This window comes from Nicotiana tabacum, chromosome 21 (genome assembly GCF_000715075.1).
Source record: "Nicotiana tabacum cultivar K326 chromosome 21, ASM71507v2, whole genome shotgun sequence".
NCBI classification, from domain to species: domain Eukaryota; kingdom Viridiplantae; phylum Streptophyta; class Magnoliopsida; order Solanales; family Solanaceae; genus Nicotiana; species Nicotiana tabacum.
In genome coordinates this window covers 87,902,389-88,046,567 of record NC_134100.1, presented here as the reverse complement: position 1 = coordinate 88,046,567, position 144,179 = coordinate 87,902,389, and the positions used below count along the sequence as shown (strand labels likewise).

The window sequence follows — 144,179 nt, the reverse complement described above, 5'->3', positions numbered from 1 at the left end:
TTGAAATCTAAATCGTGCTATAGAACTGAGTTATAGGAAATTTGAATTAAACTTATGTGTTGGTGTTTGCATGCACAGATGACGGTGACTAGGAAGACTACGGCTAGCCAGAGGAGAGATACAGCAGTAGGTGAGGGGACCAGTAGGGTACCCCCAGTAGATGGGGCCCAGTCTGAGGCTCAAGGTGAGACCCCTACTCAGCCATTACCGGCTCCTCCACCAACTACGGAGATTCCTAGGGAAACCGCACATCCAGTTCCCCCTCCACTTCCATCAGATCGGGACTTAAGGAGTGCGGTGCATTTGTTGACACAGTTGGTAGCTACCCAGCAACAGGCTAGGGCATCAGCTAGTGCAGGAACTTCTGAGGGGTCTGGGAGTTCAAGGGTCCGAGAGTTTATTGCTTTGAGTCCCCCAGAGTTCACGGGGACAGATCAGAGGGAGGACCCACAGGATTTCATAGATCAGCTTCACAGGATCTTTCGTGTTATGCATGCCACGGAGAAAGAGGCAGTTGAGCTAGCAGCTTTTCGACTCCGAGATATAGCCATCCTTTAGTATGAGGGATGGGAGAGGTCTAGGGGGCGTGATGCACCTCCAGCTATTTGGGAGAATTTTTCAGATGCCTTCCTTGACCAGTACTTACCACGGGAGATCCGACAGGCTCGAGTCGATCAGTTTCTAGCCCTCAAGCAGGGTAATATGAGTGTTCGAGAGTATAGTCTCCGTTTTGACTCATTGGCCAGATATGCACCATCCATAGTTGCTACTATGCGGGACAGGATTCACAGGTTTATAGCAGGGTTAGCCCCAGAGTTAACCGAGGCATGTGCCACCGCTGCATTGCAGGATATTATGGATTCAGGCATTCGCCCAAAATATAGAAAGGGGTAGGCGTCGGCAGCAGGGTACAGAGAGGGCTGAGCAAGGGCAACGTAAGAGGATGAGATTTCCCAGGTCTCAGGAGCAATATCAGGGTAGTTATAGGACCCAGTACTTCGGACGGCCACCTAGGCCTCTGCTACCTCAGTTACAGGGTTACAGGTATGACCGTTATACTAAGTCAGGACCAGGTGAGAGCTCACGGGCGTCGGGTTTGCAGCGACAGCGAGGATCTGCGCAGACATGGTCATTTCCTCCACGGTGTGACATCTGTGGTAGAGGACACTTGGGCCAATGCCGAGCAAGTTCTGATGCTTGTTATACATGTGGGCGTCCAGGGCATATGATGCGAGATTGCCCAAATAGATATTCGGGGGGAATGGCACAACCAGCGAGTTCAGCAACAGGATCATCTATGTCAGTGCATCCTTCAGGGCGCGAGTCTCAGTCTTCGGCTGGTAGAGGTCGGGGCAGAGGTAGAGGTTCCAGTTCAAGTGGTAATCAGAACCGTATCTATGCTTTAGCGGGTCGACAGGACCAGGAGTCTTCACCAGACGTTGTGACAGGTATATTAACCATTTGCTCTCACGATGCTTATGCTTTGATAGACCCAGGATCTACTTTATCGTATATTACCCCATTTGTCGTGAAGAATTTTGGTATAGTGCCTGAAATACTAAGTGATCCTTTTGCGGTATCTACACCGGTCGGAGAATCGATTATTGCTAGACGGGTTTACCGAGGTTGTACGGTGACAATTTGTAGTCGTCAGACCTCAGCTGACCTAGTTGAGCTAGAGATGATGGATTTTGATGCTATCATGGGCATGGACTGGTTGGCAGCTTACTATGCCACAGTTGATTGCTGAGCAAAGGCAGCCAGATTTCATTTTCCGGGTGAGCCAGTCCTTGAATGGGTAGGTAATACACCAACACCCAGAGGTAGGTTTATTTCCTATCTGAAGGCGAGGAAGATGATCGCAAAAGGGTGCATTTATCATATTGTGCGAGTTAGAGATGCAGATGCTGAGATACCTACACTTCAGTCTATTCCCGTAGTCAAAGAGTATGCAGATGTGTTTCCAGATGAACTTCCAGGTATTCCTCCAGAGCGAAAGATTGATTTTAGCATCGATTTGCTTCCAGGAACTCAACCAATATCCGTCCCTCCGTATAGAATGGCACCTGGCGAATTGAAGGAGTTGAAGGAGCAGTTAAAAGATTTGCTGGAGAAAGGTTACATCAGGCCCAGTACCTCACCTTGGGGTGCACCAGTACTATTTGTGCGGAAGAAAGACGGCTCGCTGAGGATGTGTATCGATTATAGGCAGCTGAACAAGGTAACTATTAAGAATAAGTATTCACTTCCAAGGATCGATGACTTGTTTGATCAGTTGCAGGGGGCTAGATGCTTTTCAAAGATAGATTTGAGGTCGGGGTACCACCAGGTCAGAGTTCGGGAAAAAGATATTCCGAAGACAGCCTTCAGGACCCGATATGGCCACTTTGAGTTCCTTGTCATGTCCTTCGGGTTGACTAATGCACCCGCTGTATTTATGGACTTGATGAATAGCCTATTCCGGCCATTTTTAGATCTGTTCGTGATAGTATTTATTGATGATATTCTGGTTTATTCCCGTTCAGAGGATGAGCATGCGGACCACCTGCGAGCAGTACTCCAAACCCTCTATGATCGTAAGTTGTATGCTAAGTTTTCTAAATGTAAGTTCTGGTTGAAGTCTGTAGCATTCTTGGGGCATATTGTATCAGATGAAGGGATAAAGGTGGACACTCAGAAGATTGAGGCCGTGAAATATTGGCCTAGACCTACCACTCCGACAGAGGTTCGTAGCTTTCTAGGCTTAGCAGGATACTATCGAAGGTTCGTAGAGGGTTTTTCTTCCCTTTCGGCACCATTGACGAAGTTGACATAGAAAGAAACTAAGTTTCAATGGACAGAGGCTTGTGAGCGGAGTTTCCAAGAGCTTAAGAACAGGTTGACCTCAGCTCCAGTTCTAACACTTCCAGAGGGTCTAGAGGGTTATGCCGTGTATTGTGATGCATCAGGTGTCGGGTTAGGATGTTTCCTGATGCAACATGGGAAGGTAATTGCGTATGCTTCAAGGCAGTTGAGGAAGCACGAGAGGAATTATCCGACCCACGACCTCGAGTTAGCTGCGGTTGTCCATGCACTTAAGATATGGCGGCATTATTTATATGGTGTTCATGTTGATGTATTTACTGATCATAAAAGCCTACAATATATCTTCAAGTAGAAAGAGTTTGAATTTGTGACAGAGGCGATGGCTTGAGTTATTGAAAGATTACGATGTTAACATTCTCTACCATCCAGGGAAAGCTAATGTTGTAGCAGATGCATTAAGTCGTCGATCTATGGGTAGCTTAGCACATGTAGATCCCGAGAAAAGACAATTAGCTAGAGAGATTCATCAATTGTCTTCGTTGGGGGTTCGGTTAGTAGATTCTGAGGATGGTGGAGTTGTACTCCAAAACACTACAAAATCATCCCTCATAGCGGAAGTCAAGGAAAGGCAGTACGAGGACCCAGAGTTGGTCGAGCTGAGAGAGCGAGTTCCGCAGCAGAAGAAACCACTGTTAGAGCTAAAGGGAGATGGGGTTCTCAGATATAGGGGTCGTTTGTGTGTTCCAGATGTAGCAGGGCTACGAGACAGGATTATGTCAGAGGCACATTATTCATGGTATTCCATCCATCCTGGGTCGACGAAGATGTATCATGACATTAAGGATGTGTACTGGTGGAATGATATGAAGAAGAACATTGCTGAGTTTGTCGCCCAATGTACTAGTTGCCAGCAAGTGAAGATAGAGCACCAGAAGCCTGGAGGGCTAATGCAGACTATAGAGATCCCGACATGGAAATGGGAGGCGATAAACATAGACTTTATCACGGGTTTACCTCGTTCTAATCGTAAGTTCGATTCCATATGGGTGATAGTCGATAGGCTCACGAAATCAGCTCACTTCCTACCGGTCAGATCTACATATACAACAGAAGATTATGCCAAGTTATATGTTAAGGAGATAGTGCAGCTACACGGAGTACCAGTTTCTATTATATCTGACCGTGGGGCTCAGTTTACAGCACATTTTTGGAGGTCATTTCAGAGAGGTCTAGGGACTCAGGTGAATCTCAGCACAGCTTTTCATCCACAGACTGATGGACAAGCCGAGCGCACAATTCAGACGCTCGAGGATATGTTACGAGTATGTGTGTTGGATTTTAAAAGAAGTTGGGATGAACATCTACCTCTTGTCGAGTTTGCATATAATAACAGTTACCATTCCAATATTCAGATGGCTCCGTACGAGGCTTTGTATTGGCATAAGTGAAGATCTCCTATAGGTTAGGTTTGATGTTGGGGAATCTGGGTTATATGGGCCAGACCTGGTTCAACAGGCCATAGAGAAAGTAAAGCTTATCCGGGAGCGACTGTTGACAGCTCAGAGTCATCAGAAGTCATATTCTGACGTGCGGCGACGAGACTTAGAGTTCAGGATTAATGACTGGGTATTCTTAAAGGTATCACCTATGAAGGGCGTGATGAGGTTTGGCAAGAAAGGCAAGCTTAGCCCACGGTATATTGGGCCTTATAGGATCATTCGGAGAGTGGGCCAAGTAGCTTATGAGTTAGAGTTGCCCTCAGAATTGGAGTCTGTCCATCCGGTTTTTCACGTATCTATGCTACGGAAGTGCATTGGCGATCCTACCCGAGTGGTGCCCACGGATGATGTACAGATTACAGATGACTTGTCATTCGAGGAAATTCCAGTTGCCATCCTAGACCGACAAATCCGCAATCTACAAAATAAGGAGGTAGCTTCCGTAAAGGTTTTATGGAGGAGCAAGAATGTAGAAGAGATGACGTGGGAATCGGAGGAAGAAATGAAGTCTAAATACCCCCACCTATTTCAAACTGAAGATATGGTTCGAGATGGGATGCTACAACATAGCTCTATGTAGGCTAGCAGGTCATCAGGTAAGCTTTTATTTTTCACTTTCAATATTTATGATTTACGGTCGGTGAGGCAAATTGCTGCTATTTATAAAGATTGGCCATATGTGGCATGCATAGTATGTTTCTGGCTATGTGCAGGTTGGTTTTAACCTAGTGTACGAAGGATACTTTGCCAAAATTTTCCAAAGTCTCTAAGAGTAAACATTCGAGGACGAATGTTCCCAAGGGGGAGTGATGTTACACCCTATATTTTCGTACGTAAAAATGCGTCATAAGCAAACTAATATAGGACCAAAATGAGATAATATTTAAAAGTATATAAAGTAAGTTAATCATGTTACCTCTGAGGTTACAAATATTGAAGATCATGAACAACAAGTACAAAGAGGGTTAGACAGTTCAGAAGCTAAAGCAATTAAATAAAACAATGTTTCGTCGAAAGTCGACAAGTTGGGAATGTTATAACATGTACCTTTGGTGTGAGACTAGGGTGATTAACATGATAAGGAGATTATGTTATGATTTATATTAGTCGTATGACATCCGTGTGTTATGTTTTAATGTCAAGCGAGTTGTGGAACAAAAGTCGATGAAAGTCATTACAAGTTACACTCATAAGTTTTACTAAAATTTTGGGTCAAATGTAACTGCGAGTTTCTCCCAATATACTTAGCGTTATGGGGTGTTCCACCCATCAAATTAAAGATATATGAGTCTATTTTCCAATGCATTAAACCGTTTGTCAATACGACATTGGAGTAGAAAGATATGGGCATTTGTGCGATACTGCGCAAGCTGCTAGGTGACAAGTAGGTGTGTCACCTACTTGCTTAAATGAAAGCCCAAAAATGGGCCATTTCGGGTCGTCCAAAGAGGCCTTTTAAGGGCCTATTTTCTTCATATATTAGACTTAAAATAGAGCATAATAACCAGACATAAGATCTGCAAAGAATCCTCCCAAAAATTTTCCACAAACCCTAATTGATTTTCTCTCCCTTTCAAGTTCCAATTGGAGGTAAAACCTAGAGTTTGAAGAACCAAGATAAGAGCTGAGTTATCCAACAAATAAGGTGAGTTTACTTCTCTCTTTCATCCAATTTTTCTTCTGTAAATTCATGGTAAGTCGTTCTATACTTGTAAGAACTCACGGGACGGTGATCGGAAGCCGTGAGTTCGAGTTATTCACTTGTAGCGGACTGTTTTGTGTTGCTGTTGGGCTGCGTGTTTTACTACTATTTTGTGGAGTTTTGGAGGAGAAAGGGGGTTTATAAACACCATATAAATGTAGGGTGGTTGGCTGGTCATTCGTCATAACATTTTCGGGTCGTTTGACACTACTACGGTGGTCGTTTTGTGTATGAAGAGATTGAGGTGTGTTGGGCTGTTTTGTAGTATTTGATGGTGTATATAGGGCTGGAAAATGATGTATATATGTTGTTATTGTTCTGTTCTTGTATTGTTGGTGTTATCTTGAATTTGGAGGAAGTAAGGATTATAGGGGAGATGCTGCCCATTTTAATACAAAATAAGTTTGTCGTTCGTTGTGCGATAGTTGTACCTTTCGTAACTTAACGATAGTATTATTATCGTTCTTGTAGATTAAGGTGCAAAGAGGTGAGTTCAACTTGGTGATTGGAAAGATTGTGATAAGGTATGTTAAGGCTAAGCCTTCCTTCATTTTGGCATGATCTCGTAGCTACATGTGTTAGTAATGAGACAAAAAGAGAAGTTCATATTCATGAATTTATTCACACTATTCTAGTCTCATAAGTTACAATATTATTCCTTATCGAGATTCTATATTCAATTTAGTATTGTCTTCTTCCAGTCAAGAGAGCAACAAGCCTATATATACAGTATTACAGTATTTTCATTACCATCGAGCTATAATCGATGGGTAGGCCCCTATTGGGCAACCTCTGATCAGATGGAAAGTTATATACCGAGCCTACTGTGGCCGAGCGCCTATGAGCGAGCCCAGCATGGTCGAGATACATAGCCCAGTATGGCCGAGTGCCTATGAGCGAGCCTACTATGGCACAGCAGTTATATATACCGAGCCTTATAAGGCCGTACAATTATTTTACTTACTACATTGAAGGAGTTGAGTCAGTATCAGCAGGTAAGTATATCTCCAGATCATCTTTGACTCCCAGTTACTTCCAGTTATTATATTATCAGTTCAGTTTCGATTTTCAGTTATGTTATTGCCTTACATACTCGGTACATTATTTCGTACTGACGTCCCTTTTCCGGGGACGCTGCATTTCATGCATGCAGGTTCAGATAGACAGACGAGTAGATCTCCTCAGTAGGTGTTTCCCGAGTTCAGCCTGATCGGTAAGCTCCACGCCTTTCGGAGTTGCCAGGTCTAGAGTGTTGTGTACATCTTATGTATATCTGTATATATGTTATGGGTAGGTCGGGGCCCTGTTCCGATCATAGTACATCTATCAGTAGAGGCTTGTAGACATATCCTGTTGGTTAGTGCAGTATGTTGGGTTTGTAGGCCTGGTATGTATAATTTGGTGGTTTGTCAGCTGTAGTAGCTATGACGGCCTTTTCAGCCTAGCTTTATATTGATGTTTAGTTAGCGCTAGTTTCCATTCAGTTTTATATTTTGCTTCGCAAATTGTCTTGCAAGGTGGCCCCATAGCCAAAGTATGACATTATGTGTTCAGAGTCCCTTAGTCGCAATTTGGTATGCCAGGTTAGGTGAGGCACCGGGTGCTTGTCTCGCTCCTAGGTTCGGGGCGTGACAATTCTACCTGATTCCCATATTGTCATGGTATCACCAGCTGATGATTCAGGATTCGAATATTCTTACCTGATATGGCCATTATGAGTTCATTTTGATGTCTTTTGGGCTGACTAACGCCTCAGCAACGTTCATGCATTTAATGAATAATATGTTTCAGCCTTATTTTTACTCATTCGTTATTGTATTCATTGATGATATTCTGGTGTACTCTCGTAGCCAGGAGGAGCATGCCCAGCATCTGAGGATTGTGTTACAGAGATTGAGGGGGGAGAAGCTTTATGCAAAGTTCTCCAAGTGAGAGTTCTGGTTCGGTTCAGTGGCGTTCTTGGGGCACGTGGTGTCCAGCGAGGGTATTCAGGTTGATCCGAAGAAGATAGAGGCGGTGCAGAGTTGGCCCAGACCATCCTCGGCGAGAGGATGCATTGATTTTCATTATTACTGCATTTCAGCGGTCATATATCACTGTTTTAGAAATTTTTGAAAGACATTATCTTCTGTTTCAGTCGAAGTTGATATGAAATTACTGTGAAATTTTAAATGTTAAACTTGAGAACATGCCTACCCTTTTATGTTGAAAATTACTGTATATGGACTTAGCTGTGAAGCTCGTCACTATCTTCAGTTCTTCATTTAGCATTGTTACTTATTGAGTTGGTTGTACTCATACTACACCCTGCACTTCGTATGCAGATCCAGGTGTTCCCGGACACAGTGGGTGTTGATTCCTTCGCACAGTTGATTTTTCGGAGATTCCAAGGTAGCTTCCGTATTTCGTAGACCTTGTCTCTCCTTCCCTATCTTTTGTTTACTGTATTTGGTCTCAGATTATTATAGACCATAATTTCTAGACTAGTGATATATAGATGCTCATGTACTCAGTGACACCGGATTTTGAGAGTATATTTATATCCAGTATTTGTGAGATTTTCTCTTAAATTTAATTATTATGTTTTCCGTATTTAAAAGAAATTGTGGATTATTGATGTTGTCGGCTTGCCTAGTATTGATATTGGCGTCATCACGACGGGTGAGATTTCGGGTCGTGACAGTAGCCACACAAGTATGATTGTTTTTGTTTTGGCATTTTTACATCAATATGATCTAAACTTGGCACTGTGTATTTGCTTCAAAATCCAATAAAAAGTAATCATCTATACTAGCTTAAATGGGACATAATTTCATAAATAGCCACTTAACTTTTTTGATGTTTTATCAAATTGTTATTAAATCAATTTTTAATGAAAAAGTATTCAACTTTTTTCTAAATATATTACTATAGAAAGTTATTAAACTATATTTTGTATTAATAAAGTAGCTCAATTTTGCTTAATTATCACATAAAGTCACTAACTATAATCACACACATAAAGGTGAGGCAGCCACTAGTAACTACGTAGGTAAAATTGAGTGACTTTTGTATTGCAAAAAATAGTTTAATAACTTTTTGTAATACTAAAATCGAGCGGTTTTTTTAACTGCAAAAAATAGTTTAATAAATTTAATGTAATAAAGAAAATCTTAATGACCGTACGTGCAATAGATTTGACATGGATGTAATAAATTGTTTCTTGTTTTTCTAAAACATATAGTGTTGAAATAATTAATTTTACAATAACAACAAAAATAACATACAAAGTATATTTCCACAAATGGGGTATGACAATGAAATTTTCACGGGGCGCCCTATTTGGCCTCCCGCAATTAACAAGTACCCACTTTTAAATTATTTTTTAAACTAGTACCCAAAGTATATACAATTTCAAGCCTTTTTCTCCTCCTCCTCCTCCTCCTTCTTCTTCGCTGTGAAAATAAAGGTGACGGTGAATTTATATGGTATTTTGAGCATGTTTGAGGTGATTTATGGTATTTTACCGTGATGAGCTATTGTGGCGCTTTATTTTTTATTACTGCTTAGAGTTTCTTCTTCTTCTTCTTCTTCTTCTTCTTCTTCTTCTTCTTATTATTATTATTATTATTATTATTATTATTATTATTATTATTATTATTAATTACAAAATAAATTTTTTAGATTTATTGTTGTTTTGACAAATTGACGATTGAGGTTTGTTCTTGAAGATATTTGGAGGTTATGTTACAAATTTGAGCTCATTTGGAGTAAATTTAGATGTTAAATCGTGTATGGATAATTGAAATTCGAAGAACAAGTTTCTGTTTCTAGGCAATCTGAACTTTAGACGTATTTGGCATTAAGTGCATGAAACATTGATTGTATTTCGGACCTATCTGGCCTTAAGTACATCTGAAATGCAAATATTTCACTTCAGACCTATTTGATCTTAAGTGCATGAAAATATTGGTTGTACTTCAGAAATATCTGGCCTTAAGTGCATTTGAAGAGTAATTTTTTCACTTCAGACCTATTTGACCTTAAGTGTTTGAAAATATTTGTTGCACTTCAAACCTATTTGGCCTTAAGTGCATCTTAAATGTAATTTTTGTACTTTACACTTAATTGGCCTTAAGTGCATTGCACTTCAAACTATTCTTTTTCTACTTCAGACCCAATAAGTCTGAAGTTAATTCTAAAGTGGGTAGACTTGCAAAATTTTATACAAAGTGACTATAATTTCAATTGTGACCACAAAACTGGGTATAGATGCAAATGCTTTATTTGGGAAGGATAGTATATACGCTGACTTTAACCCTACCTTGTGCAGGTTGAAAGGTTATTTTTGGTAGACCCTCGGCGTATGGAGACATAATCATAGCAATAAAGAAAATAAAATATAGTAGTGAAACAGTCATGGATCGCAGTAACAACAACGAGATAGTAACAAATCATAGCAAAAGAAATATCAGGTAATAATATAAATCCAAGAATAAGACTGTAATGACCCAACCGATCATTTTGACTTTTAGAACCCCTTTCCCCTAAATAAAACTTCCAGTATAGTCTTTTATTAATTTATGACTTGCGGGGATGGTTGGTTCAGAATTTGGAAGTGATCGGGTTGAAATCGGAACAATTGGTTCCTTAGTTTTGCTTTAAAAGGCCAAGTTTGACTTCGGTCAACATTTTGAGTAAATCGCCACGGAATCGGGATTTGACGGTTCCAATAGGTTTGTATGATGATTTCAGACTTGGACGTATATTCGAGTCGGGTTTTGGATAACCCGGGAGCGTTTTACGCTTAAAAGTAAAAATCAACTATTTGAAGGTTTAAAATTCTTTAAATTTGGTTTGGAGTAGGTTTTGGAGTAATCGAGGTCCGTTTGAAATTTCAAGTTTGGGAATAGTTCTGTATGGTGATTTAAGACTTGCACGCAAAATTTGATGTCATTCCGAGTAGTATAAGTATATTTCGGCGCGTTCGGAGTTAATTTGAAGAATTTGAAATTTCTAAGTTGAATCAATTTTGTTTGGGGTATGATTCTTAGATTTGATGTTGTTTTACCTGTTCCGAGAGTTCGAGCGAGTCCGTTTTACGATTTCAAACCTGTTGCTATGTTCGGACGGGGCCCCGGGGGCCCCGAGTGTTAACCGGACGAGGCTCGGACTAATTTTGGAATTTTGAAGAAGAGCTGAAGCTTCCAGCTTCTGGTATGATCGCAAATGCGCATGGGCAGCCGCAGGTGCGAAGAAGAGGAGCATGTTTGCCACCACAGGTGCGAAACATTGGGCGCACCTGCGAACGCGCAGGTGTGTGGTAGGGTGCGCAGATGCGAAGCTGGTTCGGGCGAGTGAAACTCAAACCCGCGAGGAACTTCCGCAGGTGCCACTCCTTCGCAGGTGCGAAAAGCCTGCTTGGTCAGAACCTTAAAACGGAGGAAGCTTAGTCCATTTTTGTCCGTTTTTCTTCCATGTTTGGGCGATTTCAGAGCTGTTTGAGAGGAGATTTCAACTAACAACTTGGAGGTAAGTTAATTCTAAACACCTTGAGTTAAATACATAGATTATGGATAGATTATAACCGGTAAACTTTAGAAATCAATGGTTTAGATGAAAAACCTAGATTTGTATAAAATGATATTTTAACCATGAAAATGGTTATAGAATTGGATAGAAATTATATATTTGACTTCTTGAGATTATGGGTAACGTTTTTATCCTAAAATTTTCGGAATCTGGGCACGTGGGCCTGGGATAAATTTTAGGAATTTTACCATTTTGGATAAGGTAATTTATTTAATAGATGAATTTCAAATTATAGAACATGTATTAATTATTTTATATAACGTTTGGATAGTTTCAGATTTTTCAGCACCGAATTAAAGTGTTTACGCGACATTTTGATCGAAAGGTAGACTTTGAGACAAGGTAAGTCTCTTGTCTAATCTTGTGAGGGGAAATTTACCCCATAGTGATTAAATTGATAATTGTTGTTAATTGTGGGGGCTACGTATGCACGAGGTTACGAGAGTCCGTACGTAGCTACTATCTATGCTAAAGTCCGGATAGTTTAGGATTCAAAGCATGCACTATGTGTGTAAATTATATCCTTTATTTAATTTAATTAACTGATATATATTGTGAATTGTTAGGGAAAGATAGTAAAAGATGAAAATATTATATTCTTAATTTTCTGCTTAAACTAATTCCTTTGTTAAAAGAAATTGTTCATCCACTCGAATTAATCTATAATAAATATACTCTCCTTTCGGAGGTACATAAGAAAATGTCCTCATTTCTTGTGGAGCAGGCCGAACGCCTCGACAGTATAGATGCATCTATGTATAGCGCTGCACGTCCCTCGGCAGCGTACACGACACTCTAGATCGGGTCGTACGACTTCAGCAGAAATCGTGCCTATATTAATAATAATAATTATTATACGATACCTTTTATTTTAATTGCAGTTTGTGAATTTAATTAATAGTTTGGAAATTGTTGCATTTGAAGGAATTTAATTATTTCTGCTGGTTAAATAAAATTATTGTTGACTCTGTAAATCATGTTGATTTAGATATTCTAGTTTTACTTTCATTATTATTATTGACCCTTAGTGAGTGTCAAAGTCGGTCATCTCGTCTCTACCTCTTCGAGATTAGGCTTGATACTTACTAGGTACACGTTGTTTACGTACTCATGCTACACTTGCTGCACTTTTTGTGCAGGACCTGAGGCAGATGCTATTGTTGGACCTATCGGCGCGTACCCTCGATATCCAGAGGCTTAGTGGTGAGCTGCCCTTCTGAGCCATTCTGCAGCAACTAGTGCCTCTTTCTGAATTTTTATTCTGTCTATTTCATTCCAGACAGTATTTATAATTTTTTTTATGTATAATATACTAGATACTTATATACTTGTGATACTAGGTCTTGGCACACACACTAGTAGAATTATGTTTTGACTTGATTATTTTTAATTTGCTAGAATCTTTTCATATTGTTTTAAGTTCTTGAAATTAAGAAGAGTTTAATTACTCGGTTAAATTTAAAAGAATTGAATATGGGTTTAAATTACTAGTTGGCTTGCCTAGCAGTAGTATTGGGCGCCATCATGACCTATAGGTGAAATTGGGTCGTGACAACATGGTATCAGAGCACTAGGTTCACGTAGGTCTTGCAAGTTATGAACAGACCTAATAGAGTCTTGTGGATCGGTACAGAGACGTCTTTACATATCTTCGAGAGGCTATAGGGTGTTAGGAAACTACCTTTTTTCATCTTCCATCGTGCAATTAATGTAGTACTAAATATCTTTCTTTTATTCTCTCAAAGATGGTGAGAACGCTCTCTAATGAGGTTCCAAACCAGGAAGAGCTACTCCCCCAGTTACCAGAGGCCGAGGTAGAGGCCGAGGGAGGGCTCCAGCTCGTGGTAAGGGGCGAGGACATCCCAGGACTGTTCCAGTTATGCCGCCAGTGATTCCAACAGAGAATCCCACTATTGAGGAACAGGGTGAGGTGCATGTGGCAGAGCCAGCTCCGGTGGATTTCACATCTTCACCGGGATTTCAGGATGTCATGGGTCGTATGCTGCGGTTTATGGACACTATGACTCGGGTCGGTTTATTTCCGGCAGTCCCAGCCACATCTCAGGCGGGCGGGGGAGCACAGACTCCGACTGCGCAGGCTCATGGACAGGCAGCTGTTATATATCAGACCCAGGGTGCACTACCCGTAGGTGGAGCCCAGCCAGTGGCATCAGCTACACCTGAGCCTAGGCCAGCTGCAGCCGCAGAAACTATTGGACAGATGGACTAGACTACATCCTCCTGTCTTTGGGGGTGAGCGACATGAGGATCCCCAGGATTTCATTGATCGGTGCAAGGATAGACTGTACAACATGAGAATATTGGAGTCTCATGGGGTTGACTTTGCTACATTTCAACTAGCGGGTAGAGCACGTAGATGGTGGAAGTCTTATCTTCTTGGCAGACCAGCAGATTCTCCTCCCATGACTTGGGACAGATTCATCCGTATTTTCCTGGATAGGTATATTCCACCCTCCTAGAGGGAAGAGTTGCAATTTCAGTTTGAGCAGCTCCAACAGGGTCAGATGTTAGTCACCGACTATGAGGCGAGGTTCTCTAAGTTATCTTGCCATGAACTTATGATACTCCCTACTGAGGCAGAGAGAGTGCGGAGGTTTGTTGCGGGTTTACATACTGGCATTCATGCCACTATGGCTCGAGAGGTTGAGATGGGTACTTCTTATGAGCTAGTCATGGAGATAGCCCGGAGGATTGAGGGTGTGGGTCAGCGGAGCCGAGAACAGGTTATGAGAGATAAGCAGTTTAGATATTCTGAAGAGTTTAGAGGTGCTCCGTATGGGGGTAGAGGTCAGTTCGGGAGAGGGCAGTCCAGCAGGCCCCCATATCCAGCACCACCGCCTCCTCGGGGTGCTCCATTACGACCTTATTTCAGTGCTATACCAGAGAGTTCTTATCGCCCACTAGCTATTCAGGGTTCTTCCAGTGGGTATTTAGGTCACCAAGGCCAGATTCTTAGTCAGCAGCCCATTGTACCGAAGAGTTGTTACGAGTGCGGGGATCCCAGTCACATGCGGAGATTTTGCCCCAGGCTTTGGGGTAGACTAGTGCAGCAGGGTCGGCAGCCTATGATTACTACACCAGTTGCTCCACCAGTCGTCCGACCACAAAGAGGTGCAGGACGGGTGGGTAGGGGCCGTCCTAGAGGTGGAGGTCAGCCTGTTGGTGCTCCGGCTCGGTTCTATGCTTTTCTAGCCAGACCAGATGCAGAGGCCTTAGATGTCGTGATTACATATATTATTTCTATTTGCGGCAAAGATACCTCAACATTATTTGATCCGGGATCTACATATTCCTATGTGTCATCTCTATTTACTCAATTTCAGGGTGTTTTTCGTGAGTCCTTGAGTACTCCTGTTTATGTGTCCACTCCTATGGGCGATTCTGTTATTATGAATCAGATCTACCGGTCCTGTATTATTACATTCTATGGTTATGAAACTAGATCAGATCTCCTATTTCTTGAGATGACCGATTTTGAAATTATCCTAGGCATGGACTGGTTATCTCCATATCATGCCATCCTAGATTGCCATGCCAAGACTGTAACCTTGGCTTTTCCAGAGTTTTCTAGGTTGGAGTGGAAGGGTTCATTTGTTAGTGCATCTAAACGGGTTATTTCTTTTATAAAGGCTCAACACATGGTTGAGAAGGGTTGTTTAGCTTATCTAGCCTATGTTCAGGATACTACTGCAGAGACTCCGACTATTGATTCAGTGCTTGTAGTTCGGGAGTTCTCTGATGTATTTCCTTCAAATCTTCCAGGCATGCCACCTGATCGTGATATTTATTTCTGTATTGATTTAGCTCCAGATACCCAGCCTATATCTATCCCATCATATTGCATGGCTCCGAAAGAATTGAAAGAATTGAATGAACAACTTGAGGAGTTATTAGCCAAAGGGTTCGTCAGACCGAGTGTATCACCTTGGGGTGCACCGGTATTATTTATGAAGAAGAAAGATGGTACTATGTGAATGTGTATTGATTATCGCCAATTGAACAAAGTCACTATTAAGAATAAGTGTCGTTGTCACGTATTGATGATCTATTTGACTAGTTGCAAGGTGCTAGGGTATTCTCTAAGATCGATTTGAGGTCGGAGTATCATTAGTTGAAGATTCGGGATTCGGATGTTCCGAAGGCTGCTTTGCGGACTAGATATGGTCATTATGAGTTTCTGGTGATGTCCTTCGGTTTGACTAACGCTCCGACAGCGTATATGGATTTGATGAACAGGGTATTCAGACCATATATTGATCCGTTTGTCATTGTCTTTATTGATGATATCTTGATCTGCTCGCGCAGTAAGGAAGAGCATGAGCAGCATATGGGAGTGGTGTTTCAGACGTTGTGGGAACAAAAGCTATATGATAAGTTCTCCAAATATGAATTCTGGCTAGAGTCTGTAGCATTTTTGGGTCATATTGTATCGGGCGAGGGCATTAAAGTTGATCCCAAAAATATTAAGGCAGTTCAGAATTAGCATCGTCCCACTTCGGCGACTGAGATCAGGAGTATTCTGGGTTTAGAAGGTTATTATCGTCGGTTCGTGGAAGGTTTTTCATCTAATGCAGTGCCTTTGACCAAATTAACCCAGAAGGGTGCTCCGTTCCGATGGTCCGATGATTGTGAGGTGAGCTTTCAGAAGGTCAAGACAGCATTGACTACAACATCAGTATTAGTGTTGCCTTCTGGTTCGGGGATGTATACAGTGTATTGTGATGCTTCACGCGTTGCCTTGGGTTGTGTATTAATGCAGGAAAGGCGAGTTATTGCATATGCTTCACGTCAGCTGAAGCCCCACGAGAAGAATTATCCAGTACATGATTTGGAGTTAGCTGCGATTTTTCATGCTTTTAAGATTTGGAGGCATTATATTTATGGGGTATCTTGTGAGGTTTACACTGATCATCGCATTTTGTAGCATTTGTTCAAGTAGAGGGACCTAAATTTAAGGCAGCGCAGATAGCTGGAGTTACTGGAAGATTATGATATTACTATCCTATATATTCCGAGCAAAGCAAATGTGGTTGCAGACGCCTTGAGTAGAAAGGCAGAGAATATGGGTAGTTTGGCTTTCATTTCAGCAGAGGAGAGGCCATTAGCTTTGGATATTCAGTCCTTGGCCAACAGACTTGTGCGGCTGGATATTTCAGAGCCCAGCCGAGTTCTTGCATGTGTTATAGCTCACTCTTCACTATTTGAATAGATCAAGGCTCGCCAGTATGATGATCCACACTTAATGGTTCTTCGAGAAACGATACTACGGGGTGGTGCCAAGAAAGTTTCTATTGGTGCAGATGGTGTTCTGCATCTCCAGGATCGTCTATGTATTCCGAATGTGGATGGACTGAGGAAAAAGATCCGAGAGGAAGCACACAGTTCTCGGTATTCTATTCATCCAGGTGCTACGAAGATGTATCGTGACCTGAGGCAGCATTATTGGTGGCGACGAATTAAAAAGGACATCGTTGAGCATGTAGCTAGGTGTCTAAATTGCCAGCAAGTTAATTATGAGCACCAGAGGCCAGGTGGACTACTTCAGCAGATGACTATACCGAAGTGGAAATGGGAACGCATTACTATGGACTTTGTAGTCGGGTTGCCGTGGACCTTGTGGAAATTTGATGTAGTTTGGGTGATTCTTGACAGGTTGACCAAGTCGGCACACTTTATTCCTGTAGTTACTACATATAATTCAGAGAGGTTAGCCCAGATATATATTCAAGAGATAGTTCGGTTGCACGGTGTGCCAGTTTCTATCATATCAGATAGAGGCCCTTAGTTTACTTCACATTTCTAGAGAGCAGTACAGAGTGAATTGGGGACCCGTATAGAGCTCAGCACAGCCTTTTATCTGCAGACCGACGGGCAGTCAGAGCGGACAATTCCGATTTTGGAGGATATGCTCAGGGCATGTGTGATTGACTTTGGAGGTCAGTGGGATCATTTCTTGCCTTTGGCCGAGTTTGCTTATAACAATAGTTACCAATCCAGCATCGAGATAGCTCAATTTGAGGCTTTGTATGGTCGGCGAAGTTTTTCGCCCATCGGATGGTTTGAGCCCGGTGAGGCTAAGTTATATGGTACTGATTTGGTGAAGGATGCCTTGGAAAAGGTAAAGTTGATTCAGGAGCGACTTCGTACATCGCAGTCCAGACAGAAGAGTTACGCAGATCAGAAAGCACGTGATTTATAATTTATGATTGGTGAAAAAGTGCTCTTGAAGGTTTAGCTGATGAAGGGAATCATGAGATTCAGTAAGAAGAGCAAGTTGATCCCAAGGTTTATAGGCCCATTTGAGGTGTTGAGGCGAGTTGGGGAGGTTGCTTATGAGCTTGCCTTTCCTCCCAATCTATCATGAGTTCATCCGATTTTCCATTTATCTATGCTCCGGAAGTATAATGCCGACCTATCACATGTGTTAGACTTCAGCACGGTTCAACTAGATAATAGTTTGGGCTATAAAGAAGAGCCAGTTGCCATTATTAATAAACAGGTTCGCCAGTTGAGGTCCAAGATGATTTCTGCAGTAAAAGTCCAGTGGAGGGGCCAACCAGTCGAGGAAGCGACTTGGGAGGACGAGGAAAACATGGGGAGCAGATATCCACATTTATTCAGCACTTCAGGTACAATTCTAAACCCGTTTAAGGACGAAGGTTTGTTTAAGAGGTGGAGAATGTAATGACCCAACCGGTCATTTTGACTTTTAGAACCCCGTTCCCCTAACTAAAACTCCTCGTATGCGCTTTTATTAATTTATGACTTGCGGGAAGGGTTGGTTCAGAATTTGGAAGTGATCGGGTTGAAATCGGAACAATTGGTTCCTTAGTTTGGCTTTAAAAGGCCAAGTATCACTTCGGTCAACATTTTGAGAAAACGACCACGGAATCGGGATTTGACGGTTCTAATAGGTTCGTATGATAATTTTGGACTTGGGCGTATGTTCGAATCTGGTTTTTGATAACCCGGGAGCGTTTTGACGCTTAATAGTGAAAATCAACAATTTGAAGGTTTAAAGTTCTTTAAATTTAGTTTGGAGTAGGTTTTGGAGTAATCGAGGTCCGTTTGAAATTCCGAGTTTGGGAATAGTTCCGTATGGTGATTTAAGACTTGCACGCGAAATTTGGTGTCATTCCGAGTAGTATAAGTATATTTCGGCGCGTTCGGAGTTAGGTTGAAGAATTTGAAATTTCTAAGTTGAATCAATTTTGTTTGGGGTATGATTTTTAGATTTGATGTTGTTTTACACGTTCCGAGAGTTCGAGCGAGTCCGTTTTATGATTTTAAACTTGTTGGTATGTTCGGGCGGGGCCCTGGGAGCCCTGAGTGTTAACTGGACGAGGCTCAGACCAATTTTGGAATTTTGAAGAAGAGCTGAAGCTTCCAGCTTCTGGTATGATCGCACCTGCGCATGGGCAGCCGCAGGTTCAAGCCACAAGCCGCCAATGCGAAGAGGAGGAGCAGGTCTGCAACCGCAGGTGCAGAACATTGGGCGCACCTGCAAACGCGCAGGTGTGTGGCAGGGGGCGCAGATGCGAAGCTGGTCTAGGCGAGTGAAACTCGCACCTGCGAGGAACTTCCGCAGGTGCGAATCCGCAGGTGCGGTCACTCCTTTGCAGGTGCGAAAATCCTACTTGGACAGAACCTTAAAACGGATGAAGCTCAGTCCATTTTTGTCCGTTTTTCTTCCATGTTTGGGCGATTTCAGAGCTTTTTGAGAGGGGATTTCAACTAACAACTTGGAGGTAAGTTAATTCTACATACCTTGAGTTAAATACATAGATTATGGGTAGATTATAACCGGTAAATCTTAAAAATCAAGGGTTTAGATGAAAAACCTAGATTTGTATAAAAATGAGATTTTAACCACGAAAATAGTTATGGAATTGGATAGAAATTATATATTTGAGTTCTTGAGATTATGGGTAATGTTTTAATCCTAAAATTTTTAGAATCCGGGCATATGGGCCCGGGGTGAATTTTAGTAATTTTACCATTTTGGATAGGGTAATTTATTTAATAGATAAATTTCGAATTATTGAACATGTATTAATTATTTTATATAACTTTTGGATAGTTTCGGATTTTTCGGCACCGAATTCAAGTTTCTACGCGACATTTTGATCGGAAAGTGGACTTTGAGATAAGGTAAGTCTCTTGTCTAATCTTGTGAGGGAAAATTTACTCCATAGGTGATTAAATTGATAATTGTTGTTAATTGTGGGGGCTACGTACGCACGTGGTGACGAGAGTCCGTACGTAGCTTCTATCTATGCTAAAGTCCGGGTGATTTAGGATTCAAAGCATGAACTATGTGTGTAAATTGTATCCTTTATTTAATAAAATTAATTGATATATATTGTGAATTTTTAGGGAAAGATAGTAAAAGATGGAAATCTTATATACTTAATTTTCTGCTTAAATTAATTTATTTGTTAAAAGAAATTGTTCATCCTCTCGAATTAATCTATAATAAATATACTCTCCTTCCGAAGGTACATTAGAAAATGTCTTCCTTTCTTGTGGAGTGGGCTGAACGCCTCGGCAGTATAGATGCATCTATGGATCGCGTCGCTCGTCCCTCGGCAGCGTACACGACACTCTGAATCGGGTCGTACGACCTCAGCAGAAATCGTGCCTATATTAATAATAATAATAATTATACGATACCTTTTATTTTAATTGCAGTTTGTGAATTTAATTAATAGATTGGAAATTATTGCATATGAAGGAATTTAATTATTTCTGCTGGTTAAATAAAATTATTGTTGACTCTGTGAATCATGTTGATTTAGATATTCTAGTTTTACTTTCATTATTATTATTGATCCTTAGTGAGTGTCAAAGTCGGTCATCTCGTCTCTACCTCTTCGAGATTAGGCTTGATACTTACTAGGTACACATTGTTTACATACTCATGCTACACTTGCTGCACTTTTATGCAGGACCTGAGACAGGTGCTATTGTTGGACCTATCGGCGCGCACCCTCGATATCCAGAGGCTTAGTGGTGAGCTGACCTTTTGAGCCATTCTGCAGCAACTAGTGCCTCTTCCTGAATTTTTATTCTTTCTATTTCATTCCAGATAATATTTATAATTTTTTTTATAATCTACTAGATGCTCATACACTTGTAACACCAAGTCTTGTCACACACACTAGTAGAATTATTTTTTTACTTGATTATTTTTAATTTGCTAGAATCCTTTCATATTGTTTCAAGTCCTTGAAATTAAGAAGAGTTTAATTACTCGGTTAATTTTAAAAGAATTGAATATGGGTTTAAATTACTAGTTGGCTTGCCTAGCTGTAGTGTTGGGCGCCATAACGACCTATAGGTGAAATTGGGTCGTGACAAAGACAAAATAAGAGCTATGATAAAACTACCATTATGGAAGGGAAGTATGTTTTACTACCTACTAACCTTTTACCTTAATCTTCGACCTCCATAACCTCCTGTAAAATTTATTAAACTATCTTTTTTATAATGGAAGAGTAGTTTAACAATTAGTTGTTGAAACTTGAATGTGGATTGTGATATCAATGAGAATTTAACTTATATACACTAGCTATAGGTATTCAAAAGATTCTATAAATTACTGTCACAACCCAAAATTCTTATGTCGTAATGGCGCCTATTTCAATACTAGGCAAGTCGATAACCTCAATAAAATATTATAATCTTTTAAATTTGAAAAAAAAAATATAATTTTTAAATTTAATAGAAAATCCCACAAATACTGATATAAATACACTCCCAAAATCCGGTGTCACGGAGTACATGAGCATCTAAATGATAACATAGTCTGACTGGTAAAAGACTGTCTGAAAATATAGAATATCACCAATAATTGAAAGGAAAGAGAGTCAAGGTCCGCAGACGCCAAACAACTACCTCGATAGTCTCCAACACATAAATCCCCAAATCTAGCAACCGCCGTATCCGGAAGTGTCTGGATCTACACGTGAAGTGCAGAGTGTAGTATGAGTACAACCTACCCCATGTACTCAATAAGTAACAAGACTAACATTAGGGCTAAAAGTAGTGACGAGCTCAACAGGTACAGTCCAGTATAGAAATAACAGTACAGGAATATAGGCATGCTTTCAAGTTCAACAGTTAAACTCAGTACATGAAAAATAGATCAATTATGAATGAACTCACCATCTCAAAATACTCAATCACTCAGTACTGTATATGGCCAATCCAACCCAGGGAAGATCCATCCCAAATATAATATCAACTGACAGTCAGTCGCTCAGTACTGTGTAAGGCCAATCCAGCCCAGGGAAGATCTGTCACGACCCAAAATCCATAAAGGTCGTGATGGCGCTGGACTCCACTGTCAGGAAAGCCAACACTAAATGGTTAATGAAATCCTCATTTTATTACTTTTGAAATCCTAAATTTACTTCAATTTATCTAGTAAAATATGAATTTACAGAATAAATAACAATGTTTTCCAATTCCAATAGTGAACATCCCATAATCATCCCAGAACCCGGGGTCACAAGTGCATGAGCCTTTTCTAGAAATTTAAAACAAAATACAATAACTGTCCGGAATACAACTTGGACATGAAAGAAAATACAACTCTCTGAAGGAGACTCTGCCAGTTGCGGTGCATCATATAGAATGAAATTCACCTAAGTCCCCGCCATAATCGCGCATCTGCGCCCACAAGGCCGCTAAACATATGTGTACCTGCACAAAAATATACAGCAAGTGTAGATGAGTACGTAAATCAACGCGTATCCAGTATGTATCCCGCCTAACCCCGAAGAAGTAGCAACGAGGGGTCGACTTCGACACTTACTATGGGCTATAAATGGGATATCAATGATATTATTAAGTGTGGATCATATGAACGGCTGCAAGCTCAATATTTTGAAGTAAGTAAGCAGTTCTTTCATAACTAAGAAATCTCCAAATTTATCTCCCATTATTTAACAATTTAACTCAGGCCGAGGAGGCAATATCATTATTTATAAATTTCAAGGCAAGCAATACAAGCATGCGCAAATCATGCCGAGGTCGTACGGCCAGATCCAACAAATATTTAAACCGTGCACTGCCGGAGGGTCGAATGGCGCGAACCATAAATGCATCTATTTAATCAACCGAGGCGGTCGGCCCATTCCTCAAAAGATAACACATTCGAATAATCAATCAAGAATTTATCAAGGGGAAATTATCCAAGCAAAAGGAAATTTCTCTTTTAAAAGTCAAGAAAACGATGTCTAGCCTTTTCGAAATTTATTAACACAGTTCGATATGATTTAAGCATTTTAAATTGACAACAAGATTTCAAATATTACAAGTAAAGCATGCTTTTGGGTCCTAGACTACCCGAAATTAGGCATAATAGTAGCTACGCACGGACTCTCGTCACCTCGTGCGTATGTAGCCCCCACAAATAGGAGCACACAGTGATTTATTTCATCTATGGGGTAAATTCCCTCTTACAAGGTTAGAAAGGAGACTTACCTCGCTCTGAAGTTCTATAACCGGCTCACAAGCCATTCAATCAACTCAAATCAATGCCCAACGCTCCAAAACTAGTCAACAAATGAACAAATCCATAAATATATACTCTAATACTCATTATAATCCAATTTATAATAATTCCCAACTCCGTTCGAAAAGTCGACAAAAACCACCCTCGGGCCCACGTGCCCGGATTCCGAAAATTTTCGAAAATAAACTTTACCCATAACCCCACGAACTCAAATATATAATTTATTCTCAATTCTATGACCAATTTCATGGTCAAAATCCAAAATACCAAATTCTAGATCTTCTACCAAAAACCCCACAATTTATACTAATTTCCATGTTCCAATCCATGTATAATTCATGTATTTAACTCACAAATGAGAAGAAACCACTTACCTAGAATTTCTTGATGAAAATCCCCTCTTCAAAAGCTCCAAACATTGCCCAAGCCGTGTGAAAATGGGTGAAATGAACTCAAACCCGGCTTTTAAAGCATTCTACCCAGCCCAGGTCCGCCCTTCTTCGCAATCACGGGAGTGCCTTCGCGATCGCGAAGGCTAAGCACACTACCTCCGCATTTTCCTCTACGCAACCGCACATAAGCCTATGCAAACGTGACGTTCTATAACCCAACACTTCGTGATCGCACTCCTATTCATGCGATCGCGATGAGCAAACGCGTAGCATCAGGCTATCCCTCATTCCTTCTTCGCGAACGCATTACCACAGTCGCGTTTGCATAGCACAACTAACCACTGCACCATAATCACAGGTCCATCATCGTGACCGCATAGCATATTTCATAGTCGCCCCCAAACAACTCTAGATGATCGCGGACTTCCACTCGCGATCACGTATAAGGAAACCAGCAACAGTCATGACAGCAACTTCAGCAGATCCCTCAAGTCGAATTTCAATCCGTTAACCATCAAAATTCTACCCGAGGCCCTTGGGACCTCCACCAATCATACCAACACATTCCAAAACACATTACGAACTTAGTCGATCCTTCAAATCATATCAAACAATGCTAAAACTATGAATCACACCCCAATTCAAGCTTAATGAACTTTATAGCTTTAAACTTATATATTCGATGCCGAAACCTATCAAATCACGTCCGATTGACCTCAAATTTTGTACACAAGTCACATTTGACATTACGGACCTAGTCCAACTTTCGGAATCGGATTTTGACCCCGATATCAAAAAGTCCACTTCCGGTCAAACTTCTTAAAAACCTTCAAATTTCTAGCTTTAGCCAAATGACTCCAAAATGACCTACGGACCTCCGAATCCACTTTCGGACGTGCTCCTAATACCAGAATCACCATATGGAGCTATTCCCAGACTTGGAATCCCAAACAGACATTGATAATATTGAAATGCACTTCAACCCAAATTTATTAAATTCTTCCAAAATGCCAACTTCCACAATAGGCGCCGAAATGCTCCCGGGTCATCCAAAACCCGATCCAGACATACGCCCAAGTCCGAATTCGTCATACGAATCCGTTGGAATCTTCAAATCCTGATTCCGAGATCGTTTACTCAAAAATCCAACCTTAGTCAATTCTTCCAACTTAAAGCTTCCGAAATGAGAATTTTCTTTTCAAATCAACTCTGAACTTCCGAAATTTTAATTCCGACCACGCGTACCAGTCATAATACCTGAAGTCAAGTTGCTCATGGCCCTAAACTATTGAACGATGCACTAAAGCTCAAAATGACCGATCGGGTCGTTACAAGATCCATCCCAAATATAATATCAACTGACAGTCACTCGCTCAGTACTGTGTAAGGCCAATCCAGCCCAGGGAATATCCATCTCAAATATATATAATTAGGCAAGATCTATTATAGGGAAAATACATCCCAAAGTATAAATGAATCGGGCAAGATCTATGCCCAGGGAAGATCCATCCTTCGATATAAAATCAACCGCGCTCAATGTGGGGTGTAGACTCTGTGTAACGACCCGATCGGTCGTTTTGAGTATTATAACCACATTTCCCTATTTACTTCTCAATTTGTGCTTTACAGTTATTTTATGACTTACCGGGTTAGTTGGTTCGGATCCGGAAAGATTTCAGAGTGAAATGAGACACTTAGTCTCATAATTGAAAGCTTAAGTTGAAAAAGTTAACCGGATATTGACTTATATGTAAAAAACCTCGAATTTGAATTCTGATGATTCCAATAGTTCCGTATGGTGATTTTGGACTTAGGAGAGCGTCCGAAAAATTATTTGGAGGTGCGTATGGGATTTAGGCTTGAAATGGCGAAAGTCGAATTTTTGGAAGTTTGACCGGGGGGTGACTTTTTGATATCGGGGTCGGAACCCGATTCTAAAAATTGAAATATCTCCGTTATGTCATTTATGACTTATGTGCAAAATTTGAGGTCAATTGGACGTGATTTGATAGGTTCTGACGTCATTTGTAGAAATTGGAAGTTTCAAAGTTCATTAGTCTTGAATTGGGGTACGATTTGTGGTTTTAGCGTTGTTGGATGCGATTTGAGATTTTGACTAAGTTCGTATCATGTTTTAGGACTTGTTGGTATATTTGTTTGAGGTCTCGGGGGCCTCGGGTGAGTTTCGGACGGCTAACAGATCAATTTTGGACTTTGCATTCCAGCTGAAGAATGCTGGATTTCTGTCATTGGTTTCATTCTACGCGATCGCAAGAGAATGTCCGCGATCGCGTAGGCTAAGTTGGAGCAGTGAGATTTTATGCTATGCGATCGCATGAAGGAATCCGCGATCGCGTAGGTTGGGCCAGGCTGTGCATCGCGAACGCGTGGGCTGGGCCGCGTTCGCGAAGAGGAACGAAGGGAGGAGCTGGGCCACACGCTTAATGCTTCGTGATCGCGTGAGAAGGTTCGCGATCGCGTAGGCTTGCAGAGACTGTGCCTCGCGATCGTGTAGAATTTTCCGCGATCGCATAGAGTTATTTTTGGGCATGGAAAATTTGTGCTTTGCGATCGCGTGAGTTGGTCCGCGATCGCATAGAAGAAGTGACTGGGCAGAGAGTTTAAGTTCTGAAAATGGGACTTCATCCTATTTTCCATTTTTACCGATTTGGAGCTCGAGAAGAGGAAATATTTGGGAGATTTTTAAGGAAAACAATGGGGTAAGTGTTCTTAACTCAATATTGGTTAAATTACTTGAATCCATGGTTGTTTTTAAAATTTAATTGGTGAATTAAGTTGGAAAATTGTGAAAACTCTCTTGGTTTAATTTGAAGATTTGAGGGTCGATTGGCTTATTATAGCACGTGAGTTGTCCGTGAGTTGGCTTATTATAGCACGTGAGTTGTGAAAGCCTAGTCATTCGGGCTGCCCGCCGCAGCAGGCCAGATTGGCTCATTATAGCACGTGAGTTGTCCGTGCGGATACAGATATCGATATTGTAGTACGTGAGTTGTCCTTGCAGATTAGAGCGCTGGGGCTGAAGGAGCCCTTCCGGAGTTTGTACATACCCCCAGTGAGCGCAGGTACCTACTGAGTGCGAGTGCCGAGTGTCGAGCGATTGGGAGGACTGAGTGACTGTGAGGAATTAGTGACTGGGAGGACTGAGTGAAATGATACTCTGAGAGTATGCATATGATTTTATCACTGAGTTGCATCACATTGACATGTGCATTTGACATACAAGCATAGAGATGCATTTTCCTCATGTTGTACGGTATCACGTCATTTATGACTTCTCACACATTTTGGCAATTGGGCATAGTGATGCATTTTCCATTCGATAGCTGGAAAGAAAATGAGACATCTTATTTATTATTGAAAGGATTTTTGGAAAAATTACTGTTTTCAAACTTACTCATATTTTTGGCAACTTCGGTGAACGATTTGGGTTTTCACTAATATACTTGAACGGCAAAACTATTTTAAGAAATCAGGATTTTTTTGAGCATTTTTATCTCTGAGTTACTTCTTGTATTATTTGCTTTACGTTGTTATGGACTGTTGTTGGCTATTGGTGTGGACCCGACCTTGGTAAAAGTTTGGCACTACTTTCAACCTAAGGTTAGGTTTGTTACTTATTGAGTACATGGGGTCGGTTGTACTCATACTACACTTCTGCACCTTGCGTGCAGATATTGGCTGCCGATGTTGTTGTGTTCGTTGGGAGCTGGATATGAAGATGTACCTGCATTTCGGTTGTAGCTGCCTCTTGTTCATGGTAGCCTTAGTTTCATAAAACTCTATTTATGTACTTTTCAAATAGATGATGTATTACTTCATACCAGCTTTGTATACTCTATTCTTAGAAGCTCATGATTTGTACTACCAGTTCTTGGGGAACTGTATTAGTTTTATATTTTTTTTTAATTAATTCCTTTATTAATTTCATTGGAATTGGATAGTTGGTAATTGGCTTACCTAGCGGGTTGGGTTAGGTGCCATCACGACTAGTTGGATTTTGGGCCATGACACTCCGGAGGGGCTCCTTCAGCCCAAACGCTATAATAGCCAGATCTAGGCATAAATAAATAAAACATGATGCAGCGTGCAGCCCGATCCCATAAATATCACTCAAAATCTCCAGTCTCTGGTCTCTCAATGACATAAAAATCAACCCGACATGATGATATGATGTATCAATGAATGACAACATGGACTGAGATAAGATATGCAAATGATAGATGTGACTAAGTATAAAATTGTAAATTTAAACAAGTAATTCGATAGCAAAGACCTCTGTGGGTCTCATGAATATCGACACGTAGCCTAAACATGATCTATAACACGAGTCTCCGCTCAATTTCCTCTAACACGTGGATGATATGTGGATAATGACATGATTATTTGATTTTGCAACTCCACCCTTATCTCACCTAGCATGTGCGTCACCTCCAAACAATTCATATAACACAAAATTCAGGAATTCTTACCCTCAGAAACAAGTTTAGAAGTGTTACTTACCTCAAACTGTGAAATTCTTTATTCCAATACGTCTTTGCCTCGCGAATTGGCCTCCGAATGCCTCGTATCTAGTCACAATTAATTTGATACAGTCAACAAAAATTAAAGGAATCAATTCCATATGAAAATACTAAAGTTTTCAACAAATCCGAAATTCAACTAAAAACTCATGCAGTACAAGTTATATTATGGTGTGATATTTGGGCATTTGAGGTGCGATTTGTGAAATATTGTGATATTGATACGCATGCGGTGATATAAAGTCAGGGTGTTAAAACACATGCGGTGAGATAAGGGTGGCTTGAAACGCGTGGCTAGTAGGGGAACTACTAGAAGTCATGCGGTGTGATAAGGGTGGCTAAAACGTGGGATGCTATTTTGGAAAAAATAATTTCTTTAAAATTAAATTTGAAGGCTCCCGCGGTGATATAAGGAAATGAGATATTGTGAATTTATTTATGATTTAGGACTACGAGGTTGTAGCTCGAGAGTGCCTGTTGATATTTCTTTATTTATGTTCTTGTCTTTGGTGATTTTATTTCATTTAATATGTAAATTCTTGTCTTCTTCCGTGATGTATAAGTTGACTTTATTATTATGTGTTTTGTAATCCTAGTATTATTGTGTTGGCTTTGGCTTTTTAGCACGAGACTCTGAAGAAGTATATTTCTATTTTTTTCTTATTGATTTTTGATGATTGGATTGTTTTAAATAAAAAAAATTATTATATTTTAAATTAAATAGTTTTACATCCAAATCAGTAGTTTATTTGATAATTTAATTTAAGTGCAATGTTATTTTCTTCACCCAAATAATTTCTAAAATAAATTCATTTCTTTGTTGATTTCTTACTTGATTTAAAAATTATAAACTCACTTTAGTGGAAATAAATTGTATCATGTGGATTTTATATACATTGATATTATTGGCACGTGAGTTGTCCGTGCAGTTATGATAGAAATATGGGCATGAGGTGCCGTGGAAATATGGAAGTGGGCTGAGACTTGTATTTTTATGATTTTGAAATTAGGTGTCACAAGGTGACTTTTATTTGAAAGAATTATATTCAAAATATTATTTCAAAGAATTATATTTGAAAGATATTTATTTGAAAGAATTATATTTCAAAGATATTTATTTGGAGGAAGTATATTCGAAATATATTTATTGGTAAAGATTATATTCTAAAGATTATTATTTGAAAAACATTTAGGTGAAAGATTTATAATTGAAGGACTTGATTAAATGGTTGTACTTTTATTTATTATTTGTTGAGCAATATTTATAGTGTTCTTGTTGTCCTGCTGTTTATATCACTGGTTGATTATTGTTGCTATCTTTGTTATTTGTTTCCTATTATTTTTTTTTTATATTGCACAGGTTATTAGACTATGAGTGTCTTGACTGTACCTCGTCACTACTCCACTGAGGTTAGTCTTGATACTTACTGGGTACCGACTATGGTGTACTCATACTACACTTCTGCACATTTTTGTGCAGAGCCAGGTATTGGAGATCAGACTTTGACAGAGTTAGAGTGTGATCGTAAGGACTTAAGGTAGATCTGCTTGGTCGTCGCAGTCACTTGGAGTCTTTCCATTTTATTGTACTGTCAACTCTATTTTGAACAGTATTGTATATTCGATCCTTGAAATCATTGCATGTATTCAGTTAGAGTTCGTGACTCAGTATTACCAGTCTTGGGAAGGTGTTATAATTATTTCTGTTGTTGGTTTCTATTATCTATTTAAAACAAAATGGCTTAAATTGTTATTATGATCGGCTTACTTAGTCTTAGAGACTAAGTGCCATCACAACGCCTGTGGTGGGATTGTGGGTCATGACAAGTTGGTATCAGAGCTCTAGGTTCATAGGTTCTACGAGTCACAAATGAGTTTAGTAGAGTCTTGCGGATCGGTACGAAGACGTCTGTACTTATCTTCGAGAGGCTACAGAGCTAGTAGGAAAATTTTCACTTCTTTCATTCCTTATCGTGCAACATTATTTAACTTGAAGAATATATGTTATGTTCATTTGCATCCACTCGTGTATGAAATTGCGCACTCGGTATTAACTATGCGCCAATGCTTCGTGATACTACAAAGGGTCTATAAGGGAGCTAGGGTTGCTCAACCATTGTTACAACGTGTCGTCCAAACCGAGGATGCGAAAGTATTGAGAAATCATTCAGTAGTGTACATGGGGGTGCAACAAGTTCTGATATCTGGTTGATAAGTACGATATTAAGAAGGTTTAATTAGTTTCCTAATCGTCACAATCGTGGTAGGGTCACGGGGTGGATGTAGAACTGAAGATAGTTGGTGGTATTAGAGATTATGTGGTTCATATGGGATTTCTTTTTAGCAAAGGGTACATACTAGCAGCCAAGGCACTAGAGGAAATGAGTCTAACTGTCATGAGGATGACATGTGCCAAATAAAGGGCTTGAGGTGTCTTATGACCGGTGTCGTAGGAGCGATGAAGGTTATTATTGTAGATCATCGGACTATGTCCTATGGATTCACGCCAAGTGAATGGAGTCCACTATCAACGATCAGATTCCAAGGTCATGTATTATATCATTTTTGGTCTGAGATGTATATATGAGGTATTGAAAGGTTCTTCAAAACTTGTATATGATTAAGAGCTGAGATTTGTATGGGATGATGTTGGGACTTGTGGTATTCCCGCGTCCTTAATAATTCTACATTTCAACATCAGCGGGGTCATGGAAACAATTTCAGAATACTCGGGGTGCTCCAGTAAGTTCTTATAGTACACTACCGGCACGATGTTCTTATAGTGGTTATTCCAGTTATCCAGCACAGACTCAGTACGAGCAGCTGTGACCTCAGAGGGGTTGTTATGAGTGTGGTGATACTAGGCACATCATGAGTGATTGTCCCATACTTGGGAGAGGTGGAGTTTTATTAGAACACTCAGGCTACATGCGTTATTCCACTTAATACTCCACGTGCACATCCAATTAGGGGTGGATAACAGGCGGGTAGGGGGTGCCCTAGAGGGGGAGGCCCAGCCTGTTGATATATTTACTATGGTGTGACTGAGGCCACCACACCAGATGGTGTCGTTACATCTACGATCCCGATTTATTTTAAAGGGATATTTCTCTTTAATTTGATTTAGTTCTGAATATTGAGGGGAGTCCTCCTTATATGCTCCACTCATGAGTAAGCTTCGTAATCCTGAAATCTACTTATGTGAATACTCCTGTTGGGAGATTATATGGAGATAGCTATATCCATCATTATGTGTTGGTCACTAAAAATAGTTGTGAGGCTAAAAGTGACTTTTGTTAATCATTTCGGTGAGTTTGATGTAATTTCTAGATAATTGATTTCAATTGTGAATTATATGCCCTACCGATATTAGGGTTCATTTTGTGTTGTGATTTTATTTAACGGAAATTATTCAAAAGAACAAAATGGAATGTTTGGATTGGCACGATGTGCATGTTACTTGTGATTTAGAACTGGGGACGAGATCCTCGCTTTTTAATATGATTTGATATTTTTAAACCGGGCTACGAGCCACAGTGGAAGTTATATGAGGACGATATCCTTGTTATAAAAATTTATGTGTTTAAATTCTCCCTTGTGAAATTAAATTTGTACTATAGTACTTATAGGGAGTCATGCATGTTAGGCTTATTTGAAAATTCTTGTATGAATTTCTCTGGGCATAATTTGCCAAATGCGTGTTGTAATTATTGAGTTTTAGCCTACGAGGTGAGTGCCCAGGTGGCGTTAAATGTGACTCGTCAATTCGGGTAAATAATTACGAGGACTTCATGCCTCGTGTCTCGTTGTTAGTAAAGTGGAGTTTTGAAACGAGATTTTTGTTAACATGAGGTTAATTGGCGATGTTGTAATCGATTATGAAAAACTATTAAGACTAGAGATATGGTTAGGAGATGGATTTGGGAGTTAGAAAAATTTGGGAGTTAGAAAAATTTGGGAGATTGAGATATGCGAAAGAAGAGCTAAGTTATGCTATGTGTTTGAGGGCGGACTCTACTTCTCATTTGAGGACGAATAATCTTAAGTGGGGGAGAATGTAACACCCCGGAAAATTTTAAAGTACTTAAGCGCTATTAATAAGGTTGATGTGTGCGCAGGCACGAGTTGCCATAGCCAGTTGAGACTAATACCGTGAGTTGATGTGAAAATCAGATTTTTTTAAAATATGTTTGGAGTGTAAGAAATTTGGTCTTAAAGGTTACAAATATGTATAAAAGAAATAATCTCTATTGATATGGTGTTGTCGGGCTTATGTCGAATGCGGTAACGTGGGATCAACCGTGAGTATATGTGTAAAAGTAAAATCATTAATTTGGTAACCTTAGAATAATTCTTATCACGTTCGAGGGTGAACGTTTGTTTAATCGGTAGAGAATATAACGACACGACTTGTCGTTTTAAGAATTAGCATCCCGTTCAGCGGCTTAAGACCTCGAGAAGCTTTGTATTGTGTATTATGACTTGCGCGCTCGGTCGAGTTTGATTTTTGGATAATTCGAGATTTAATTGAAAGAACAATATATTCTTGTTTTGGAAGCTTAAATGAAAAGAGATGACCGGAGTTTGGATTTTGTGCAAACGACCCCGGAATGGAACTTTGATGGTTCCAATAGCTTCGTATGGTGATTTCGGACTTAGGCGTATGTCCGGAATTGGACTTGGAAGCCTGTAGAGCAATTCGGCGCATTTTGACAAAATTAGAAAGTTGATGTATTATAATTATATTATTTTATGTGCGGACAAGAACTAATAATATGATGGATATCAATTAGATGTGATAATAAGTATACGAGGCATATTATAAGTGATGTGGGGACGGAAAAGAGGACAGAAAAAGAGAGAACGAGAGGGAAAGAATAAGGTACTGGGTTGTCTCCTTCCTCAAAAAAAATAATCAGTTCCAATTTCTTCTCTTGGAAGCCATGTAAATTACCACCAAAAGTCATCTCTTTTCTCTTCCTAAGATCTAGATCCAAGAGCTAAAAACGAAGCTGCTTACCTTCTTCCCCTTCCTAAAATAAAACACCATGGGTGAAACTTACTTTCCTCCTCCAAAATTCAGCCATTAAAACCACCTGAAAATACCTAAAAAAAAACAAAATAGTTCCAAAACAGCTACGAAATCTACAAAAAGCAGCTCGAAAAAGTCCGTAAACTCACCCCAAAACGTCACTCAAAACCAGCTCCCAAAAGCCATGAAAATCGGCCTCAAATCACGCCCAAAACAGTCCCATAAAGCTTTCATTAAAGCACCTCTAGAACAACTTTGAAACCAAGTTGTTCTCCTCCATGAAATTCAGCCGAAAAGTTCATAAAACCATGCTTAAATCAGCTGTAAATCCCCTGTTTCAGCCATGAAAAACCAGTAACATTAGCTCCAAAAAAATCACCCCCAAAGCTACCATTAAAACGAACAGCTCACTTCTTCCTCAATCGAAGTCCAGCCGTATTTCGGGGTCTAAGAGCTCGTTCAAGTCCATTATGGCGAGGTTGCGTGCTCAAAATTTTGTCCTCGGTCTTTTCCGAGCATTAGGAGTTTGTTCTCGTTTAATTAAGATTTGAAGCGTTCGGACACGAATTCGCGAGGCAAATATTTATTAGAATCTTGAATTTGGTTGCGAAGCGAGGTAAGTATCTTACCTAACCTTGAGTGAGGGAATTACCCATTAGGCATTGAGTCTTACATGGAAATTGTGTATTTGAAAACCATGTACGTGAGGTGACGAATATGTACTTGGTTTATATGTGCAAATTATATCGGTTAAAATTTGTAGACGCCCTTAAGTATTAAATTGGAAAATTGTTGTAACTTATTAAATCCTTTAATTGTCATGCCTCATTCCTTGTTTGCCGAGGTTGTTTTTATTGTCATGCCCCAAAACGGAGGAGCACGACCGGCGCTCAACTGAGTGAACCCGACTGAGCAAGCTATTAGATTTTCTTCTACCCAAACTCATCCACGAATGAAGATAATACATACTTTTCATTAATTAGACAAAAACGTGATCATGTCTACAATACCAATTCATCACCAATGGTTTTCATCATTTTTAAAGTCTCAAATGGGACAAGTAATACAACCACAACATAATATAGTTTGTCTTTTCCAGCACCAATACACAACCCACACTATGTCTATGGAGCCTCTATAGATAAAGAAGAGTACAATGATAATGCCGGCAACAAGGCCCCGACTATACCTCAAACAGAATACACAAAGAACAAAGATACATGACCCCGGGATGAAGTGGGGCTCACCAAGTCAGCTGGGAAGAAGGTGTACTGCTATCACTGATCAATATCTCCTGCTGTGGAACCACCTGTATCCATTTAAATATGCAACGCCCCCGATAAAAGGGATGTTAGTACTGTCGAATAACACTAATATGTATAACTAAACACCCTCTCAATAGAATGACAAATAATACAAACAAGATTATCATCATGTTAATGGAAGCCTTAATCAACATCTAACCTCAATTTAGGATCATGACAGTGTTTCAATTAATTTCCATATCTCACATTGGGAGATTTTTAGTATCGATATACCACTGTCCACAATACCATTATTCACAATACCAGTACCACCGTACTCTTAGCACGGAGTTCGATCACGACCCGATCGGCTAGGCTATCTCATTAGAGACATCAACCACAATTACTCTCAATATCAATACCATTGTCTTTAACACAGAGTCCGATCACGACCCGATCGGCTAGGCTATCCATTAGGGACATCGACCACAATCAACATTTCAATTATAATTTCTAGCACAATCACCACCATGTGTGCGACATGGTGTCCGATCACGACCTGATCGGCTAGGCTGTCTTATTCGAGACATCAACCTTTTTATATCAATCATGGCATTTCATATACTTTCACATCTTTTTATTTCATTGGCACTAATGGCCATAATTATAAGATCATTCTTGGCACGTTGGCCATATTTAGTATTTCATGCTCACCTTTTCAATTTCAAATATCATCATCAACAACAACAACAGATACAATTCAAATCAACGTGTGTAGTACACATGTGAGCAATTTAGAGTCTAAGGCACATAGAGATATTTCACAAAATTTGGCATAATAGCCTTCGTTTGAACTTGACTTGAAGTCGAAACATTATTAATGCACAGCCCATATTTTAACACATCCTCAATTGATAATATAACATAAATAAAGTATTTGGGATATTTATTGAACATATATCTTTCAACCCAATCTTACTCGGAATAGCCAATTTTATAAGGAACAACTCAGGACTTACATAATTTACATGAATATCGTGGGATTCAATTCTAAGAGAAGTGTTTAGCCAACATACCTCAATTGAGCTTCCTTAAACTCTAAAATATTTCGGAATTCTAAGCAACTTCAATCTATTGTAGAAATATAACAAATTGAATCAAAATTAGGAAGATGATCTTGGTTCTTGCTCATTTGATCATTTTATCAAACACTAGGTGTGCATTAAGGTTTCAATGTCCTTTTATGGAGGATTCCATCATCCCATAACCCAATATTTACCATTTTTAGCTCTCATGCCCAAAAATTATCTTGCTAATTACTCATTTCTAGACAAAATTCGAAATTGAGGGTTAGGGGTGTAGAATATTACCTCTAGGATGAAGACCTAGTGAGTTTCCCTTCTTAATCTTCTAAAACTTGAGCAAGAATTGAAGAATCAATTATTGAGGAACACCTTCTTACTCTAGGGCACTCTCTCTCACTCTAAAATATCAGATTTTAGCTCAAAAATTGCTCAAAGCGTGTATTTAACGAAGTAGGGCCGGGTTTTAAAAACCCAAAAATGGAGCTTCAGAACAAGGTCTGCGATCGCATATGCGATCGCATAATCAATATGCGGACCGCATGTCGGTCGCATAATTGCTGTCCAAAACTGGCAAAGATTTGTCTGTGTATGCGGTCACTATGCGGCCCACAGACCTGTTATGTGGTCGCATAATGAACCGCAGAACAGTTATGCGGTCGCATAGTCGACCGCATAATTGCATCCAAACGGGCCCTCTCCTGCCTCACTTCTGCGGCCATTATGCGACCCGCAGAGTGATTCTACGGTCACATAATGGACCACAGAAACGCATTTTTCTGCCATATATTTTCCTTTACTTTTCGGTGCATTGTTCAACCCAAAATTTTACGTAAGCCTAGTTCGACACCATGAAACATTATTTTTCTTTTGAAAATTTTTACGGGGCCTTACGTTTATATGATAATTTGGTGTGATTCCCACTTACTTTTATGTGAACTCTGTGTTTGTTTGAGTTGCCATTTTATGGAAAACACTTTCCTTATTGATTTTACCTACAGATAATTTAAATGGACAATTTAGTTAATAAGGTGAATAGATCTATTTATTTCCTGTAGTTGTGATTTAAAAGAGGTGTTGTTCCTTGATGAATTACTTTTCAGTTCACGTTGTTGAAAATTTGGTATTGAATTATAAAGGCTGTGAATCATATTGAGGCAAAGTGCCAAATTGTGAAATATTATTCGGTTGAGTTGTTCACTCCCGAATATTTTGTTAAGATGTTGTGCACATTATGATTGAGTCGTGGACTCCTTATTGTGGAAAAATAATATATTGATGATTTTTGTGATATGTTGTAAGATTTGAGCACTTGATGTGCAATTTGTGATATGTTGTAAGATTTGAGCACTTAATGTGCAATTAGTGATATGTTGTAATATTTGAGCACTTGATGTGCGATTTGTGATATGTTGTGATATGTGAGCACTTGAGGTGCAAGTTGTATTATGCTGTGATATTTGGGCACTTGAGGTGCGATTTGTGAAATATTATGATATTGATGCACATGCAATGATATAAGGTCAGGGTGTGGCAACGCATGCGGTGAGATAAGGTGGCTTGAAACGCGAGGCTAGTAGGGGAACTACTAGAAGTCATGTGGTGTGATAAGGGTGGCTAAAACGCGGGATGCTATTTCGGAAAAAATAATTTCTTTAAAATTAAATGTGAAGGCTCCCACAGTGATATAAGGAAATGAGATATTGTGAATTTATTTATGATTTGGGACTACAAGGCGATTGTCACGACCCGAAATTCACCTGGTCGTGATGGTACCTAACCCAACCCGCTAGGTAAGCCAAATATCAACTATCCAATTCCAATGAAATTTAAAAGGGTAATTAATTAAAAGAAAATATATAAAACTAATGCATTCTCCCCAAGAACTGGTAGTACAAATCATGAGCTTCTAAGAATAGAGTTTATAAAGCCGAAATGAAATCAATACATAGTCTGTTTGAAAAGTACATAAATAGAGTTTTATAGATCTAAAGCTACCACGAACAAGAGGAAGCTACAACTGGAACGCAGGTACATCTTCAATCCAGCTCCCATCGATCACAGCAACATTATCGGCCAACATCTGCACGTAAGGTGCAGAAGTATAGTATGAGTACAACCGACCCATGTACTCAATAAGTAACAAACCTAATCTTAAGTTGAAAGTAGTGACGAGCTAACAAAAAGGCCAGGTGCAATACCAATATTCCACTACAGTTCATAACAGCATAGTACAATAACAAAAGAGTATCTCAGAAATAAAAGGCTCAGTTCGTTCGCATTTCCAGAAAATAAAATAGGAATTTCTTTTCAAGTATGTCAGTGAAAACCCAAATTTTTTACCCAAAAAGCCAAAGTACGAGTAAGTTTGAAAACTGTGTTTTTTCCCAAAACTCCTTTCAACAAATAGTAAGATGTTTCATTTTCACATATCATGAGGAAAGTACTTCTCTATGCCTACATGTCAAGAAACAGGTAAAATTATAAATGTCCCCAAAATCGGGTAGCAGAAGGAAATTCATCTCTATGCATGTATCATAAATACGCATGTCAAATGCAATGCATCTCAACGATGAGCTCATGTACTCACACTCTCAGAGTACTCAATCTCACTATCTCGCATTCTCTCTCACTATGCTCAATGCTCAACACACTCAATCTCTCAGGGCAACAATCACTCAATCTTTCTTGATAGCTCATCACTCGGCTCTCAGCCCTCAACACTCACACTCAATAGGTACAAGCACTCACTGGGGGTGTATAGACTCTGGAGGGGCCCCTTCAGCCCAAGCGTTATATTGCTACGGCGTGCAGCCCGATCCCATAATATATAAATAGCCATAAGGCTCGTTGCGGCGTGCAACCCGATCCATATACATATACAGCCCTAAGGCTCGTTGCGGCGTGCAACCCGATCCCATAAATAAATATAATCAATATAATATGCTGCAGCATGTAGACTGATCCCAAAATGTCACTCTTACTCAGGCCCTCAGCCTCACTCAGTCATCAATCTCTCCAGTCTCACTCACGGGCTCACAATGTCATGAAACTAGCCCGACAACAATGATATGATGTATCAATAAATAATATCTGAGACTGAGATATGGTATGAATGCATGGATATGACTAAGTATAAAATATCAATGAAATCAGTAAGATGAAAGTAGGAAACGACCACTATGGGCCCAAACAGTATCGGCATAATGCCTAAACACGATATCTAGCATGATTGACAGCTTAACTACTTTATCACATGGTGAAAACATGGATATCAACAAAGTAGGACCACTAAATAGTGCCATAGAAGCAGCAAAGTCCAAAATCACATGGTGCACGCCCACACGCCCGTCACCTAACATGTGCGCCACCTCAATACCAATCACATAACACGTATTGCGGGGTTTCATACCCTCAGCACTAAGTTTAGAAGAATTACTTACCTCGAACAAGCCAATTCCAACACCGAGCAAGCCAAGCGATGTTCAAAATTCCATCATGCATGTTCCGACCTCCGAACGGCTCAAAACTAAACCAAAAACAATTCAAATACATCAAACAATGCTAAAGGAACCAATCCTGATCAAAAAAGATCAAATCTTGAATCAAAATCGGCCAAAGGCCCAACCCGGGCCCGCACCTCAGAAACCGAAAAAATTTACAAAATTCAACAACCCATTCAATTACGAGTCAAACCATACTAGTTTCACTCAAATCCGACACCAATTCGATGTTCAAAACTCAAACATTCATATTATGAAACTTTAGGCCAAAACCCCCAATTTCCTCTATAAAATTCACAATCCAATTATCAAAAACCAAGGTAGATTCATGTAATATAACCAAAACCGAGTAGAAAACACTTACCCCAATTCATATGGTGAACATTCCTTCAAGAATCGCCTCAATCCGAGCTCCATAGCTCCCAAAATGAAGAAAAAAACCAAAACCCTCGATAATATAGCTTCTGCCCAGCGATTCCGCATTTGCGGATAATTCATCGCATCTGCGACCACCGCTTTTGCAATAAAACTTCGCTTCTGCGAAACAGCCTGACCCAGCACTCCCTCGCACCTGCGGTCTTAAGCCACTTCTGTGATCACGCTTATGCGCACTTGAACCGCATTTGCGGTTGCGCAGATGCGTCCAAGCACCCGCACCTGCGATCCTCATGCCCAGCTCCCCTTCATGCTTCTGCGACTCCTCTGTCACTTCTGCGATCATCACACCTGCGCAAACCAGCCGCAGGTGCGATCACACTAGAACCAGTAGTTTAGCAAAAATCCTAAAATGCTATGAAATGATTTGAACCTCGTCCGAAACTCACCCGAGTCCCTCGGAACCCCGTTTGAACATGCCAACAAGTTCCATAACACAATATGGACCTACTCAAGGCCTCAAAATACACATAACAACATCAAAATGATGAATCATACATCAAATCGAAATCTATGAACTTTGAACTTTTAAATTCAATAACTCGTGTCGAAACATAGCAAATCAATTTAGAATGACTTCAAATTTTGCGCACAAGTCCCAAATAACATAACAAAGCTATTCCCATTCCCGGAATCACAATCCGAATCCGATATCAAAAAGTCCACTCCCGGTCAAACTTTTCAAAATTTCAACTTTCGCCATTTCGAGCCAAATTCAACCACGGACGTCCAAATCACAATTCGGACGCGCTCCTAAGTCCAAAATTACCCAACGGAGCTAACAGAACCATCAAAATTCCAATCCGAGGTCAAATGCTAAAAGTCAAACTTGTTCAACTCTCCTAATTTAAAGCCTCAACCACGAAATCTATTTTTCCAAATTCGATTCCGAATGACCTGAAACCAAAACCGACGATTCACATAAGTTATAATGCATCATACGGAGCTACTCATGCTCGTAAGCTACTGAGCGAAGTGCAAATGATCAAAACGACCGGTCGGGTCGTTACAACGGTACATCGGGAGTGCCTATTGATATTTTTTTATTTATGTTCTTGTCTTTGGTGATTTTGTTTCATTTAATATGTAAATTCTTGTCTTCTTCCGTGATGTACTAGTTGACTCTATTATTATGTGTTTTGTGCTCCTAGTTGTATTTAGTTGGCTTTGGCTTTTTATTACGAGACTCTGAAAAAGTATATTTCTGGTTTTTCTTATTGATTTTTTGATGATTGAGTTGTTCTAAATAAAAAAAATTATTATTATGTTTTAATCTAAATAGTTTTACATCCAAATAAGTAGTTTATCTGATGATTTAATTTAAGTGCAGTATTATTCTCTTCATCCAAATAATTTCGAAAATAAATTCATTTCTTTGTTGATTTCTTACTTGATTTAAAAATTGTAAACTCACTTATATACATTGATATTATTGGCATGTGAGTTGTCCGTACAGTTGTGATAAAAATATAGGCATGAGGTGCCGTGGAAGTATGGAAGTGGGTTGAGACCCGTATTTTTATGATTTTGAAATGAGGTGTCACAAGGTGAGTTTTATTTCAAAGAATTATATTCAAAATATTATTTTAAAGAATTATATTCGAAAGATATTTATTTGAAAGAATTATATTTGAAAGATATTTATTTGAAGAAAGTATATTCGAAATATATTTATTGGTAAGGATTATATTCTAAAGATTATTATTTGAAAAACTTTTAGGTGAAAGATTTATAATTGAAGGACTTGATTAAATAGTTGTACTTGTATTCATTATTTGTTGAGAAATATTTATGGTGTTCTTGTTATCCTGCTGTTTATATCACTGGTTGATTATTGTTGCTATCATTGCTATTTATTTTATATTATTTTTGTATGCTATATTGCACAGGTTATTAGACTAGTGAGTGTCTTAACTGTACCTCGTCACTACTCCAATGAGGTTAATCTTAATACTTACTAGGTATCGACTGTGGTGTACTCATACTACACTTTTGCACATTGTTGTGCAGTGCTAGGTATTGGAGATATCAGACTTGGACTGAGTTAGAGTGTGATCGCAAAGACATAAGGTAGATCTGCTTGGTCATCGCAGTCACTTGGAGTCTTTCCATTTTATTGTACTGTCAACTCTATTTTAAACAGTATTGTATATTCGATCCTTGAAATCATTGCATGTATTCAGTTAGAGTTCGTGACTCAGCATTACCAGTCTTGGGAAGGTGTTATAATTATTTTCGTTGTTGGTTTCGATTATCTATTTTTAAAAAATTGCTTGAATTGTTATTATGATTGGCTTACATAGTCTTAGAGACTAAGTGCCATCACGACGCCTGTGGTGGATTTGTGGGTCGTGACAAACAGGTTCATAACCACCAAATGAAATAAAAATTAGCATGCTAATGATCTTCTCATCACTTAATCCTTTTCCTTTATTATCATCATCATCTTGAGTGTCTAACATCATATCAATTATATTGGACTTTGGCAATATTGCTTTATCCTTTGCAATCATGGCTTTTCTTTCTTCTAATACCTGTTGAAATATCTTAACTAATGCTCTTCGAGCCTAAAATCCTAAATTAGGATTTAGGAATATAACTCAAATTAAGCAGAGATTGAAATCTAAAATTTTTACTTTTAGATTTTTTACGTGTAAAAATAAAGATCTTTTGAGAGATTTGACTTAAAACGAAAAGAAAATGTCACGACCCAAAATCTAAACCGCCGTGATGGAGCCTATCGTGGATCTAGGCAAGCCACAAATCAACATCTCAACACAAAAAAATCTTTGAACATGAAGAGAGAAGCAATTTAATAATTTAGGAAAGCCTTTTTGAAAACAGAAATATCCAAAATACGACACAATCCATCCCAAAACCGGGGTGTCACAGAGTACATGAGCGTCTAAATCAGAATACAGTCCACTACAGTGTTTAGAGAAATAAACTAAAAATTCAACTAGTGATAAAGAAGGAGAGTCAAGGCATGCGGACGTCATGCAGCTACCTTGGTAGTCTCCGAACTCTGAAGCCGCAATCAGCAATCACCGCCATGACCAAAAACGCTTGGATCTGCACACGAGGTGCAGGGAGTAACGTGAGTACATCCAACTCAGTAAGTAACAAGTCCAAACTATGGACTGAAAGGTATTGACGAACTCAACCAGTATAGATAAAATAGAAATAGCTGAACAGAAACATAGGCATGTTTTCAAATTAAATAGGCATCTCAAAACAGTAAAGTGAAGCAGATCCGACCAGTGTAAAGAATATAACTCTGCTATCTCTACATGCCAATGCACATGCCATATGTGATGCACCATGCTGTCAGCCTCATGTGCTCACACTCTCGAATGTTCAACCACTCGGTATTGTATATGGCCTATACGGTCTAGGGAAGATCCATCCCAGAACATATACATCACTGACTATAAGTCACCCAGTACCGAGGAAGGCCAATCCAGCACCGTGGAGAAGATCCATCTCTAGGTATCATGTACTTCGGACAAGATCCATGTCTAGGGAAGATCCATCCCTCAATAATATCAACCGCGCTCATTGGGGGTGTGTTACAGACTCTGGAGGGGCTCCTACAGCCCAAGCGCTATCATAAAATCAATATAACCGCTGCGGCATGCAGCCCGATCCCATAACTGTCACTCATAATCAGGCTCTCAGCCTCACTCAGTCATCAATCTCTCCAGTCTCACTCGCGGGCTCATAATATCATGGAAACTAGCTCGAAACAATGATATGATGTATCAATAAATAACAACTGAGATGGAGATATAATATGAAATGCATGAACATGACTGAGTACATAATATCAATGAAATCAGTGAGATGATAGTAAGAAATGACCACTAGGGGTCCCAACAGCACCGACATAAAGCCTAAACATGATATCTAACATGATTGACAACTCAATTACTTTATCACAAGATGAAAACACGGATATCAACAAAATAGAGTCACTATACAGTGCCATGGAATCAACTAGGCCACAATTCTCACAGTGCACGCTCGCACGCCCGTCACTTGGCATGTGCGTCACCTCAATACCAATCGCATAGCACATAGTTTGGGGTTTTGAACCCTCGGAACCAAGTTTGAAAGTGTTACTTACTTCAAACCGAGCAAATCCTACTCCGAAATGCCTTTGACCCTCGAATCAGTCTCAAAATGCCCCGAATCTAAGCAGTACGGTATAATTAATATAGGCTAAAGGAATCAATTCCACAAGAAAAATACGAAATTATAAGCCAAAAATCCGAAATCGACCCAAACTCGGGCCCACGTCTCGAAATCCGACAAAAGTCAGCAAAAGTCACAAAACTCGAAAGCCCATTGACTCACGAGCCTAACCATACCAAAATTACTCAAATCCGATAACATTATACCATTCAAAACCTCAAAATTCTAACTCAATAGTTCTTCCTCTTTTTCCCCAATTTCTCACCCCAAATCACAAATTAGATGATAAAATTAAAGATAAAATCATGGGATTTAACCAAAACCAAGTAGGAATCACTTACCCCAATCAACTCCACAAAAATCCCTTCAAGAATTGCCCAACTCGTTGTTCTCTAGCTCAAAATATGAAAAATGGGTTCAAACCCTCGTTTTTGAAATTACTACTATCTGCCCAGATTTCCTTCATCGCGAACGCAACCGTCCTCTCGCGTTCGCGTAGGCCAACTCAAACTGCCTTCCAGTTTACTCTTCGTAAACGCGACCAACGCTTCACGATTGCGAAGCTTTACAAGCTCAACTCATCGCGAATGCGGCCCATACCTCGCGAACGCATAGACCAAAGACCTGGGGTCCCCAGCTGCCTCACTTCTCTTCCCGAACGCGACACCACTCACGCGCTCGTGATACACACGTAGACCACAACTTCGCGTTCGCGTTCTCTTCTTCGTGAATGCGAAAAACAAAATATTCCTAGCTCACATTAACCCTTCGCAAACGCGAGGCTCCTCTCGCGAACGTGTAAAGGAAACCAGAAAATATACACCAGCAGATATCAACCATCAACCAAAGTCCAAAAATGATCCGTTAACCACCCAAAACTCACCCTAGGCCCCCGGGACCTCAATCAAACATACCATCAAGTTCCAAAACACTATATGAACTTAGTCAAATCCTCAAACCACCTCGAATAACATCAAAAACACGAATCACTCTCCAATCCAAACTTTCAGTCCAAACCATGTCCAATTCAAATTCTACAAACGATGTCGAATCATACCAAACCACGTCCAATTGACCTTAAATTTTGCACACAATTCATATTCAACATTATGGACCTACTCCAACTTCCGGAATAGGAATCCGACCCCTATATCAAAAAGTCCACCCCCCGGTCAAACTTCCCAAAAATTCGACTTTCGCCATTTCAAGCCTAAATTAGCTACAGACCTCAAATTCACAATTCGGACACATTTCCAAGTCCAAAATCACCTAACGGAGCTAACGGAAGCGACGAAACTCCATCCCGGAGTCGTCTTCACACCATTTCGACTACGGTCAAAATCCTAAGACTTAAGCTTCCATTTTAGAGACTAAGAGTCCCAAAACACTCTGAAACCAAAACAAGACCTTCCCGGCAAGTCACATAAGCAGAAACAGATACGAGTAATGCTGTAAATAGGGGATCGGGGCTAATACACTCAAAACAACCGGTCGGGTCGCTGCATCCTCCCCTACTTAAACATACGTTCGTCCTCGAACGTGCCAAAAGTTGTTTCCAAGCCACCAAATCACTATTCCATCTTACCACGCACGTACCCTGGGGTGATCCCACATCAACTTATCCTATATAGGTCTGATAACACCACATAACTGAAATTTCTTAATTCTACCTAGCCCACAAGCCTTAGAATCCAATTTCCAACATTCGGAATTTCTTATAAGGTCAGAATCCCTCAACCTACACACTGTATAATTCTGAACAAGCTGTACCAAAAGTCGTAAGCATAACTCAAATGCTCAAAACTCAAATACCATATAGCTCAAATGCTCGAAGCAATGATTTCTAATCACCGTAGCTGCTCGAAACAACCCATGCCGGTAATAAACCTCATATCAAACAAGACTCTATTCTAAAACCTCCGTACACCACCGATGATGAAAGAAACACGTAGAGACTCATAACCATTCATTAGATCTACCAGTTGTGGAGCTCTCTCTCCTTCGACAAGAACCATAGCAAATTCCTAAGCCGACTTTCGATATTTTCCTTCCAAATATGCCACAATCAAATCTGATAGCACCCATCCTAAATCCGACGACTTCATCTTATTCAAATACCAGCTACTATATTGACATGCCACACCAATACTATCTAAATCCATAACCCGTGCAATCTGTGCACCGATAGGCAACATTTCACATGTACTCAATCACGAAAATGATCAAACAAAAGAATCGTCACGTAAGCTCTATGGGTACCACCCCAACGCAATGCTAAGAAAGCATCACACACCGTAGAACCATAACACACGAAGCTAACACAAGGATCATATCTCAACATAACTTTGCCACAATGCGCGACCCCATCCAAACATTGATCCATATGAAATACCTCAGCCACCTTGTTCAAAATTAATAACCACGCGCAATTCGGCATCAAGTACTCGAAGTGCATTACCATAACCATGGAGAAGCAAATGACACAATTCCAAATACACCCGAAAGAACATAACCAATACGCAACCACTCATGCATCACACAAATACCCATCTAGCGTAATTTTCGCTATAAGGCCCCAATAAAACTCCACCATGGGTGCATACAACCAATGAATCACAACCCCTCATAGCATAGAAGAGTAACTCCCCGAACATATCAAAACACAAATAAGCTCAACAACAACCGAATAGCACATCCCTTAACAATAGCAGTATGGAGCCAACCAATCCGACTCGGTGTAGAATACACATCCTAATTGGGCCTACCAATGGACCCCCAAATCAACTCCCGGCACCCACACATGGATAAATAACCCTCCAAAAGCCCATAATGACTGAATCATAACACATACTATCATCTAGCTAGCTTCGTCCATGACTTCACAGTCCACAACCATGGAAACAACCTGCTCTTGAGAACTCCCAGTCTCCAAATACATATAACACACGAATCCCCTATCTGATCCCAACTCCACCGCCAGAATGTCTAACACATCACTCATACACGATTATCCCACGAGGAATACTCCTAAAATTCTTTCGTGCCATATAGCAAAATTGAATAGCGGCAGTCGATCAACCAGGAGAGTACCACAACATCAATGAACATCCGTAATTAAAACACAATACCCCCTTTCAGCCGCTCACCCCTCTCAGAGATTACCGAGCAACTATAACATTCATCTAAATATACAACACTGACCATTCCCTCCAGAATTTGTGAACGTGCCTTCAAGAATGAATTGTTACCTTGTACATGTAATTCTTAATCCTGTTATCACGACCCAAAACCTAACCCATCGTGATGGCGCCTATCGTGATACTAGGCAAGCCGACCTTCCCAAAAATACTTTCAAAATTTAACAGAAATGAATTAAGACATTTAAAATAACCGGAGTTTTTCATAAAAACTGGGGTAAAACACAAAAAAAACATAAGTGCTGAAACATAGCCCGATATCGGGGTGTCACTAAGTCATGAGCATCTAATAACCAATCTAGAAAATGAGTCTACCACAGTCAGTTCCAAATGCCAATAGAACAGAGAAAAGATAATAAGAAAGGAGAAAAAAGGACTGTGAACGCCGTCAGCCACCTCGTAAGTCTCCGATAATCAGCCCGCGCACGTCCCATGCAAACTCCGAGAGCGGCACAAACGTGTCCTCTAATATCTGGATAGTGTGCTCGGACTGTCCATCCGTCTGAGGGTGAAAGGTTGTGCTCAACTCAACCTGAGTACCCAACTCTCGCTGCATGACCCTCCAAAACTGCGATGTAAACTGTGTGCCTCTATCTGAAATGATGGAAACTGGGACACCATGAAGGCAAACAATCTCTCGAATGTAAATCTCACCTAGCCGCTCTGAAGAGTAAGTAGTACCAACTGGAACGAGGTGCGCGGACTTGGTCAGCCGATCCACAATCACCCAAATAGCATCGAACTTCCTCGAAGTCCGTGGGAGCCTAACTACGAAATCCATGGTGATCCGCTCCCACTTACACTCTAGGATCTCTAACCTCTGAAGCAAGCCACCCGGTCTCTGATGCTCGTACTTAACCTGCTGATAGTTGAGATACCTAGCCACAAACCCAACTATATCCTTCTTCATCCTCCTCCACTAATAGTGCTGTCTCAAATCCTAGTACATCTTCACGACACCCGGATGAATGGAAAACTGCGAGCTGTGGGCCTTCTCAAGAATCAATTCCCGAAGCCCATCCACAAAACAACAGTAATAGCCTGCCAAACCAAGAAAGCTCCTAATCTCCGTAACAGACACTCAGTCCTCCCATTCACTCTAACCTCACAGTCACTCTTTTCTCATAGTCACTCATTCCTCACAATCACTCATTCCTCTCAATCACTCAACACTCAGCATTCGCACTCAGTAGGTACCTGCGCTCACTGAAGGTGTGTACAAACTCCGGAGGGGCTCATTCAGCCCAAGCGCTATAACAAGCAAATCATGGCATAAATTAATAAAATATGCTGCGGCATACAGCCCGATCCCATAAATATCCTCACAATTAGGCCCTCGGCCTCACTCAGTCATCAACCTCTCCGGTCTCTCGGTAACTCAGAAATCATGATAAGCAACCCAACAACAATGATATGATGCATCAATAATGAACCAGAGAGACTAAGATGTAATATGCAAGTAAAACCGTGACTGAGTACAAAATAGAAATTTAACAGATAATTCAACATGTACACGATCTCTGTGGGTCCCAACAGTGTCAACACATGGTTTAAACATGATTTATAGTTCAATTTCCCTAATACGTGAAAAAATGTATGGGTAGCAACAATTTATTAAACAACACAGATCCATGGAATTGACCAAGTCACAATTCCTACGGTGCATGCCCACACTCCCGTCATCTAGCATGTGCGTCACCTCAAAATCAATCACATAACATATAATCCGGGTTTTCATACCATCATGACCAAATTTAGAAATGTTACTTACCTCAAACTGTGTAATTCTTTATTCTGAGTTGCCTTTGTCTCGCTAATCGGCCTCCAAACGCCTCGAATCTAGCCACAAATAATTTGATTCAGTCAATACAAATTATAGGAATTAATTCTATATGAAAATACAAATTTTCCAACAAAAATCCGAAATTACACTCAAAAATCGTCCGTGAGGCCCACGTCTCGGAACCCGGCAAAAGTTACAAAATGTGAAGGCCCATTCATCCACGAGTCTAACCATACCAAATTTATCAAATTCTGACAACAGCTCGACTTTTAAATTCTCAAATCTTATTTTCAAATCCCTCTGCCCAAATCCTCTAATTTCACCTCAAAAACACGTAATCTAGTCGAAATACTCAATGATAATCCAATAAATGCTTCTTATACAGTACTTTATATACTTCCTTCTTCTAACTTCAAGAAGCATATCAATAATAACACAACAACAACCTCAAGTACATGTAGGAGAGATGGAATCTTACCTTAATAAACTAGGACCTGCCAATTATGCTCCAAACAGTCATACCATAAGCAGCTACGACAAGCTAATCTATGAGAGATGGAGGGGTAAATTCTCTATTATGATTTTGCTGCCCATGTTTTGCCCCATCAAAAAATAGAAAATGTTTGAAAATAAAATCCCAAAGTTGCCTCTCAGTCTCTCATGTTTTTGTCCTTTTAAGGCTAGGTGGTGATGCTTGTTAATAATATACATATTCTGAAAATGAAACTTTGAAGTTTACTAATACTTAGTGGGTTGTGGGGCCCATATGATAATCATTTAATAAGAAAAAGAAGCTTGGCCATGGAGCAGCCACCAAGATATACCTATCCATGGAACATGAGTCATAAAGTGGAGATTTGAGTAGTCATACGTGGACTCCATAATTGTCCCCTATTTTAGACATTTGTCTTTCACTAATCCCTAATTATATCCTTGTATTTAACTAATTACCCACATAATTAATTTCTAAATCTTATTTCACTTAAATACTAATATAATTCGTATACCATGCTATCAAGGCCATATGGAATAACACTAGTCCATAAATATGGGATATTATATCATGGACCGTATTTTATCCCAAAATGTCAAACTTCGACCAACCTCATTTTTTTCAACTCGTTTACCCTTTGACCTTCACGACTCTTACTTATCACTTATTTGAAATAACATAATACTTATAACCATCAAAATTCAAATTCGGGGTCGTTTACACATAAGTCAACATCCTATCAACTTTTCCAATTTAAGTTTTCAATTATGAGACTAAGTGTCTCAATTTACTCCGAAATCCTTCCGAACCCGAACCAACTAACTTGGTAAGTCATAAAACGGCTGTAAAGTATAAATTGAGTAATAAATGGGGAAACGGGGTTATAATACTCAAAACGACCGGCCGGGTCGTTACATTATCCCCCTCTTAAACAAATGTTCGTCCTCGAACGGGTTTAGAATCATACCTGGAGCCTCAAATAGGTGTGAATATTTGCTCCGCATCTCCCGCACAATCTCCCAGGTAGCTTCTCCGACTGGCTGGCCTCTCCACTGTACTTTCACTGAAGCTATGTTCTTTGATCTCAGCTTTCGAACTTGCCGGTCTAAAATGGTCACCGGCTCCACATCATAAGTCAAATTACCATCCAACTGCACTGTGCTAAAATCCAAAACATGAGACGGATCCCCGACATACTTTCGGAGCATAGATACGTGAAACATTGGATGAACACCTGATAGACTAGGTGGCAAGGCAAGTTAATAAGCCACATCTCCAATCTTCTTAAGCACATCGAACGGCCCAATATACTGAGGGCTCAACTTGCCCTTCTTCCCGAACCTCAACACACCCTTCATGGGCAAAATCTTGAGCAGAACCTTCTCCCCAACCATGTAAGTAACATCACGGACCTTCTGGTCGGCATAACTCTTCTGTCTAGTCTGCGTCGTGCGAAGCCGCTCCTGAATCAATATAACTTTCTCCAAAGCATCCTGAACCAAATCAGTACCCTATAGCCTAGTCTCACCTAGCTCAAACCAACCCACCATAGATCGACACCGTCTCCCATATAAAGCCTCATAGGGAGCCATCTGAATGCTCGATTGGTAGCTGCTATTGTAAGCAAACTCTGCCAGTGGCAGAAATTGATCTCAAGAACCCCAAAATCAATGACACAAGCGCTTAGCATATCCTACAATATCTAAATAGTGTGCTCGGACTGTCCGTCCGTTTGAGGGTGAAATGTTGTACTCAACTGAACCTGTGTGCCCAATTCTCGTTGCACTGCTCTCCAAAACTGTGATGTAAACTGCGTGCCCCGATCTGAAATGATAGACACTTGCACACCATGTAGGCGAACAATCTCGCGGATATAAATCTCAGCCAACCACTCTGAAGAATAATTAGTACCAACTGGAAAAAAATGCGCGGATTTGGTCAACCGATATACAATTACCCAAACAACATCAAACTTCCTCAAGGTCCGTGGGAGCCCAACTACGAAATCCATGATAATCCGCCCGGTCTCTTATGCTCGTACTTTACCTGTTGACAATTTAAACACCGAGATACAAACCCAACTATATCTTTCTTCATTCGCCTCCACCAATAGTGCTGCCTCAAATCCTGATACATCTTCGCATTACCTGGATGAATGGAGTACCACGAAATGTGAGCTTCTTGGAGAATCAACTCGCGCAAACCATATATATAAGGCACACTTAGCCTGCCCTGCATCCGTAATACACTGTCATCCCTAATAGTGACTTCCTTGGCATCACCATGCTGAACTATGTCTTTAAGGACAAGCAGATGAGGGTCATTATACTGACGTTCTCGGATATGATCATAAAGAGAAAACTGAGAAACCACACAAGCCAAAACATGGTTCGGCTCGAAAACATCCAATCTAACAAACTGGTTGGCCAAGGCCTGGACATCCAAGTCTAAATGCCTCTCTGCTACCAGTAAGTATGCTAAGCTGCCCAAACTCTCTGCTTTACGACTCAAGGCATCGGCCTCCATATTGGCCTTTCTGGGATGATAAAGAATGGTGATATCATAATCCTTAAGCAACTCCAACCACCTCCACTGCCGCAAATTAAGACCCTTCTGTTTAAACAGATGTTGTAGACTCCGGTGATCAGTATAAACCTCACAATGGACACCGTACAAATAATGCTGCTAAATCCTCAAGGCATGAACAATAGCTGCTAACTCAAGGTCGTGGACTGAATAATTCTTCTTATGTGCCTTTAACTGTCTGGACGCATAGGTAATCACCCTACAGTCTTACATAAGCACTGCGTCGAGACCAATACGCGACGCGTCACAATACAGTATAAGACCCTGAACCCGTAGGCAACACCAATACTAGGGCTATAGTCAAATCTGTCTTGAGCTTCTAAAAGCCCTCTTCACACTCATCCGACCACCTGAACGGAGCATCTTTTTGAGTTAATTTAGTTCTAGGCGATGCAATAGACGAGAAACCCTCCACGAAGCGATGATAATAACCGGCCAAGCAGAGAAAACTCTAAATCTCAGTAGCTGAAGATGGTCTGGGCCAATTCTGAACTGCCTCTATCTTCTTTAGATCCACCTTAATCCCTTCACTGGACACTATGTGTCCCAAGAATGCCACCAAACTAAGCCAGAACTCATACTTCGATAATTTAGCATAAAGTCTCTCCTCTCTCAGCCTCTGTAACACAATACCCAAGTGTTGTGCATGTTCCTCCTGACTACATGAGTACACTAGGATATCATCAATAAATACCACGACAAACGAATCAAGATATGGCTGGAATACATTATTCATCAAGTGCATAAATGCTGTTGGGGCATTGGTCAGCCCAAATAACATCACAAGAAATTCATAGTGACCATAACGAGTCCTAAATGTCGTCTTTAGAATATCTAAATCCCGAATTTTCAACTGGTGATACCCCGATCTCAAATCAATTTTGGAGAATACCTTCGCTTCCTGTAGCTGGTCAAATAAATCATCAATACGCGATAAAGGATACTTATTCTTGATTGTAACTTTGTTCACTTGCCTGTAATCGATGCACATCCGCATAGTACCATCTTTATTTTTCATAAACAGAACCGGTGCACCCCAAGGTGACACACTAGGCCTAATAAACCCTTATCAAGAATTTCCTGAAGTTGCTCTTTCAATTCTTTCAATTCAGCTGGTGCCATACGATACGGATGAATAGAAATGGGCTGAGTGCCCGACACCAAGTCAATACCAAAACCAATATTCCTGTCGGGCGGCATACCTGACGAGTCTGCAGGAAATACATCCGAAAAGTCTCGCACTACCGGTACTGAATCAATAGTAGGAGTATCTGCATCAACAACTCTCACAACAGCCAAATATGACAAACACCCCTTCCCAACCATATGTTGGGATTTCAAATAAGAAATTACCCTACTGGGAAAATGATCTAGAGAACCTCTCCATTCGACCTTCGGCAACCCCGACATCAACAACGTCACGGTTTTTGCGTGGCAGTCCAGAATAGCATGACATGGAGGCAACCAATGCATACCTAGGATTACATCGAAATCAACCATACTGAGCAGTAAGAGATTGATTCTAGTCTTCAGTCCCCCAATATTTACCACACAAGACCGATATACACGGTCCACAATACAAGTATCGCCCACCGGCATAGATACACGAACATGTGAAACTATGGACTCACAGGGCATATCCAGATAATGAGTAAAGTATAATAATACATACGAATAAGTAGAACAAGGGTCAAATAATATAGAAGCCTCTCTATGGAATACTAAGACAATACTTGTGATCACTGCATCTGAGGCAACAACATCTGGCCTGGCAGGAAAAGCATAGAATCGGGCCTGACTGCCACCTGATCGGCCTCCCCCTCTTGGGCGACCCCTAGCTGACTGAGCCCCACCCCGAGCTAGTTAAGCGGGTGACGAAGTAACTAGTGCTAGAGTCGTAGTCTGACTCATCTACTGCACTGGACCTCCCGGGCGACGAGGACACTGCCTACACATATGCCCAAACTCCCCACACTCAAAGCAACTCCCCAAGTACTGGTGGTGGTGAGGACTGAATCGGGCCCCAAGAACCAGAATAATCGCTAGAAGCACCCGGTGCAAATGAACCCTGAACTTAAGGAGCACGGGACAAACTCTGGCTGAAGGGAATTGAGAGATGACTGGCCCTGATGAGAACTATATGAACCATGGCTGGATGATGCACCACAGTGAGCTGGACGACCCGTATGAGCGTGTTTGTAAGGACGACCCCTGCCGCGGTAAAATTGACCTCCTGAAGGAACACCGCTGAAACCACCTGGTCCACGAGGCCTCTTGGCCTCCCAATATTCACACTCCTTGCTACAGACCATCTCTATCTGCCAAGAAATGTCAACTACCTCATCAAAAGTAGCAACAGATACCCTCTCCCTAGTTAGAAGCAGCTGTAGCTGATGCGTGAGGCCATCAATGAATCTCCTAATCCTTTCCCTATTAGTGGGAACCGGCCAAACTGCGTGACGAGCCAACTCAAAAAATCTCATCTCGTATTGCATCACAGACATGCAATCCTGACGTAACTGTTCAAATTGTCGGTGCAGCTCCTCTCGACGAGACTGCGTCACAAACTTCTCCAAAAAGAGAATGGAGAATTCCTGCCATGTAAGTGGTACTGCACCAATCAGCCTGCGCCTCTCATAAGCCTCCCACCATATGAAGGCAGCCCCAGAAAACTGAAAAGTAGTGAACGAGACCCCACTGGTCTCCAAAATACCCGTTATCCGAAGCATCCACTAGCACTTATCCGGAAAACCCTGAGCATCTTCTGACTCAACACCGCTAAATGATGAAGATCGAAGTTTCCCAAATCTCTCAAGTCTCTTCTGATCGTCGTCTTCCATAACGGGGATTACCATGGACTGAACAGCTGCAGCCGGCTTGGCTGGGCTGGTAGTGCCCCCGGTATTTGAAGTCCCTGCACTACATGCTCTGGAGTACGGGCAATAGGGGTATGAGTGCCTCCCCCGGCCTGAGAAGTGGTTGGTGCGGTCTGAGCCGAAACCACCTGAGCAGGGCCAGTGCAAACTGTCAATATCTGGGCCAAAGCCTCCTGAAGGCCTGGAATCACAATGGGCATAACTGGTGCCTGAGCTAGTCCCGCCGGCTCAAATATATCTGGAATCTGCTCCTGAACTGGAGCAACTGGTGGTAATACAGGTGCTGCTCCAATTGTTATACGAGATACACCTCGACCTCTACCTCGGCCCTGGCCTCTACCACGGCCTCAGCCTCTCGCGGCCCTAATTGTTGGCACTGGTGGCTGACCGTCTGATCCGGTGATACGTTTCCTCACCATCTATGAGAGAATAGAATAACAGAAATTTAGTCTCCAAAATAAACAAATTCGCACGACAGAATACAAAAAAGTGATTTTTTTTCCTAAGGGTTCGGCAGCCGCTCGAAGATAAGTACAGACATCTCCGTACCGATCCACAAGACTCTACTAAATACAGTCTATAATAGTTTGAGACCAAATACAGTAAACAAAATATAGGGAAGGAGAGACAAGGTCTGCGAAATACGACAGCTACCTTGGAATCTCTGACAAATCAACTGTGCGAAGGAATCAACACCCACTGTGTCCGGGAACACCTGGATCTACACACGAAGTGTAGGGTATAGTATGAGTACAACCAACTCAGTAAGTAACAATACTAAATAAAGAACTGAAGATAGTGACGAGCTTCACAGCTAAGTCCAAATACAGTAATTTTTAACATAAAAGGGTAGGCATGCTCTCAAGTTCAACATTTAAAATTTCACAGTAATTTCATATCAACTTTGACTGAAACGGAAGATAATGTCTTTCAGAAATTTTCAAAATAGTAATATATGACCGCTGAAATGCAGTAATAATGAAATCAATGCATCCTCTACGAGTAACAGTCACTCAGTCCTCCCATTCACTCCAACCTCACAGTCACTCTTTCCTCACAGTCACTCTTTCCTCACAGTCACTCACTCTTCTCAATCAGTCAGCACTCGACACTCGCACTCAGTAGATACCTGTTCTCACTGAGGGTGTGTAATGACTGCAGAGGGGCTCCTTCAGCTCGAGCATTATAATAAGCCAATCATGGTATAAATCAATAAAATATACTGCGGCGTGCAGTCCGATCCCATAAATATTCTCACAATTAGGCCCTCGGCCTCACTCAATCATCAACCTCTCCAGTCTCTCGGTCTCTCAGAAATCATGATAAACAGCCTAACAACAATGATATGATGCATCAATAATGAACAAGAGAAACTGAGATATAATATGCAAGTAAAATCGTGACTGAGTACAAAATAGTAATTTAACAGATAATTCAACATGTACACAACCTCTGTAGGTCCCAACAGTGTCAACACATGGTTTAAACATGATTTATAGTTTAATTTTCCTAATACGTGGAAAAATGTACGGGTAGCAATAATTTATTCAACAACACAGATCCAAGGAATTGACCAATTCACAATTCCTACGGTGCAGGCCCATACGCCCGTCACCTAGCATGAGTGTCACCTCAAAATCAATTACATAACATATAATTCGGGGTTTCATACCCTTAGGACTATATTTAGAACTGTTACTTACCTCAAACCGTGTAATTCTTTATTTTGTGATGCCTTTGTCTCGCGAATCGGCCTCCAAACATCTTGAATCTATCCACAAATAATTTGATTTATGAAAATACAAATTTTCCAACAAAAATCCGAAATTGCACTCAAAAATCGTCTGTGGGGTCTATATCTTGGAACTCGACAAAAGTTATAAAATATGAATGCCCATTCACCCACAAGTCCAACCATACCAAATTTACCAAATTCCGACACCAACTCGACCTTCAAATTCTCAAATCTTATTTTCAAATTCCTGGGCTCAAATCCTCTAATTTCACCTCAAAAATACGTAATCTAGTCGAAATACTCAATGATAATCCAATAAATGCTTCTTATACAGTACTTTATATACTTCCTTCTTCTAACTTCAAGAAGCATATCAATAATAACACAACAACAACCTCAAGAACATGTAGGAGAGATGGAATCTTACCTTAATAAACTAGGACCTGCCAATTATGCTCCAAACAGTCATACCATAAGCAGCTACGACAAGCTAATCTATGAGAGATGGAGGGGTAAATTCTCTATTATGAGATGCTTGCTAATAATATACATATTCTGAAAATGAAACTTTGAAGTTTACTAATACTTAGTGGGTTGTGGGGCCCATATGATAATCATTTAATAAGAAAAAGAAGTTTGGCCAAGGAGCAGCCATCAAGATATACCTATCCATGGAACATGAGTCATAAAGTGGAGATTTGAGTAGTCCTACGTGGACTCCATAATTGTAACCTATTTTGGACACTTGTCTTCCACTAATCCCTAATTACATCCTTGCATTTAACTAATTACCCACATAATGAATTTCTAAATCTCATTTCACTTAAATACTAATATAATTCATATACCTTGCTACCAAGCCCATATGGTATAGCACTAGTCTATAAATATGGGGTATTATAGCTTGGATCGTATTTTATCCCAAAATGTCAAACTTTGACCAACCTCATTTTCTTCAACTCGTTTACCCTTTGACCTCCACGACTCTTACTTATCACTTGTTTGAAATAACATAATACTTATAACCATCAAAATTCAAATCCGGGGTCGTTTACACATAAGTCAACATCCGGTCAATTTTTCCAACTTAAGTTTTCAATTATGAGACTAAGTGTCTCAATTCACTCTAAAATCCTTCCAGACCCGAACCAACTAACCCGATAAGTCATAAAATAAATGTAAAATATAAATTAAGCAATAAATGGGAAAACGGGATTATAATACTCAAAACAACCGACGAGGTCGTTACATCTACACTCTTTGTTAGCTAGTTTATCCGAGGAGACAAGTCAAGCATATATTAATAGCCTATTTGGCCGTGTTTTTGTTTTAGTTAAAAGTATTTTTTGTTTTAGTCAAAAATATTTTCTTTCAATTCTTCTAAATTTAAAGTGTTTGGTCAAACTTTGAGAAAGAAAAAAAGTACTTTAAATTAGGAACAGAAAAAGTTTTTGAGAATCAGAAAAAAACAGTTTATCCCTAAAAGCGCTTTTTTGAAAGGAAAAATGACACTGTATAGCCGTTATCAAAATAATAGCCGAAAAATATATACTTTTTGTATATATATATATACTTCTTGTATGTTATATACAAAAATTATACAAATTTTATACACTTTTTCGGCAATCGAATGTAAATAATTTCTGATGCAACCTAAAAGTGATAATACCCTTTTTTGAAAAATACTACTTTTGAAAAAAGTACACTTAAAAGCACTGTTTAAAATCTTAGACAAATACTAATTACTGCTCAAAAATGCTTTTCAAATAAATTAGTCAAACACAAACTGCTTCTTATCAAAAAAGTACTTTAAAAAAAAATACTTTTCAAAATAAGCTAATTTTAGAAACACCGCCTAACAGACTACTATAAAAACCAACTCACCCAACCGGTGTCACAAAAATTTCCAATTAGTTGACTAAAAAGCTAAAAACTGAGTACTACAATTTAAATTTCTTCTATACAGTTTAGGCAGTAGGGATTTTAATCCTCTACACTAAAGAGAGCAAATGGATGGTTTTATTCAATCAAATTTAGTTCAAAGAAATATCTCATTCCTCCAGGTGAAATGGGCTGGCCATTTATTGGGAATACTCTTTTTTTCTTCAGTTTTGCTGGCGGTCATGGCTCGTTTCTATCCTACTTTTTTACTAGGTAATAATTAAATTTCTCAGAGTCATTCTTGTACTTATTCGATATCGAGGGTGTGTTTGGTAGGAAAGAATTAAATTTTATTCCGGAAAATATTTTTCAGGATAAATTCTGTCTCACTATCCAACACTCTATGAAATTTACAAACTATTTCAAAGGGATTATTGGAGAAAAACATAAGCGAAAAGTCGTTTTCCTCTTTGGTTGAAAATATTTTTCAAGAAAATACATTTTGATGTTTGGTTACTAGAAAATATCTTAAATCGAGGGTTTATCAGAAACAAGTTCTCTATCTTTTCAAACAGAGGTAAGGTCTGCGTACACACTACCCTCCCCAGATCCCATTTGTGGAATTTTACTGGATTTTCGTTGTTGTTGTTGTTGTTGGTTACCAGAAAATGACTTATTTTCAAAAAAATATTTTTTTCAAAAAATGGTAATTTGTACCTAACACACTCTGATCAATTCATGATGTTTTGTTTTTCTGTTGTTTTGAATTTGGTTGTTTAATTGCTTTAATTTTATTTTTTTTTTTGAAAAAAGAATAGGTTTGGGCCAGGAGGGATGTACAAGGCACACATATTTGGAAAGCCAAGCATTATCATCACAAAGCCAGAAACAATTAGGAAAATCTTGATGGATGAAGAAAATATTGACAGAGGTATGCCTAAATATATATCAAAGCTAGCTTGAATAACAAATTCAATAGAAGAAGACAAGCGAATTCGTCGATCAATAGCTCCAATAAAGAGTCACGGATTATTATCCTGACTATTTTGATTGTATAAACGATCTTGTGAAAACTACGTTCGAGAAATACGCTGTTACAGAAGAACCCTTTGAGTTCCTCACTGAGATGAAAAAACCTACATTTGAGGTGTTTATGAGAATTCTTACAGGTGGTGAGGTTGCTAAAGAATTGTTTGATGCTGTGTTCAAGGAGAATAATTTGCTAATGAGTGGCCCTCACAGCTTGCCCACTAATATACTTGGATTTGCTTACAATAAGGCATTGAAGGTAAGATGTGTTGAATTATGCGACTATCTCATAATATACTTTTATTTAAATGTATCTTGTAACACCTTCTTACGTGCAGATCTAGTTCTTTTTTCATAGGGCAAAACGCACTATTGTTTTTTAATAGTGAGTGATAGTGAAGGGGAGCCTTGGCGTAACTGGTAAAGTTGCTGCCATGTGACCAGGAGGTCACATGTTCGAGCCTTGGAAACAGCCACTTGCAGAAATACAGGTAAGACTCGTGGTCCGGCCCTTTCCTGGACCCGCGCATAACGGGAGCTTAGTGCACCGGAATGCCCTTTAGTGAGTGATGGTAAAACTCGAACATCCCAAGACTCTACTTGCTATGCTTTCATGTAAAATTGTGTGACTATCTCGTCTTAAGGTCAAGTGGTTCCATGGGCCATAAAAAATTTTCTTTTCGTTTTAAGTCAAATCTCTCTAAAGATCTTTAATTTTACACGTAAAAATCTAAAAGTAAAAATTTTAGATTTCAATCTCTGCTTAATTTGAGTTATATTCCTAAATCCAAATTTTATGATTTCAGGCTCGAAGAGCATTAGTTAAGATATTTCAACAGATATTAGAAGAAAGAAAAGCCATGATTGCAAAGGATAAACAATATTGCCAAAGTCCAATATAATTGATATGGTGTTGGACACTCAAGATGATGATGATGATAATGAAAGAAAAGGATTAAGTGATGAGAAGATCATTAGCATGCTAATTTTTATTTCATTTGGTGGTTATGAACCTGTTGCTCTAATGGCAACAAAGGCAATTATGCATTTGGAAAAACATCCCGAGTTCTTGCAGAAAGCAAAAGTAAGTACGATCACAACTTTTATTTAACGGTGTTTGATTGTGTACGGAGTTAAAATTTTTGTGTTTACGGGAGGAACAAGAGGATATAGTTAAGAGAAGACCATCTTCAAATGTTGGCCTTAATTTTGACGAGATTAGACAAATGAAGTATCTTAGTAAGGTAAGATCTAAGTTTTCTTTACTAGTATTGGAGCACAAAATTCACTATGTAAAACAATTACTTCATTTATTTGAAGGGGAGGCTTGGCGTAATTTGTAAAGTTGTTATCATGTGACCAGGAGATCACAGGTTTGAGTCGTGAAAACACCTTCTTGCAGAAATGCAGGGTAAGACAGCGTACAATAGATCCTTGTGGTCCGACCCTTCTCCGTACCCCGCGCATAATGGAAATTTAGTGCACCGGGTTGCCCATTAGTGTGACCTGATACATAATTTAAGGAAAAAAAAAAGACTTTTGAAACTTGTAGTCGTCTTAAACATGTCATAACCTTTGTAACAATAATAACAACAAACCCAGTGAAAATCTCACAAGTGGGGTTTGTAGAAGGTAGTGTGTACAGAGACCTTACTCAACCTTTGTGGAGGTAGAGACGTTATTTTCGATAGATCATATGTCATAATATTTGTATTACTATAAAATCTTGTCGCTAAAGATAAATTGAAAAGTTTAACAAAATGGTTTCTAAATTTAGATATCGTCATTCTTTTTTGAACGGAGTAAAAAAGATAAGAAAGATGCCAAAGTATTTTTTCTTCTTTTTTAAGTTCACTATTTCGTTTGGACTAACATGCATTCTTATTTTGTGCTATATTTCTTTCAATTATGGAAAGGTAATTAATGAAACACTGCGTATTGCTAGCAGCAAGACAATATTCCTTAAAGACACAAATACTCCTTATAACATAAATGGTTAGTACTCAACCTTTGACTTCTTCTACTTATTATCTTCTTTAATTTCATATTTAAATCCAATGATTCATTTCCTTATCTCATGTTTGTGCAGGGTACACCATACCAAAGGGGTGGACGTTTTTTGCAATGTTATGGAATATTCATATGGATCCTGATATTTATGTCAAACCTGAAGAATTTAATCCTTCAAGATGGGATGTAAGTGACATGCCCTTGTGTGTTCATGAAATTTTCTTTCAATTTTTTTTAACAACCGAGAAATTCTCGAGGGGCTAGCAGTGCACGGTCGAAATTCGTTAAATAATTAATAGGTGTGTTCACGGCAGCTCTACTTTTCTCCACTTAAATATTGAATTTTTGTTTCCAGCAAGAGTTTGAATCCATGACGTGCACCTAACTCGCACATCCCAAGTTGCGGTCTTACTACTAGACCAAAGCTTATGAATCCATGACGTGCACCTAACTCGCACATCACAAGATGCGGTCTTACCACTAGACCAAAGCTTCGAATCTATGACGTGCACCTAACTCGCACATCACAAGCTGCGGTCTTCACTTAGCTAATATCCATGTAACTATTGCGCAATTATTAGTGATTAAAAAATTTTAATTTGCAGGATCTTGAAACCAAGCCAGGCTGCTTTCTTCCTTTTTCAATAGGCCCTAGAATGTGCCCAGGATCCAATTTGGCCAGGCTTGAGATTTCAGTAATTCTTCGTTATTTTCTTCTATACTACAGGTAATAGTAACTCTTTATTAATCATCTTAAATTCACTAATTATTATATGAAACAAAATGAAAATATCAATTACTGATTAAATCATATTTCAATTTAATTGTTATGATGCAGGCTTGAGCAGTTTAATCCAGATATCAAAACTGATCCTCCGGAAAATTGTCTTGTGAGATTCAAGAAGCTCTCAGCCTAGTGAAATAATTGCATTAATCTTTCATGTTGTAATTATCTCGAAAACAATAAGTTTGTATAATAAAAATAATTTTATCGACATATTAAAGTCGTAGCCGACAAAAGAGGATTGCTCAGATGGTCAGCTACAACCCAAGGTCATGGGTTCGAGTCACCAAAGAAACAATAGTTCCAACAAAGGGAATAAAAAAGGAGTCAAAGGGGAGGGAAATTTTTTTTTTTTAAAAAAGATTAGAATAGTTTATATCTAACAGAGTTTGATGAATTGGACTTGAATGTTATTCCTCTGTTATCTTATTGTGTTCAAGCATTTGCCATCAGCTTTTCCTTCCTCTGGGCCTTGAGTTCTTCCACTCTCTTTTCAGTTTCCTTCGGTGCTTTCCCATATACGCTTATCAACTGCAAAAATGAGAATGGTTTTAATAATATTTTTCAGTTTTGCACGAAACGGTTCGTAATATGAGAAAAATAGATAATCAATATCAAGAAAGCATCTGCAGTAATACCAACACGCAAATACTACAAGAAATAAGACCTTCAGTAGCGACTAATTAAAGTCGCACATAAATTGTAAAAGAAGAGTGCTGACAATATCCCGACTGATGAAACTTATTCATGGCAACTCCTAATATTCGCCACCAAAATCCTTACTTTTGTGACGATTAAAGGAGTCGCCATGAAGAATCACCGTGAAAAACCTTATTAATTCGTAGTGGATATAGATATGATAAAAAATAAAGAGCAGTCCGGTGCACAAAGTATTCCGCATTCACGTAGAATTCGGGGAAGGGCCACACCCCAAGGGGGTGTGATGTAGGCAGCCTACCCAGATGCAAATCGAACCCGTAACCTATATAGGTCATATGGAGACAACTTGACCATTGCTCAGGAGCAGGTTCCAGATATAGTTGAGCTGGCAGGACCTGCTCAAGTACCAGCTATGCCTATTGTGATTCTAGGCCTTCAAGAGGCTTTAGCCCAGATATTGACTGTTTGCACTGGCCTTGCTCAGGCGGTTTCGGCTCAGGCCGAGGGAGATACTCATACCCCTATCGCTCGTACTCCAGAGCAGGTCGTGCAGGGACTTCAGATATTGGGGGCACTACCATTCCAGCAGGTTGCAAAAACTCAGGCCTAAATGGGTCCTATTATGAACGACGAGGAGCGGAAGAGACTAGAGAGATTTGAGAGACTCCGTCCTCCATCTTTCAGCGGAACTGAGTCACAGGATGCTCAGGATTTCTTGGACAGATGTCAGATTCTTCATACAACGGGTATTCTGGAGACCAGTGGAGTCTCATTTACTACTTGTCAGCTGACCGAGGCAGCCTTCAGATGGTAGGAGACTTATGAGAAGAGCAGATCAGTTACTGCAGCACCACTTTCATGGCATGAGTTCTCCATATTATTCCTAGATAAGTTTGTGCCACAGACCCGGAGAGAGGAACTGCGCAGGCAGTTCAGGCATTTACGTCAGGATGACCTATCCGTGACTCAGTATGAGATGCGATTTTTAGAATTGGCTCGTCATGCAGTTTGGTTGGTTCCCATAGAGAGAGAAAAGATCAGGAGGTTCATTAATGGCCTCAACCATCAGTTCTGTTTTGTTATGACTTTGGGAAATGTAGCAAGTGCTAAATTCGATGAGGTGGTTGACAGTGCTCGATGGCTAGAAATGGTCCGTACTTAGGAGCGTGAGGAGAGGGAGGCCAAGAGGTCTTGTGGTCCTAGTAATTCCAGTGGTGTTCTTTCTGGGTGACAATCCTATCACAGCAGGGGTCTACTTTATAGGCTCGCTTAGATGGCTCGTCTAGCTCATCGTAGCACATCAGCTAGCCATAGTTCATACAGTGCTCGACCGAGTCAATCTTGCCTTAGTACACTTCCAGCTCAGAGTTCATCTCGTGCGCCATTAGTTCAGGGTTCATCTGTACCAGGTTCGTCTGGTGGTTATGCTGGTTCTCGGGGTCCACCTCAGTACTTGCCGACATTTTCAAAGAAGGGTTCTTTTGAGTGTGGAGATTTGGGCCACGTAAAGAGATATTGCCCCCGCCTTACTAGAGGTTCAGCTCAGTAGAGGAGTCAGACTACGACTTCAGTACCAGTTGCTTCACCACCCGCCCAGCCAGCTCGGGTGGGGCTCAGTCAGCTAAGGGTCGCCCAAGAGGGGGAGGCCGATCAAGTGGCGGTTAGGCTTGATTCTATGCTATTCCTGCCAGGCCAGATGTCATTGCTTCAGATGCAGTGATCACATGTATTGTCTCAGTATGCCACAGGGAAGCTTCTATATTATTTGACTCTGGTTCCACATACCGGTGGGCGATACTATTATTGTGGACCGTGTGTATCGGTTGTGTGTGGTAACTATTGGGGGACTGGAGACTAGGGTTAATCTATTATTTCTTAGTATGGTTAATTTTACTGTAATCTTGGGTATGGATTGGTTGTCTCCATGTCATGCTATTATGAACTGTCACGCAAAAACCGTAACATTGGCGATACCGGGATTGTCGAAGATCGAGTTGAGAGGTTCTCTAGATTATGTTCCCAGCAGGTTAATTTCTTACTTAAAGGCCCAACGAATGGTTGGGAAGGGGTGTTTGTCATATTTGTCCTTGATGAGAGATATTGATGCAGACACTCCTACTATTGACTCTATACCGGTAGTGCAAGACTTTTCGGATGTATTTCCTGCAGACCTGCCGGGTATGCCACCCGACAGGGATATTGACTTTGGTATTGATTTGGTGCTGGGAACTCAGCCCATTTTTATTCCTTCGTATCGTATGGCACCATTTGAGTTGAAGGAATTGAAAGACCAACTTCAGGAACTTCTTGATAAAGGGTTTATTAGGCTTTGTGTGTCGCCTTGGGGTGCATCAGTTCTATTTGTGAAAAAGAAAGATGGTACTATGCGGATGTGCATCGACTAGAGGCAGTTGAACAAAGTTACAATCAAGAACAAGTATCATTTTCCACGTATTGATGATTTATTTGACCAGCTTCAGGGAGCGAGGGTGTTCTCCAAAATTGATTTGTGATCTAGGTATCACTAGTTGAAAATTCGGGATTCGGATATTCTAAAGACGACATTCAGGACCCGTTATGGTCACTATGAAATTCGGGATTCGGATATGCACTAGATGAATAGTATATTCCAGCCGTATCTTGATTTGTTTGTCATAGTATTTTTTGATCCTGGTGTACTCATGTAGCCAGGAGAAACATGCACAACATTTGATTATTGTACTACAGAGGTTGAGGGAGGAGAACATTTATACCAAATTCTCTAAGTGTGAGTTCTGGCTTAGTTCGGTGGCATTCTTGGGACACATAGTGTCTAGTGAGGGAATTAAGGTGGATTCGAAGAAAAAAGGCAGTTCAGAGTTGGCCCAGGCCATCTTCAGCTACTGAAATTCAGAGTTTTCTCGGCTTGGCTGGGTATTATCGTTGCTTTGTGGAGGGTTTCTCGTCTATTGAGGTGCCTATGACTAAATTGATCCAGAAAGGTGCTCCATTCAGGTGGTCAGATGAGTGTGAGGAGAGCTTTCGGAAGCTCAAGACTGCCTTGACCACAACTCCAGTTCTAGTTTTGCCTTCAGTGTCAGGCTCTTATACAATGTATTGTGATGCTTCTCGGGTCGGTATGGGGTGTGTCTTAATACAGGAGGGTAGAGTGATTGATTATACTTCGCGCCAGTTGAAGCCACATGAAAAGAACTACCCTGTTCATAATTTAGAGTTGGTAGCTATTGTTCATGCACTAAAAATTTGGAGGCACTATCTCTATGGTGTGTCTTGCGAGGTATTTATAGATCATCGGAGTCTTCAGCACTTATTCAAATAGAAGGATCTAAATTTGAGGCAGCGGAGATGGTTGGAGCTGCTAAAAGACTTATGATATTACTATTCTGTATCATCCCGGGAAGGCCAACGTGGTAGTCGATGCCTTGAGTAGAAAGGCGGTGAGTATGGGTAGCCTTGATTTTATTCCTGTTTGGGAGAGGTCACTTGCATTAGATGTTCAGGCCTTAGATAACCAGTTCGTGAGGTTAGATGTTTCAGAGTCCAGTTGGGTTCTAGCTTGTGTGGTTTCTCGGTCTTCCTTATATGACCGCATCAGAGAGCGCCAGTATGATGATCCCCATTTGTTTATCTTGAAGGACACAGTTCAGCACGTCGATGCCAAATATGTTACTATTGGAGATGATGGAAGTTGAGAATGCAAGGTTGGATTTGTGTACCAAATGTTGATGGACTGCATGAGTTAATTCTTGAAGAAGCCCACAGTTCGCGGTATTCCGTTCATCCGGGTGCCGCTAAGATGTATCAGGACTTGAGGCAGTATTATTGGTGGAGGAGGATGAAGAAAGATATAGTGGGGGTTGTAGCTCGGTGTTTAAACTGTCAACAGGTGAAGTACGAGCATCAAACACCAGGCGGATTGCTTCAGAGACTTGATATTCCGGAGTGAAAATGGGAGTGTATTACCATGGACTTCATAGTTAGACTGCCACGGACTTCGAGGAAGTTTGATGCTGTTTGGATGATTGTGGATCGGTTAACCAAGTCCGCGCATTTTATTCCAGTTGGGAGTACTTACTCTTCGAAGCGGTTAGCTGAGATTTATATCTGCAAGATTGTTCGCCTTCATGGTGTAACAGTGTCCATCATTTCAGATCGGGACACGCAGTTTACATCACAGTTTCGGAGAGTAGTGCAGTAAGAGTTGGGCACACTTGTAAAGTTGAGTACAACATTTCACCCTCAGACGGACGAGCAGTCCGAGCGCACTATTCAGATATTGAAAGATATGCTACGCGATTGTGTTAAAGATTTTAGGGGTTCTTGGGATCAGTTTCTGCCGCTTGCAGAGTTTGCCTATAACAACAACTACCAATCGAGCATTCAGATGGCTCTGTTTGAGGCTTTGTAGACGGTGTCAATCTCCGGTAGGTTGGTTTGAGTCGGCTGAGGCTAGGCTATTGGGTACTAACAGGATGCTTTGGAAAAGGTTAAATTGATTCAGGATCGACTTTGCATGGTGCAGTCTAGACAGAAGATTTATGCCTACCGGAAGGTTCGCGATGTTTCTTACATGGTAGGAAAAAAGGTACTACTCCGAGTTTCGCCTATGAAGGGTGTTATGAGGTTCGAGAAGAAGGGTAGGTTGAGTCATTGGTATATTAGGCCTTTTGTAGTACTTAAAATGATTGAGGTCCCGGGGGCCTCGGGTGAGTTTCGGATGGTTAACGGATCGAAATTTGGACATAGAATAATTTTGGAAATGTTTTTCCTGTTCTGGTGCAATCGCACATGCAATGGAATTGGTTGCAGGTGCGTGACCGAAGAAGCGAAAATACTATTGCAGAAGCGGATATGGGCTGGTGAGGCGGTGGTCGCAGGTGCAATGGACTTTTCGCACTTGCATGATGACATATGCAGACAGGGAACCGAAAAAGCGCAAAGTCCGCAGAAGCGGATTAGGTCTCGAAGAAGCGGCTTCAAGGACGCAGAAGCGGAGGTATTGAAGGCCTTGGCAAATCGCAGAAGCGATTTGGAGGTCGAGTTGATGTCAGAATTTGGTAAACTTGGTATGGTTGGACTCGTAGTTGAATGGGCATTCATATTTTGTAACTTTTGTCAGGTTTCGAGATGTGGTCCCCACTGATGAGATTTTAGTTGAATTTCAGATTTGTTGGAAAATTTAGTATTTTCATATGAAATTGATTCCTATAATTTGTATTGATTGTATCGAATTAACTGTGACTAGATACGAGGCATTCAAAGGCCAATTCTCTAGGCAAAGGCTTATTGGAATGAAGAATTTCACAGTTTAAGGTAAGTAACACTTTTAAACTTGGTTTTGAGGGTATGAACAATGTTTTTGTAACGATGCAACTGGTTGTTTTGAGCATTTGCACTTCGCTCGATAGTTTACGGGCATGAGTAGCTCCGTATGATGTATTATGACTTATATGAATCGTCAGTTTTGATTTTCAGGTTATTCGGAATCGAATTGGAAGAATGAATTTCATTGTTGAAACTTTAAATTGGGAGAGTTGACCAAGTTTGACTTTTTGTGAATTTGAACCTGGAATGGAAATTTGATGGTTTCGGTAGGTCAGTTGGGTGATTTTGGACTTAGGAGTACATCCGGATTGTGATTTAGAGGTCCGTAGGGGAATTTGGTTTGGAATGGCGGAAGTTGGATTTTTGGGAAGTTTGACCGGGAATGAACTTTTTGATATCGGATTCGGATTGTGATTCCGAGAATTAGAATAACTTCGTTTTGTCAAATGTAACTTGTGTGCAAAATTTGAGGTCAATTGGACGTGATTTGATAGGTTTCGGCATAAGTTGTGGAAGTTTAAAGTTTCAAAGTTCATTGATTATGAGTTGAGGTGTGATTCATCGTTTCGATATTGTTATGTGTGTTTTGAGGCCTTGAGTAGGTCTGTGTTATGTTATGGGACTTGTTGGTATGTTAGGACGGGGTCCCGGGGGGATCGGGCCTGTTTCGGATTGATTTCAGATCATTTTTCCTTCATGTTTTCACTGTTGTGTTCTGCTGGTTTCTGGTGTCTCAGTCCTTCATCACGTTCGCGTGGAAATTGTCACGAACGCATAGTGTATTCTGATGGCAACAACAAATTGTTCTTCGGGATCGTGAAGTATGTCCCGCGATCGCGTAGAGTTGTAGCAAGTCTTCTTCGCGTTCGCGTATGGAGGATCGCGTTCGCATTCGCGTAGTGTTGAGGTTGGCAGCTGGGAGTTGGAACATTCTTCTATGCGATCGCGGAAGGTGAGTCGCATTCGCTAAGCCTTGGAAGAAGTGGTCATCGTGTTCGCGTGGGGTATCGCGAACGCATAGAGTCTTTTGTGGCAGTGTGAGTTTTATTCATTGTGAACGCGATGAATTTCCCGCATTCGTGAAAGAGGGGGCCTGGGCAGATTATAAAGTACTCTATTTCGAGGGTTTCGGCCATTTTTACATTTTGGGAGCTATAGAGCTCGGATTGAGGCGATTCTTGAAGAAATTTTCACCATATGAATTGGGATAAGTGTTCTCTACTTGGTTTTGGTTATATTTCATGAATCTATCTTCGTTTTTTTGTAATTGGATTATGAATTTTAAAGAGGAAATTGGGGTTTTGGCCTAAAGTTTTATAATGTGAATTTTTGAGTTTTGAACATCGATTCGAAGTCGGATTTGAGTGAAACTATTATGGTTGGACTCATAATTGAATGGGTTGTCGGATTCTGTGAGTTTTGTCGGGTTCCGAGGTGCCGACCCGGGTGTGATTTTTGGCCGGTTTTGGGTTTTGATTAAGGATTTAATCGTTATCATTTGAAATTGTTTCCTTGGGCTTTATTTGATGTATTTGAGTTTCTTTTGGCTAGTTTTGAGCCGTTCGGAGGTCGCTAAGCGCGTGATGGCATCTTTGGAGCATCGCTTGGCTTGCTCGGCATTGTTATTGGCTTGTTCGTGGTAAGTAACTCTTCTAAACTTTGTACTAAGTGTACGAAACCCCGAATTACGTGTTATGTGATTGGTATTGAGGTGACGCACATGCTAGGTGACGGGCTTGTGGGCGTGCACCCTGTGAATAGTGACTCTGTTGTTTTCATGGCATTGTATAGTGGCCCTATTTTATTGACATATGTGTTATCACCATGTGATAAAGTAGATGAGCTGTCAATCATGCTAAATATCATGTTTAGGCTTTATGCTGATATTGTTAGGACCCATAGTGGTTGTTTCTTGGTGTCATCTCACTGATTTCATTGATATTCCGTACTCAGTCATATTCATGCATTCATATCATATCTCAGTCTCAGTTATTGTTTACTGATACATCATATCATTGTTGTCGGGCTAGTTACATGACATCGTGAGCCCGTGAGTGAGACTAGAGAGATTGATAACTGAGTGAGGTCGGGGGCCTGTTTGTGAGGATATTGATGCTATAGCACGTGAGTTGTCCGTACAGATCCAGATATTGATACTATAGCACGTGAGTTGTCCGTGCAACACGTGAGTTGTCTGTGCGGATCTAGATATTGATATTATAGCACGTGAGTTGTCCGCGCAGAACGTGAGTTGTCCATGCGGATTCTAGCGCTTGGGCTGTAGGAGCCCCTCCGTAGTCTGCACACCCCCAGTAAGCGCAATCGACTATAAATGTGTGGATCGAGCTGCACGCCGCAGCGGGTATTGTACAACGCTGAGTGATTGAGTGTGCTGAGCATTGAGCATAGTGAGAGAGGATGCGAGACAGTGAGATTGAGTACTATGAGAGTGTGAGTATACGAGCTCATCATCGAGATGCATTGCATTTGATATGCGTACTTCAGATACATGCATAGAGATGTTTTTCCTTCTGCTACCCAGTTTTAAGACATTTATGATTTTACCTGTATCTTGACATGTAGGCATATAGACGTACTTTCCTCATGCTATCTGATAAAGAAACATCTTACTTATTGTAGAAAGGATTTTGGGAAAAATCACAGTTTTCAAACTTACTCATATTTTGGCATATTCGGTAAAAGATTTGAGTTTTCACTGAGATACCTCTTTTACTACCTGTATTATGCTATTAAGAACTGTTGTGAAATATTTGTATTATACCCGACCTTGTGTTAACTCATCACTACTTTCGTCCTAAGATTAGGTTTGTTACTTACTGAGTACATGGGGTCGGTTGTACTCATACTATATTTCTGCACCTTGCGTGCAGATGTTGACTGCTGATGTTGATATGATCGATGGGAGCTGGATTGAAGATAAACCTGCGTCCCGGTTGTAGCTGCCTATTGTTCGTGGTAGCCATAGATCTATAAAACCCTGTTTATGTACTATTCAAACAGACTATGTATTTATTTCATTTCAGCTTTGTAAACTCTATTCTTAGAAGCTCATGATTTGTACTATCAGTCCTTGGGAAATGTATAAAATTCAGTAAATTACTATCGTTTATTTGTCTTGTTAATATCATTAGAATTGGATAGTTACTAGTTGGCTTACCTAGCGGGTTGGGTTAGGTGCCATCACGACTAGTGAATTTGGGATCGTGACAGTTTTAAAAGTCTCAAGAGGTATACGCCTAGCAATTCGGGGCATACGTTCAGGCGTTCAGGGCATATGCCCGGGCGTTTGGGGCGCATTTGTTTAGTGAGGCGTAAGCTGCAAAGATTGTTTCAAATTAAAACAAATTTTTTTGAAAAAGTCCTTCATATAATACCCAAATTCTCAAAATTCAGCTTGGTAATTACTCAAAAGTTATAAAAAGGAATTGAAATGTATTAAATTTAAAAGTTAAGACCTTTTTTTATTGATTGAAGCCCCAATTCATGGTCTTTCCTAATTTTTTATCTTGTCCACTAGTCTGCTAATATCTTCCAAAAGCAACGAATAGTCATTTTATTTTACAAATACAATGAGAACTCCAATCTCATTCATAGCAGCAAGTTCAAAGTTTAAATTGTAGGTTAGTCATCCTTTTTGTTCTTTCATGTAGAAAACTTTATTCTTTTCGACTCAAATTACTTGAGCTTCTGAGTAGCGAATAATAGATTGTTTTGACTAATTGAATATACACACACACACACACACACACACACACACACAGATATATATATATATATATATATATATATATATATATATATATATATATATATATATATATTTATAATTTTCTTCAATTTTTATGTAATTTTACCTGTTTATAAATTTTTACTGTCATCATATTATTTTATAAAATATTAAAAATTAAATACCTATGGGGCTTACGCGCCTCGGGGCTTACGCCTTGCTGAGGCATATGTAAAATGCCTCGCCTTAATGTCGTGTTATATGAATTGTTTGGAGGTAACACACATGCTAGGTGACAGGCGTGCATCATAGAAATTGTGACTTAATTGATTTTGTGGAGTTGCAAAATCAAATAATCATGTTATTATCCACATATCTTCCACTTGTTAGAGGAAATTGAGCTGAAACTCATGTTATAAATCATGTTTAGGATACATGCTGATATTTTTGAGACCCACAGCGGTCTTATTGCTATTGAATTACTTGTTTAAATTTATAATTTTATACTCGGTCACATCTATCATTTGCATATCTTATCTCAGTCCCTCTTGTCATTCATTGATACATCATATCATCATGTCGGGTTAATTTTCAGGTTATTGAGAGCTCGAGAGACTGGAGATTTTGAGTGATATTTATGGGATCGGGCTGCACGTCGCATCACGTTTTATTTATTTATGCCCGGATCTGAATATTATAGTGCTTGGGCTGAAGGAGCCCCTTCGGAATCTGCACTCCCACAGTGAGTGCAATTTATTTTATATTGAGGGATGGATCTTGCCCGAATCATTTATACTTTGGGATTGATTTTCCCTAGCATGGATCTTGCCTAATTATCTATATTTGGGATGGATCTTCCCTGGGATGGATTGGCCTTACACAGTACTGAGCGACTGACTGTCAGTTGATATTATATTTGGGATAGATCTTCGCTAGGTTGGATTGGCCGTATACAGTACTGAGCGACTGACTGTCAGTTGATATTATATTTGGGATGGATCTTCCCTGGGCTGGATTGGCCATATACAGTAATGAGTGATTGAGTATTTTGAGATTGTGAGTACACGAGGTTTCCACTAAGGTGCATCACATACAACATGTACATTGGCATGGATATATAGAGATGTCATATTCCTCATATCATTCAGAGTTGATTTATTTTTCTTGTACTGAGTTTAACTGTTGAACTTGAAAGCATGCCTACATTTATGTACTGTTATTTCTATTCTGGACTGTACCTGTTGAGCTCGTCACTACTTTCAACTCAAAGGTTAGTCTTGTTACTTATTGAGTACATGGGGTCGGTTGTACTCATACTACACTCTGCACTTTGTGTGCAGATCCAGGTACTTTCGCATACAGCGGTTGCTAGATTTGGGGATTTATCTGTTGGAGACTATCGAGGTAGTTGATTGGTGTCCGCAGACCTTGACTCTCTTTCCTTTCAATTATTTGTGCTCTTCTATATTTTCAGACAGTGTTTTATCAGTCAGACTATGTTATTATATAGATGCTCATGTACTCAGTGACACCGGGTTTTGGGAGTGTATTTATATAAGTATTTGTGAAATTTTCTATTAAATTTAAATATTATATATTTTTTTTCAAATTTAAAAGATTATAGTATTTTATTGAGGTTATCGGCTTGCCTAGTGTTGAGATAGGCGCCATCACGACATGTAAATTTTGGGTGGTGACAAAGTAATTTATAAATCTTTTGAATACTATAGCTAGTGTATATAAGTTAAACTCTCATTGATATCACAATCCACATTCAAGTTTCAACAACTAATTGTTAAACTACTCTTCCATTATAAAAACAATAGTTTAATAAATTTTATAGAAGGTTATGGAGGTCGAAGATTAAGGTAAAAAGTTAGTAGGTGGTAAAACTTACTTCCCTTCCATATCGGTAGTATATTATGCTAGAATATTTTTCGCATTTTGAACAGTGATTTCATTCAAATTTATCTTTACATGTAAAGTGGGTAAATTTCGATTACTTTTGAAACTATGGCTATTTTTCAATTACCACTTATAAATCTGGCTATTTTTGAATTTCTCCCGAGTAAAACTATCTAGATAAAATACAAAGGATTCATATAGCGGATCCCAACTATTCTTATGATACATTTATTAATTTAAAATACACACATAGCAATATCTAACCGAGTTTGAATAATTGGACTTGAATTTTATTCCTCTGTTATCTTATTGTGTTCAAGCATTTGCCATAAGCTTTTCCTTCCTCTGCGCCTTGAGTTCTTCCGCTCTCTTTTCAGTTTCCTTTGGTGCTTTTCCATATACACTTATCAACTGCAAAAATGAGAGTGGTTTTAATCATTTTTTTTTCAGTTTTGCACGAAACAGTTCGTAATATGAGAAAATAGATAATCAAAATCAAGAAAGCATCTGCAGTAATACCAACACGCAAACACTACAAGAAATGAGACCTTCAGTAGCGACTAATTAAAGTCGCACATTATTTATTTGTTCATTTTTTCAAATTGTGACACTGCTTATGAAAAATCCTGCGTACACCACTACTGATAATATCCTGACTGATGAAACTTATTCATGGCAACTCCTAATATTCACCACCAAAATCCTTGCTTTTGTGATGACTAAAGAGCCGCCATGAAGAATCACCATGAAAAACCTTATTAATTCATAGTGGATATAAATGTGATAAAACAAAATGAATATCCCGATGCGCAAATCATTCCGCATTCACATAGAATCCGTGGAAGGGCCACACCCCAAGGGGATATGATGTAGGCAGCCTACCCAGATGCAAATCGAACTCGTGACCTATATATAGGTCATGCGGAGATAACTTAACCGTTGCTCCAAGACTCCCCTTCATAAATGTGATACAAGTTCTTAAAATATTTATTTTTTTAATCCAAATGATCCTAATATTATAGAACTGATCGACATCATAACAAAATACATGATGGGATATAGTACAATGTGACCTTGCACATTTGAAGAGCCTAAATGTAATCTAGTACGATATGTAGTTGTTCTAACAAAAGAAGTTCCTAACTTGTTTGTAAAAAAAAACATCTTCAAATATTTCTAACAAATGTAAATTGATAGTGCCAAACATTTCCCAGGAACATACCTCATCAAGTTCTTCAAGAGTCAGAGTAAATGGAGGAGCTAATTTTATGTATATAACGACCCGACTTGTCATTTTGAACATCTACGCTCCTTTCGACAATTTGAAGTCTTGAGCAGCTTCATAATGTGTATTATGACTTGTGTGAATTGTCGGCTTTGGTTTTCGGATGATTTGGGATTTAACTAAAAGAACAATCCTTGTTTAGAAGCTTAAATGAAAAGAGTTGACCGATTTGACCTTTTGTGCAGACGACTCGAGAATGGAGTTTTGATGGTTCCAATAGCTCCGTATAGTGATTTTGGACTTAGGAGTATGTCCGGATATTCATTTTGAAGTCCGTAGTTAAATTTAGCTTGAAATTGCGAAAATAGAAAATTTAAAGTTTGAAAGTTTGACCGGGGAGTTAACTTTTTGATATCGGGGTCGAAATCATATTCTGAAAATTAGAATAGCTTCGTTATGTCATTTATGACTTGTACGCAAAATTTGAGTTCATTCCGGATTGATTTGATATGTTTCGGCGTAAGGTTTGAAAGTTGAAAGATTTAAAGTTCATTAAGCTTGCATTGGGGTATGATTCGTGGTTTTAGTATTGTTTGATGTGATTTGAGGCATCTACTAAGTTCGTATGATGATTTAGAATTTGTTGGTATATTTGGTTGAGGTCCCGAGGGCCTCGGGTAGATTTCGGATGGTTAACATAATTTAATTTGGATATTTCCAGAATGTTTCGACGTCGTTTCTTCAAGTATAAGTGGTAATTAACATAATTTAATTTGGATATTTTCAGAATGTTTTGACGTCGTTTCTTCAAGTATAAGTGGTATCACATTAATCAAATGAGCTCCAAATTTAGTTTTGATTGTAGCATTAGATCTGTATTGTAATTACGGAGCCATAGCAAAAGGAATCGTCGAATTCGGACATCGTATGAGAGAGTTATGCCCATTTCTGTGTCAGGAAAGATTTTCCGTCGCCGCCAGTGCCCAGGGTAGTGTGTGGCACTAGCCCTGGCACTGGAAATTTTTGGGATGCTGGAAACTACGCCACAGGCAGCGCCCCACGCCACCTGTGGCGCTCGAACACTAAAACTCCCTATAAACGGGAGGTTTTTGCCATTTCTGACGAAAATAGAGTTAGGGAGCTCGGTTTGGGCGATTTTTAGAGGCAACTTTCACCACACAACTTGGGGTAAGTGTTCTTGACTCCCTTATGATTATATTCCATGAATTCATCTTCGTTTTCGGCGTTAGATTATTGATTTTTCAAGAAAAATCGGAAGAATTTTCTACAATTCCATAAAATGAATTTTCGAGATTTGAACATCGATTTGGACTTGGATTTGAGTAAAATTAGTATGGTTGGACTCATAATTGAATGTGTTGTCGGATTTTGTGAGTTTCGTTGGATTCCGACACGTGGGCCCACTGTTGATATTTCGAGCGAAGTTGGAAATTTTTGTAAATTATTAAATTGTAAGCTTTAGAGTAAATTATGATGAATTTACACGGAGTTGGGACCCACTGAGGTCATTTCTACTATTCTATTATATGTTTAAACTGCAATTTCATACTCAGTCATATTCATTCATTGAATATCATATCTCAGTCTCTGTTGTTATTTATTGATACATCATATCATTATTTTGGGCTAGTATCATGACATTGTGAGCCTGAGAGATTGGAGATATTGATGACTGAGTGAGGCAGAGGGCCTGATTGTAAGGATAATTATGGGATCGAGCTGCACGCTGCAGCATGCCAGGTTGGCTTATTATAGCACGTGATTTGTCCGTGCATCAGGTGAGTTGTCCGTGCATCCAGATATTGATACTATAGCACGTGAGTTGTCCGTGCAGATTATAGCGCTAGGACAGAAGGAGCCTCCCCTACTGAGTGTGAGTGTCGAGTGTCGAGTGTCGAGTGTCGAGTGTGAGTGCTGAGTGATTGGGAGGATTGAGTGACTGCGAGGACTGAGTGACTGGAAGGACTGAGTGAAATGATACTCTGAGAGTATGCATATGGTTTTATTACTGAGTTGCATCGCATTGACATGCACACTTGACATACAGGCATAGAGATGCATTTTTCCTCATGTTGTACGATATTGCGTCTTTCGTGACTTCACACACTCATTGACGTATAGGCATATAGATGTATTTTCCTCATGCCATTTGAAAATGAAACAATCTATTTGTTGTTGAAACATATTTGAAAAAAATCACAGTTTTACATAACGTACTCATATTTTGGTGATTTCGGTAAAAGATTTGGGTTTTCGCTGATATACTTGAAAAGCAGGCCTATTTTATCTGGAACTGTGAACGAGCTGAACATTTTATCTCTGAGCTACTTCTTTTATTACTTCCATTATGTTGTTATGAACTCTTGTTGTCTATTGGTGTTGGACTCCGTCCTGTGTTCCAGCTCGTCACTGCTTTTAACCTAAGGTTAGGGTTGTTACTTATTGAGTACATAGGGTCGGTTGTACTCATACTATACTTCTACACATTGTGTGCTGATATTGGATGCTGATGTTGCTGTGATCGATAGGAGCTGGATTTGAAGACGTACCTGCATTCCGGTCATAGCTTCCTCTTGTTCGTGGTAGTTTTAGACTTATAAAAAGAAATCTATTTATGTACATTTCGAATAGATGATGTATTTATTTCATACCAGCTTTTTAAATTCTGATCTTAGAAGCTCATGTCTTGTACTACCAGTCCTTGGGAAAATTTTGTATAAAAGCGGTGTATTATTATTTCTTATCTTAATAATCTTATTATGTTGGATAGTTGTTAATTGGCTTACCTAACAGGTTGGGTTAGGTGCCATCACGACTAGGTCGATTTTGGGTCGTGACAAGTTGGTATCACAGCTCTAGGTTCATAGGTTCTACAAGTCATGAGCAAGTGTCTAGTAGAGTCTTGCGGATCGGTATGATTACATCCATACTTATCTTCGAGAGGCTACAAGGCATTTAGGATAATTTCTATCTTTCTTTCCTTATCGTGCGAAATTGATTCAGCTTGAAACATAACTCTTTGAATTCCTTCCACGTATTCGTGTGCGCATGTGAGCGTTCGGTATCAGTCGTGCATCGCCAACTTATGATTCCAGGGATGAGGTGCGAGATGTTTATTATGTATTTTTGGTGATGGTCCACTCTGGAGGACTTGAGGCCAGGTTTCGACCGCAACTTAGGCTCGGTAGCTTCAGTTGTGTGAACTTGTACATTTGGACTCATATGTCCGGAAGTGTCCCTATGAGTGGAATTTGTGGCTCGATGAGCGGTTGAATAGCTATATGATGAGCATGATGTTGCTGCGGAATGTGTTCAGATGGTCTGATTGTGACGAGAATAGTTTGCTTGAGATGTAAAAAAAAAAGGGCCATTGGGTCCTTGGTGTCTGTCTTGATTTGATGTATAGTCTCTAGTATGAATGTGTTGAAGGATCTTTCATGTTGTTTAATGGTGGAGCAAAATATACTTTCATGTCTTGTTAATGAGTTCAAACTTAGGGAGATTAAGTAACCGCGTAGTGATTGTGGCTGCGAAAGGGTATATCAAGATGCTAATTTTACGCAAAGCATGTGGGTTATCTCATGCGGAGTAATCTACGGAGGTGCGCTCCTTATAAAGTTGAGCGGATAGTTTATTTTCTACCAGTGGGGTGTATGTGTTGGGATCTGAATTTGAATCTGGTTGAGAACGTTGACTTGACTGTCAAGAGAATAAATGCGAGCTTAGCGGATGATTGAGGTATTTTATGGTTGGTGTGGCTTGAGCTTGAGAAGAATTATCATTGAACTGACTACGGTATGGCAGTAATAAAGTATGGATATTGTGAGTTATGGAATGTTTTGTTCTATGGATTTGAGCCAAGTGGGGGAGTCTAAGGCATACTTGTGGTTTAGTTATGACTTGCAGAGGTTGAGATTGAGGATGAGTTGAATAAGGAAATTCCTCGATATGGGTTATATTGCACTTTATGAGCATATGAAAATCACAGAACGAGTTGAGTTGCTATTCGTGACGGATGTAGTGTGCACGGTGTATGAATTTGCTCGGTTGTGTTAAGGCATGGTTACTTTTTTGGGGTGTTGTTGTACTAATTGAGCATAGGCAGTTCGGCCTTTTTGGGCGGTGCAATTGATATTTTAGTAGAGTGGATGACTCTCGAGAATGTTCTAATGGATTCAAGATTAATATGTAGCAACTGAGAATTTTGGCGGATTTGTATATGGCTAGAATTTGAGATTTAAGTTCGATGCTGTCGAGACTTGTGGTATTTTCTATATCATTATGGATTTAATAGTTCTGTATTCAGGAAGGTGAAGAAAACGACTTTAGAATCAAATAAGGTATTTTCAGAGTGTGTGTTTCAGTTGTGGTATTTATGGGGGGTAATTATGATGTGGTGAGACTTTACAGATATTTTGATGTCAATATTCTTGGGTTTGGTGACCTGCGTGGCTTGGTAGAGTTAGGGAGATTCAGCTCTAATAGCTTGGTTATGTGCAAATGGATTTCAAAGTGCTCTTGATGGTTTCTACCATGGTTATAACCGGATATTTTCTACCAATGTGGAGAACGTGTTGTGTATTGTGATTTCCTCCTGGAAGGAAGCAAGATAAAGGTTTCTAACTAACCGGGTATGTAATTTGCTGGTGACTCAAAGTTTATAATGAGATTCTTGTGCTTGTCACATAATGGCATGATAGATATGGTGTGTTGTGTTGGATTAAGATTTATATGTACAAGGTGGCAGTTCAGTCATGAAGGGAAGGTCACAAATTTTGGATAGAATGGTCAGTTTTAGATATTTAAAGGAATGTTATAACTGTTCAGTAATCCCTGAGAAGGGTGCGCATTTCAGAAGGCGCATTATGTTTTGACATACGAATGTTCATCGGTATTGCGGTACTTACCTGGTTGATAGACTACTGATATTCAAATTATTCATATATGACATGGAAGAATTATGGAAGCATTCCTGGTGAGATGATCGTGCATGAAAGATGTGTTAGTCATTCGAATGTAAGAGTTGGGATCAGTTATGATTATTCATGTGTCGTATGAATTTGGAGACTGGGAATTCTCATAAGCATATTGTTTCAGAGTTGCGACCTATTTGAGATGAGTATTTTATTTAAACTCCGTGGAGGCACTAGTTGCATTAATTATTTGTGATAGCTACGTGCTCTGAGTGTGCATATATGTGAGGTTTGAGCCCATGTACGGGCATCAGGGCAAGTATTCATACTCAGAAGAATGCTTAGGCTATGATATGCCTAGAGTTGGCTGTTAAGCATAAAGTTATAATGTTTATCGTATTCGTACCTTTGTGGAGAACTATATGGGCTATACTTGAGGTTACAAAGAGACTAATTCCCTGAGTAAACTTGGTAGTTACTATTTCTATGTTAACTTGCCGATTTGAGTTATGATAGCAGACTTTGCACATGCCTACACTATGACGTGTTATATATACCAGTCCAGGAGCATGAGAATCTTATTTCATTATCATATACATGTGTACTTGTTTAATTGCTCCTGTATGATATGCTTGGACTGGAGGCCTATGACCATGCCAGGCGATTTATATTATTGGCACGTGAGTTGTCCGTGCGGATCTACATATTGGTATCATTGACACGTGAGTTGTCTGTGTAGCACGTAAGTTGTCTGTGTAGTACGTGAGTTGTCCGTGCAGTTTGTGGGAATTTCATTTCTTTGATAATTTATCTGATTTCATTGTTTTCCTTCCTCTACGATAAAAATTATTTGAGCAGTGTATTTGAGGAATTATGCACATGTGCCTACGATTATCCTCTTCACGAAATTTGAGGAGTTGGTTTTAAATATTAGGTTTTGTTGGGGTTGCAAGTAAATAAAGTGGTTGTGTTTGATGAGATGAGATCATTGGACCTAGAATGAATACTATCAGATTTAATTACGGTATATTTGGGAGAATAATATCGAAAGTCGGCTTAGTAAGTGCTTATGGTTCTGGTTGGGGCGAGAAAGCTCCATGACTAGTTGATCTGATATGTGGTTATGAGTTTTTGAGTGTTTCTTTCATTATTGGCAGTGTACGGAGGTTTTTGATATGGGGTTTATCAACGGTGTCGAGTTCATTTTTTTTAAGCAGTTATAGTGATTAGAAATTATTGCTACGAGTATGTGAGTTGTGTAGTATGTTATGTGCCTATGTCTGGGGTCATGGTTATGTCTTGATATTGGGTTTCATTAGGCCTAGCACTTCACCTTGGGGTGCGCCAGTCTTGTTCGTGCGGAAGAAAGATGGGTCGTTAAGGATGTGTATCGATTATCGACAGTTGAATAAGTTTACAATAAAGAACAAGTATCCACTTCCAAGGATTGATGACCTGTTTGACCAACTCCAGTGTGCCAAGTATTTCTCAAAGATTGACTTACGTTCAGGGTATCATCAGGTGAGGGTTAAGGAGAAGGATATTCCAAAGACGGCCTTCCAGTAGCTTTTATGGATCTCATGAATAGTGTATTGAGGCCCTATCTTGATGTGTTCGTGATCGTATTCATTGATGACATTCTGGTGTATTCTCGTTCGGAGACGGAACATGCGGGCCACTTGCGGATAGTATTACAGACCCTTCAGGATCATAAGTTATATGCTAAGCTCTCTAAATGTGAATTCTGGCTCAACTCAGTAGCATTCCTTGGCCATGTGATATCTGATGAGGGTATTAGTGTCGACACTCAGAAGATCGATGCAGTGGAGAATTGGCCGAGACCTACAACACCATCAGAAGTCCGCAGATTCCTGGGGCTAGCAGGATATTATAGGCGGTTTATAGAAGGGTTTTCCTCTATATCAGCACCATTGACTAAGTTAACACAGAAAGCTACCAAGTTCCAGTGGTCTGATGCTTGTGAACATAGTTTTCAGGAGCTAAAGAATCGATTGACATCCGCGCCAGTGCTCACTCTCCCAGAAGGAACAGAAGGTTATGTGGTATATTGTGATGCCTCAGGTATAGGTTTGGGGTGCGTATTGATGCAACGTGGGAAGGTGATTGCTTATGCATCAAGACAATTGAAGAAGCATGAAAAGAATTACCCGACTCATGATTTGGAATTGGCTGCAGTAATATATGCTTTGAAGATATGGCGGCACTACTTATACGGCATCCATGTTGACATCTACACAGATCACAAGAGTTTACAATACATCTTCAAGCAGAAGGAGTTGAATTTGAGGCAGCATAGGTGGCTTGAATAACTGAAAGACTACGATGTCGAGATATTGTACCATCCCGGTAAAGCCAATGTTGTGGCAGACGCTCTCAGCCATAAGTCAATGGGAAGCTTAATACATATTGAGGCAGGTAGACAAGGGTTGACCAAAGAGCTTCACCAGCTGGCCAATATGAGAATCAGATTGTTGGACTCTGATGACGGAGATGTTATTGTACAGAATACAGCAGAATCATCTTTGGTAGCCGAGGTAAAAGCACGGCAATATGAAGATCCTACCTTAGTAAGATTGAGAGAGGGAATTCAGCAGTGTAAGATTACAGCTTTCAAGATCGGAGGAGATGGGACACTGAGATACCAGGGCCGATTATGTGCGCCTAGTGTGGCAGGGTTGGGAGAGAAGATTATGATTGAGATTCATCAGTCCTGATATTCTATCCATCCCGGCTCGACAAAGATGTATCATGATGTTAAGGAGCAGTATTGGTGGGATAACATGAAGAAGTCTATTGCAGAATTTTTAGCCCAGTGTCCTAATTGTCAACAAGTAAAGATCGAGCATCAGAAACCCAGTGGATTGATTCAGAATATAGAGATTCCGACCTGGAAATGGGAGGTGATTAATATGGACTTCATTATTGGGTTACCTTACTCTTATCATAAGTTTGACTCCATCTCGGTGATAGTTGATCGACTTACAAAATCTGCCCATTTTCTACCAGTTAAGATAACTTACACGGCTGAAGATTATGCGAAGTTGTATATCAAGGAGATTGTCAGGCTTCATGGTGTGCCGGTATCTATTATATCAGACCGAGGAGCTCAATTTATGGCTAACTTTTGGAGGTCTTTTCAAAAGGGTTTAGGCACACAAGTAAATCTCAGCACTGCATTCCATCCGCAGACTGACAGACAGGTTGAACGTACCATCCAGACGCTTGAAGATATGCTACGAGCATGTGTTCTAGATTTCAAGGGGAATTGGGATGACCATCTGGCACTTATAGAATTTGCCAACAATAATAGCTACCATTCCAGTATTAAAATGGCCCCGTATGAGGCACTGTACGGGAGGAGATGTAGATCACCAGTTGGATGGTTCGAAGTCGGTGAGACAGAATTATATGGGCCAGATTTGATTCACCAAGCCATTGAGAAGGTGAAAGTGATACAAGAGCGACTGAGGATGGCACAAAGCAGGCAAAAGTCTTATTCCGATGTCCGACGTCGTGATCTGGAATTTGAGGTTGGTGATTGGGTTTTCCTGAAGATCTCGCTGATGAAGGGTGTTATGCATTTTGGGAAAAAGGGTAAGTTGAGTCCGCGGTATATTGGGCCGTACAAAATTCTTCGACGAATTGGACAGGTTGCTTACGAGTTAGAATTGCCATCTGAATTAGAATTTGTGCACCCGGTATTCCATGTATCTATGTTGAGGAAATGTATTGGAGACCCTTCTCGGGTCGTCCCTATCAAAGATGTACAAGTTACAAAGGATCTATCATATGATGAAGTGCCAGTGGCTATATTAGATCGACAAGTCCGCAAGCTGAGAACAAAGGATGTAGCTTCCGTCAAAGTATTATGGAGGAACAAGAATATAGAAGAAATGACATGGGAAGCAGAAGAGGAGATGAAGTCTAAATACCCTTACCTATTCCAGAGTGAAGATAACGAGGATGCCGGGGGAAAGAAGGACGCATTATAAGGTGAAACGGCTCTATGAGGTAAGCAATAGCTTGTGAATACTCTTTTTTTAATACAAAATGGTGATATGCAGATAATGTACATATCCATAATGCTTTGTATAGTCTTGTAAGGCCATAGGTTGGGTTTAACTGCTTGCAAGTTTGGCTAGTGTCCATTTTATAGGGGAAACTCAGCCGGAAATCTCCGTCGGAATCCACGATGAGTTAGACACCCCATAAACCTTTACATTCGAGGACGAATGTTCCTAAGGGGGAGAGGGTGTTACAACCCAAATTCGCATACCATAGATCACGCCGTAAGGTAGTCGACGTAAATCCAAGAAGAGATTATCTTTGAGATGATAATAAGTTAATCCTATTGGTCTTAAACGATACAAGGGTGTATAAGAGTGGTTAACAAGTATTTGAAGTTAAGCGAATCAAGGATGTTGTAACCCGTATTTTCGGGTAACACTAGAGGTGATTAACTGTCCCAAGAGGTCTTGTTTTAATGTATTTGAATCATATAATATCCGCATCATAAGTCTTGAAGTCAAGCGAGTTATGAAACAAAAGTCGATAAAAGTTGTCGCAACTTAGGTTTATAATTTTACTTAAACTTTAGGTCAAATGTTACTACATTTTTCTCCCACTGTGCTTGGAATTATGGGGTGATCTACCTATCAAATTGAAGATCTATGAGTCTAGTTTCCAACGCATTAAACCGTTCATCGATACGATCTCGGAATAGAGAGATATTCGCATTTTTACGAGAGTGTGCCAAGCTGCTCTCTATGGGGCCCACAAAGGCGGTTTAAGACATATGGACATATATAAGATACCTCAACCCCGTTTTAAGTCATTCTTTTTCAGTATATTCAGACCTTATAACCCTAAAAACAGTCTCTCAAGGTTCTCTCATGATCCAAGACCCAAACAAAGGGCAAACAACACAAATCAAATGTCAGGAATCCCGTGGCGCTAGTAAGTTTCTTGTTCTTCTTGTTGTTGCTGATTTTTGTGTTGTTCCAGATCGTGTGGGAGGTTGTTTTAAGTGTTTTATGTTCTGTAAATACACCTTCAAGTTTTTAATATCAACCCTAGGTGATTTCAAGTCTTCTAAAGTAATTCTAGTGCCGAAAAACCCGAATTAATTGCTAGTTTCGCTTCCTTGTTCTTGTGGCAGAATTGAAGGGATATTTCGTGGAAAATTAAGGTCAAATTGGAGTTGTTATTTCTGTTTAAAGGTAAGTAACCTCTTACTCTATATATATTTAAGATTATCCAAGTTGCGGCTAAGTCGTTGAAGCTAGAACTTGTGAAATATATATATCGAAAGGCTTGGTAGTAATGTTGTTGGTTGGTGGACTGTTTTGGAGGCTCAATATGATTATTAATGATGTTGTTTGGGCTGTTTGGTGATTGTATTGACTTGTGGGAAGTCATATAAATAGGGGAGGTGCTGTCCGTTTCATCTTAAAATAGGTTGCGGTCGATACATAATAGTTACGACGCTTAAACGATAATGATAGTGTCATTTCTCTTATTGTAGACTAAGGAGTCGTGACATTTGCATAGCTTGAGGTTGGGCAGTATATACAAGGTATGTGAGGCTATCCCCTTCATTCTTTTGCACGACTCTGATTGTACATAATGTAATGAACGAGCTCCCAAAGATACTCTACTCTTAGAAGCTAGCAGTACTTACATTGCTGCCCTTCTTATGAAACGATTGATATTGATGTTACTTATCTTATTCTTATATTATCAATGTTGTTAGTAGTTCCTGATTCTTATAAGATTCTTGATGAAGAGTTAATCCTAATAACATGTACGAAGGATACCGACCTTACGTCACTCCGAAAGGTTCAAAATGTGATTCCAATGAGTCCAGCATGCATCATATATATGTATCTATTTTACTCTACCGAGCCGCGCTATAGTCGGCCGGGTATGGCACCTATTGTGCAACCACTGATCAGTTGGGTTTTACCGAGCTCCACGTGGCCGGGTATGATTCTACCGAGCCCTATGATGGCCGGGTACGTTTTACCGAGCCTATTACGGCCGGGTACGATATGATGATAGTGATGCCCACAAAGGCGTATGTTTTAAAAGTTTATGTATATATATGTATGTATCATGTATTTCATGTCAGTAGCCCTCAGAGGTACCCAGATGTCACAGGTTGTATATTCTCTATCCCTGTTTACATTATTGTTCTCACTTATGCTTTCCTGCCTTACATACTCAGTACTTTATTCGTACTGACGTCCTTTTTTATTTGTGGACGCTGCATGTCATGCTGCAGATCCTGATAGACGGGTAGACACAGCTCCCCCACCACAGTAGGCTGTCCAGTTTAGCGGTTATTGGCGAGATCCCTTCCCCGAACTTGCCGTGGTCTTGGTATGCATTTTTGTTATAGACATTATGGGTATGTCGGGGCCCTGTTCCGGCAATGTTGTAGCACTTATGTTCCTTTAGAGGCTCATAGACAGGTGTCGGCTTATGTATGGTTTGGAATGCCTTGTCGGCTGATTTTTGTTGTATAGTCTTTCATGGCAGCATGGTAGCTCGTACCTTATATATAGTTTCTTGACAGTCTTGTCATCCCATGTTATGTATGTTCATGACATTATCTTTCATTGTTGGATGTTCATGATCCATGTCTACTATTTATATTAATCTTGTCGGCCCTTAAAGATAATAAGAAAGGTTAGATAAAATGTACGTTGGTGCTCGGCAAGTATGGCCCGGGTGCTAGTCATGACCCTCCAGTTGGGTCGTGACAAGTTCTTACCACTTGCGGAGTTAGCTTACAACAATAATTGCCAGTCAAGCATTCAGATGGCTCCATATGAGGCCTTGTATGGTAGGCGGTGCCGGTCCCCAGTGGGTTGGTTCGAACCGGGCGAGTCTAGGCTATTGGATACAGACTTGGATCAGGATGCATTGGAAAAGGTTAAGTTGATTCAGGATTGACTTTGTGCAGCCCAATCTAGACAGAAGAGTTATGCGAATCGGAGGGTTCGTGATGTTGCATTCATGATTGGTGAGCGGGTATTGCTCCGGGTTTCTCCTATGAAGGGTGTGATGAGGTTCGGGAACAAGGGCAAGTTGAGCCCTAGGTATATTAGGCCTTTTGAGATTCTTGAGAAAGTTTGATAGGTGGCGTACAGACTTTCATTAACACCTAGTCTCTCTGCGGTTCATCCTATATTCCATGTTTCCATGATTCGAAAATATCACGGCGATCCATCTCATGTGTTAGACTTTAGTTCGGTTCAGTTGGACAAGGATCTATCTTATGTTGAGGAACCAATGTCTATTTTGAATAGGCATGTTCGAAAGCTGAGGTCAAAGAACATTACTTCCATGAAGGTTCAGTGGAGGGGTCATCCGGTCAAAGAGGCGACTTGGGAGACCGAGCTTGATATGCGCAGCTGTTATCCAGACTTATTCACCAGCTCAGGTACTTTTTCTAACTCTGTTCGAGGATGAATGTTTCTTTTAGAGGTGGAGAATATGATGATTAAAAATGTCATCTTTAAATTCAATAATTAATTATGTGTTCTAAGACCTTAAAAAGCACTATTTATCATTCCTCGACTTGCGTGCGCAGTCCGTAAAATTTTTCGAAAAGTTTTCAGGTGAAAAATAGATTAAAATATGAATTAGAGCTTTAAAACTCAACTAAGTTGACTTTGATCAATATTTTGAGCAAACGGACTCAGATCAGTGTTTTGACAATTTCGGTAGGTACGTATCGTGATTTTGGACTTAGGCGTATGCACGGAATCAAATTCCGAGGTCCCTAGCCCGAGATATGGAATTTTGATGAAAAATTAAAAGTTTAAGTTCAAATAGTGACCGGATGTCAAATTATGTGCAGACGACCCCGGAATAGAATTTTGATGATTCCAACAGCTCCGAATGGACTTAGGAGCGTGATCGAAATGTTATTTGGAAGTCCGTAGTGGAATTAGGCTTGAAATGCCAAAAGTTGATTTTTTGGGAAGTTTGACCGGGGGTGACTTTTTGATATCGAGGTCGGAATTTATGACTTGTGTGCAAAATTTGAAGTCATTCCGAATTGATTTGATGTGTTTTGGCACAAGATATAGAATTTGGAAGTTCAAAGTTCATATATTTTTCTTTGAGGTGCGATTCATCGTTTTGATGTTGTTTGAAGCCTCGATTAAGTTCGTATTGTATTTTGGGACATATTGGAATAATTGGTTAAGGTCCCGAGCGTCTCGGGTGGATTTCGGAAGGTAAACGAAATGGATTTCGGACAAAGAGGGTTGCTAGAAATTTGCAGAAATTTCGCCACATATTTCTGGTGCGTGGAGGAAAAGTTGGAAGCTTATATCCCGCAATTCATAAGGAATCAGAAAATTTTCAAAACATGAAAGTTGCGGTCGTTTGATTCTAATTTCCAGAAAGTTAAACCATTCATTATTTGGACATTTGTAAAGAAAGTTAAAATGGATTGAATGAAGGCTGGTAGAGCAGTTTTGCCAGAAATATCGCCAGATATTTCTGATGCGTGGAGCCGATTTTGGAAGCTTATATCTCGCAGTTCATAAGGAATCGAAAAATTTTCAAAACATGAAAGTTGCAGTCTTTTGATTGTAGTTTCAAGAAAGTTAAACCATTCATCATTTGGATATGTGTACATAAAGTTATGATCGATTGAAGGAAGGCTAGTACAAGCAAGTTCTAGTGGACTTTTAGTGATGGAAAATGGACTTTTAGTGACGGATGGGCAGAAACTTAAGGACCAAAAATTGTCATTTCCTTCATTTCGTTTTGGATTTTTGGAGCACGGTTCTTGGGCGATTTTTGGGCGATTTTCACGAGAAAAGATTGGGATAAGTGTTTCTTATCCTATATTGATTATATTTCATCATTCCACGCTCATTTACATCATGAATCCGTGAATTTATGGAAGAAAAATCAAGATTTTTGAAAAATCTTACAAAAACGAAAATTTAAGATTTGGAGGTCGAGTTGTTATCGGAATTTGATAAAATTGGTATGGGTGTACTCGTAATTAAATGGGTTGTCAGATTTTATAAGTTTCGCCGGATTCCGAGATGTGGGCCCCACGAGCAAATTTTGAGCTAATTTCGTATTTTATTGAAAAATATAATATTTTCTTATGAAATTGATTACTATAATTTTTGTTGACTGTATCGAATTAATTGTTGACTAGATACGAGTCGATCGGAGTCGGAAAATCAAGGAGAAAGCATAATACATGGTTAAATTGGAGCAAGACGAGGTAAGTGACTTGTCTAACCTTGTATGAGGAAAATTCCCCATAGGATTGGTAATTGTAATGTGTGGAAAGTCGTGTACACAAGGTGACGAGTGTGTACACGGGCTAAATGTGAAAGATTATGTTTTAAATTGTGTAGATCACTGTTGCGCATTAATTAAATTATTTTATTTTGTTATATTGTTCATTATTAATTTAATGTTTATATTTTAAATTTGCTTGACCTTTTCCTGCTAATTGGTTTATCTGTTTAGTTGGAACTTGGTTTCTTTTATTTTGTGCATTATTTGAAGGTTGATTTTCTTTAAATTAAATATTATTAATATGAAGTATTTGACATTTTAAAACTTGATATTGAAGCAACGTATTAAAGATTTTGAAATATTATTTTCCTGAATTATTTACTCCTGAATATTTTTGTAAGCTTTTTGTACTCATTGTGATGGAGCAGCGAACTCTTTATTGTGGAAAAATATTATTGTTGAATTATTTTGACATGAGCCGTGAGCTCTTTATTGTGGAAAAATATTATTGATGATTTATTTTGGCATGAGCTGTGAGCTCTTTATTGTGGAAAAATATTGTTGTTGAATTATTTTGGCAAGTTAAGTTATTTCAGCACTTGAGATACAAATTGTGATATATTGTGATATTGATACGCATAAGGTGGTATAAGGTCTGGGTATTGAAACGCATGCGGTGAGATAAGAGTGGCTTGATACGTGTGGCTAGTAGGGGGGAACTACTAGAAGTCATGCGGTATGATAAGGATGGCTAAAACGCGAGATGCTATTTCGGAAAAAATGTTTTCTTTAAAATAAATTGTGAAGGCTCCCGCGATGAGATAAGAAAATGAGATATTGTAAATTTATTTATGATTTGGGACTACGAGGAGGTACCTCGGGAGTGCCCTTGTTGATATTGATTTATGGACGCAGTTGCCTTTGAATATTGTTATGATTTTCTTATATTTGAAAAGAATTTTATTTTGTTTCCACGAGGTATTTATTTGCCATTATTTGATGTAATTAAATGTGACATACTACTTGATTCATTTCCATTGTCATTTTATCTTATAATATTGTTTAAACATTTTACTATGCCATTATTTATTCTCCAGTAGGGCCTAACCTTACCTCGTCACTACTCTACCGAGGTTAGGCTTGGCACTTACTGGGTACCGCTGTGGTGTACTCATACTATGCTTCTGCACATCCTTTTGTGCTGATCCAGGTACATCTTATCAGACCACGCATCAGTAATCTAGCTGTACGAGGAGACTTTGAGGTATATCTGTCAGCGTCCGCAGACTCCGGAGTCCCCTTCTTTCTTACAATGTTGTCTTCCTTATTTGCTTTAGACTCTGATGTGTAGAGACATAGAGAATAAATTCATAGAAGCTTGTGACTTATTTCTACTGGGTTTTGGGAGTTGTAATTATTTGATTTGTAGTTTATTTATTTTCGATATCTATTATTATTCCGTATTGATAGGCTTACCTAGTCTTAGAGACTAGGTGCCATCACGACCTCCTACGGAGGAAATTTGGGGTCGTGACAAGTTGGTATCAGAGCTCTAGGTTCATAGGTGTTATGAGTCACAAGCATGTTTAGTAGAGTCTTGTGGATCGGTACGGAGACAACTGTACTTACCTTCGGGAGGCTATGGAACTGTTAGGAAAATATTCACTTCTCTAATTCCTTATCGTGCGACATTGATTTAGCTTGAAATATATATCTCATATTCCTTCGTATCCACTCATGTATGGCATTGTGCACTTGATATCAGTTGTACGTCGACGGTTCGTGATGCCGCAGATGGACTACGAGGGAGCCAGAGATGCTCAAATATTTCTTTAACGTATGGTTCCGATTAAAGATGCAGGCGTATTGAGAGATCATCTAGTGAATCATGTTCGGGTTGCAACGGACATTGGCGTCTGGTTGATTTATACGAGTTGCGAAGGTTATTATTGTGGATCATCAGACGTTGTGACCTATGACTTCACGCCGTCCACTATGAATGGGTAGATTGCGGGGTCATGTATTATATCAATTTTGGGCCTAAAATGTATATATGTGGTACTGAAAGGTTCCCTAACATTTACACAGGTTTAAGGCCTGAGATTTTGTAAAGGATAAGGTTGGTACTTGCGGTATGTCCGCCTCCTTAATAATCCTATACTTCAATACCAAAGGAGTTATAGAAACAACTCTAAATTTGTAGAAGGTCTACTCAGCGTGGACGTCACTGTTGCGGATTTTGGGGTGCTTCGGAGGAAGTACACTTGTTGACGAGAGTCTGGACTATGTGGTTCTTGACAAGATTTGTCTGTATGAAGCTTTACTTTTGTGATCGTTATGTATAAATTGGGGTAAGGGTTACCCCAAAGAAGAATCAAAGAGTATATTAAGAAATGGGTCAGCTCAACAGTGTTGAGTCAGCATAACAAAAGAAGAAATTTTCCTTGGGACAGATAATTCTCCACCGGTGTTTGTGGCAAGCCTATGAAGAGGGCAAACCAGCCAATGCAACACCGCCCACTTGGCTCAGTTCTCAGAAACGCTTTTGAAAGAGTTTGTTTCCCGGACTCTCTGTAATGCGTGGTGCATAGGGTTTGAACGGTTGCGTCAGGTCACCATTGACGGTGTCAGAATATGCCACCATGTGCAATAAGTTAGCCCACCATACTCCTACTTTGCTTCCTACAGCAAGAAGGCGAGTCCACAAACTCATTAAAGGACTCAATTATGATCGTAAAATTTTGTACGACTTGGGAGCTACAAGCTGATATTTTATTTCAGTTAGCTTTACAAATTTCCAAGATATTAGAATGTGTTCGAGGTGAGGAAAAAAGGAAACTAAGGAGACCAAGACGTCTTGAGGTTCTGGGGGATTCAGTGGATTTTACTCTGCAAGTAAAAATTATTATGGAGGGGGCTCGGGTAGTCGGCCAGCACAGTCCGCACATCAGATTACTTGGGGCGCTCCAGTAAGTTCTTTAAATGCACCACCGACATGAGTTTCTACAATGGTTATTCTAGTTATCTGGCACATACTCAATATGAGCAGCCTAACTCGCAAAGGGGTTGTTATGAATACGGTGATACTAGGCACATCATGAGAAAATTGTCCCAAACTTGGGAGAGACTTATTTCATCAAAGCACTCATGCCACGTGCCCCATTGCAGTCACAACACCACCCACACGACCAGTTAGGGGTGGAGGATAGATGGGTAGAAGGCGTCCTAGATGTGGAGACCCAGCCGTTGATATATTTGTTTTATGGTATGACGGAGGTCGCTACATTAGTTAGTGTCGTTACAGGTACGACCTTGATATAATATAAAGGAATAATTTCCTTAACTTGATTCGGTTCTGAGTATCGAGACGAGTCCTCCTATTGTTCTCCACTTATGAGTGAGTTTCATAATTCTATAATCTACTTATGTGTTTACTCCTGTTGGGAGATTCCATGGAGATAACTACGCCTATCATTCCATGTCGGTCACTAATAAGACCTGTGAGGCTAAATGTGGCTTTCTGTTACTCATTTCGACACGTTTTGATGTAATTTACGTATAATTAATTACAAATTATGAATTATATGCCCTACCGGTTTGGGGTTCATTATGTGTTGTGATTTTGTTTAACGGAAATTATTTAGAAGGGGCAAATGAAAATTTTTGATTGGCACGATGTGCATATTACTTGTGATTCAGAACCGAGGACGAGATCCTCGCATTTTAATATAAACTGATATGTTTAAATCTGGCTACGAGCTGCGGTGGAAGTTATATAAGGACGAGATCCTTGTGAGGAGAATTCTTGTATTTAAGTTCTCCCTTGTGAATTTTAATTTGTACTATAGTACTAATAGGGAGTCATGCATGTTAGGCTTATTTGAAGAATCTATATGAAATTCTCTGTGCATACTTGCCAATTTTGTGATGTAATTATTGAGTTTTAACGTACGAGGTAGGTTCCCACCCAAGTGACGTTAAATGTGACTCATTAATTCGGGTAAATAATTATGAGATCTTCATGCTACGTATCTCGTTGTCAGTATTGTGAAGGTTTGAAATGTGAATTTTATTAACATGAAGTTAATTGACGATTTTGTAATTGATTATGAACAACTATTAAGACCCGATTGACCCAGAAGAGTGCTCCATTCATATGGACCGAGGATTGTTAGGAGAGCTTCCAAAAGCTCAAAACAGCTTTGACTACAGCCCCAATGTTGGTATTACCTACAGGTTCAGGGTCTTATATTGTGTATTGTGATGCATCGCGTAATGACCTCGGCACAGTGTCGATGCAAGACAGTAGGGTGATTGCCTACGCGTCCAGATAGTTAAAGGTGCATGGGAAGAATTATCCTGTACACAACCTTGAGGTAGCAACTATTGTTCGTTCCTTAAAGATTTGGCGGCATTATTTGTACGGTGTCCATTGCGAGGTCTACTCCGATCACCGAAGTCTATAACACCTATTTAAATAGAAGAATCATAATTTGCGGCAGCGGAGATGGTTGGAGTTGCTTAAGGATTATGATATCACCATTCTCTATCATCACAGGAAGGCCAATGTAGTGGCCGATGCCTTGAGTCGTAAGGCGGAGAGTTTGGGCAGCTTAGTATATTTACCGGTAGCAGAGAGGCCTTTAGCTTTGGATGTTCAGGCCTTGGCCAACCAGTTTGTTAGACTGGATGTTTCCGAGCCGAGCCGAGTTTTGGCTTGTGTGGTTTCTCGGTCTTCTCTTTATGACCGTATCAGGGAACATCAGTATGATGACCCCCATCTGCTTGTCCTTAAGGATACAGTTCTACAAGGCGATGCCAAGGAAGTCACTATTGGAGATGAAAATGTATTACGGATGCAGGGCAGGCTAAGTGTGCCAAATGTAGATGGTTTGCGCGACTAGATTTTCCAGGAGGCTCACAGTTCGCGGTACTCCATTCATCCGGGTGCTGCAAAGATGTATCAAGAATTGAGATAGCACTATTGGTGGAGGCGGATGAAGAAAGAAATAGTGTAATATGTAGCTCGGTGCCTAAATTGTCAGCAGGTGAAATATGAGCATCAACGACCGGGTGAATTGCTTAAGAAGTTGGAAATTCCACAATGGAAATGGGAGTAGATCACTATGGATTTCGTTGTTGGGCTCCCACGGACTCGGAGGAAGTTCGATGCAGTTTGGGTGATTGTGGATAGATTGACCAAGTCAGCTCATTTTATTCCTGTGATTACTACTTACTCTTCAGATCAGCTGGCTCAGGTATATATTCGCGAGATTGTCATACTTCACGGTGTACCGGTATCTATCATCTCTGACCGGGGTGCACAGTTTACCTCACAATTTTGGAGGGTTGTACATCGAGAGTTCGATACTCGTGTGGAGTTGAATATAATATTTCACCCTCAGACGGACGGGCAGTCCGAACGCACTATTCAGATACTGGAGGATATGCTTCGTGTGTGTGTGATAGATTTTGGGGGTGCTTGGGATCAGTTCTTACCACTTGCGGAGTTTTCTTACAATAACAGTTGCCAGTCAAGCATTCAGATGGCTCCGTATGAGTCTTTGTATGGTAGGCGGTGCCGGTCCCTAGTGGGTTGGGTCGAACCGGGCGAGGCTAGGTTATTGGGTACAGACTTGGTTCAGGATGCGATGGAAAAGGTTAAACTAATTCAGGATTGACTTTGTACATCCCAATCTAGATAGAAGAGTTATGCGAATCGAAAGGTTCGTGATGTTGCATTCATGATTGGTGAGCGGGTATTGCTCCGGGTTTCGCCTATGAAGGGTGTAATGAGGATCGAGAAGAAGGGCAAGTTGAGCCCTAGATATATTGGGCCTTTTGAGATTCTTGAATGAGTTGGATAGGTGGCGTACAGACTTGCATTAACACCTAGTCTCTCTACGGTTCATCCTGTATTCCATGTTTCCATGCTTCGAAAATATCACGGCGATCCATCTCATGTGTTAGACTTCAGTTCGGTTCAGTTGGACAAGGATCTATCTTATGTTGAGGAACCAGTGTCTATTTTGAATAGGCATGTTCGAAAGTTGAGGTCAAAGAACATTACTTCCGGAAAGTTTCAGTGGAAGAGTCATCCGGTCGAAGAGGCGACTTGGGAGATCGAGCATGATATGCGCAGCTGTTATCCACACTTATTCACCAGCTCAGGTACTTTTTCTAACTCCTTTCGAGAACGAACGTTTGTTTTAGAGGTGGAGAATGTGATGACCCAAAATGTCATCTTTAAATTCAATAATTAATTATGTGTTCTAAGATCTCGAAAAGCACTATTTATCATTCCCCGATATGCGTGCGCAGTCCGTAAAATTTTCCAGAAAGTTTTCAGGTGAACTATGGATTAAAATATGAATTAGAGGTTTAAAACTCAACTAAGTTGACTTTGGTCAATATTTTTGGAAAACGGACTCGGATCAGTGTTTTGACAGTTCTAGTAGGTCCGTATCGTGATTTGGGACTTAGGCGTATGCCCGGAATCAAATTCCGAGGTCCCTATCCCGAGATATGGAATTTTAATAAAAAATTAAAAGTTTAAGTTCAAATAGTGATCGGATGTCAAATTATGTGCAAACGACCCTAGAATAGAATTTTGATGATTCCAACATCTCTGTATGGTGATTTTGGACTTAGGAGCGTGATCGGAATTTTATTTGGAAACTTGTAGTGGAATTAAGCTTGAAATGCCAAAAGTTGAATTTTTGGGAAGTTTGACCGGGGGGTTGACTTTTTGATATTGAGGTCGGAATGCGATTCTGGAAATTTGAATAGGTCTTTTGTGTCATTTATGACTTGTGTGCAAAATTTGAAGTCATTCCGAATTGATTTGATGTGTTTCGGCACAAGATATAGAATCTGGAAGTTCAAAGTTCATAGATTTTGATATGAGGTGTGATTCGTCGTTTTGATGTTGTTTGAAGCCTCAATTAAGTTCGTATTGTATTTTGGGATATGTTGGAATAATTGGTTAAGGTCCCGAGGGTCTCGGGTGGATTTCGGAAGGTTAACGGAATGGATTTCGGACAAAGAGGGTTGCTGGAAATTTGCAGAAATTTTGCCAAAAATGTCTGGTCCGTGGAGCAAACTTTGACAGCTTATATCTCGCAATTAATAAGGAATCGCAAACTTTTCAATACATGAAGGTTGCAGTCGTTTGATTCTAGTTTTCAGAAAGTTAAACCATTTATTATTTGGACATTTGTACAGAAAGTAATGATGGATTAAATGAAGGCTGGTAGAGCAGTGTCACCAGATATTTCGCCAGATATGCCTGATGCGTGAAGCCGATTTTGGAAGCTTATATCTCGCAATTCATAAGGAATCGGAAAATTTTCAAAACATGAAAGTTACAGTCGTTTGATTTTAGTTTCCAGAAAGTTAAACCATTCATCATTTAGATATTTGTACTTATAGTTATGATTGATTGAAGGAAGGTTGGTACAAGCAAGTTCTGATGGACTTTTAGTGACGGAAAATGGACTTTTAGTGACGGATGGGCAGAAACTTAAGGACCAAAAATGGTCATTTTCTTCATTTCGTTTTGGATTTTTAGAGCACGGTTCTTGGGCGCTTTTCATGGAAAAATATTGGGGTAAGTGTTCCTTATCCTATATTGATTATATTTCATGATTCCATACTCATTTACATCATGAATCCGCGAATTTATGAAAGAAAAATCAAGATTTTTGCAAAATTCTCCAAAAACGAAAATTTAAGATTTGGAGGTCGAGTTGTTATCGGAATTTGGTAAAATTGGTATGGCTGGAGTCGTAATTGAATGGGTTGTCGGATTTTGTAAGTTTCACCGGATTCCGATATGTGGGACACACGGGCAAATTTTGAGATAATTTCGGATTTTATTGAAAAATATAATATTTTCTTATGAAATTGATTACTATAATTTTTGTTGACTGTATCGAATTAATTATGACTAGATACGAGTCGACCGGAGTCAAAAAATAGAGGAAAAATCATAATACTTTGTTAAATTGGAGCAAGTCGAGATAAGTGACTTGTCTAACCTTGTGGGGGGGAAATTCCCCCTAGGATTGATAATTGTAATGTGTGAAAAGTCATGTACACGAGGTGACGAGTGTGTACACAGGCTAAATGTTAAAGATTATGTTTTAAATTGTATAGATCACTGTTGCGCATTAATTAAATTATTTTATTTTGTTATATTCTTCATTATTGATTTAATGTTTATATTTTAAATTTGCTTGACCTTTTCCTACTAATTGTTTTATCTGTTTAGTTAGAACTTGGTTTCTTTTATTCTGTGCATTGGGGAAAAATATTATTGTTGAATTATTTTGATATGAGTCGTGAACTCTTTATTGTGAAAAAATATTATTGTTAAATTATTTTGACATGAGCCGTGAGCTCTTTATTGCGAAAAAATATTATTGATGATTTATTTTGGCATGAGCCGTGAGCTCTTTATTGTAGAAAGATATTGTTGTGAATTATTTTGGCAAGTTAAATTATTTGAGCACTTGAGATGCAAATTGTGATATATTGTGATATTGATAAGCATGCGGTGGTATAAGGTCTGGGTATTGAAACGCATGCGATGAGATAAGGGTGGCTTGATACGCATGGCTAGTAGGGAAAACTACTAGAAGTCATGCGGTGTGATAAGAATGGCTAAAACGCGGGATGCTATTTCGGGAAAAATATTTTCTTTAAAATAAAATGTGAAGGGTCCCGCGGTGAGATAAGAAAATGAGATATTGTGAATTTATTTATGATTTGGGACTACGAGTAGGTACCTTGGGAGTGCCCTTGTTGATATTGATTTATGACCGCAGTTGCCTTTGATTATTGTTGTGATTTTCTTAAAGTTGAAAAGAATTCTGTTTTGTTTCCACGAGGTATTTATTTGCCATTATTTGATGTAATTAAATGTGACATACTACTTGATTCATTTCTATTATTATTTTATCTTATAATATTGTTTAAATATTTTACTATGCCATTATTTATTCTCCAGTAGGGTCTGACCTGACCTCGTCACTACTCTACCGAGGTTAGGCTTGGCACTTACTGGGTACCGTTATGGTGTACTCATACTACGCTTCTGCCCATCTTTTTGTGCAGATCCAGGTACATCATATCAGACCACGCATCAGTAAACTAAATGTACGAGGAGACTTCGAGGTATATCTGCCAGCATCCGCAAACTCCGGAGTCCCCTTCTATATTACAATGTTGTCTTCCTTATTTCCTTTAGACTCTGATGTATAGAGACATATAGAATAAATTCTTAGAAGCTTGTGACTTATTTCTACCGGGTTTTGGGAGTTGAAATTGTTTGAATTGTAGTTTATTTATTTCAGATATTTATTTTTATTTCGCATTGATAGGCTTACCTAGTCTTAGAGACTAGGTGCCATCACGACCTCCTACGGAGGGAATATGGGGTCGTGACACCACATAGATCATATTGTTGTGAATTATTTGTTTTTAATTAAATATTCATACTCAATCATATTCATTTCATTACATATCATATCCCAGTCTCTGTTGTTATTTATTGATTCATTATATCATCATTTTGGGCTAGCTTCATGACATTGTGAGACCGAGAGACTTGAGAGACTAATGATTGAGTGAGGCCGAGGGCCTGATTGTGAGGATAATTATGGGATCGGGCTGCACACCGCAGCAGGCCAGATTGGCTTATTATAGTACGTGAGTTATCCGTGCGGATACAGATATTGATACTATAGCACATGAGTTGTCAGTGCAGCACGTGAGTTATCCATGCAGATTATAGCACTTGGGTTGAAGGAGCCCCTCCGGAGTCTGTAAACCCCCAGTGAGCGTGGTTGATTATATTGAGGGATGGATCTTCCCTGGACATGGATCTTGTCCGAAGCATTTATATACCTGGAGATGGATCTTTTCCATGGGGCCGGGTTGACCTTCCTTGGTACCGAGTGACTGATGGTTAGTGATGTATATATTCCGAGATGGATCTTCCCTGGGCTATATAGGCCATATAAAGTACCGAGTGGTTGAGCATGATGAGTGGAAAGTGTGAGACAGTGAGATTGAGTACTCTGAGAGTATGAGTACATGATTCATCTCTGAGATACATTGCATTGACATGCACACATGACATACAGGCATAGAAATATATTTTTCTCATGTTGTACGATATTACATCATTCATGATTTCTCACACACGTTGGCCAATGGGTATAGTGATGCATTTGTTTTACACTGGTTATCTGGAAAGAAAAAGAAACATCTTATTTATTATTGTAAGAATTTTGGAAAAAAAATTTAATTATCGTTTTCAAACTTATTCATATTCTTTGAAACTCCGGTAAACGATTTGGGTTTTCATCGATGTACTTGAAAGGCGGAACTATTTTCAGAAATCTTGATTTAGCTGAATATTTTATCTCTGAGTTACTTCTTGTATTATTTGCCTTACGTCATATGGACTATTGGTTTTGGACCCGATCTTGGTACCGGCTCGTCACTACTTTCAACCTAAGGTTAGGTTTGTTACTTATTGAGTACATGGGGTCGGTTATACTCATACTACACTTCTGCACCTAGCGTGTAGATGTTGGGCTGCTGATGTTGCTGTGATCGATGGGAGCTGGATTGAAGATGTACCTCTGTCCCGGTTGTAGCTTCCTCTTGTTCGTGGTAGCTTTAGATCTATAAAACTCTGTTTATGTACTTTTCAAACAGACGATATATTTATTTCATTTCAGCTTTGTAAATTCTATTCTTAAAAACTCATGATTTGTACTACCAGTTCTTGGGAAATGTATAAGATTAAGATTTTTCTTTATCTAGATTGCTTTAATAATTGTTATTGAAATTGGTCAGTGGTTAATTGGCTTACTTAGCGGGTTGGATTAGGTGCCATCACAACTAGACAGATTTTGGATCGTGACATTAAATAAAATTATAGTTAATCCTGTGAATCCCGTTGAATTAAATATTTCTATTTTTATTTTATTGATTATTATTATTGACCCTTAGTGAGTGTCAAAGTCGACCATCTCGTCTCTACCTCTTCGAGATTAGGTTTGATATTTATTGGGTACACGTTGTTTACGTACTAATTCTGCACTTGCTGCACATTTTAATGTGTAGGTACATATATGCTTAGCGGCTTTGTGGGGCCAGAGGTGTGATTAAAATGTGGGGACTTAGGTGAGCTACATTCTGTATTACGATCCGCAGCCAACAGAGTCTCCTTCAGAATTATTATATTTTTTCTGTCTAATTTGTATTACGGACAGATGTTGTATTTTATTAAATCTATGTATATACACATATAATACATATATTAATTTCGTGCAAACACTCATTGCGGTTAAATTTGCAAAGGAAACACAATAAGTGATAAAAGTAGATGAAAATTACTATTTCAGGTCCCTCTTTGAGTATAAGATTTTCCAAATTATTGGCCAACCTTGTCGAGAACTCCTCTTCCGTCTCACCTGACATGCAACATGTTAGTGGATACTTCTAGCAACTTACACCGTAGACAGAGGTGGACTCACGATTTGAAATTGCAAATTGGCGGGGGCAATACTGTCGAATAAAACTAAAAGCAAATACTAGAGTAAAAATTGAAGCAAGGCAAAACACTAAAAGTCAAGACGTGCCAACCAATACAACTGCCTAAGCTTTAAGTTTTAGGGTGCCAATCAAAATATATACATCTTATTTAATATACTAGTGTTCGAGTACGCGCGTTGCGAGTGTACCCCAGTTTAATGAGTATGACTATTTTTCAAAATGACATAAATATTATAATAAAAATTGTGTTTGAGTATTAAAATAAAAATTAAAGAAAAGGTATAAATCTCTGAAAATAATGTAACCTATTTAGCTACTTAATAAAGGAAGAAGTTTTGCTCTCAGTGAATATTCAACTTAAGATTTATTTCCTTTTCAATTTTAGGAAGAACATACATATTCAACTTTTCCTAACAAATATTTCTTTGATCAATAAAAGATACTATATGAAAATATTTGATCTTTTTATAAAGCCTCTCTCTCTAGCTCCCTTTTGTTTTTGTTCTTTTTCTCTTGTTATCTGTTTTTCATTTGTTAACTCACAACATACAAACATCCTACTGTGAACCATGTATTTAATTTTTATTTGGACGTTGTAAACATAAATTTAGATAAATTAACATGACCCGATACTTATGAAATGGGTAGCAACACGAGAAACAATAATTTCAATGGCTCAAAATTCAAGTAGTCGTGATGGCACCTAACCCAACCCGTTAGGTAAGTCAACTTTCAATTATCCAATTTCAATAACCATTATTAAAGTAATTTAAATAAATAAAGATCTTAATCTTATACAATCCCCAAGAACTAGTAATATAAATCATGAGCTTCTAAGAATAGAGTTTACAAAGCGGAAATAAAATGAATACATAGTCTGTTTGAATAGTACATAAACAGAGCTTTTATAAATCTAAAGCTACTATGAACAAGAGACAGCTACAACATGAATGCAAGTACATCTTCAAATCCCAACCATCGAGCACAGCAACGACAGCAGCCAACATCTGCATGCAATGTGCAGAAGTATAGTATCAGTACAACTGACCCCATGTACTGAGTAAGTAACAAACCTAACCTTAAGTTGAAAATAGTGACGAGCTTTTACCAAGGTCGAGTCCAAAACCAATAGTTCACCACAGTCCATAACAACGTAAAGCCAATAATATAAGAAGTAACTCAGAAATAAAATACTCAGCTAAATCATGATTTCTAAAAATAGTACTTCCCTTTCAAGTACCTCACTGAAAACCCCAAAATCGTTCACCAAAGTTTCCAAAAAATATGAATAAGTTTGAAAGCAATAATTTTTCCAAAATCCTTTCAATAATAAATGATATGTTTTATTTTCTTTCTATATAACCCGTGTAAAACAAATGCATCACTATGCCCAACTATCAACATGTGTGAGAAATCATGAATGATGTGATATTGCACAGCATAAGAAAAATACATCGCTATGCATATATGTCATGTGTGCATGTCAAAGCAATGTATCTCAGAGATTGTATTCATGTACTCACACTCTGAGAGTACTTAATCTCACTGTCTCACATTCTCTCTCACTATGCTCATCATACTCAATCACTCAGTGCTATACTATACCTGCTGCGGCGTGCAGCTCGATCCCTGTTTATAGTTGATTGTGCTCACTAGGGGTGTGTACAGACTCATTAGGGGCTCCTACAACCCAAGCTCTATACACACGGACAACTCACATGCTGCACGGACAACTCAAGTGCTATAATATCATATATGGATCTGTACGGATAACTCACGTGTTGCACGGACAACTCACGTACTATAATAATATCTGAATCCGGACGGCCAACTCACGTGCAATAGTATAATATATGGATCCGCACGGCCAACTCACGTGCTGCACGGCCAATTCACGTGCAATAGTATAATATATAAAGCCAACATGGTCTGTTGCAGGCGGGCAACCCCGACCCATAAAATATCCTCACAATCATGCTCTCAGCCTCCCTCAGTCATCAATCTATCCAGTCTCTCTCTCATGGGCTCACAATGTCATGAGAATAGCCCAAAATGATGATATGATATATCAATAAATAACAACAGAGACTGAGATATGATATGCAATGAAATGAATATGACTGAGTATGAATTGTCAATTTAAAATAAATAATTCACAATAATATGACCTCTGTGGGTCCAAATAATACTGGCACATAGCCTCAACATGGTTTTTAATATTCTTTTCAGCTCAATTTCTTTAACTCATAAAACCGCATCGAAAATGCCAAGATCATTTAACTACAAAATTCCACAGAAACAAATATGTAACAATTTCTATAGTGCACGCCCATACGCCCGTCACCTAGCATGTGCGTCACCTCCCAACAATTCACGAAATACATATATTCAGGGTTCATACCCTCAACTCCAAGATTAGAAGAGTTACTTACCTCGAACAAGTTGAAACCAATGTCGAGCAAGCTAAACAATGCTTTAGAAATCCCATTATGCGCGTATCAACTCCCGAACGGCTCGAATCTACCATAATTAATTTGATTCAGTCCACAAATTTTATAAAAATTAATTCCTTATCAAAATGCTGATATTTTCCACAAAATCCGAAATTACACCGCAAAAATCACCTATGGAGCCCACATCTCGAAACCGGATAGAAGTTACAAAATATGAACGCTCATTCAACCACGAGTCCAACCATATAAATTTTACTCAAATCCGACATCAACTCGACCTTCAAATCTCCAAATTAAACCAAGAGGGTTTTCACAATTTTTCAACTTAATTCACCAATTAACTGTTAAAAATAACCATGGATTCGAGTAATTTGACCAATATTGAGTTAAGAACACTTACCCCGTTGTTTTCTCTTAAAATCTCCCAAGCATCGCCTCTTCCCGAGCTCCAATCCGTCAAAAATTGAAAAATATGACGAAGTTCCATTTTCAGAAGTTAAACTCACTGCCCAGTCATTTGCTCTACGCAATCGCGAACATACCCACGCGATCGCGAAGAATAGTTTTTCACTGCCCATATTTTCTTAATCGTGATCGCAGAAATGACCTCGCGATTGCGAAGCACAAAGCAGACTGCCCACATAATTTACCCTATGCAAACGCAAAATCACTCACGCGATCGCGGATCACTGCCTATTAAACCTACGCGAACACGTTTAGTCCCATGCAATCGCGTAGAGCAATTGCCTCCCTTCATCTATTGCCCAAATCCTTCTACGCGAACGCGACCTCATCCACGCGTTCGCGAAGCACGACTTAATACACTTACGCGATCGCGTTCCTTTCTCTGCGACCGCATAGAACAAAAATACCCCTGCCCCAAATAAGCTTACGCGATCACGTCCCAATCTTCGCGATCGCAAAGAAGGTTTGGAACACCAGAAATCAGCAGCTACCAGCAGTGCAAAAATGAAGAGAAAATAATCTGAATACCATCCGAAACAAGCCTGAGCCCCTCGGACCTCAACCAAATATACCAACAAGTCTTAAAACATCATACGAACTTAGTCGAGTCTTCAAATCACATCCAACAACACTAAAAACACGAATAATACCCCAATTCAAGCCTAATGAACTTTGAAATTTTATGTTTCCACAAACAACGCCGAAACCTATCAAATCACGTCCAATTGACCTCAAATTTTGTGCATAAGTCATAAATGACATAACGGACCTATTAAAATTTTCAGAATCGGATTTCGACCTCGATATCAAAAAGTCAACCCCCCGGTCAAACTTTCCAAAAATTCAACTTTCGGCATTTCAATCCTAATTCCACTACGGACCTCCAAATAATTTTTCGGACACGCTCCTAAGTCCAAAATCACCATACGGAGCTATTGGAATCATCAGAATTAAATTCCGAGGTCGTTTACACATAAGTCGACATCTTGTCACTATTTTTAACTTAAGCTTTAAACCTTGGAACTAAGTATTATAATTAATTCCAAAACCTCGCTGGACCCGAACCAATTGCCCCAGAAAGTCACACAACAACTGTAAAGCCCAATTTGAGCAGTAAATGGGGAAACGAGATTGTAATACTCAAAACGACCGATCGGATCGTTACAAATAATTTATTATCAATTTTTCAAAGCGTGGATTTCTACTGCAACTGTTAGCCTCATTTAGAGGTTGAGTCGCTTATTATTTTCCCATCTTTTTATAATTACGTCCTATAGATGGTATGCAAGTCTCACTATATGAGATCAGGAAAGCATGTGAGAGGTGAACCATTAATCTTATTTTTTATGTTGTCATTCACTGCTTCATATTTTACCTATATAATAAGTGAAGGTACTGAGGTACGACGAAAGGGAATTATGTAATTAAATAAAAAATGATGATGAGATTGAAATTCTATTCTGGTTCTCCACTATGTTCCACGTGTTAATGGTACAGGCTCACTTGGAAATATGGCTTCTTCTCTACAGTATTATGCAAGTAAATTTTGGTTATCTCTCTTCTCCGCTCTCTCTCTCTTCTCTCTCTTATTGGGATTCTTCCACACATCTCTCCTGCTCCTTTTCTCTCTCTCCGGTGGGTACTTCTTCGTCGTGCATATATAAAATATTTGATTTGCCTACGAAATTGTTAGAAGAAAAAGAAATAAGAAAAACATCTTCATATTTTACCTATATAATAAGTGAAGGTACTGAGGTAAGAGGAAAGAGCAATTATGTAACTAATAAAAAATGAGGGTGAGTTTGAAATTCTATTCTGATTCTCCACTATGTTCCACGTGTTAATGGTACAGACTCACTTGGAAATATGGCTTCTTCTCTGCAGTATTATGTAATTAAATTTTGGTTATCTCTCTTTTCTGCTCTCTCTCTCTCTCTTCTCTCTCTTATTGGGCTTCTTCTTCCACACATCTCTCCTGCTCCTTTTCTCTCTCTCCGATGGGTTCTTCTTCCTCGTGCATATATAAAATATTTGATTTGCCTACGAAATTGTTAGAAGAAAAAGAAATAAGAAAAACATCTTAATTATTTATGTGAGGAGAGCTTTGCTTTAATAAGTGAAGGACAATGATCCATTATCAATTTAGATACACCACTATAAAATAAAAGTAACTACAATAATATCAACTTGTAAAACTGTGATGACCCAAAATGTCATCATTAAATTTAACAAGTAATTTTATGTTTTAAAACCTTGAAAAGTACCATTTATTATTTCTCGACTTGCGTGCGCAGAGCGTACAATTTTTCGGATAGTTTTTACGTAAAAATAGATTAAAAGGTGAAAGAGAGCTTTAAAACTCAACTGAGTTGATTTTGATCAACATTTTAAGCAAATGGACCCGGATCAGTGTTTTATCAATTTTGGTAGGTCCGTATCGTGATTTGGGACTCGGGCGTATACCCGAAATCGAATTCCGATGTCCCTAGCTCGAGATATGAAATTTTGATGAAAAATTAAAAGCTTGAAAGCTTAATGATTTTTAAGAAATTACTGATGTTGGATTTATTGACTTCGGGTCCGTATTTTGGTTCCGGAGCACGGTATAGGTCCACTATAATATTTATGACTTGTCTGCCGAATTTGGTGAGAAACGGAGTTAATTTGACGTGATTCGGATGTCCGGTTGTGAAGATATAAGTTTTAAAGTTTTCTTAAAAATTTCATTCGTTTTGGGGTTCAATTCGTAGTTCTAGGTGTTATTTTCGCTATTTGATCGCGCGAGCAAGTTTGTATGATGTTTAGAACTTATGTGCATGTTTGGTTTGGAGCCCCGAGGGCTCGGATGAGTTTCGGATAAGCTACGGGATGATTTCGGACTTACGAAATCTGATTTTCTGCAGACTTTGGGCTTCTGGTATTTCCTTCATCGCGTTCGCGAATGCGAAGAGTGGACCGCGAACGCGAAGCGAAGGGGCATTACCCTTCGCGAACACGACCATCTCCTCGCGAACGCGTAGTGTTAGGCACACCTGGGGGAGAGTTGATCATTCCTTCATCGCGAACGCGAGCAATGCCTTGCGAATGCGAAGGCCAGGGGGGAAAAGCCTTCGTGAACGCGAAGGAGGACTCGCAAACGCGAAAGCCACGGACTGCTACTCATCGCGAACGCGACAGGTTCTTCGCTAACACGAAGAAGCCCTTCGCTAAACGCGAAGAAGGCCTGACGCCTGCAACTTAAAACAGAACCAAAACAAGATTTTTCCTATTTTTTCACAAACCCTCAATTAGAACTCGGTTTAGGGGCGATTTCAAAGGCGTTTTTTACGATTTCGAACTGGGTAAGTGTTCTTTATCATATAGTGATTGTATTTCATAAATCTAAGTCTATATTCATCATTTAATTCGGATTTAGATGGAAGAAATTAGAATTTATATAAAATCATCCAAAAATAAAAATTTAAGATTTGAAGGTCCATTTGACATCGGAATTTGATAAATTGTGTATGGTTGGACTCGTATCGGAACGGGTGTTCAGATTTCGTAAGTTTTTCTGAGATTTGAGACCTGGGTCCCACTGTCGAATATTTTAATGAATTTCAGATATTTATTCGAAAAATTAGTAAATTCATATGGAAATTAATTCCTATTATTCGTATTGAATATATCGAATTGTTTGTGAATAGATTTGATGGTTTTGGAGACAAATTTAAAAGGAAAGGTTGTGGTTGAGTAATTGATTGAAATTTGCAAAGCGAGGTAAGTGTCGTGGTTAACCTTGACTTGAGGGAATAGAACCCTTAAATTATTTGTTATGTGAATTGCATGTGAACGACGTATAGGCGAGGTGACGAGTGTCTATACGTCGTCAAATTAATTGTTTGCCTGCTTACTTGAAAAATCATAAATTATTTTAAATCATAAATTAATTATTATAATAATTATTTCTCTCCTATTCTTTGTCAAATATTAATTCTTGAATTCCTGCATTAATTGTTACATGCTATTTGAATTATGTGTTTTAATTGTTATTTAACATTTAGCATATTAAACTGCCTATTTCTCCCTGATTTCCATAATAATTTGCTATTTGACATTGTTTGTTTTATAATTAAATCATAATTATTGCATGCTTGTTGTCTTATAATTTTATATCAATTGTTGCAATTATTTGAGAAATTTCTTCTATAAGAATTGGTAAATAAATATACTGGAGGAGCGGGTTGCACGCCGCAACAGAATTGATTTTAATGAATATATTGGAGGATCGGGTTGCACGCCGCAACAGACTTATTAAAAGTCTATATTGGAGAATCGAGTTGCCCGCTGCAACAGACTTATTAAAAGTCTATATTGGAGGATCGGGTTGCACGCTGCAACAGACTTATTAAAAGTCTATATTGGAGGATCGGTGGTTGTACGCCGCAACAAACTTATTAAAAGTCTATATTGGAGGATCGGGTTATACGCCGCAACAGACTTATTAAAAGTCTATATTGGAGGATCGGGTTGCACGCTGCAACAGACTTATTAAAAGTCTATATTGGAGAATCGAGTTGCACGCCGCAATAGACTTATTAAAAGTCTATATTGGAGGATCGGGTTGCACGCTGCAACAGACTTATTAAAAGTCTATATTGGAGGATTGGTGGTTGCACACCGCAACAAACTTATTAAAAGTCTATATTGGAGGATCGGGTTGCACGCCGTAACAGACTTATTAGAAGTCTATATTGGAGGATCGAGTTGTCCACCGCAACAGACTTATTAAAAGTCTATATTGGAGGATCGGGTTGCACACCGCAACAGACTTATTAAGAGTCCATATTGGAGGATCGGGTTGCATGCCGCAACAGAATTGATTAAAAATAAATATATTGTTAGAGCGGGTCGCACGCTGCAACAGAATTGAATGTGAATATGTTCTGAGAGCGGGTTGCACGCTGCAACTTAATTGATGGAAATGACAATTGGTTATGACTGTAGAGTTGGCTTCAATTATTATAAATGGGTTACTTATTTTATTTCTATTATTGTTGTTGTTTCTAATATTGCGTACAAGTAATGTAAGTGACCCGCCTTAGCCCCGTCACTACTTCGTCGAGGTTAGGCTCAGCACTTACCAGTACATGGGGTCGGTTGTACCGATACTACACTCTGCACTTTTTATGCAGATTCTGGAGTTGGTCCCAGCGGCGTACCATAGACTTGCTCGGATTCCAGCTACCAGAGGAGACTTGAGGTATAACTGTATGGCGTCCGCAGTTCTGAAGTCCCCATCTATTTACTTTAGCTGTGTGTTTATTTTCAGACCTTTATTTGTATTTGTTCTAGAAGCTCGTGCACTTGTGACACCAATTCTGGGATGGTATTTAGACACCGTTATTTTATGAATTATTTCACTATATTTCAAACTTTGCTACCGCTTTTGTTTCCTTGATTATTAATAATTTAAAGATTGTTTAAAAATTGGTTAATATTATTCTAACGTTGGCTTGCCTAGCAAGTGAAATGTTAGGCGCCATCACGCTTCGAAGGTGGGAATTTCGGGTCATGACAGATCCTCTATTAATTGCTTTCTCTATATCTATTTCTGCTATTGTGACTTGCCGGGATGATTGATTTTGAGTTTCGGAGTGTTTTGAGACACTTAGTCCCTAAATGAGAGTTTAAGCCTTAGGATTTGGACCGTAGTCGGAACTATGTGAAGACGACTCCGGAATGGAATTTTGTCAGTTCCGTTAGCTCTGTTAGGTATTTTGGATTTTAGGGGCGTGTCCGAATTGTGTTTTGGAGGTTCGTAGCTCATTTAGGCTTGAAAATGGCGAAAGTCAAATTTTTGGAGTTTTTGATATCGGGGTCGGAATTCAATTCCGGAAGTTGGAATAGGTCCATAAAATCAAGTATGACTTGCGTGCAAAATTTATGGTAAATCGGACGTGGTTTGATAGGTTTCGGCATCTGTTGTAGAATTTTAAAGTTTCAAGTTCTTTAAGTTTGAATTGGAAGGTGATTCGTGATTTTAGCATTTTTTGATGTGATTTGAGGGCTCGACAAAGTTCATATGGTATTTTAGGACTTGTTGGTATGTTTGGTTGAGGTCCCGGGGGCCTCGAGTTAGTTTCGGATACTTAACGGATCACTTTTGGACTTTGAAAGATAGCAGAATTCTGGTGTTCTATTGCATGCATTTTCGTCATCGCGTTCGCGAGGGAGTCCTCGCGTTCGCGAAGAAGAACTGGAGGCAGGAGAGATTTCGTGCTTCGCGTTCGTGATGGAGATCCCGCGTTCGCGAAGGGTCAAGCTGAGTGGTCTTCGCGTTTGATACATGTGCATCGCGTTCGCGATGGAGGAATTTTGGGCCGAAGTAAATTGTACTTCTCGAACGCGAGGGTATGGCCGCGTTCGCGAAGAAGGATGCGTCTGGGCAACATTAAAGTTTCAAAAACAGAGGTTATGCCATTTTTATCAAAAACTTAAGTTGGGAGCTCGGATTTTGGACGAGGGATTAAGGGATTTTCAGAGATATCGATTGGGTAACGATTCTTAACTCCTTTATGGTTATATTCCACTAATCTATGCTTGAATTCATCGTTTAATTTCGGATTTAGGGTGAAAATTTGAGAAAAGTTCTTAGGCCGAATTTTGGGGTTTTGATTGAGATTTTGGTATCGGATTTGAGCAATTTTGGTACGAGTAAACTCGTGAGTGAATGGGTGTTCGTATTTTGTGACTTTTACCTGATTCCGAGACGTGAGCCCCACGGGCGATTTTTGAGTTAATTTCGGACTTTTTGTTAAATGTTGATTTCATTAATTAGATGAGTCTATTGTGGTTGTATTTATGGTATGTAATTGCTTTTGGCTATATTTGGGCCATTCGAAGCCGGATATTCGTGGGAAAGGCATTGTGACCAATTGATTGAGCTTGGTTCGAGGTAAGTGGCTTGCCTAACCTTGTGTTGGGGACTTTTCCCTTAGGATATTTCGATATTATTTGGTGTTAATATTTAATTATTTAGTTTAGACTAGAAAAGCATGCTTACGTGTTTTAACTGTCTAATTGACATTCTGTGCGCCATGCTTAGTTAAATCACTATTTTCCTTATCTGCGATTAGTGTAAACTGTATAATTCGAGGCTATACCTGTCATTGTATCTTGCATTGCATATTTATTTTGGGACTAAGGACGTATTCCGGTAGATCCCCCAGCACTGCATATTTATTTTGGGACTGCAGACATATTCCGGGAGATTTCCCAACACTGCATATTTACTTTGGGACTACGGACGTATTCCGGAAGATCCCCCTTTACTGCATATTCATTCGGAACTACGGGACGGCATCCCGGGAGATTTCCTATTGTGTTTACTTTGTTCTGAGTCGAGGGATCCTTTAACTGTTAAATTTTCGAGAATTTCTTTAACTGTATTACCGTAAATTTTACTTATATCTTTTACTGTTTAATTTATTATATTTATTCCGGTAGGGCCTTGACCTGACCTCGTCACTACTCGACTGAGGTTAGGTATGGCACTTACTGGGTACCATTGTGGTGTACTCATGCTACTCTCTGCACATGTTTTTCGTGTGCAGATCGAGGTGCACCTCATCAGTCACACTATCAGTGAGCCGGGATAGCTTTGGAGACTTCAAGGTATATCTGCCGGGTCCGCAGACCTCGGAGTCCCCTTCTACTCTTTCTCATGTCCATTATTTTCTGTATCGTCCTTGTTAGATTCTGATGTATAGAGACACTAGACTTTTCCTTCTGTAGTTTGTGATTCACGATATTTCAGGTTTTGGGGATTGTTGTGTATTTTTTGAATACTTGATTAAATTTATATTTTTATTTCATTATTCCGCAAAGTATTAGGTTTACCTAGTTGTAGAGATTAGGTGCCATCACGATATCACACGGAGGAGAAATTGGGTCGTGACATGCTTTCTGGATTTAGTCCTATTCCAGTATAAGTTCGTCCAAAAATAAGTAAATAACGCTTGTAAAAGAATATCTCATTCCATTGTTTATACGAATTTGGTGCAAAACTAAGTTGTTTTTATGCTTTGTTAGTGCATCTTCTAATTCATATAAAGTAATAAAAGAATCATCTCAACAGTTTATAGAGATAATTAGAAAAAAGTACATACCCTACTAATATATTTTTTCAGCCTTGTTACACAAGAAATTTCAAATAATGTATTGATAGTATCTGGCAGTATTAATATATGTATCTTTTTAACCAAAAGAAAGAAAAAAAATATTGACCATTTTCATTGCCAATCCTACCTTTATATAGACCTTTCTAAATTTAGAAAAGGAAAAAAGGTAAAAGTGTACATTGAGTTAAACATGAAGAAGTTATACATCAATCGCTCAATGTGATTGACAAAGTTTTCGAAATTAAATTCAATATACTATATTATGATGTTTCTGCAAACAAATCAAAAGAATTGGCGGATGCCGGACAATCATCATTATCTTTCTGTTCTCCCTAATTTCCAAGATAGTTTAGTTATATCCTATAAGAGGAACAAAAAGTAAACTCCAAATTAACGACTTGAAAAGCTAGTCTACAATTTAGTAGCAAAAACAAATAACGGTAATTATATAGAAAAATATATAACCTGTTTCAATTTAAGGAAAAATCACAAAATCAAACAAAGAACAAATCAAACAAAGCACATTAAGAACAAAATAAGAAAACACTTGAAGCAATGAACTTAGGTTGACGGTAAACGTATGACTACAATAGATAAAAGAGATTCAAAAGTGCAAAGAAGATACAAAGTAAAGAGAAAAGAAAAATACCGACGGATTTTAAGCAAAAACAAATCCTAGATGCGAATAAATTTATCAGTTGGGCGCTTGGTGTATGACTGTTTAACTTGAGATTTTAATATCCTCTAAACGATCATATTTGAGTCCCACCACTTGTTTATGTATAGGAATTTTTATATACCTATACACTATTGGAAATTTTATTACCCTCCCTACTCAAGTTTCAATTTAATTACATCCAATATACAAATCTACCAATTATATACACTTTAGGATTTAAATAAGTATCCTTTTATATTAGGAATCAATTATTTCTTATCCTTATTTTTTCTCCCTCATGCGCTCTCTCTCTCTCCGTCTCTCTCTCTCTCCTTCGCTCTCTCTCTCTCTCTCTACGTCTCTCTCTATCTCTCAATCCCTAATATAGAGCAAAAGAAAAGAGAGCAGCAATTCCACCATTGACAGCCAATAAAAAGTTTTGAAACTTTGAATTCGAATTTGGGTTTTCAAAAAATATTATTTGTTTGAATTGGGTGTTGTTGCAAACAATTGGAAATTCTCTCTACGTCTCTCTCTATCTCTCAATCCCTAATTCCAGTAATGTAAATCAAAGAAAAAGAGAGCAGCAATTCTACCATTGACAGCCATTAAAAAGCTTTGATGCTTTGAATTCGAATTTGGATTTTCAAAAACTATTTTTTGTTTGAATTGGGTGTTGTTGCAAACAATTGGGAATATAGTTTGGAGTTATATCTCAATTTTGAGGGTGTTTTGGTGAAGATTAGACTTGATTTTGGTTGAATTTCGGATTGAAACTCGAAGAAGAAGAAGAAGACATGACATACATTATACTTACGAAATTTTATTGTAGTAAAATGGTAGAAAAATTGTATTCTGATTTTGGCTGAATTTTATTGTAGTAAAATGGTAGAAAATATTATATTATATATATATATATATATATATATATATATATATATATATATATATATATATATATATATATTGTATGAAAGTTAAACAATATTGTATGAAAGTTGAACAATATTATATAAAAATATTGTATCCGTCGGTATGAAAGTTGAACAATATTGTATGAAAGTTTAACTATTGTATGAAAGTTGAACAATATTGTATAAAAATATATTTAAGTTGTGTGATATTTTAGTGGTATATAACTGAGTAGAAATAATGTATGAAAATTGTACATAAGTTGTAGATAAGTTGTATAATATATAATTAGTTGTATGAAATTTATTTTTACTATGTATAAATCAGATACAAAATATACAAAAGACATATTGTATAAAATTTGTATAAAAATTATATTTACGTGATATGATATCGTAGTTGTATATAACTGGGTAGAAATAATATATGAAAGTTGTAGATACACTACTAGAAATCCGGTAAAAATCGACCAAAAAAACCGACCAACGTTGGTCGGTAATGGCCAAAAACCGACCAAAACGCGACCATTTACGTGTGGACGGTATTTTTGTGGTCGGAAAGGAATACCGACCAAAGTTGGTCGGAAATTACCGACCAACTTTGGTCGGTCAATTAAATTCAAAAAAAAAAATATTGCAAAAAAAACCGACCAAAGTTGGTCGGTTTTTTCCGACCAAAGTTGGTCGGTATTTTAATTATGTAAAAAAAAGATTCACCATCTGGGAATCGAACCGGGGTCTGTACTGTGGCAGGATACTATTCTACCACTAGATCATTGGTACATTTTGTTTTAAGACTGTTTTTTATTTGATTTATACTTTTTAATTGTATTTTCGCACGAAAATAACCGACCAAAGTTGGTCGATTTTATTAAAAAGTAAAATTACCGACCAAAGTTGGTCGGTTTTTTTAAATAACCCGCCGAATTAACTGACCAATTTTGGTCGGTTTTTTTAATATTAATTTTTATTTATATTAATTGAAAAACCGACCAAAGTTGGTCGGTTTCTTGAAACATAAAATTCGCGGGACTCAAAAATAGTTTCCCGCATTTTTGCGCCAAAGAAAATCGACCAAAGTTGGTCGGTTTCGTAAAAAAAAATTAAAAAAAAAATATTTTGAAAAACCGACCAATTTTGGTCGGTTTTTTGATCGGTTTTTTTACCGACCAAAGTTGGTCGGTCGACCTTGGTCGCTTTTTGTCGAATTTCTAGTAGTGATAAGTTGTAGATAAATTATAGATAAGTTGTATAATATATAATTAGTTGTATGAAATTTATTTTTAATATGTATAAATCAGATACAAAATATACAAAATACATATTGTATAAAATTTGTATACAAATTGTATTTAAGTATAAGCATACTTTTAACTGCGTGAGTAAATATAAGCATTTACCAAATGTAAGGATAACTTAACTGGACAAAGTGTAAAGCCGCATCTGTTTACATTAAAAGAAGATTTGATTACACAAATTAATGCTCTAAAGTCTAAAATTGTTTCAATAGGACAAACACAGAACCCCCTTGATTAAGAAGTGCAATTTTTCTAATATTAGGAATAGTAATTTTTAAACTCTAAATCACATTGGAGATTGGTATTATGTAGTTAAATTTTCAACCACGTTTTTTATATAATATCTTAATTTAAAGGATGGTTGGATTCTTTTCACCTATTATCTCTATTATTTACATGCTTACGTATTTAGAAGCCCTATTACCTACTGTACCGCACAAAACTTCCAAATTGCAGGAGTGCCATTGAATAAATAACAGAATAACTTCATAAACACATGAAGATACTGAAAAACTAACAATTATTCAATAGACTATATCTCTCTCAATTATCATCACAAAAAAAACTCGAAGGGATTTGAATTTATCATGATTTTCAACACAAACATTTGAGTTTAATTGAAATCAGATGAAGCTTCAACTTGAGGAGAGAAAAAGGTATAACAGAAGATCCGGAGAGAAAAGGGGAAAGAGGAGAGAAAAAAGGAAAAATGTATAACTAAATCTCTTGATTGAAGGCACAAATAATTGATCATGGCCTTTTAAGGTGGATTGTATATATTTTGTAACTAAAATGTGTTTAGGTCGGATAAATACCAATACATAAATATTTTTCGTAATAAGATTTCGAATAATGTATAGGAATGAAAAAATCCCTTATATATATATTTGAGATGAAAACTCCTAGAATTACTTGGATGCGGTTTGTTTCCGTATTTTCTTAGAATCCTTTTGAATCTTGGCATTAAAGGGTCTGTGCTACTTAAAAATCTTTTTCTATTTTCAGTATGTTTCATATCAATATAGCCTACCTATTTTTGTAAATTACCGGACAAAAAGGTAGAATGCACTAAATAGCAAGGAATTAATGGCTGGTACGTGAATCATTAATTATGGTATCAATTGAATAAAGTATCGGATTGTAACGAAGATTAAACCAATTGATAGTTTACTTGGTTAATATCTAAATGTATATGGCAAGTAAATAAGTGTCATATAAACTTAAACTTCAAATAACAAAAATTGGAGGACTTCTTCCATACTTTAATTAACAAAAAAAGAAATAAACATAATGTTAGTTGAAGTTAAGGCCCTAAATATTATGAAAATAATTAAATAACTATTTTGTCTAATGTAAATTCTATTTTTAAAGGGTACAAAAAGGCGAACGACATTTCGCTAAGGGTTTTCGTACTTTTAATATAATATAGATATACATATATCTTTTTCAGAAGTTACTGTGCCGGTGACCCCCTTACCCAAAGTGTAGGTCCGCCTCTGACCATAAAAGATCAGCAGAGATGGACTCAACATTAAACTTCATTGGTTTTAGATCTTAGAATAACCATCTCATGTGTTAATAACTAAGTTTTAAATTTAATTATAGTGCAAATTTAGTTAATTTCCCTAACACATATGAATTTGTACCAAAATTACTGATTTTTGCAAAAGATTAGGGTACAATAAGAAATAAGGATAAATAAATACCTGGCGGATGATATCGCCAATAATGAGGGCAGTCAGTGTGCAAAACAAACGAAGCCGGCAAATCGAATTTGTGATGTAGTGCGGGAATACTGCAAAATAAAATATTAGTATAAATAATTCTTGAAACAAATACTACCTTACTTCCATTTTATACCAGGTTCCTTTATTTTATTTTATTTTTTTTTAATTTTTCATATTTGAAAACTCTTTTAGTTTTAAATTTTTTATTTTATCCTTAATAAAATGCTCTTAATTAAAGCAATAGAAATGTCATAACATCTTTTTAAGACCACAAATCTAAGGATACCTTTCAAAAACATCAAACTTTGTTTTGTTTTCAATAAACTCCGTATCAAATCAAATACCTTCATATAAAATAAAAAAGTATATTACCCAGAGAGACTAGCAGAAATGAAAGTGGCCCCATGATATCTGTTTGAAGGTGATGTATGAAGAATATTATGTGAGCCAAAAGAAAATAATAATAATAATAATAATAATAATAATAATAATAATAATAATAATAATAATAATAATAATAGTAGTAGTAGTAGTAGTAGTAGTAGTAGGGCATTGTCACGACCCGAAATTTCTCACCGACGGGACCATAATGGCGCCTAACATTTCACTCGCCAGACAAGCCAACGTTAGAGAATCATTAAACCAATTCCTTATTCCATTCAGTAAATAACAATAATTAACTAAAATAAAATATAATAAGTGCGGAATATCATAAAACTGTATTAATTACTACCACCCGAATCTGGAGTCACAATTCACGAGCATTCTAGAATTTACTACAAGTAATAGTCTGAAAGAAATACAACTGTCTGAATGAAAGAAACAGTATAACAGAAAAGATAGAAGGGGACTTCAAGGTTTGTGAACGCCGACAGATCTACCTTGAGTCTCTGGACAGCGGACCAATAGCAAAATCTTGATCAACCTGAGCCGGTATCAAAATCTGCACAGAAAGTGCAGAGTGCAGCATCAGTACAACTGATCCCATGTACTGGTAAGTGTCGAGCTTAACCTCGACGAAGTAGTGACGAGGCTAAGACAAGGCACCTACAAATCAACCTGTATAATTTAACAGTGTATATGCAAATAATAGAAATGAAGAACTAAACAGAAAATGTCGGGAGGGGAACATACTGAGGGGAATACAAGATAAAGAACTACAACAGAATAATCACCAGAGCAGTCAATATACCATGAATCAACAGAATAGTGAATACAGTAAGGAAAGATGCACGACATCACCCTTCGTGTTTTTACTCTCAATCTCACCATAAAATTAATAAGAACGGCACTACATCACCCTTCGTGCTTTTACTCTCATATCATGGTACGACATCACCCTTCATGCATTAACACTCACAAAATGGCACAACATCACCCATCGTGCATTATCACTCTCCCTTACCATAATGCAGTGCATAAATAGCAACAGGGAGATAGAATAACAAGTACGAATCTTACCTCAACATTTGATTCCATAACACCAACCTCAACTTTTAAATAAAAACTAAATTATCACCAGAAAATCCATAAACATGATAAGAATGATAAATTGAACAACACTAGTACAACACATCGCAATTAGGCATATGAATGAGATAATATAAGAAAAACAGAGAAACATGAAAAATAGGTAAATTTGGCGGCGCATAAGTACTCGTCACCTCACATACACGCCGCTCACATGAATTTCACTTAGCAAGTAATCTAAAGTATCTAATTCCCTCAAGTCAGGGTTAGACACAAAACTTACTTCGCTCCGAAGGCCACTTAATTCTCAATCACAGCTTTTCCTTTGGAGTTCACCTCCAAACCACTCGTATCTATTCAAAAATGACTCAATAATATCAAATATTGCTAAAGGAATCAATTATATTGTATAAATTAAATTTCCCAAATTTGCCTTCAAAAAGACGAAAAATCGACCTCGGGCCCCCTTGGTCAAAACCCAAGGTTCGGACCAAAATCCTTTTACCCATTCACCCCCGAGCCTGAATATATAATTAGTTTTGGAATCCGACCTCAAATTGGGGTCTAAATCCTCAAATTTTTGAAATCCCTAGTTTCTACCCTAACCCCTAATTCTACCATGAAACTCTAGATTTTAGGTTGATAATTCAAGAAATGTAATGGGTAATTGAAAGAAAATGGTTTAGAATCACTTACCAACACTTTGGGAAAGAAAATGACTCTTGAAAATTGTCTCTACCCGTTTGGTTCTTGAAAAATATTGAAGAAATGGCTTAAACCCGTGTTTGGAGTCTGTTTTAAGTCACTGGACAGGCCTTCATCGCATTCACGAGAGGCCTGTCACGATCGCGATGCACAGCGGCCTAAGGCCTCCGCGTTTGCATTCGCGAGTCTTTCTACGCGTTCGCGTAAGGCAGCTCCCCCCAAGCCTTCACGTTCGCGACCCTGTGGACGCGTTCACGTAGAAGAACATGACCCCCTCCCCCAGGTCTCTTAAACTATTGCGTTCGCGTGAGAATGATCGTGTTCGCGAAGGGTACCACCCCCAACGCTTCGCGTTCGCAACCAGTCCTTCGCGTTCGCAAAGAAGAAATTTCCCCTGCCCCCATTTTACCTTTCGCGTTCGCGACACTACCTACGTGAACACGAAGAAGGGCACACCAGAACAGCTGCTGTAGCAAAAATCTCAGATTTTCTAAGTGTAAATCAACCCATAGCCTATCCGAAACTCACCTGAGACCTCGGGGCTCCAAACCAAACATGCACACAAGTCTAAAAACATCATATGGACCTGCTTGCACGATCAAATCGCCAAAATAACACGTAGAACTCCGAATTTAGCACCAGATCGAATGAGATTCTCAAGAACACTTTAAATTTACTATTTTCTCAACCGAAGGTTCGAATCACGTCAAATCAACTCCGTTTCTCACCAAATTTCTCAGACAGGTCTTAAATATCATAATAAACCTGTACCGGGCTCCGGAACCAAAATACGGACCTGGTACTAACAATGCCAAACACCAATAAATTCTTAAAAATAATAAATTTTCAGACTTTTAATTTTCATCAAAAATTCATAACTTGAGCTAGGGACCTCAGAATTCGATTTCGGGCATACGCCCAGGTCCCATAATTCGATATGAACCCACAGGGACCATCAAAATACGGATCCGGGCCTGTTTATCAAATATGTTGACTGAAGACAACTAAAATTAACTTTTAAGGCAAAAATTCTTATTTTTATTAGTTTTTAACATAAAAGCTTTCTGAAAACATGTTCGGACTACGCACGCAAATCGAGGAGGGTAAAAATGAGATTTTAACGCTTAAGAGCACAGATTTAAGTTCTAAATCATAAGATGACCTTTTGGGTCATCACAAGCATGTGTTGAGAAATAGAGTACGCTTTTGCTTGAGCAATAAATTTCTTCTTCTTTGGTCTCCCAAGTGCATTGTTGTAATTCCAAACTAGCTTCACCTACAGATTGACATGTAAGGGTCAAAGATTATTTAATATCCTCGAAAATCTTTTCACAAAATGTCCTTGAATTTGATAAGACTTATGGGTCACGGGTTTGAGCCGTGAAATCAGCCACTGATGTGTGCATTAGGGTAGGCTGCCTACATCTAGGGGTGTACATGGGTCGGGTTCATTCGGATTTTCTAATTACCAAACCAAACAAATTGTATCGGGTTATTAAATCTAAATACCAAACCAAACTAATAAAAGTCGGGGTTTTTAATCTCGGTTTTTCTCGGGTTTTTCGGGTTTTCGAGTTTTTTTTTCCCATAAAGTCTTCATAGCACAAAACGTAAAATTAGTGCTCCAAATATTTCTTTAATCCTAGTAAGATAGAAGTATATAAGGTATTTTTCAATAAAGTAACATAAATATGAGATGAGTCATGGCATTGTACTAAAATATTCAACAATAAAGATAATAAAATCGTATAAAATAAATATTATTAATAAGCCATAATGAAAACAAATATAATTTAAAATTATGATTAATAAGTACTATTATTTATGTGAGTAACCACTAAAAGAAAAATTAGTTATATATTTTATCTAAACCATGAAAAAACTAAAAAAATAGATATCCAACACTATTTTCATTCATAGTACAATTGAATTGAATGTCTTTTATTAGCATTAGTATTGATTTGATTTTGGTTTAGGATTTATTTGAGTTACTAACATTTATGGACTATAAAACTTATTGGAGCATCCAAAAATTATAATCTCAAGCTTGAAATAATACGTTAAAAGATAAAACTATGAAAAAACTTAAGAAATATTTATAAACTACACTATAATAAATAATTTTATGTATTAAATATATTTAAAACTTCTATACATATAATGTTGGGTTGGTTTGGTTTCGGTTTGACTTTTTCTAGTTAAAATCAAACCAAACTAAGTATGGTTGGGTTTTGTTTCTCTGTTTGACTCGGATTATCGGGTTGGTGCGGTTTGTCGGTTTCATTTGTACAGTACCCCTACCTACATCACCCCAGGGCCGCACCTTACGTAAACACGAAATACTTTGTGCACTACCTTTGTTTTTGTGCAATTGAAGTTAAGGGCCAGTGTCGTATCTCGCCACCATAAGATAGCTTTTTATAATAATAATAATAATAATAATAATAATAATAATAATAATAATAATAATAATAATAATAATAATAATAATAAAATAGTAATAATAATAATAGCAGCAGTAGTAAATAGTAATAGTAATAGTAGTGATACCGGAAGGCAATAACCAAAAGCTGGGTGTCACGACCCGAAATTTCCTACCGACGGGACCATGATGACGCCTAACATTTCACTTGCCAGGCAAGCCAACGTTAGAGAATCATTAAACCATTTCCTTATTTCAATTCAGTAAATATCAATAATTAACTCAAATGAAATATAATAAGTGCGGAATATTATAAAACGGTATTAATTACTACCACCCGGATATGGAGTCACAATTCACAAGCATTCTAGAATTTACTACAAGTAATAGTCTGAAAGAAATACAACTGTCTGAGTGAAAGAAAACAGTAGGACATAAAAGATAGACGGGGACTTCAAGGTCTGTGAACGCCGACAGATCTACCTTGAGTCTCCGGACAGCGGACCAGTAGCAAATCTCGATCAACCTGAGCCGGTATCAAAATCTGCATAGAAAGTGCAGAGTGCAGCATAAGTACAACCGACCCCATGTACTGGTATGTATCGAGCCTAACCTCGACGAAGTAGTGACGAGGCTAAGGCAAGGCACCTATAAATCAACCTGTACAATTTAACAATGTATACGCAAATAACAGGAATGAAGAACTAAATAGGAAATGTCGGGAGGGGAGACATACTGAGGAGAATACAAGATAAATAACTACAACAGAATGATCACCGGAGCAGTCAATATACCATGAATCAACATGAATAGTGAATACAGTAAAGAAAAATGCACGACATCACCCTTCGTGCTTTTACTCTCAATCTCACCATAAAATTAATAAAAACGGCATGGCATCACCCTTCGTGCTTTTACTCTCATATCATGGCACGACATCACCCTTCGTGCATTAACACTCACAATATGGCACGGCATCACCCTTCGTGCATTAACACTCGCAATATGGCACGACATCACCCTTCGTGCATTAACACTCACAATATGGCACGGTATCACCCTTCGTGCTTTAACACTCTCCCTTACCATAATGCAATGCAAAAATAATAACAAGGTGACAGAATAACAAGTACAAACCTTACTTCAATATTTGGTTCCATAATATCAATCTCAACTTTGAAATAAAAACTCAATTATCACTAGAAAATCTGTAAACATGATAAGAATGATAAATTGAACAATACTGGCATAACACGTAGCACTTTGACATAGGAAAAGACAATTTAAGAAAAACAGAGAAACATGGAAAAATAGGTAAATTTGGTAGCGCATAAGTACTCGTCACCTCACATATACACCGCTCACATGGATTTCACTTAGCAAGTAATCTAAGGTTCCTAATTCTCTCAAGTTAGGGTTAGACATAACACTTACCACGCTCCGAAGGCCACTTAATTCTCAATCACAGCTTTTCCTTTGGAATTCACCTCCAAACCACTCGTATCTGTTCAAAAATGACTCAATAATATCAAATATTGCTAAAGGAATCAATTATATTGCATATTTTCTACCCTAACCCCTAATTCTACCATGAAAACTCTATATTTTAGGTTGAAAATTCAAGAAATGTAATGGGCAATTGAAAGAAAATGGTTCAGAATCACTTACCAACAATTTGGGGAAGGAATGACTCTTGAAGAATCGCCCCTCACCGTTTGGTTTTTGAGAAAAATGAGTTTTTTGGCAAAAACCCAGTTTTGGATTCTATTAATTGTTGGGCGACAGTGTTCATCGCGTTCGCGAGATCATTGTCGTGTTCGCGAAGTGTATGGGCTGCCAAGCCTTCGCGTTCGCGAGGCAGTGCTTGCATTCACGTAGGCTACCCTTCCCTGGTCTTCGCGTTTGCGAGACATTGCTCGCGTTCGCGATGAAGAAAAGGCTGACTCCCCCTCCCTAGTGCCTAACACTACGCGTTCGCGATGGGCATGTCGCGTTCGCGAAGGGTAACGCCTCCATCGCTTCGCATTCGCGACCAAGCCTTCGCGCTCGATAAGAAGATATCCTCAACTGCCCAGTTTACTCTTCGCGTTTGCGAGAGTACCTTCGCGAACGCGAAGAAGGACATACCAGATCACAGACTCTGCAGAAAAACCAGATTTTCAAAGTCCAAAACATCCCGTGGCCTATCCGAAACTCACCCGAGCCCTCGGTGCTCCAAACCAAACATGCACACAAGTATAAAAACATCATACAAACTTGCTCAAGCAATTAAATCGCCAAAATAACACCTAGAACTCCGAATTTAGCAGCAAATCGACTGAAATTCTCAAGAACACATTAAAATTTGTATTTTCTCAACTGGACGTCCGAATCACGTCAAACCAACTCCGTTTCTCACTAAATTTCACAAACAAGTCTTAAATATCATAATGAACCTGTACCGGGCTCCGGAACCAAAATACGGACTTGGTACTAACAATGCCAAATATCAATCAATTCTTAAAAACAAATAATTTTCAAACTTTTAATTTTTATCAAAAATTCATAACTCAAGCTAGGGACCTCCAAATTTGATTCCGGGCATATGCCCAAGTCCCATAATTTGATACGGACATACCGGGACCGTCAAAGCATGGATCCGGGCCCGTTTACCAAAACTATTGACCGAAGTCAACTAAAATTAACTTTTAAGGCAAAAATTCTTATTTTTATTAGTTTTCAACATAAACGTTTTCTAGAAACCTGCCCGGACTGCACACGCAAATCGAGGAGGGTAAAAATGAGATTTTTAATTCTTAAGAGCGCAGATTCGAGTTCTAAAACATAAGATGACCTTTTGGATCATCACAATCTCCACCTCTAAAACAACCGTTCGTCCTCGAACGGATATAGAAAAGTACCCGGGCTGGTGAAAAGGTGGGGATCTCTCCACTGCACTCGAACTGAAGGGTAACTCTTTGATCTCAACTGGCGAACTTGCCGGGCTAGAATTGCCACCGGCTCTTCCTCATAAGTCAAATCCTTGTCCAACTGGATAGAGCTGAAATCTAACACATGGGACGGATCACCGTGATACTTTCGAAGTATGAACACATGGAATACCGGATGAACAGCTGCTAAACTAGGTGGTAACGCAATCCTATAAGCCACCTCTCCCACTCTCTCCAGAATCTCAAAAGGTCTGATATACCTAGGGCTCAACTTGCCGTTCTTTCCGAACCTCATTACACCCTTCATGGGTGAAACCCGGAGCAATATTCATTCTCCAACCATGAAGTCAATATCACAAACTCTACGGTCGACATAACTCTTCTGCCTGGACTGAGCTGTGCGAAGTCGATCCTGGATAATCTTGACCTTATCCAAGGCATCCTGTACTAAGTTTGTGCCCAACAATCGAGCCTCTCCCGGCTCGAACCACCCAACCGGCGACCTACACCGTCTACCATATAATGCCTCATAGGGAGCCATTTGAATGCTCGACTGGTAGCTGTTATTGTAGGCAAACTCCGCTAACGGCAAAAACTAATCCCAAGAACCTCCAAAGTCAATAACACAGGCGCGGAGCATATCATCCAAGATCTGAATAGTGCGCTCGGACGTCCCGTCCGTCTGAGGATGAAATATTGTGCTCAACTCAACCCGCGTACCCAACTCAAGCTGAACTTCCCTCCAAAAGTGCGAGGTAAACTGCGTACCTCGATCAGAAATGATAGACACGGGCACACCGTGAAGACGAATGATCTCACGAATATAAATCTCTGCTAACCGCTCCGAGGAATAGGTAACTGCCACAGGAATGAAATGCGCTGACTTAGTCAGCCTGTCCATAATGACCCAAACTGCATCGAACTTCCTCTGAGTCCGTGGGAGTCAAACAACAAAGTCCATAGTTATACGCTCCCACTTCCACTCAGGAATATCTAACCTCTAAAGTAAACCACCAGGTCTCTGATGCTCACACTTTACCTGCTGGCAATTTAGGCACCGAGCTACATAGGCAACTATGTCCTTCTTCATTCGTCTCCACCAATAATGCTGCCTCAAGTCCTGATACATCTTGGCGGCGCCCGGATGAATAGAATACCGGGAACTGTGGGACTCCTCAAGGATCAACTCACAAAGTCCATCCACATTAGGCACACAAATGCGGCCCTACATCCTCAAAACTCCGTCATCTCCAACAATAACCTGCTTGGCACCACCGTGCCGCACTGTATCTATAAGGACAAGTAAATGAGGATCGTCATCCTGCCGATCTCTGATGTGCTCAAATAAAGAAGACCGAGCAACTGTACAAGCTAGAACACGGCTGGGCTCAGAAACATCTAACCTCATGAACTGGTTGGCCAAGGCCTGAACATCCAATGCAAGCGATCTCTCACCAACTGGAATATATGCAAGGCTACCCATACTGACTGACTTTCTACTCAAAGCATCGGCCACCACATTGTCCTTCCCGAGATGATACAATATGGTGATATCATAGTCTTTCAATAGCTCCAGCCATCCCCTCTGCCTCAAATTGAGTTCCTTCTGCTTGAACAAATACTGCAAGCTGCGATGATCAGTGAATACCTCACATGGCACGCCGTAAAGATAGTGCCTCCAAATCTTCAGCGTGTGAACAATGGCTGCCAGCTCTAGATCATGAACAAGGTAATTTTTCTCGTGAATCTTCAGCTGCCGTGAAGCATATGCAATAACCTTGCCATCCTGCATCAATACCTCACCCAGACCAATACGAGATGCGTCATAATATATTATATAAGATCATGAACCTATGGGTAACACCAATACTGATGCCGTGGTCAAAGTAGTCTTGAGCTTCTAAAAGCTCATTTCACACTCGTCTGACCACAAAACGGGGCACCCTTCTGGGTCAACCTGGTCAACGGGGCTGTTATAGATGAAAACCCCTCCACAAATCGACGGTAATAGCCCAACAAACCCAAGAAACTACGGATCTCTGTAGCTGATGTGGGTCTAGGCCAGTTCTGGATTGCCTCAATCTTCCTAGGATCCACCTGAATACCCTCTACTGATACAACGTGACCCAAGAAAGCAACCGAACTCAACCAAAACTCGCATTTTGAGAACTTAACATATAACTGGCTGTCTTTCATAGTCTGAAGAACGATCTGAAGGTGCTGCTCATGCTCCTCTTGACTATGGGAGTAGATCAAGATATCATCAATAAACACAACCACAAAGAAATCCAAGTAGGGTTTGAACACCCGGTTCATCAAATCCATGAATGCTGATGGGGAATTTGTCAGCCCAAATGACATCACTAGAAACTCATAATACCCATACCGAGTCCGAAAAGCTGTCTTAGGAATATCGAATGCCCTAATCCTCAACTGATGGTAGCCAGATCTCAAATCAATCTTTGAAAACACCTTGGTACCCTGAAGCTGATCAAATAAATCATCAATCCTCGGCAATGGATACTTGTTCTTGACGGTGACTTTGTTCAACTGCTGATAATCTATACACATCCTCATCGATCCATCTTTCCTCTTCACAAACAACACAAGTGCACCCCAGGGCGAGACACTAGGTCTAATGAAGCCCTTATCCAGCAAATCTTGCAACTGCTCCTTCAATTCTTTCAACTCTGGCAGGGCCATGCGATATGGTGGAATGAAAATAGGCTGAGTGCCCGAAGCCAAATCAATGCAGAAATCAATATCCCTGTCGGGTGGCATCCCCGGCAGGTCTGCAGGAAACACCTCTGGAAACTCAAGAACAACTGGCACCGAATCTATGGAAGGAATCTCTGCACTAGAATCGCGGACATAAGCCAAATAAGCTAGACATCCCTTCTCGACCATATGCCGAGCCTTCACATAAGAGATAACCCTGCTGAAAGAATGGCCAAGATTCCCTCTTTACTCTATTCGAGGCAACCCCTGCAAGGCTAAGGTCACCGTTTTGGCGTGATAATATAATATAGCATGATAAGGTGATAGCCAATCCATACAAAGTATGACATCAAAATCAACCATGTCAAGAAGTAAAAGATCTATACGAGTCTCAAGACTCTCAATGGTGACCACATACGAATGATAAACACTATCTACAACAATAGCATCTCCCACTGGTGTGGACACATACATAGGAGCACTTAAAGAATCACGAGGCACAACCAAATAGGAAGCAAAATAGGAAGACATATAGGAGTAAGTAGATCCCGGATCAAATAGAACTGAAGCATCTCTACTGCAAACTGAAATAGTACATGTGATAACAGTGTCAGATGACTCAGCCTCAGGCCTGGCTGGGAAAGCATAACACCGGGGCTGGGCCTCACCACCCTGAACTACGTCCCTGGGGCCTCACCCCTATCTCTGGTTGTCTGACCCCTGCCTCTGGCTGGCTGAGCAGGTGGTGCAGCAACTGGTGCCGGAACCATGGCACGAGAACTTTGATGCTATGAGCTGCCCGTTTCCCGAGGGCAAGATCTGGCAATGTGCCTCGGATCACCACAAGTATAACATAACCTCGTCTGTTGTGACTGCTGACCCTAAAACTGACCCTGTCGACCTGAATAACCACCCTGATAACTCTGGAGTGGAGGTGCACTAATAAGAGTTGGTGGAGCACTGTAGGCTAGCTGGTCGGAATAATGCATCTGAGGGCCACGACCACCTGAGGCACCGTGGGATGCCTGGAGCGCTAAATGAAATGGCCTGGGAGGATGGCCTCTACCAAAAGTACTCCTGCCTCTAGATGAGGCACCGCTGAACTCACCGGAATGACGAGGCCTCATGTCATACCCCCGACCTCCCTGAGTAAGATCCATCTCGACTCGTCTGGCGACATTAGTAACCGCCTAAAAAGAAATTTCACTCCCAGTCTCCTTAGCCATCTGCAATCTGATAGGCTGAGCAAGTCCATCAATAAACCTCCTCACCCTCTCTCTCTCTCTCGATGGGAAGCTGAAGAATGGCATGACGGGCCAAATCCACAAAACGAGTCTCATATTGAGTAACAGTCATACTGCCCTGTTGGAGACGCTCAAACTGACGGCGACGCTCCTCTCTCAATGTGATAGGCAGAAATATCTCTATGAAGAGCTGAGAGAACTGGTCACATGTAAGAGCAGGCGACCCAGCTGGTCTGGTCAACAAGTAATCTCTCCACCATTTCTTGGCGGAACCAGTCATCTGAAATGCAGCAAAATCGACCCTATTGGTCTCCACTATACCCATGTTCCGTAGAACCTTGTGACAACTGTCAAGATACTCCTGGGGTTCCTCTGAAGGAGCACCACTGAAGTGAACAGGGAAAGAGCTTGGTAAAGCTGTCCAATCTCCAAAAAGCCTCAGAAGACATAGCTGGCCCATCTCTGTCTTGTGCCGCAATAACCGGCTCAACTAATTCGATTGGCTGAGCTGCTAGAGCCTGATACTGGGGAGCTATCTGCTCCAGAGCGGGAGTGATAGGAGTCTAGGCTCCTCCTCCAGCCTAAGAGACTGTTGGTGCCATGGGAAATGTGCCAGTCTGGGCCACACTCTCCATAAGGCCCACCAAACGGACCAAAGCGTCCTAAAGTACTAGGGTAGCAATTAATCCTTCCGGAACCTGAGCTGGTCCGGCAGGAACAGTCTAGGTTGGAACCTCCTCGTTAAGCTCTATCTGAGGCTCCACTGCTGGGGCTGCTACTCGGGCTCTAGGCTGAGCCCTGCCCCTGCCTCGGCCTCTGGCACAGCCTCGGCCTCGACCTCTGCCCCGCGTAGGAGCTTTCACTAGAGGCTCTGGTTGCTGCTAAGCTGAGGAAGCGGTACGTGTTCTAGCCATCTACGAGGGAATAAGAGTAGAAGAGTTCAATCAATATTGAGGAAGCAAAATCGCACGACAGAGAAGAAAAGAAGTGAAACTTGTTCCTAACTTCATAGCCTCTGGAAGATAAGCACAGACGTCTCCGTACCGATCCTCCAGACGCTACTAAGCTTGCTCACGAATTGTGAGACCTAGGCAACCTAATGCTCTGATATCAACTGTCACGACCCAAAATTTCCCACCGATGGGACCGTGATGGCACCTAACATTTCACATGCCACGCAAGCCCACGTTAGAGAATCATTAAACCATTTCCTTATTTCGATTCAGTAAATATCAATAATTAACTCAAATAAAATATAATAAGTGTGGAATATCATAAAACGGTATTAATTACTACCACCTGGATCTGGAGTCACAATTCACGAGCTTTCTAGAATTTACTACAAGTAATAGTCAGGAAGAAATACAACTGTCTGAATGAAAGAAAATAGTAGCACATAAAAGATAGACGGGGACTTCAAGGTCTGTGAACGCCGACAGATCTACCTTGAGTCTCCGGACAACGGACCAGTAGCAAATCTCGATCAACCTGAGCCAGTATCAAAATCTGCATAGAAAGTGCAAAGTGCAGCTTCAGTACAACCGACCCCATGTACTGGTAAGTATCGAGCCTAACCTCGACGAAGTAGTGATGAAGCTAAGGCAAGGCACCTATAAATCAACCTGTACAATTTAACAATGTATACGCAAATAATAGGAATGAAGAACTAAACAGGAAATGTCGTGAGGGGAGACATACTGAGGAGAATACAAGATAAAGAACTACAACAGAATGATCACCGGAGTAGTCAATATACTATGAATCAACAGGAATAGTGAATACAGTAAAGAAAAATGTACAGCATCACCCTTCGTGCTTTTACTCTCAATCTCACCATAAAATTAATAGAAATGATACAGCATCACCCTTCGTGCTTTCACACTCTCCCTTACCATAATGCAATGCATAAATAACAACATGGAGACAGAATAACAAGTACAAACCTTACTTCAATATTTGGTTCCATAGTATCAATCTCAACTTTGAAATAAAAACTTAATTATCACCAAAAAATCCATAAACATGATAAGAACAATAAATTGAACAATACTAGCATAACATGTAGCAATTTGACATAGGAAAAGACAATTTAAGAAAAATAGAGAAACATGGAAAAACATTTAAATTTGGCGGCGCATCAGTACTCGTCACCTCACATATACGCCGCTCACATGGATTTCACTTAGCAAGTAATTTAAGGTTCCTAATTCCCTCAAGTCAGGGTTAGACACAACACTTACCTCGCTCCGAAGGTCACTTAATTCTCAATCACAACTTTTTCTTTGGGATTCACCTCCAAACCACTCGTATCTATTAAAAAATAACTCAATAATATCAAATTTTTCTAAAGGAACAAATTATATTGCATAAATTAAATTTCCCAATTTTTCTTCCAAAAAGTCGAAAAATCGACCCCGGGCCCGCTTGGTCAAAACTCGAGGTTTGGACAAAAATCTTTTTTACCCATTCACCCCCGAGCCCGAATATGTAATTAGTTTTGGAATCCGACCTCAAATTGAGGTCTAAATCCCCAAATTTCCGAAATCCCTATTTTCTACCCTAACCCCTAATTCTACCATGAAAACTCTATATTGGGGAATCACTTACCAACAATTTGGGGAAGGAATGACTCTTGAAAAATTGCCCCTCACCGTTTGGTTTTTGAGTAAAATGAGTTTTTTGGCAAAAACCCCGTTTTGGATTCTGTTAAGTGCTGGGCAACAATGTTCATCGCGAGAGCACTGTCGCGTTCGCGAAGTGTATGGGCTGCCAAACCTTCGCATTCACGAGGCAGTGCTCGCGTTCGTGTAGGCTACCCTTCTCTGGTCTTCGCATTCGTGTAGGTACCCTTCCCTGGTCTTCACGTTCGCGAGACATTGCTCGCGTTCGCGATGAAGAAAAGGTTGACTCCCTCTCCCTAGTGCCTAACACTATACGTTCGCAATGGGCATGTCGCATTCGCGAAGGGTAACTCCCCCATCGCTTCGCGTACGCGACCAAGCCTTCGCGTTCGCAAAGAAGAAATCCTCAGCTGCCTAGTTTACTCTTCGCGTTCGGGAGAGTACCTTCGCGAACGCGAAGAAGGACTTGCCAGAACACAGACTCTGCAGAAAAACCAGATTTCCAAAGTCCAAAATATCTTGTGGCCTATCCGAAACTCACCCGAGCCCTCGGAGATCCAAACCAAACACGCACACAAGTCAAAAAATATCATACGAACTTGCTCGCACGATCAAATTAGTAAAATAACACCTAGAACTCCGAATTTAGCACCAAATCGAATGAAATTCTCAAGAACACTTTAAAATTTCTATTTTCTCAACTGGACGTCCGAATCACGTCAAACCAACTCAGTTTCTCACAAAATTTCACAGACAAGTCTTAAATATCATAATGAACCTGTACCGGGCTCCGAAACCAAAATACAGATCCGATACTAACAATTCCAAATATCAATCAATTCTTAAAAACAAATAATTTCCAAACATTTAATTTTCATCAAAAGTTCATAACTCAAGCTAGGGACCTCCAAATTCGATTCCAGGCATACGCCCAGGTCCCATAATTCGATACGGACCTACTGGGACCGTCAAAGAAACAAAGTTGACCGAAGTCAACTAAAATCAATATTTAAGGCAAAAATTCATATTTTTATTAGTTTTCAACATAAAAGTTTTCCGGAAACCTGCCCGGACTGCGCACGAAAATTGAGAAGGGTAAAAATGAGATTTTTAGGCTTAAGAGCGCATATTCGAGTTCTAAAATGTAAGATGACCTTTTGAGTCATCATACTGAGTGTCATTGGCTTCTGATCTACTATTTATGAAAAAATCTTTCGCCATTTTATTTGCAGTAAACAAATCTATGAGCTCCTTTCCAAGATCGTGTATGTTTGAAAAATACAATTAGCCTGTAATCTAAGTAAAACATAATAGCTTGTAATGACCCGACCGGTCATTTTTAGTATTTTAGCCCCGTTCCCTCATTTATTGCTCAATTTATGCTTTGCAATGGTGGTATGACTTGCCGGGGTAATTGGTTCGGGTTTGAAAGGATTTCAGAATGATTTGAGACACTTAGTCTCATAATTGAAAACTTAAGTTGGAAAAGTTGACCAGATATGGACTTTTGTGTAAACGACCTCGAATTTGAATTTTGATGACTCCGATTGCTTTGTATGGTAATTTTGGACTTAGGAGCGCGTCCAAAAAAATATTTGGAGGTCTGTAGAGGAATTAGGCTTGAAATGCCGAAAGTTGAATTTTTAAAAAGTTTTACCGGGGGTTGACTTTTTGATATCGGGGTCGAAATCTAATTCTGAAAATTTTAATAGGTCTGTTATGTCATTTATGACTTGTGTGCAAAATTTGAGGTCAATTGGACGTGATTTGATAGGTTCCGGCGTCGTTTGTAGAAACTTAAAATTTCAAAGTTCATTAGGCTTGAATTGGGGTATGATTCATGGTTTTAGCATTGTTTGAGGTGATTTTAAGGTCCGACTAAGTTCGTATTATATTTTAGGACTTGTTGGTATATTTGGTTGAGGTCCCGGAGCCCTCGGGTGAGTTTCGGATTGTTAACGGATCAAATTCGAACTTAGAAGAGAAAACTGAAGTTTCTGCCATCTGATGCAATTGCACCTGCGGAAATTCCATCGCAAGTGCGAGCTCGCAGAAGCGATCCTGGCAAAGGGCAGAGGGCTGTGAGGCAGCGGTCATAGATGCAAGGGAAATTTGCACCTGCGATGAGCGCAGATGCGGTCCCTTGATCGCAGAAGCGGAGGCAGGCTTAAGTGATTTTTCCGCAGAAGCGGAGCTTTGATCGCAGATGCAGAAATGGAGCCGCATGTGCAAAACTCCTGGTCACAATGTTAAAAGCAGAGGAGTCCGAGATTTTGTCATTTTTGACATTTCCAAAAGCGGGTGAGGCGAGTTTTGAGCGAGAAATTATGGGAAATTTTGAGGTAAGTCCCTTGTGATCCTTTCTATTCCATAATATTAAATTATCATCAAATAATCTGACTAGATTACATGTTTTTGAGGTGTAAATCGAGGATTTGAACTTAGGGATTTGGAAATAAGATTTGAAGATTTGGAGGTCGAGTTGAGGTCGGATTTTGTTGAAATTGGTATGGTTAGACTCGTGGTTGAATGGGCTTCCGGATTTTGTAACTTTTGTCAATTTTTGAAAAATGGGCCCCACGGGCGATTTTTGAGTTTAATTTCGGAGTTTTATGGAAAATTAGCATTTTCTTATGGAATTAATTCCAATAAATTTTATTGACTGAATCGAATTATTTGTGGCTAGATTCGAGGCGTTTGGAGGCCATTTCACAAGGCAAAGATTTAGCGGAATAAGAATTTCACGGTTTCAGGTAAGTAACAGTTAAAACTCTGGTCCTGAGGGTATGAAACCCCGATTTTTGTGTCATGTGATTAGTCTGGAGGTGACGCACATGCTAGGTAACGGGCGTGTGGGCGCGCACCGAGGGGATTGTGACTTGGTCCGTCCCGTAAAACTGTAAAGTTGAATAACTTGTTGTTAGCTATATGCTCTCTATGTGTTAAAGAAATTTGATTGTAAATCATGCTTAGGCTATGTGATAGTGTTGTTGGGACCCGCAGAAGTCGCGTACTTGTTGAATTATTTGCTAATTGTTGTCTTGTACTCAGTCATGATTTTACATGCGTATCATACCACAGTCTTCCTTGACTTTTGTTGATACACTATGTTATCTTTGTTTGGGCTGATCTTTGTGATTTCCAAGAGCCCGAGAGACTAGAGAGGTTAATGACTGAGTGAGGCCGAGGGCCTGTCAGTGAGGTATGGATATTATAGCACATGAGTTGTCCATACAGCACGTGAGTTGTCCTTGCGGATTATAGCGCTTGGGCTATAGGAGCCCCTCCGGAGTCCGTACACCCACAGTGAGCGCAGGGTACCCATTGAGTGTGAAAGCTGAGGTTTGGGAGCCCAGTGAGTATGTCACGACCCAAAATCAACCGTCGTAATTGCACATATCATGGAACTAGGCCAGCCTCAACTCAACAACCCAACACCAACTACAATAAGTTTGAAAACGTTAACGGAATCAATTAACATTAAAGAAAAACTATTTGAAACATAAGAAAATCCCAAAGTGATACAATCCAGCCCAAAACCAGGGTGTCACTGAGTACATGAGCGTCTAGATCAGAAATAAAGTCTACTACAGTGTCTAGAAATATAAACTAAAAGTACGACAAAGATAAAGAAGGAGAGTCAAGGCCCGCGAACGCTGTGCAGCTACCTTGATAGTCTCCAAAACTATAGAATCCTCAATCAGCAACCTCCACTACGACCGGTATCGCCTGGATCTGCACACGAGGTGCAGGGGGTAACGTGAGTACACCAACTCAGTAAGTAACAAGTCCAAACTTTGGACTGAAAGGTAGTGACGAATTCACCTCAACAGGTATAACAGAAATAAATGTGCAGAAACGTAGGCATGCTTTCAAGTCAAATATACAGCTCAAATAGTAAAGGAAATACAGATCTGAATAGTGTAAGGCATACAACTCAGCTATCTCTACATGCCAATGCACAGACTATATGAAATGCACCATGTGCTCCACTCTCATGTATCTAACCACTTGGTACTGTATATGGCCATCCGACCCAGGGAAATCCATCCAGGAACATATCCAACACTGACTATAAGTCACCAGTACCAAGGAAAAAGGGCAATCCAACCATGTGGAGAAATCCATCTCCAGGTACCAAGTACTTCGGACAAATCCATCCCTTAATAATATCATCCGCGCTCACTAGGGTTGTGTTATAGACTCCGGAGGGGCTCCTACAGCCCAAACACTATCATAATCATCAATATGACCACTACGGTGTGCAGCCCAATCCCATAACTATCACTCATAACCAGGCACTCGACCTCACTCGGTCATCAACCTCTCCAGTCTCACCACGAGCTCACAATGTCATGAAAACAACCCGGAACAATGATATGATGAATCAATAAATAACCGAGACCGAGATATGATATAAAAATGCATGATCATGACTGAGTATGGAATAGTAAATGAAACTAGTGAGATGACAGCAAGAAATGACCGCTGACGGTCCAACCAATACCGGCACAAAGCCTAAACATGATATCTAGCATGATTTACAACTCAATTACTTTATCACAGGTTGAAAGCATGGATATTAACAGAATAGAGTTACTAAACGATGCCACGGAATCACCCAGGCCACAATTCTCACGGTGCACGCCTGCACGCCCATCACTTTGCATGTGCGTCACCTCAATGCCAATCACATAGCATATAATTTGGGGTCTCAAACCCTCAGAACCAAGTTTGAAAATGTTACTTACTTCAAACCAAGCAAAAATCCTACTCCGCGATGCCCGTTCCTCTCAAATCGGCCTCCAAACGTCCTGAATCTAGCCACAAGAAATATGATACGATCAATATAGGCTAAAGGAACCAATTCCACAAGAAAAATGCCAAATTATAGCCAAAAATCCGAAATCGGCTCAAACCCAGCCCCCGGGCCCACGTCTCGAAATTCGACAAAACAATACAAAATTCGAAAGCCCATTCACTCATGAGTCTAGTCATACCAAATTTACCAAAATCCGACAACAAAATCCCCTTCAAAACCTCAAATTTTCATCTGAAGAACTCTTTCACCTTTTACCCAATTTTCACCCCAAATCACAATTTAGATAATAAAAATCAAGATAGAATCATGAAATTTAACCAAAACCAAGTGAGAAACACTTACACCAATCAACTCCGCGAAAGTCCCTTCAAGAATCGCCCAAATCCGTGATGTCTATCTCAAAATATGAAAACTGAGCTCAAACCCTCAATTTTTGAATTTAATACTGCCTGCCCAGATTTCTTCTTCGCGAACGCGACCATCCTCTCGCGTTCGCGTAGACCAACTCAGACTGCCTCTCCGCTTTACTCTTCGCGAACGTGATCCCTTACCAGCTCAAACCTTCGCGAAAGTGACCCTCACCTCGCGAACGCATAGACCAAGGACCTGGGATCCCCAACAGCCTTACTCCTCTTCGTGAACGCGACGCCACTCACGCGTTTGCGATGCACACACTGCCCTACCCTTCGCATTCGCATCCTCACCTTCGCGAACGCGTAGAATAAAAATTCACCATCTCAGAAAAACTCTTCGCGAACTCGAGGCCCCTCTTGTGAACGCGTAAGAGAAAACCAGAACCAAAATATAGCAGCAGATCAGCTATCTTACCAAGGCCAAAAATGATCGGTTAACCCCGAGGCCCTCGGGACCTCAACCAAACATACCAACACGTCCCATAACATCATACGAACTTAGTCGAACCTTCGAATCACTCAAAACATTATAAAAATACCAAATTACCCTCGGATTCAAGCCTAAGAACTCCTAAACTTCCAAAAGCCACAAACGACACCGAAACCTATCAAACCATATCCGAATGATGTCAAAATTTTCACACACGTCAGAAATGATACCACGAACACACTCTAATTTTCGAAAATCTGTTCCGACCCCGATATTAAATTTTCCTCTGCCGACCAAAATCGTCAAATTTTTAATTTTTGCCAATTCAAGCCAAATTCCACTATGGACCTCCAAATCACATTCCGAACGCGCTCCCAAGTCCAAAATCGCCTAACGGAGTTAACGGAGCCATCAAAATTTAAATCCGAGATTGTTTACACATAAGTTAATTTTCGGTTAACTATTCTAACTTAAGCTTTCAATTAAGAGAATATGTGTCTCAATTCACTCAGAACCAGAACCAACTAACCCGATATATCATAATATAACTGAAGAACATAGAAGAAGCATAAATAGGAGAAACAGAGCTATAACTCTCGAAATGGCCGGCCGGGTCTTTACATCCTCCCTCTCTTAAACAAACGTTCGTCCTTGAACGAGTCTAGAAGCATACCTGGAGCCTCAAATAGGTGTGGATATCTGCTCTGCATCTCCCGCTTGGCCTCCCAGGTGGCCTCCTCCACAGGCTGACCTCTCTACTGCACCTTTACTAAAGCTATATCCTTTGACCTCAACTTCCGAACCTGCCGATCCAAAATGGCCACCAGCTTCACATCATAAGTCATATCACCATCCAACTGAACCGTGCTGAAATCCAAAACATGGGACGGATCTCCAATATACTTCCGGAGCATAGAAACATAAAATACTGGATGCACACTGTCACGACCCAAACCGATGGGCCGCGACGGACACCCGGTACCTTACTCAACCGAGTACCAATGTAACGTATCTTTCTTATTACATCATCATATACGCATGACATACGGGCCTAATAGGCCAACATGATCATTTATAAACTCTAAACATATACCGACAAGGCCATACAAGTATTCGTATACATGAAATCTGTCTACAAGCCTCTAAGAGTATATAAGTATCATAAAGGTTGGGACTGAGCCCCGCCATACCAATCAATACATGCCCTAATTATACTGACAAAATAAGCAACTCCAGAGCAAATAGAGTGCACCAACATCTTTTGCGGAGCTGATAGCCTACTTGGAGGACTCTCGACCTGTCTATCGGGACCTGCGGGCATGAAACGCAGTGTCCCGAGGTAAAAAGGACGTCAATACAAATAATGTACCGAGTATGTAAGGAATGAAAATCAATAAATAATAGACATGAGAGAAACATGGAGTAAAAGACTCGACATGTACATCTGCATAGCTCTATGAATCATTTCATTTTTATAATATCATGCATATGCGTATAAATATTATACCATGCATAGGTATATGCGTTCATAACATCATCAAGCCTCTGAGGAGAATCCCATCACATCATTTCGGCTGTTGTGGGCAAATCATCACATATACCAGCTGATCAAGTGGTGGTGGGTATAAAATATCGTAACCTTTTTTCCATGTCCCATATAAATATAATATACATATATACGCGTATATAACGCCATCTGGTCATGGGTCAATGTACATGTATAAATGCATAAAATGCATAAGAAATACGTTAATATGATTTTCTCGGAATACCATAAAAATCAATATGTCTTTCAGATAAACGTTATCAAATATGTATTTTTCTGAGACCCATGAACAGAAGATATAATAATAATTCACACGGGGAATCAATAATATAGACATCTCTAATATTTCTATAAATAGAGTCATTTATGGAAATTATGCATTTGCTCGTCTCGTTTGTGTCGTATAGATCATGCCAAAAGAAAGAAGGGATAGCCTTAACATATCTGGAGTAAGAAAAAATTCATATGATATTCTTGAAAAGTGTTGCACCGTACTCCCTTAGAATCGCAAAATCTCATGTTGCTAATGTGCTAATAATTCTCGCTGGAATTAATTTGGTCGCAAGAAATTTTGTTGGAAGCTTGTTAGATTGAGTTCTAGCTTCTGATTTGAAAATGTTTGAATTTGAATTAGGAAGAAGGTATACGATTCTCACTTGATTATTCAATGTCCAAGTGAAACCAAACTTAAATGTGTTTACACGTTAATGTCTTGTCGTCTTATGTACATCACTTTAAATGGCCACCTAAGCTAATATGACCAAGAGTCATTTGTATAATATGTGTCTTGCTTCCACGTGGGGTTGGGGTGGGAATTTTAATCTTTATCCAACTTATTAGTTAATTAGGTAATGTCTTGTTACCCGATAATTAACCAATTACACGCATAATTAAGAATTGTCCCAAATTACTTAAAATATTACTCATTTTTAGCATACCTTATACACTTCACTATCATGTCCATGTGGTACCTTGTATGATACTAGTTCATAAATATCGGGTATTATAGCTCGGACCGTATTTTATCCCAAATCGACATTATTCAACGAAACTCATTTTCTTTAATTCGTGTATCCTTTACCCGTCATGACACTTACTTATCGCTTGTTATAAATAGCATAAATACATTAACCTAAAGATAATCTCATCCCCGAATTTCCATTAATTTATTTATAGCGCACTGTCACGTACGAAAATATGTGGTGTAACATCATTCCCCCTTTGGAACATTCGTCCTCGAATGTTGATTGATGCACTTATCATTCTCATAACCCATAGCTCTTGTGAATACTTTAATATTCCCATTTCCATTTAGACAACTGTTCTTTGAATAAATCCAAAGGCCAGGGAATTCCCCCCTTTAAGCCTCTTCTCACACCACGACTTGTAGTCAGAATCCTTCTAATCTCGTAACTGTTGCTACTTTCTATCATAGATCTGTTTATCCATCCGTATGACTTTACTGCCATAACTCTTACTTTGATTTATCATTACTGAGAGCTGCTACCGAACTCCAGGTTACTTTCGTTGCTTATCCCATATGTATAAATCTGAGTCATTCAATGCTTCCTCATTACTGTTCATCTTAAGAATGATGGTCTAATATCATCTCGTACTTTGTATCTTTTGTCCACCCATTATTAATTCACCTCAATATTAATTTATAATATACCACTGATAACTTGAAACTTATTACATCATACCTTGCCACTAGGTCTTACATTGCATCGAGAAATATTTAAAGTAATTTTCCTAATCCACTTAGGGGCGATATTGTACTTCAATAATCGTATTTTATAGCATCCCAATGTGATTCACCTTACGTTTTTAATTCCGTACAATCCATGAAATCCTCTTCAAATCATTATTCAGTCGAAGGCCCAAACGTCATCCTTTATGTATCACAATCACACCCTCATTCCACTACCAGGGCAGCATTCTATTTATTGTTCTTTCTATATATTATTAGTCTTAGACTCCTTTGAGTTCATTCAGGCTATACTGAACTTTCTATAACTTAGAGAAACCATTAGCTCTCTTATTTTCATGGACTTAATCTCGAGGACTTATCCATTCTTGTCATCTTCTCACTCGCCCTTTCTCGTTCTTACTCTTGTCATAAAACTTTGTCGCTTTACTATACTTTAGCTTGCGACCTATACATATCTATTTATACTATTCGCAGCCTTCCTTCAATATGCTTGCACCATAGATTTACTTGTGTTATTCTGGAACACCAAGCAAAACATCATATCGTCTCTAACTCTTCTTTATTCTCCTGACTAGATCTTTCGATACTTAGAAACCATAGGCTGGAAGGTACGCCACTGACGACGCTGCTATCATTCCTGATTTACTTCGTTGATGAAACTCTTTAGTTTCCTCCTTCTTCTGATCAGCCTTTATGTAGGCTTAAGCTACCTCCCGATCTGTGGTTCATGGTATTAGTTATTACGTTTAGCCTTTCATGGGCGTTGAGGAATGTCCATGAAACAATCCTTTAATAATACAATCCTTCGTCTATGACCAGGGCTCAATTTTTTCATTTAACTTATACCGGAATCTTCTACGGCTTAAGTGCGTTCATAACGTAACTAACTCTGGATCATGAATCGAATAATTCTTTTTGTTCTATCTCAGCTTTCTCCAAACGTAAGCAATTACTTTTCCTGGCCTTTCTGCCCCCTTTTTTCGTGCATACTTAGCTTATCTCCATGCCCATGCATATTGGAATTCCATACAACTCATATGATCTTGAATATCACTTCTGATTTTACTTCTTGTTCATTAGCCACAGTACGTGCTATTTTCTTATGGAGTGCATACAATGTTGTTATGAGACTGTTATTATAAGATCATTTCCTCCTTAGGTCACCCAGCTTAGGTTAAAGCTTCCTTCCTTACTTTCTCAGATAGTCTTTCATTGTAGTATTTAGGGAGGATTCTCCGGCTCTTGTAAAGCTGCGAGTTAATTACATCGAATACTTAATGTCCTTTCTCACCTATAATTATCCATAGTTTATGCTCGTGTGCTTGTAGGGTTGCTTCTGAACTGATATTTCGACTATCTTCCCAGTGGCATTCTCTTTTATTTCCATAACCCATATACAGTACCTTTACTACCACCCATTCTATCTTAATATTTCTCAAGGTTACGATGTCATATATGCGAGACTGAATGCCTCATGTTGGGGTTCACTATGTTTATCTTGCATGATCTGTTGATTTGTCTGTATCCTCTTGTCTAGTCATAACTAGGCTTTTCCTGGATCAACTACTAACTACTCGTTGGCCCATTCTCATATCAATATTCCGAGTAAAATTTCTTGGGTTATTCCCTTTGTCTTAACTTACCTCTCGCACTAGCTCCTCATTTATCAAAAACATCCCGGGCTGGAAGCCTTACTTCCTTTCCTTAACATCGTGCTTACATAATGTTCTGGAATTGCAGCATATCTGTAGGATTTGGATAAGTACAATCTCATCCCTTTTTCATTTTTTTATCGCATTCTTCCTTTACCATTCCATAGTTACTAGAACCACTTAATTCTGACTTAATGCCACATCACTCCATATCCCCTCCCCCCTTTTAGGAGAGTACTAAGATTTAGTGCAATGATTAATCTATGTATAGATGTTTTACCTCTTCATCTTTGACATCTTTTCACATCATCGATGACCCTTACTCGCTTTGCAGTAATCCTTCTGTACCAAGGATAGAAGATTTCCTCACTCGCGAGGTGACACTTAGTGTAACTGGCACATGGAGTCCCTTAGGCTTAACTTTGCTCACATTGCTTGCTTTAGGGAGCGTTTTCCTGAATGACCATTCTCTGAATTTCTCATGAATCTTCTTTTGTTGTCCATTCTATTGTCGCCGGAACGTAATACGAAATTCTAATGATGCTGACTATTATCCATTCACTCAGTCCTTAACTCACATTTAGTTTATCGTGTTCCCTAGCCCATACTGATTTCTATTATTCTGGGTCTAACCTTTTCTTCTAGTAATCACGTTAGAGTCGCGAACTTATTTCCCAAAATGAGGGTATGACTGTATGGCCTTTACTCTTTTATAGTCTCAAGGCCTGTCACCTTTCGTCTTTTTCTTCACTTAACTATAGACTCTGTAATACAGTCATTCTTTTGTCCTACTGTTGTCATCCATGTATCACATTAACTCTCTTCTTATTTTCCGCAAATATTTCTGTCTATCACTTTATTTTGAAAACTTTCAATAAGATATTCTTTTGCTTTTATCTCCCTTCGCTCCATCCGCTGGCTCTTCGGGTTGCCTAACATTCTTTCTCTACTAGGAACGGGAGCCGCACTAAAGTAATATTTATCCGTTCAAGGCTTCCAGTGCCTGTCTTTGTAGTACTCATATCTAGCTGTACTATTTTAGAGTGCACCATCTGGGTGTCTCACAGGGAGATCTATTAGCATATTTGCAATATCTTTCGGAAATGTCAACTAACGCAAATAATCTATTAACCATTTTGGATTATTCTAACCCCAACTGGATTCCTGATATCCCATCCTTCTCTTAAACTGCACCTGTTAGCCCCCATAGGGCATAACTGAAATGGGTATGGCCAATTATATATACCTTTGTTACTGTTGAAGGTAACTCAATGTTTCCCTTTCTAAGTGGTAAGTAATGACAATCTTCACTAGCTGAGTACCTCGTACCCTTCTTCATCTTGCTCCTTTTACTTGTTAAAACTTGTATCTATCTTCTAATTCTCGTTGCTTTTTACCATATGGATGGATAGATATTCATGCCTTAGGGCTCCTTTTCCAGAAGTTTATGCGTCTTAGTACACACATGATCTGCTGGAGACCTTACATTTAATCATCATAAGCATTATGAAAAATCAAGTTTCTCTGACTTAACTCTTCCAGAGTCACATTCAATCTCTTACCAACTATCTTTCTAAGTGTAGGCATCGTCGTATTATGAATAAGATAGAGTTTAGAAATTGAGTTCTTACAATTGAGCTCTACCACATGATCTATAGTAAGAAGAAAGGGTGACAGTCCTAAATGCCCAGTAGCCTCCGGCTTATAAGTGTGGTGCATGACACACCCATAAACAAAATTCTATTAGATACGGCTTATAGACTCCCTAGGACAGAACTGCTCTGATACCACTTTTGTCACGACCCAAACCGATGGGCCGCGATGGGCACTCGGTACCTTACTCAATCGAGTACCAACGTAACATATCTTTCTTATTACATCATCATATACATGTGACATACGGGCCTAATAGGCCAACGTGATCATTTATAAACTCTAAACATAGACCGATAAGGCCATACAAGTATTCGTATATATAACATCTGTCTACAAGCCTCTAAGAGTACATAAGTATCATAAAGGTCGGGACTGAGCCCCCCCATACCAATCAATACATTTCCTAATTATACTGATCAAATAAGCAACTCCTGAGCAAATGGAGCGCACTAACATCTTTCGCGGAGCTGATAGCCTACTTGGAGGACTTTTGACCTGTTTATCGGGACCTGCGGGCATGAAACGCAGCATCTCCAGGTAAAAGGGACGTCAGTACAAATAATGTACCGAGTATGTAAGGAATAAAAATCAGTAAATAATAGACATGAGAGAAACATGAAGTAAAAGACTCGACATATACGTCTGCATAGCTCTGTGAATCATTTAATTTTTATAATATCATGTATATGCGTATAAATGTCATACCATGCATATGTATATGCGTTCATAACATCATCAAGCCTCTGAGAGCATCCCATCATATCATTTCGGCCACTATGGGCAAATCATCACGTATACCAGCTGATCAGGTGGTGGTGCGTATATAACGCCGTAATATTTTTTCCATATCCCATATAAATATAATATACATATATACGCGTATATAACGCCATCTGGTCATGGGTAAATGTACATGTATAAATGCATGAAATGCATAAGAAATACATTAATAAGATTTTCTCGAAATACCATAAAAATCAATATGCCTTCCGGATAAACTTTATCACATACGTATTTTTCTGAGACCCATGAACAGAAGATATAATAATAATTCATATGGGGAATCAAGAATATAGATATCTCTAGTATTTCTATGAATAGAGTCATTTATGGAAATTGTGCATTTGCTCGTTTCGTTTGCGTCGTATAGATCATGCCAAAAGAAAGAAGGGATAGCCTTAACATACCTGGAGTAGGGAAAAGTCCGTATGATATTCTTGGAAAATGTTACATCGTACTCTCTTAGAATCACAAAATCTCACGTTGCTAATGTGCTAATAATTCTCGCTGGAATTAATTTGATCGCAAGATTGGAAGCTTGTTAGATTGAGTTCTATCTTCTGGTTTGAAAATGTTTGAATTTGAATTAGGAAGAAGGAATACGATTCTCACTTGATTATTCAATGTCCAAGTGAAACCAAACTTAAATGTTTTACACGTTAATGTCTTGTGGTCTTATGTACATCACTTTAAATGGCCACCTAAGCTAATATGACCAAGAGTCATTTGTATAATATGTGGTTTGCTGCCACGTGGGATTGGGGGTGGGAATTTTAATCTTTATATAACTTATTAGTT

General features: G+C 39.3%; 1 pseudogene; it reads left to right on the top strand.

Moving 5' to 3' along the window:
• The first annotated feature begins 58,136 nt into the window (after nucleotides 1-58,136).
• On the top strand, nucleotides 58,137-62,313 carry LOC107807759 ((21S)-21-acetyl-1-hydroxy-apo-melianone synthase CYP88A164-like; annotated as a pseudogene).
• The last annotated feature ends 81,866 nt before the right edge of the window (nucleotides 62,314-144,179 follow it).